This window comes from Dryobates pubescens, chromosome 30 (genome assembly GCF_014839835.1).
Source record: "Dryobates pubescens isolate bDryPub1 chromosome 30, bDryPub1.pri, whole genome shotgun sequence".
NCBI lineage: Eukaryota > Metazoa > Chordata > Aves > Piciformes > Picidae > Dryobates > Dryobates pubescens.
The window spans coordinates 1,285,595-1,427,274 of record NC_071641.1 but is presented as its reverse complement, the minus strand read 5'-3'; the positions used below and the strand labels follow the sequence as shown (position 1 = coordinate 1,427,274).

Sequence of the window (141,680 nt, the reverse complement as noted above, 5' to 3'; positions counted from 1 at the left end):
ATTAATACTGCATTTTGAAATGAGTTTTCTGTCCTCAACATATTACCTTGTCTCAATCCAGTACTGATGTTGTAAATAAAATTACATGTTCATCTGGTTTCCAGTAGGCGACTTCAGTAGGGTTATTGCAGGTGTCTTTGCCAGCTGAGCTTACCATATGAAAGAGTAAAATGCAATGTTGTTCAAGACCTGTTCTCTATGAAGCTCTGTTGATTGATATTTTATATCCTTAAATTAGAGCCACACGAGCTAGTTCACTATTATTGCCCTCATCACCACTAAGCAAACTAGGCCATTACTTAACCTGATCATCCTGCTTCAGAACAACAGTGCTGTTCTTATGGTCCTGTGAAACATCATGGCAGTATTGAGACTTGTCTGACTAATTGCATGTTTATGCTCCTACAGCTGGAGAAACTTCTGCTACTGAATGTAGTTTCTCTTAGTTCAACAACCACTATATAATCCCTATTATGAAACCCCAGCTGACTTCAGGTTTTAGCATTTATTGTTACTGACTCAGTATTTTTTTCCCTTCTGTATTGCCATTATCTCATCTTCTGTTAAAGAAGTTGGTTTAACTGATAAAAACTGCAAGCTAACAGCAAATGTTGATCTTAGCTCTACGCTATGGTCAGTTGTAGGAAAGACATTTGTACTCGGTTTGTCTCTGCAAGAGAACATAGATATTAGTAGTAAAATCAACCGTCCTATTGTTAGGCCATTCTATCAGTTGCATTCCATCATGAGGGGGCTTTAATTGCACAACTCAGAATATCACTGATCAAAGACCAAAAGCCATTTTATTAACAACTATGAACAATGCTGAAATGGGATATAAATAAACAAACAAATAAATAAAACACCCCCAAAGGCACAGGTAACTTGAGCCAGCCTCTTTCTGGGACGAGGCTTGGAAGACAGTGGAGGCCTGTGGCTTCTTCCAACCCTTATATCCCATTGCCCCATGTCCCCATCTATGCAGGCAAGTTGACATGCTGCTGCCTGGCGCTGGGGTCCGTGGAGAAACAGTATTTGTTCAGAGACATTGCACCTAGAATGAGTGGCTCAGACTAGGCAGTGTGGTGAACACATTGTTGACATCTGCAAATGGTGAGCTACAGGAGGTTAGGCACTTGTCAGAGGCTTGCTCTGAAAACTGTACCTGTTTGTTGTTCTGCTTAAAAGCGGAATTAAGTAGTGGGATTGGGATCTGAAAGTCAGGCACAGACAATACGCAGCTTGAGCTCTTCTTTGAGGAAGTACAGCGTGAAAGCCATTGCTTGTCCAAACTCAAACAGAAATTTCACAGCACATGAACAACTTTGGAAATATTGACTGAACAAAGACTTAATTTTGTAACTTTTTATATTATACCTAATGTCTTCAGCTGTTCACTAGGCCTTGCAACGGGAGACGGTACTTTTGGTGATTTTAAAGACATTAGTTTGAACTGTTTACATTTTTACTAGTATTGTGATTGTTTGGGGCTTTTTTTAATGGTAATTAGATTAATAGTTGTTTTATGCTGGGTTGTACATAGTTGGAAATACTCTAGTATCCAGAGTTGATTTTTAATTTATGTAGATTGCCTTCATAGCAAACTGCAGATTTGGACACTAATGTATGTGAAATGTTAGAAGAGAAATCTGGTTTTGCTGCTACCATACTGTATTTCTGTTTCAATATGCAAGTGAAATTAAAAGCATTACTGAAGCAGAAGGGTTTTGGTGTAATTCCTTCAATCTAGAACCACACAGCACTTTATTTCAATTTATAAACTAGGGGTGCTGGCTCCTGTAAAAGCAGAATTTATGGGCAGCTACTTTTGGGCCTGCTGAATGTATCCCTCTAGGCTGGTGCTGACAACAGCAGACAGCATTGGCCTCAGTTTCCTGAACTCGAGAAAGGGAGAAAAATCCATTTGGCAGCCAGCTTTGAGTGCTCAGCGAGTCGTTCAGTGTGCATCCAGTAGATCTCCGTAAGGTAAGTTAGAAATGTTGTCTGAAATGTACCTTGTTTCCACAAGGGCCACAATTTTGGGCTCCCGAGTTCAAGAGAGGCAGGGATATGCTGGAGAGAGTCCAGCAGAGAGCTACAAGAATGATTGTAGGACTTGAACATCTCTCCTCTGAAAAAAACTGAGAGCCCTGGAGCTGTTTTGTCTGGAGAAGAGAAGGCTGAGAGGGAATCTTATCAACGTCTACAAATATCTGAGGGGTGGGTGTCAAGATGAAGGTGCCAGTCTCTTTTCAGTGGTGCCCAGTGACAGGACAAAGAACAATGGGCACAAACTAGAACACAGTTTCCACCTCAACATGAGGTAGTTCTTTATGGTGAGGGTGATGGAGCACTGGAACAGGCTGCCCAGAGCAGTTGTGGAGTCTCCTCTGGAGACTTTCAAAACCTGCCTGGATTTGTTCCAGTCTGGCCTGCCCTAGGTGATGCTGCTTTGGCAGGGGGGTTGGACTCTGTGATCTCTGAAGTCCCTTCCAAACCCTGACATTGTGTGATTCTGTGAAATGTGCTTGAATGTTTTGGGTTTGGTGCTATGTTACCTCTTTCATTGCCTTGCAAGAGAACGTCATGAAGCAGATGGATGTCATGCCATCTGCTTCATATGTGACTTCATAACTGAGCCACTGACACAACTAAGGCCGGCCATTTCTTCCCTTTCAAAGGAAGGAAGGCAGCCTTGTCCTGAAGGGGAGCTCCTCTTCACCTCACTGGCTACAGCTCAGTGTAGCACTGCTAATTTAAAGCTAGCTGTGCCACTCTAAAGTGTTCTGAACTGTCATAAACATTGAGGGAATTGGTAGCTACTTTAATTTTTGAATATTTGACTGATTTAAGAGTCCATGAAAAAAACAAAGCATAACTAATAATCGCAAGGCAAGCCAGTGCAGCTGAGTGATGTAATGGAATTCATGCTGCAGCTAAAGTTGCTGCAGTTTGCTTTAACAGAGCACTGTAAAGTCAGATTTGGTGACCTCTTCATATACCCATTAGCAAATGGTTATACTGCAACCCTTCCATTTATATATATTGTATACTCACAGAAAAACCTGTTTGCAAGACATCCAAACAAACCCTGCTTTTCATGGGAAAAACCCCCAGTCTGTTGAGATTTTTATATCAAGGTAGCTTTCTCAGAGTTCTTTGTGTACCTCCCCAAGGGGAGAAGAATGGCAGCAACTTGTGAATTGTCTTTTATTCTGTTAGGGATTTTCTTCACATTTCTATGACCTTCTTCCAAAAGAGTTACAAAAGAGGCAGAAGGTGATCAGGAGCACCTGCAGAAGCAAGTTGTGGAGTTGTTTCATACACAGAAAGCTTCTTCCTACCCATTAATTGCAGACTCTTCTATATACCTTTTATCCTGTCAACGTCTCTGTTCATGTCTGTGTCTGGCTGTGACAGTTGAAAGTAAAAAAGAAAAACCAGGATGTTAAAATTTATTTAAATGTTGCCATCACTGCTGCTTTGTAGAACTTGTGGGTCGGTTACATGCCACAAGAGTTTTCTTTCCAGACTTACAAATGTGTATATTTTCTTTTACTAAGAGGGTAAGAATCAATAATTGTCCATCACCACTTTTTGTTTGGTTGATTTTGGGGGTTTTTTTGGTTTGTTGTCACTAGCTATAAAGGTGGTACCAAAATACAAATGCATTTGCTTAAGTTTTCTCATCTTGAAGGCAAATGGTCCTAATCTTTTCCATCTCGAATACGGCATCCAGTTCTGGTGTCTCTGTCATAAGAAGGACACAGAGGCTGTTGGAGTGAGTCCAGAGGGGAGGGCCAAAAGATGATCCAAGGGCTGGAACACCTCTGCTATGAGGATAGGCTGAGGGAACCTGGGTTGTTCAGCCCAGAGAAGATTCTGGAGGGACTTCAGAGCTGCCTTCCAATACCTGAAGGGATCCTACAGGAAGGCTGCAGAGGGACTTTGCATAAGAGTGTCTAGCAATAGGACAAGGGAGAATGGTTTAAAGCTGAGGGAGAATAGTTTTAGGCAGGATCGTAGGAAGAAGTTCTTCAGTAGGAGGGAGGTGGGACTCTGGAATAGGCTGCCCAGGAAGGCTGTGGATAGCTCTTCTAAGGCCAGGTTGGCTGAGGCCTCGAGCAGCCAAGTCTAGTTGGAGGCATCCCTGCCCATGGCAGGGGGATTGGAGTAGATGATCTCTGAGGTCACTTCCAACCCAAGCCATTCTGTGACCTTTTTTTGGATTATGTTTTGTATTTTCTAATTAGCATCTATTTCATGTCTCACATGTAGTTTGACTATCTTTCTTGAGCCGGGTGCCCAGAGCTGAGCATGCGTTGCTAGCTGAGGGGTGATTTACAAGAACATCAAATGTTCCATAGTATTGTCTCCATTTTAGCTGCTCATTCTGCATTAGCAAGAAGCAAAAAAATACATTACTGTTGGTCTGTGGCCAGAATGGTCTGTGCTTAATGAAAGATGCCCTTTAGGAATGAGAAGATCATCATAGTGCAGTTATGGTGGCTTAACATTTGACTTACGTATTTCTCAATAGCAGGAAAACCATTATGGATGTGTAGCTGGCACAAGTAAGCTGCTTTGTCCACACAGCATTTGTTCTTCAGGTGGCAGCACCTGCTGTGTTTCCTTTGGTTGTGGGTGAGTGTTACTCTCCAGGTGCTCATGTCTGTACACAAGGGTTGAGAGCTTTTAAAATAAATGGAGAGCTTAACTCACCTCCTCATGACAGGGATGTATCACAACCGTTAAAGCACTGAGCTGCCGGCCTCTTAGCCTGCTGCTTTGGCTTGTGGGAGAAGTGGGGGCTTCTGGCAACTTTGCCTTTGTTTCTCCTGTATCCAGACTTGCTGACAGCACAGAGGACAAAGCTGCTCTTCTTTAGAGGACACAGTCTCAAGCTGTGCCAGGGGAGGTTTAGGCTGGATGTTAGGAAGAAGTTCTTCACAGAAACAGTGATTGGCCATTGGCATGGGCTGCCCAGGGAGGTGGTGGAGTCACCATCACTGGAGGTGTTTAAGAAGAGTCTGGATGGGGTGCTTGGTGCCATGGTTTAGTTGATTAGATAGTGTTGGATGATAGGTTGGACTTGATGATCTCGAAGGTCTTTTCCAACCTGGTTAATTCTGTTCTGTTCTGACCACTGTAGCCTTCTCTCACAGCTTGTGCTCTTTGAAATGACGTGGGGCAGAGTAGCTCTTCAAACATGGAAGAAACTTTGCTGAAATTTAGAAGCGTCTCACTTAAATTCATTAAATAAATGAAAAGCTTTCTATTAAGGACAAATCCTACTAATGGTATTCCACACACAGCTCCAGGTCAGATTGGATTTACTATGCCATGCCTTTAATATATCTGAATTTTAAATTGTTTTACTAGAATTCAATTGTGTGCCTAATAATACATCACATTTTATTCATGACCTCATTAGAAAGTTTCTTAAATATTGGCTCGCTCATTTATCCTTCAGTAAAGAGTGGTCTGCTGTGGTGGGATGATCTTGGCTTTATCCTAGCTCACGCAGTAGCCTGTTGAGCCCATAGACAGACACCTGCTCTTCCATTTAGCCATTTAAAATAAATCCATAATTCCTTGGTAAGTAAAGTTGGTGATTTCCAAGCATTAATGCATAACCCACTGTTTACATTTTTCATCATGATAAACCAGGGCATACCAGTCTTCTGCTACTCTACAGCTTGTTAGAGTGATTAAGACAAACTTTAACAACGTTCTGTTTATTTGCCTTTTTCTACACATCTCCTTCAGCAGGGCAAATCTGTCAACCATACCTGAAAAAAAAAAGAAGAAGAAAAGATAGAGCCAATTATTTAGTTAGGCTCCATCTGTCTCTTATTGAAGCTCTAAAAAGAGCCAAGAGGTTACTGCAGAAATATTATTTGAATCAGGGTACATAGTACATAAATTCAATCCAGGCTCTTGCCTGTATTTAACAAGAGCCAGTGCAAGTGCCATAGCTCCTCAGCTCCTCACCTACAAACAAGGACAGTTGTGATAGTAGTTTCCATCACATTCTTTGAGAAATTAGACTGCAGTGGTGCTGGATTTGGCAAAATAGTGCCACAGTTCACGACTGTGACCTAAATTCTGCCATCCTCACAGATTCTTCTGAGCTGCAGGCTTGCAGGAAAGGGGAAAGAATTGAAGTTCTCATTTTTGGAGAATATTTTCAGTGTAAGAACAGGGCAGTTTGGAAAAGCTGACTCTTAGGAGTTTCATGTGACCCACAGAAAGTTAATTAGGATGTTTTCTGCAAAGCCACCTGACATTCTCACTACCCTCCAGCCTACTGGGCAACTTTTTCAGGTTTTTATAGTGACACAATATTTAGACATGGTAATGTCTAGTCCTTGTACTTTGCTTTTGAAGCCACTTACAACAGGAAGTTTTGAACCTTTTAGCTCTCCTCTTTCAATGTCACTAGGAATTAGACTTAACTGGCAAGAACACGCTTCATTTCAGCTGGCTTGCAAAGCATGCAAGGTGCACCAGCTGAAAGAAGGAAGTGTGGCTTTGTGTTTGGCCAGTGCTCTGCAGGCTGTGACTCGTCTGTGTAGCAGAGTGTGGGACTGTCTCACATGAGGCACTGTGATGTCCCTTGCACTGCTGAAGGAGCAGAACGTGTGCCAGCAAATACCCTATAGTCAAAGGAGCTGAAGAGAGAGCAGAAACTCCTTCTCAGGAAGTTTCGGTACATACATATAGCAAGCTTCAGCAGTGATCCCACTATTTTAGACAATACTCTAGTCCCACAAAGCACCAATATGCACAGGTTAGATGCAAACTCCTGACACTGCCCTGGACACAGCAGCAAGGGAACAGTGCCAGCAGTGCTGCCTTTCCCCAGTGTCTGGCTCTGAGCATCGCTGCGTACTGAGGTGCTTTGGCCCGGCCATGGCCAGAGTCAAGATGCCCACACACCTTGCTCTGCTTTTCATCCCACTCCAGTGCAATCACAGCAGCTCCCTTTGGGACACAGTCTTAAAGTGCTTTATAATCATTAAGCCTCACAATACCCTCTGGGTTAATTATTTGTATGGCAGGAAAAATCAGCCACAGAGGTTACATGTACGCAATATTCACGAGTCAGCCTTTATAGACCTGATCGTGCTTGGCTTTGTTTGGCCTTTCAGCAGCATCCTGATGCTGTAATTGCATGATCTGTGTGAGTTCTGAGGTTCAGAAACCAATGCTTAAGAGAGCAAACAAGCAAAGGAGCTTCTCTTCTGTCGCAGTCTGGCATTTCAAGGTGCAGTCTTCATCAAGTGCTCCACAGAGCCGGAATGCAGCTCACCAAGCCCAAGTCCCTTCTGGCGCTCTCATTCATGTGTTCTGTCAGACAACGTTTCCTTTGATTTTTTTTTTATCAAGATCTTCTTGACTGAGATCTTCAAAGCAATTAATTCAGTACTCCGTGATTGCAGCTGCTGAATAATTGTTTGTTAGAGTATTTTCTTTTCCCAGGGAGAGGATGTAAAATAGCTGCTCCCCTCAATAAACAAGTTGTCAAATGTGGTTAGTTAATGGACCCATAATCGCGCAGCAGCATGAAGGTAAGGATTTGGTAAGTGCCACGTCAAAATGCATATTTAAATCAAAACTAGAGGGGAAGATTTTTCCCATAGGAAATCTTGCTATCAATGCTGAAATAGACTATTTACCATTCATAAAGATTAACTGTGGATCATTAATTAAAGAAAACAAGAGATTAGTCACCAAGCATTTCAAATTAAAGATGCATTGATTGATTGAGTTACTTCTAGGTCTGGCTGGGAGATCAGGTTAATGCACGAGTCCTTGTGCCTGAGCCGGCCTTCTCATGTAAACTGATACGCAGAAATTACAGCCTGGTAACATTTACTGGGAAAAATTTACTGGCCAATATTAAGCTCCAAGAGCCTGAAATGTGATCCTGTGTTCATAGTCACCAGCCCTGTAATTCACTGTGCTATTGTTGATAGATGCATCTTAAAACACAGAAATGGAGTGCTTTGGGCTCCTGGGTTCGGAGGAGCGAGGGAATATCTTGGCTTTTGGCAAATAAGTGCTAAAGTCCAACCTAAATGCAGTTACAGCAAATGTGTATTATAACCCAAAAAGTTAAATAGCTTCTTTTTATCTCTAAAGCTAGATTTATTCTACCTTTCTGCCAGCCTTTCAGCAGAAATCTCAGACAGTCCTGCAGCAACATCTGTGGAAAGTGGAAGTCCTGTGCAAAGAAATCTTGCAAGGTTGGGGTTTTTCCCCTCCTCGCTTGAGGAACGTACATTCAGTGCTATCATTGCCTAAAAGAGTTTTCCTTGCCAGAAGCAGAAAAGAACTTTTTTTTTTATAATTTATTTTTCCCTTTGGTGTTAAAAGCTGTATCTATTAGAGACATTTGATTCTCCATTTGGGAATTACAAGTAGTAATACAATAATAACAGCTGTTGGTTGCCACACGCTAATTTCAAACTATTTCAGGCAGCTGCCTTCTGCTTTCTGTGCAATCTCTCAGCATTAGGCTCCAGTATGAAATGAAATTACTCTAACCTGTCTGCCAAATTTGACTATTCTTTTACAATCATGTAGCTGTTACTTACATTATGTAAGAGCAATATAATTACTAAGTCACACGTGAAAAATAAGACTTCAGTCTGCAACCATCAAGTAATTAACCACCTAACTGTTAGCAAGAAAATCATCAGGGCACACAGTGCTGTGGCTATGGACATACCAACGCTGGTGATGTGCTGCGTGGTCAGAGGCTGTAGGGTCGTTGCTGCTTATAGCTAAAAAAGTAATGGAATATTACTGATGTTTTGCTCACTTAGGCCAGTAGGTCATACTTGGAGGGCTTTTCTGCTGTGAGGCTATATTGTAATGAAAGTTGAGACTCGTGAATATGGTGGGTTTAGATGCAGACCCATAAGTTGCCTGTTGAAGGCAAAACCCCACCATGCTTCAGTGTTGGCTCACTTACAGCTTTACCCCATGGTTTTACTGCAGCATTCCTCCAGATCCATCTCCTCTGTAGCTACTTCAGGGCCTGTGCCACTCATCATCTACGTCCTGGCTGATTCCCATGTCACAACAGGATTCTCTGATTCCCCTTTCATCCCATTCCCTGCTTTTCCTGTTGTGATATGTAAGGACAATGGTTACCTAAGAAAGTGTTTAAAGGTCCTGGACCTTTTAAAAGTGAGCAGGTTATCCAAAGGGTATATCATACATATAAAATAAGGTTATGTAGTAGGACTTTGGCAGCCAGACCATGATGTAGATGGCCAAATGACATGATGCTCATAACAGTGTCCTCCAAGCTGATGAGGCTGAGGTTAGGACTAGGTTACTCCTTCCGAGAGCCACGTTGCTCTCAAAGGGCAGCCAGGTTTTCCTTGAAGCCTACATGCTGGCTGGAGTGCCTGCATTCCTTCTTTGCCCACGTGCTGCTCGAGAGCCATCCTTGTCCTTGTTAGTATGCAGCTGGTGTGGTTCACCAGCTCTGCCAAAGCAGAGCTTTTTTAATTCTCCCTCGCTGGAGAGAGGAAACTTCAGAAAAAGAGAATGATTAATGGGGGGGGGGGGGGGGGGGAGAAGCAAACAAAATTAGAAAAGGAATAATGAAAACCCTCAATGAAAGTGAAACAATCAAGATTTATGAGAATTCTATGAATTCCTCACCCTGGTTCAAAGCTGGACTGTCTGAGCTGCAGCACACTGCGCTCGGTGGATCTAGTAATGAGCTGAGCTGTGTTTGTGCTTTCATTTACACCACCTTTGTGCCCACCAGCCTCAAGCACCAGGCCTGTGCTTACACATAAGGAAAAAACAGCCAGATTTAAGTAACTCAGGACCAGCTGGAAGGTTGTTGGCCATGAAGGGTGGGTCTTGCCTGCAGCACAGCTTGGAGGGGCCACATGGGACAGCAGCTCCCAGCAGGGGGATAGCCAGGGGCAGGGCAGGGGGGGCACTATAGTGAAATCTCCACAATGGCTGGCATATGGGTAAATGCCAGTTTCCCTGGAAAGACTCACCAGCTCAACATTCACCAGTGTTCACTGCAGGACTGGAGAGATCTGCCAGGAACATGTTTTTTCCTGCCATCCCCTCCACAGGATGGAAGTCAATGAAATATCTCTGGTCAGGTTTCGTACTGTGGCTATGGACATGCAGACTTCCCATGCTCATACAGCAGTAAGCACAAAGCTAAACTGCACTTCAAGCAGCTTGGAATTAGAAACCGTTGGTGCATGTGTACTTTAGCAGGGCTTCTTCTCTGGAGAGAGCCCAGCAGAGGAGAAGTACCTGGCTCAGCTGTGAGACATTTGCAATGAACTGTCTTCATGCAAAATATGGAACCTGAATAATTGCCCTCCACTCTCCATGAGGGCAGTGGTGGGTGTTTGAGCATCTTTATTCTAATAGCTCAGCTTTGCTCTGCACCCTTCAGGCATCCCTTCACCACCAAACTCCCTCTGTGTCTGTGGGCAGAAAAGGGTGTTAACACCAGGCTAACTTGGATGGTACAAGCTGGGAGAAGTGGCATTGTTCCAAAGCACAGCTTGTAGGTAGCACACTCTCACATTTGTTCAGCATGAATCACAGAAGCTTTCCCATGTGATGTGTTGCAGGATAACCAATGGAAAAGTTGGTTAGGACCAGTAGAGATGCGAAGAGATGATACCTGAGCATGGAAATATGTCAGCCCTTGCAGGAAGAGGTCACACCTGAACTCCTTGGAAGAACTGAGGTTTGCAGTGTGGTCTCCTGTCATGGGTTGTGTTAACCCAGGACATCTCAGTGCAACAATCCAAAGACTGCAAACTTTTTTGAAGAGCTTTGAATGCCAGACCAAAATGTTTGACCTATAGCTATACATTTAAGACGTTACCACACCAGTAAAGAGGTTGTAATTCAGAGGCTGTGAAGAGGAGGGATGAAGGAAAAGGGATTGCATCATGCTTATTCCAGATACCATTCATTCCAGGTTGAAATGTGGAAGTCTTTGTGCTGCTCATTGTGTCCACGTGTATGTGTAAGTTTTAACCCTGTCAGCAGCCTATGAAGATGCATGCAGTGGGAGCCTGAACAGTGGGGACTCATGGGGCACAGGGTCTGCAGCATGGTCCCAGTGCTTGTAAACACAACATGTTAAGTCCTTCCCTTCTTGCTTTCTCAGCTGGATAAGGAAAATAAAATAAAACCAAATAGCATAAGCAGAATTTTTCCAGTTCTTAGGACTATCTGGAATATACCTGAGGGCTACTCACCTGGTCCATGAAACAATTCTTGCTTGACTATGGGCCACTGCTGCTAATTTGCTAGCTGCATTTTCCATGCTAGTTGAGGTGAGGCAACGTCCACATGCTGCATCTGGGTGCTGTGTGGTGGTGGTGGTCAGTTCAGCTCCAGATGACCTGGCATGTGGTGATAGTTAAGACTTTGCAGAACAACCAGTCTGGCCAGGAGATGCAGCACCACCATCATAGCATCATGTAGTGTGTTGTTCCAGCAGACACAGCTTGCCCAAGTGGGAGTTCCACTGCACGGTTACTGCGGTTGATTTCAAGGTTGTGCCCTGCAGCTTGGTTACCCAAGGGGATGTCACAGAGAGGGCTCAGTGCTGGGCCTCAGGGCAAGGACCTGGGTGTGCGTGCACCCTTGCCTCGCAAGCCCTTGGGTACTAGTCAGTCTGCTCCAAGGAAAGATGTTTGTCAACAAAAACAATGACACACCTTCCTTTGACAGTACATGAGAAGTGAAATTAAAAAGTTGTGTCATAGACATGCACACACAACCCCCCCAAAAAACATAAATAGAGAGGAAGCCCTCAGGAAGGGGAAGTTTGGAGATTGTGCACTGTTGGGTGTAGAGAAAGATCAGCCAGGACAGAAGACTAAGGGAAAGAGTTGCTTCAGCTACACATGAACTCGGTGGTGCCCATTAAACTGGGTAGTGCATATCTGCCTGGGAAGGCACAGAGGGTATAAGGAAACCATCACTGCCCATGGTGCCTGGCCAAGTTATTTTCCATTCTTGAAGTATTCCACCACAAATTATTACTTTGCCCTTCCTGCCTGTGCTTTTGGCCCCCTCCCTCTTAGTGTCCAGAGACTGCTAGTGGTTTGTTGTGCCTGCATAGGACATGGTGTGTCTGGGAACTTTTGGTCATTCTGTTTGCATCCCGAGCACATACAAGAACCTACCACCTTGTCTGACATAGAGTCCCTGCACCGAGGCAGCAAAGCAACTGCAGTGCAGCAAAATGTTAACAGAATTTTGGTTTGGGAGAGAATTATTAGCATGAAAATTAATACTTATCCAAACCCTGCTCCACCACAGAGAGGAGCTGCATCAAAGAGCAGGCCAAGATGTGGCAGCAGCGCAAGGGGTAGCACCAGCTAGGTTCAGCGGCCCCCACCAGCCCACCAGTGATGAGGGGGGGCCATGGGAGTTTTAGTCCCAAGTAACCATGTTGCTTTGTTTGAAGTATCCAATGTGCAGCTGTAAGTCCTTTGTGTCTGATCCATATGGAGATGTAGCTTAATTCTACTAATGTGCAGATCTTTCTACCCTCTCTGGGATTTTCATTACATACTGACCTGCTATCAAGTCACAGTTCCTCAAACATTTGTGGCAGTCTGGGGGCAAACTCTTTCAGGACATTGGCAGTGCCAAACCCAGCAGCTGAAGGAAAAGACAAATCCATGAGCATCCTCGTTGTGTGGGCTTGATCACCTCTAGAGATGCTGCTGATGCAGGTATGGTGTGTTTCTGGCGCTGCCTGTGTAATCCAATTTGTCTGCTGCTTTCTTCCAGCACTTAGAGGATGGCCAAGGGATCAGGCCCAGTCAGTATGGATTTAGGAAGGGCAGGTCCTGCCTGACCAACCTGATCTCCTTCTATAATCAGGTGACCTGCCTGGTGGATATGGGGAAGGCTGTGGACCCTACCTGGACTTCAGCAAGGCAGCCAGCATCAGAACAAGAGGACACCATCTCAAGCTGCACCAGGGGAGGTTTAGGCTGGAGGTTAGGAACAAATTCTACTAGATTGGCCATTGGCATGGGCTGCCCAGGGAGGTGGTGGAGTCACCATCACTGGAAGTGTTTAGGAAGAGACTGGATGAGGTGCTTGGTGCCATGGTTTAGTTGATTAGATGGTGTTGGATGATAGGTTGGACTCAAGGATTTCAAAGGTCTTTTCCAACCTGGTCTGGTCTATTCTATTCTATTCTATTCTATTCTATTCTAAATATATGTTGACAGTAACAGCAACCAAATAAGCTGTCAAAAAAATCTCAGCCATCAGGGACAGAGGAGCAGCAGTCTCAGAGATCATTATTCATTTCACCTGCATAAATATCTAACTAATATATTTCACAGTATTTTTTTATTATTACATAATGCTCACAAGCATTCTGAAACCCCACAGGTGACTGGAGGGGCAAGACAGCTGGTTCCCCTCACCCCCTGGCAGACCTGAAGGGCTGGACCACCCCTCACAAGCACTGGGACCCCCAAGGGAAGAGCTGCTGGAGGGAAGATGCAGAATAAACCCTCCCTGAGGAGCCACCCATCAGAAGGCAGCCCCTCCAGCCCCACTGCAGCCAGCTCTGTCCATCGGTGCCTGTGCTGGCATGGTCAAACCTCTGGTTCCTCTTCAAGGAAGGAGGGAAAAACCCAAAAAGCCTCCCTCTGCTTCACAGACCCCTCTGAGGGCGAGTTCCTCCAGTTCACCTTCTCATTGTTTCAGGTGAGCACCAGGAAAAACCTCCTCTATATGCCCTCCAAAGAAGTTTCTCAACTAAACCAGAGACCATCAGTCTAGGTATTTGCAGTCCCAGCAGAAAGCAATCCTCTGCTCTCCTTCAGTAATTTTTTTCTGGGGGGAGGGTGGGAAGGAGAAGCAGACAGGGATGATGGCAGAGGGACTAGGTGGCAGTTGGGCTGGAGCCATTTCACATTCACTTTGTCCTGCATCACAAGAAATCAGAAGTGGCATGGATTATTTTTGTCCCTCTTTTGTAGGTCACCTTTAATAGAAATGTTAATAATGCTTGCTATCTGTAGATCTGAAATCTTAGACGGTTGCTCTGTAATTCACTGTCTTTATCTGCCTTCTTTAATGTATAATTTAATGCTGGTGTAGCTATTTTGTTTGGGTATGCCTCTCAGAATTACAACTGGAAAAAAAATCTACGTGCTAGTTAACTACTTTTTATGGAAAGTATTTCTTTCATGTTATTTTAAAACCATAGAGCCAGGAGAAGTATTTTATGGACCACAGAACCTTGCAGGGTAGTTAATTTCTGTTTGAGCCGGTTTCTCTGCTATTTTAAAGGGTGCCATCAAGATCATCGCTGTTTCTCTTGGTCAGGAGCCAGCTGACTCTTCTACAGTTGCGACACATCCTTGTGCTGTTATTAAAATAGTAAAGAGGAGATGGATGCTGCATCACCCTGTGCTGATGGGTGGCAGGAAGGAAGGAAGGAGGGTCTGCTTCGCTGTCCCAGGCACCCCAGGGCTTGAAATGAAGCACTGAGGATGCTACGTCCTTCTTCGGATGGGCATAAACGATTTCAGCCTGGCAGCAAGGGAATAACAACAAGGATGATGGCAACTCGCGTACCGCTGCCACCAGGTCCCACTGCAGCTGTCCTTCCAGCTGGGTGTGGGGAACTAGGTGTGCTGGTGCCAGCCCACGATAGGCGCTTTCTGCCCGTGGGCAGCCACCAGCTCTTGGTCACGTGCGAACTGTGGGCTCAGTGGAGCATGTGGGTCTTTGCCACACACGCCTCGGCTCAGAGGAAGAGCTCTCTGCTTTTAAAGCAGTAATTGGGAGGTTAGCTGAGCCCTAGGCAAGCTTGAGTTACGCACTAAATATTCTGCCTTTTGTTTCATAATGAATTATTTGGTGTAGCTAAGCAAAGGGGGGGTTTCTTTTTGGTCTTTTCTCTGCAGCTTGTTCCTAGCCTGCTTGTGGGTGTGTGTTGAAATCTTTGCTTTTTGCTTATGAGGTCAAGTGCTTTAATCAGGAGCAAAAAATTTGCATGCTTTAGTCCTAAATTCTTTGAGCAGCTGCCAAATATAATTAGAAACAAATGGCTTTATTCCTCATTTAAAAGCTCCACAGACATTGGAGGGGGTGGCACAAGGGGAAAGCTTGCTTTGCCTGGCTGGTTTTTGGGGAGCTTGCAGACAAAAACATGAGGAAGCCCTGAGAAAGAAGGAGCATCCCTTGTGCTCCCTGCAGAGGGCAGGGAGTTTGAGTAGCAGTGCAGGAAGCAGTGCATGGGGTAGCACAGCACCCCTTGCACATCTGCTTTGTGAGCAGCCCAGTGTTCTCCCAGCATTGCTTTCAGGTAGTGGTGGGGGCCAGAGCAAGGTATTATCCCAGGAAAGCTGCCTGGCCATTGCCTGCCCACGTAACCACACGTGCTGCTCATGCCCATGTTCCAGGCACCTCAGTGGAAGTCAGACTGGGCTCATTTGAGAGTTTTAGTGCTCTCTGGACTTAACATCCTAGACCACCAGCAACTGAACCCCAACTAGATGCTCACATAAATTGTAAGTGCTGACGTGAGCTCCAAGCCATACAGATACCCACTTCGTCTCTGCTTAAACACATCTGGATGGACTGCAAATTCAATCAAATTATATGGAGGTGCATCCACAAACCATCTGCAGTCTGAGAGAGATGCAATAATTTCATCCTCCTGGTATGGTATCCCACCATGTCCATTACACCTATTTTAATCTTCTGGGTACGTGCTGCCCTCCACCCTTGCCTGCTGCCCACTCCCCAGGCAAACCCCTCCTCTCCCCATGATACTCACAGTTCAGCCACAGTGCAGTGCCTGATTCCTCACAGGAGGGACACAGCCTCTGGCCCTGGGAACGTGAGGTTATCTGCTGGCCCTGCAGCTCCCACAGCCCTGTGTGATGAGCCCTGGATAAAGAGGGGCTGTTGCTCACCACTCCAGTGCCTCCCGGTGTGAGGGGGGCACCTGCTGTGTGCACAGGCTGCCTGTTTCACACAGAACTGGCCGATGAGCAGTTCCGACTGGCTTCTACACGACGTGAAGTTTTGCAGCATGGCATCACAGCCTGGCAGTGCCTCAGGGCACAGCATTGCCTAATGGCAATACTTCATAGCATAGCATCACCTCATGGCACAGCCTCACCTCACAGCATGACATTGACTCATGGTATCACCTCAGGGCATGACATCGCCTCACAGCATGGCCTTACCTCATGGCATCATTTCACATCACGTTACACCTCACAGCATGGCATCTTCTTGTGGCATCGTGTCACCGTGCAGCGTCACCTCCTGGCACGGTGCTGGCCCATGGTGGCAGGGCGTGCAGCACAGGAGGGGCATTGAGGGGAAATGATGAGGCCCAGCCACCAAGCTCTGAGGGATGGTCTGCCTCAGACACCGAGGGATGTGTGGGTTTTGCCTTTCCTGGGTACATTTCACAGCAAACTGAATCAAATTTGCAAGTCTGTGGCTTTGCCTTTCTTCAAGACCTCCACGGGCTGGGCAGCATCAGCCACTCCCCCTTCTGTCCCCTGGACAGCCCCTGGGGACATGGGTGGGCAAGGTTTGCACCCGGACTGCGGGGCTAGGCGCAGGCTGGGAGGCCTGGTGACTGCTGCCAGACAACTGACTGACTAATCACCAATTTGTTGAATGCTTTTATGCCCATCACTGAAAAAAAACAGTTGTTGAGCAGCTCTGTCTCCACAAGCAGGAGGAAATGTAGCAAGCTACCAGGATTTTTGTGCCCCCTTGTTATATTGGGGGAGGTAAGGTGCAAGGTACAGCACCCAAGGACAAGGCATAAATGCTGAACCCACAATTGAAGTCCTAGTGCTGCAGGGAAGAAGAGGGGTCAGTGACCACCAGGCCAGAGGCCATCCCATCCCACGCTTTGCCTGTGACTCAGGGGACTCAAGTCCCATATAAACACTAGATGGAGCATTTTTTTAAAGTCACATAAAGGACAAATCAAAAAGCTGAATGAAAACATAGATTATGTCGTATCCCACAGCCCTTATGGCCCTGTGTGTTTGCTGGGTATGTGCCACTTCAAAGGGCACTGCTGGGCCCTGGCCAGAGTCATAGTTTTCCCCTGCAGAAATACCAACCTCCAATAGTCACAGGTCCAGGGCACTTGAGGGAGATGGGATACATTGCTGGCTACTCCTTTTGCTTCCCTTGATGCTATCCAGTCCTCCCAGGTTTCTCTTCAGCTGGAGAGGCAACATGCTCTGACAGCAGCTCAGTTGTGAGCATACCCAAGCTGGGGAAGGCAAAGATACAGGCTTCCATTTTCTTGCTCGACGAATAACTGAAGGTGTTGGCTGTTCCTGGAAAGCCTGTGGGTGAGTGCTCCATTTCCCAGGACAATTACAGTGCTGTCTGTAGGCAATCTGCTCCTCCCAACAGCAGAAACTTCTGTGAAAATGTTCCTGAAAGCTTCTGGAGCAGAAACATTGCCAGTATGGCAGAGGGGGACAATGGAGTTAGGGTAAGCCCCAAGAGGCGGCTGGGAGATGCAGCTGCTGGATAAACATCTGCTACTAGCTACATACCCCAGGATTCATCCAGGGAAGGGGGATCCTGCCCCAGCACCTCCACCTGCTTCCAGCCTTGCATGCCCTGCCTGCTGGTGAAAGCCCTGTGAAGAACCTGTAAGGTACTTGGGAGGTGTCTGCATCAGGTACGCAGGCTGCCGTGGCCCACAAACAGACAACCAGAAGCACTGCTTCAAATCTTTCTGGTGTGCTGGTTGTGAGTTTGAGGAGCGTGGCACAGGGTGCTGCTGTGTGATAGCAGAAAGGCAAGATGGCAAGGGACAAAACAAAGAGCCCTCAGCTCACTGTGGAAGTCCTTGTGCTGTCCAGTCTGAAGAGCAGATGATAGAATGAGGACTCAGACACCAAAAGAGATCATGTTGAGGGCATTTCAGTCTCATTTAATGCTGACATCAACCCTGTCTGCGCTAGCCTGGCTACAGCACAGTTAGGGCAATGACTTCCCTGCAGTGTGCCACGCTCTGGGACTTCCCCGCAGGCAGGGCATTACATCTGACAGCAGCCCATACCATAACTGCACACCAGCCTCCATCTGTGGATTGTGCTGCCCTTGGAGATGTTGAGTGGAAAAGAGCTCTGTGGGCACGGACAAACGGTCTCAGCCATGCATGCAAAGCAGGGCACAAGCGCCCAGAGCAGTGGCAGCTGCTGACCCTGGGCCTATCCATGGCTTTGACTCCCAGGATCCCAGGGATAGGGAAGGCTTCTCTGCACGTGCCCTGCCCAGGACCACAGATCTAAGCTACAATGTGAGAACAGTGAGTGGCCCAGGCCACTGGGCACACCTGGCCAGATGTGCCAGGCAAGGACAGTACCTGGTCCTGATCAACATCCAAGCAAATGGTTTTCTCATTTGTGGGACAGGGAGAATAACGGTGCTCCAACAGCACTCACTGTGGCAATGGCTTCTCAAAGGGCCACCAGCTTTAGGGGTGCTTTTTGGACCTGTCAAGGAAGAGAGCACAAATTAACTTTACTTCATGGCTGTTTACTGTCATCAGTGGAATTAGTAGTCAGCACCTGGCTCCATAATCTTACTCCTAGCCAAGCCGGGAGGAACAGGGGGCGATTTTCAGATCCCAGCTGAAGCCTGCAGTGCTCGTGGGGAACAAGCCCTACTCTGAGATGCAAACAGAGCAAATGTGCTGTTGCAGCCACTTGCTGAGCAGGGATGTTATCCCCTTAAAAGCTATTCCTACAGTCAGCTTGACCACGGCCAGGCTTTAATGCGAGCGTCCTGTCAAAAGAGAGGCACTGACTGAAGATCTTGTCTCTTCCTCCTCTAGGCAATGGCAAACCTCCATTTCTTTAATCTAATCATTTGCAGGAGAAGATATTTTCTCACGAAAATCCTATATAAGAGGGCTGAAAGGTTGGCTGGGATAACATGTAATCCATTGTGATAAGGACTGTTTACAGAATTATTAATCAAACACAAAAGGGAACAGATAGTAACATTTTTTATTAAATATTACAGTGGATCAAAAAGTACAAAATATCTTTTGCCTGCTATGTGATTGGGAAACTATTGGCACATAATACAGTATCAAAAGCATTAATAAGTACAATTTGGAAAACATACAAAAATTGACTGTTTATAGTTGGCTCAGCTTTATTTCTGGTAGTGTTTAAACTAACGCAAAGGTTACTCAATAACCTTTTAAATGGGAAACTATATAATATTACTGGGCCATTTTTATATATACAAATCATCACCTTACAGAGCATAGAGGCTACATAACTTGAATCACAAAAAGTATACAATATTTACAACAAAAGAAAGTTAAAAAAGTATAAACAGCTAGTAGATTGCGTTGCCATTATTAGAACATATTTAAAACTGTGGGGCTGGGGGGGAGAGGAGGGGAAGAGGGAGAGAACAAGTGAAATATTCACCACGTGTACAGCAAACACTGCAGGAAGTGCTCAGGGGAGCACAACCAACACTGCCTGCCTCACACCAGCGCAACAAGTCCCAATACTCATTAAAATCATCACAACTGCAAAGCCGGAGCAGATGCGACCTTGCTGACCTGACAAAGGATAGGAGCAGGTGGGGAGCGTTGAGGGGACCCCAGCAGCGGTGCAGGACAGGCGCTGGTGGAGGCAGGTGCAGCGCTTGTCTCCCATGCCAGCTCCAGGGACTGCCCAGCTGACTTCTCTGCAGCTGGGACAAACTACTTTCCTGGCGCACCAGGCAAACTTCTCATGCCAGGCCAGCGTGCAGCCCAGACAGACCTGCTGCAAAATGCCGCCTTGTTCCCGTCCCACCTTGCTAGGGGTAAGGATTTTACTGGGAGTCAGATCTGACTCCCCCTGCCTTTTGGGAAGTCAGGCTCAGTGTGTGGCCAGAAGCTACACGCGAGCTGGTTGCTGCCGGGCCTTCTCCTTTGAATCTCACAACCTTTAGCATCCCTAATGAATCCTGGACAGAGTGCATTTGAATTGCAACATTTCTTGGAACTGGCTCCTGGTAAATAGATTTATGAGTCTATTGCCAATTAGATTCCACAGTTTCCTTTACAAACCTACCAATAACAATGGTTTGATTGCACAAAGAAAGGCTTGTGCAATTCCATTCCATAATAAGGCCCCTTGAACTCAAACAATGCAAACAAAGCCACATTTAAAACATTAAAAAAAAAAAAGGACTTTCCAGCTAATGGAGAATTCAATAGCCTTTTGAAAGATTTCCAAGAATTCTCTTCAGAGTTTTCAAACAAATAATGCACCGCTTCTGCTGGGAGTTTATACTACCATTCCTTCTCCTTTGCCCTGACGTTTTGCCCAGTGTATTATGAGCTTCCCCAGCCCGCAGCAGCGCATCTCCTTGTGCGGCTGGTGAGGACTCGCCTTCCTCCCCTCTCCCTGTCCTCCAGCCCCACACTGCCTCAGCATGGCTCCACACAGCCTACCATGGAACTCCAACAGGATGTAACCAAAAGGGAAATTGGACACTTGGCATAAACAAATGCACAACTCCAGGACACACAACTGAACCGAAACAAGGAAGAGAAGCATTTGCTTTACCAAACACATGACAAGCTTCTGTTTGCTGTAGAGTTTTATATTCTCTCCCCTTCCCCCCCGCCCTCCTTCCCCCCACCCCCAAACCCCTGATTCCCAGGTGATTCAGATCTAGTGCAACTTTACTAGAGATGTCCTCCACACTGTGGCCTCTGCCCAGATGAGCTTGCAGTTCGGTTTCCTGTACGACTTGTGGAGCAGCAGGATGATCTGCACTGGCACATCCATGTTCTAAGTTCTACTAGTCTGTTTATTGATCAATTAAATATAGTTTTACCACAGGAATATAAAGTATTTAATTGAAGAAGCTGGATCTTTAACAGTAGACGAGTATATTATTCTGGTTTCCACCTTTGGATATTAAGTATGATACATTATATATTGTATTTGGCTTCATATCACGGGAAAAATTTAATGACATGCCTAGCATGCAAAGTCTTCCTTAGTAGTTTCCATTTTTCTTTTAGTATTGACTATGCTGTCTCTGAACAGTAACTGAGATGGTCTGAATCACAACTCTTTTCACATTGCAAAAAGTCTCCAAATCACACTTGGCTTCATTGATGTCTATGCTCAGCTGCATGGTGGTGATGTCCTGCAATGTAAATATACATCCACAGGAAAGCTCTTTCGTAAGGAAAACCCAGCCCCTCCATACCCGGGCTTTGCTCCTGCAAAAGGATGCCCTGGGAGAAGCTGAGATTACTGTGGGGGGTGTGGAAGGACCATCCCAACCACTGCACGCAACCCCCAGCTGATCCTGCCGAGCCTCGCCCATACATGTGGGCACAGGACCCTTAGGATTCTGATCCAAATCCACATTGGCTCCTGTCCTAATTTCTGAAATTCCCAACATTCTAACAAACCACAATGCCATTTTTGGGACTCCTTTGTCATCCAGCAGCCTATGCCAGGGAGGTTTTGTTTTCTAGACTGTTTCTCTGGTAGGCAGGAGGGTTTCACAGCCTAGGTACAGTTAAGTACAATGCTCAACAAATTCACGGACCACAATAGGGGAAAACAAAGCTCAGTGGGAGGGAAGAAGTGGCGTAAGAGCCACCGCAACAACCAGAGGAGGGTGAGAGGTGCTCAGCACCTTGCAGGGGTGGATTGAGGGGAAAGGACACTCGCTGTCATCCTTGCACCATAACATCACCTACAGTATGTTTATAACCATTAAGATTAAAATTAAATCAGTTGCTTCAGTTTGTAAACAGTAAACATTACCACAAAAAAAAAAAAACAAAACAAAAAACACTGCTCCAAATATAAAGAAACTGGGAAAATGGCAAATATGAAAAACAAAATATTACAAAATTAGGACAGCCACAGCCTTCAAAAGAAGTTGCAGATACAATGATGCTGTTTCATTCAAAAATAAAAAAGGGGGGGAAAAAAAAGGAAAAAAAAGAAGAAAAAAAGAAACACAAAAAAAGAAACCCAAAACAAAGAAAGAAAAAACAAACATAAAGAGCACAGGATATACTGGACAAACAAAAATGATATAAATTACTGTGACCAAATGTGACACCGGTAGTTTATGAGGTGGATATGTACAGTCAAATTAAACAGTGTTTACCCTTCTATTCTAATAGTGTTAGAATGAAAACTCTATTGCCCTTTTACTATACATTGCATTGATTGAATCTTTAAAAGTCAGGAAAAGTTACCCAAAAAGCACATCCACTGATTGTACAGATTCTTGGCCTGCTCCTCCTTTCCAGGTTCAAGTCGAGACCTTGACTTGTTCGCAACAACGCAGGGTCTCTGGTCCTCAGCTCAGTGAAGAGCGAACGTAGCCCCACCTGGGATTTCAGTGAGCACTGGACAGGGCCTGCATTTCCACGGCTCCCTTTGAACATTTGCTCTTACCATATACGAGTCCTTTCAGAACACACATATGCAAAATCCAAGGGTTTTTTTCTTGTTTTCCTCATTTTTTTTCTTGGTTGGGGTTTTTTGCAGGGGCAGGGATAAGGGGTGAGGGTGCTGACGTGGGAGCAAGAATTAAAGAAGCAGTCCCGTCTCCATCAAATTCTGAAGCGCTCTTCTCGGCGGGATATGACCGCGTCCTGGCTGACAAAACTGCAGAGTGCTACACCTGCGAGACATCATAATGGGGGGAGGAATGTCACTAACTTCTCCTCAGACTTTTTGTGAGCAAGAGGGTTTACAGTTTTGTGCTGGGATGTACAGAGGATAGCTGGGAAGGTGGGAACGCAGCTTGAGGGTTTATAGCAGCTAAAGGATAAATGCTGTTATGCAAAAGGTCACCGTAGGAACTTCCTACAGGTGTTGCTGCAGCTAAGTGTCTGTACAGTTGCTGAGAGTTTGCAGGGGATGTGAGGAACTGTCTCTGCACCATAAAGGAGTGAAGAGCCAATGGCTGCATTAGTGGGGAAAGCATGGTCTGATTTTTCAAGTACTGCAGGGGATGAGAATACCCAGGTGGCAGGCGATTGTTCAGCCCTGTGCACAGGCTTCCTGGGTACAAGCCTGGGAAGATGGGGCCTGAAAGGGGAAATTTGTGGCTTTCCAGCATGCTGCCAGAATGGAGGCCATGCACTGGCTTGCTGCCTTCGCCCTCTGGGTCGAGAACCTTGTCTTTTGCCGAGGTCTCCTTTGGTAAGTGCATAGGAGAGACAGCTCGGATCTTTTTTTCAGAAATAACTTTGTCCAGATCCTCCAGGCTCCGTTTCAAAGGCCGGGCAGCCCCCACGTTTTGAGGGCTCGTTCTGCGACTGATTATAGGATGCACCATTCCCTCCATCTTCCTCAGATTCTCCAGCCTCTGGGCCTGCTGCTTCCCAGATCTGTGGAGCAACTCACTGTGTTTTTTCGGAGCTGTCATGGCCATGGGGGACACTCGGCAAGCTTTGGGGTTACAATCTAGGCTCACTGCTGGGCTGCTTGCAGTCTGGAATGGGGAGATGCCTTTGCTTTCTGGCTGAGCCATGGACGAGTGAGGGAGGCTGGAGCCTGAAGCCTTTGCAGTCTGTTTGTGTATGCTCTTTGGAAGACTCAAATCTGTTGGCTGATCATCTGAAGAGGCCTCCACTGCTGCCTTTTTTTCTTGTGGATGCAATGATGGGCAGTAATTTAAATTTCGTTTTTCTTGGTGTTTGTGTGGAGCAAAATTAGAAATATTTTCAGATTCTCTGAACATGTCCCGGGGGAGGTACTTTGATGCCTGTTCATTATTGAGGTGGTGTTCTGTGTGCCTATAAAGGCTGTGCAGATGAGGTGACGAATAAAAATCTGCCAAGAAAGTGGGCACATGGGAGTGTTGCAGTGCCCTTTTCTCACTCATTTTATCTTTGCAGTCCTGGATGTCCATCTTCGGTACGTATGACTCGGCAAGAGAACTGAGGTGATGTTTGGAAAAATCACAGCGCTGAAGCTCCGGTTTACTTAGCATGTCATGTTTAAAAACATCATTAATCGATTTCCTTTCTTCCTTGGTTTTAAAACTCTGCACGTGCTGTATGACTGAGGGCCTATTGATTGCTACAGGATCAGAATTAGGGGCGTGGGGACCTTGCGATATGCCTGAGGACAGTTCATCTCTACTGTTCAGTTTCTTTTTGCTTATCAAAGGTGGAGGAGAACCGTAAGGATAGCTACATGACAGGGCTGCCCCGCTCACCTGTGACAGCAGTTTCTTTTTTGCCAGGGGTGACATGATGCCTGGATTACCCTTTGAGTAGAGCAGAGGCGTATAACCAAAAGTGGAGTCATCATTCAGGGACCCAGGCAGCTCCTTCTCCTTGAACATGTCAAAGTTCTGGACTACCAGTACTTTGGGTGCTTGCTTCAGTGCGTTGTGGATATCTTCGTTTCCCAGCTGGTCCACTTTGACTGTGCAGTTTGCAATGTAATCGGCCATCTCGGGCAGTTTGTCATCCTCTGTGTCGCTCTGAGCGGGCAGCTGAACCGGGAAGGCCGTGAAGGACATTTCTGGAGGGTCGCTTTCTATGCTGTCATTAAAAGCTTTGTGTAGTCTTGGTTCAGCCTTTGTGTCTTCGAGGGCATTTGCTGGGGAGTGTAATCGTTTTGTGATGGTGGCATCCAGAACTGTGTCTTCTTCTGAGGACACAAATAAGCTTGAGAAAGAGGACGAGTGCTGAACTTCCTCCTTGGTTTTCTCGCTGCTTATGCTGTTTTCTGCCAGGTCTGTCTTCTCTAGAGGCACTGTCCGAGATGTGTCTGGTAGAAGAGCTGGAGGACCTTGTACAGGTGGTTTCATCTCTCCCACTGTAGGATGCTCATGAAAATTTTTGTGGTCAGCTGCCTCTTGATCCTTCTCTTGTTCTGATGAAATCTAATAAAAAGATTCAACAAACAGCAGTAAGAACGCAGTGCCTGTCGGCAGACTGTTCATAAGCATATACTCGGTGCACCACTGCCCGCCTCTAGAGAGGTACCTGTCAATCACCTTGCTCTATCACGAAGGCTCCAATACCAGGTACTGGACTCAAATAAAGAGGTGTACCTCCTGGAAATATGAAGAAATACACCACCCCTGCCAGGGTCACAATAAAGCATTTCAGAACAGCAAATGTTTGCAAGCCGGTGAGAAGCACTGATGCCTCAAACGGACAGATAATACTGAGGCTACACTATTTTTAAATGGATTAGGCAAAGGCAGGGGAGCATACTTCCTAACACAAATGATAAGGCTGCAGCAATTTCTTTTGCTAGCCCACTTCACCTACGACGACATGATTCCAGTGTTGTGTTTCACAGAAAGTCTCCCCACTGTAGCTATCTTAAAATTCAGCAATTACAGAGATCATTCACACCCCGTTCCACGTTAATGTGTGAAACGATAGAAATGGCATACTAGGAATCCCTATTGTAGGCAGCAAATCGCTGCCACAGCTTAACTAGGACACACATTTTTTTATTAAAGGATTAAAATGAAGTTGTCAACATTCAGTAAGTGTGTGTGCCTGCTATTACAAACATGGCTTTTATACGGTATCGTCAATGGGCCCGCAGCTCTTTCTGCTCCCCCATTAATAAAGCCTGTGTGCACAATTCACACTATTCATCCCATTATGTAGCTGGCTGAACTGTGACCCACAGAGGTCACCAGAGCGTCCCATCTGTGATCCAGCTGATTGACAGCCCTTTTCAAAACCGCTGTCACTCTCCTCTGACATGTCGTGGTGGAAGACAGTCATAAAACAGCAGCATTGTGCGAGTCCTTTATTATTATTGTTTTCTTTCTTTCTTTCTTCGTTGTAAAGATAAGACGCATCAAGAAAGTTATTATCTAAATGCTGCTTTATGGTCTGGCATAGGAGTGGGGGATCGGTCCTAATGAATCCAGCCCTCTCAGAGATTTATTTCTTCACAGCTGCTTTTAAATATTCTTGTCTGTTTGGCTGGCCTATTAGTTACAGTGTCTGTTAGTCATCCTAACTTCTTTTTAAACTCATAGATGCCTTTTGCAGCCAAATACCATCATTAGGTCCTTTACAAAGTACCACTGCTAGTCTCTTGAGCTTATAAAATTACAGGAAAATACCAGACAACTGAGCAAAGAAAGGAGGGGGGGAAAAAAAGGAGAAATCATATTTAATAACTGTACATTCTTCTCTTTGTTTCTGTTAAGCAACACTTTGATTGAAGTTTCAGCTATTGTGAAGAAATGTGCAGTCTAAGGCTAATAGCATTTTGTCTGGTATCTCATTATATTGACAATGTCATTGTGACAGCGAGAAAACAGTGAAGAGCACAAAAGCAAATGCTACCCCAATAAATTAAAGTTATATTCTCTCCCTGCATACTTATAGTGTATTAGTTGAACATGCAATTGAGAGGACCACACATTTGTAACTTGATTATGATTTTAGAGCTCACAGCTACAGCTAGCTTCTGGGCCACATGCAGAAACGGTTTAAGCCATGGCTTTATTGGAGCCATGCCTACATGTGTGGTTATAGAGGCTTCCAGGCACCACCACTGCTGTGCCTGGATGAGGACTGCACCCAAATGTGGAGCTTGAAACAGCACTTCACTGCTGGGGGACAGCTGGGGAGAGGGGGACATAGAACCTTCTGCCGGGCTCCAGCAGAACTGGATTTTGCTCCAGCCAAAGGAGCTGGACATCTCCTTTCTGCTGGTCCTGTAAGGCAGCATATGCATGAGCTCAGCAGACTGGCATCTGCTCTGGGTGGCAGCATCTGCCCCTGCAGGCTCCTTTGCTGCTTGGGCTTCGTGTAACTACCTACTGTGACCTGCTAAGGCTGAGGTCCTTAATTGTCCACACTGTTTAGACAGGGGCAGGACAAGTCTTCCACCCCAGTCAGGGAGGAGACATGAATTCTGATAGAAAAGGTACCATTTAGAATAAAAAACTGTTATAATTGTACATTTTTAGGGTCTTGTCTAGGCTCCCTACATTTCCAATTAACGCAGCTTAAGAACTCCTCCTGCAAACCACACAAAAATATCTGCAGTTTAAGCAGCAGGAAGCTTGATAGGGAACAACAAAAGCAAGGAAATTCAAAGTTAAGGCTGTTTCTCTGTTACCAAGTTGTTACATTTTGCTTAGCAGCGGTGCTATGGATGGTGTGTAACGTATCTTGCTGATTCAAGACCCCTCAATAAATAACCAGGCATGAAGGAGTGACAGGGGAAAGGAGCCTAAGCCTTCACTTTGCATCTCCTTGCTTTGGGCAATTTGTACTGCAACCAGTCACTAAAGAAGGTTTATGTGTACTCTCCACTCTATGTATCTTCCATAAGAAATGGAGGGGGTTTTTCCCCAAGAGGAGAGAACAGCGTGAGAGAGAACAGCAAACCCTCCCTTCTTTGTGGAGTGTTTTTAACACTAGGTATTAGAGGGACTGTCAGTCAAGGCAATTAAAAAATCAAACTGAAATTTGGATGTGAGATGAAATTATAAAGAGGTGGTGGGACACAAAACCCAAAATTCTCTGCTATCAAAACTGGGTCCACAAAGCCTCCGAGGTGGAGATGTTTACTGGTCCTGCATTGCTTTTTTACAGTACTTTAGACAATGAGGAGTACTGTTGGTAGCTGACTCAATACCCATTTCCAACCTGGTTTAGAAACAGGACTGCCAGACGGCAATGAAGTCAAAGGAGCAGCCATAGTCTGCCGGGCACGTCATGTGTTTCAACATTCTTTAAATACTTACTTTCACTGCAACGCCTTGAAGGCTGCTGTGATCTGGCAGACTGAGGAAAAGCAACATCTTGTGTAGGGGTTGTGTGTGAGGAGCGTCACCGCCTCGTTCACACAGGGTGCAAGCAGGGCACAGGAGAGAGTGGGCAGGATGTGTGAAACAAAGTGCGTAAGTAACACCGGAGCAAAAAGCCCATTGATTTTGTATCATTTAGCAACACATGAAATTTACCCTTATTTGCAGACAAATACAAGTTCTACTGCTCTGCTTTACCCTGGGCGGTGAACAGAGAATCTCTTCCGTGAGGGCTGTCTTATGTCTGCAGGTAACATGTCTCTTTGTGGAAGCTGCGGCCTGCCACGTGAAGCAGGTGACAGAATAGGAATCTATCTCAGCGGAAAACCATCTGTGGCACGTGAGAGGGAAGTTGGTCTCAATTAGGACTTGGAAGTTGGTTCTCTCAACATCTGACCTTTTAGTCCACAGAGAAATTTAGTATAATGCAATAAAAATCCTGGGGAGTGCTAAGTTTTTTGATAGACGTGCATACATCTGTGAGCAAAGAAGGGCTGATCCAGAGGTTACCATTACAAAAATCAGCTGTGTCCAACAGCTACCACAGCAGTATCAGCAGTATTAGAAGTTCCCGCACCCTGTACTTAGATTGGGAAATAACTGTGGTAGCTGTGTGGTTTCCTTTTGGCAGCTGCTGATCTTTTAGTGGTGACCACTGTGTAATACAATGAGCAGAAATGGTACTTGTTACATCCAGTGCTTGGTTTTCTGCCATCACTGCTACACGGTATGGAACTAACTGGTTGCTGTATGTAGCCCAGCAAAATCCCAACACAGACAGTACCACAGCAACTGACCTGCCACTGCAAACTCAACTGGTTGGAATTCTCCAGTTTAAATGGTGTGTTTTACCATTGGATTTCACGTGATTAAAGCTGTACATTTTTAATTGAAAAGGTGAAAAGAAGAAAGGCAACCAACCTCAGATGCATCTTGGGGTTTCTGTGCATTATCTTTTTCTTTCTTGCTCTTTTGGTTTTCATTTTTGATGCGTTTTGTTCCAGACACTTTTGTTTTTGTTTCACCCTCCTGGGAACTGTTATCCTGTTTTCGAGGTTTCACTGGAGGCAGTGGCTTATCTTCCTCTCCTTTAATAAATCTTTCATATGGCAGGATTAATCTAGGGGATTAAGGAACAAATAATTGATCAGGTTTCGCCATTCTAGCAAAGAACAAAATGTATCTACCACAAGCAGTTTACTTAATAAACCCATTTTCTTCCATGCCATAAAAGCAACAGTGTAGACTCTACATCTATAAATCCAAGTACGATAAATCAATTTATTTGGCAAGATTATCATGTGGCATAAATTCAGTGAAGTTTGAGTTGGTGTGGATCAGTAACACTGCAGTGGTTTGTGTGGCTACATCAATTTGTACCAGACGAGGACACCAGCCACTATTTTTCAGACTGATTTAAGAAAATCCACCATTTATTTTTCTCTCCCTGCCCTTAAAAGCATGCAGGAAACTCCAGGAAAACACCACAGCCATCTTGATAACAGCTACACCATTTCCAGGCCGGTGGTTCCCCTGAGAGCAAGGGCGAGTGCCAGGGCCTCAGCAGAGGATGAGAACAGGGCTGCAGGAAAGCACAGCAGTGGGCATAGCACCTGGCACACTGCACTGGCACCAGCCCATCACCACCCCTGCAACACACCCATACCAGGACAGTCACCACACTCCCTGCATTTGCCAGTGAGGCATTTTTAGAGAAAGGAGAGGGGTAAAAGCGAGTGAGTTCTTAACTGTGGAACTGTCCTCTGCAAAGTGCACAAAATCACATTAAAAAGCAAGAAAAAAGTGCAAACATCCTCCCCTGCACACAGGGAGTTTTAATCTTATCTGCTTTGCCCTGGCAATTCTTGATCTGAAAGGAAAAATAACTGATAGAATTAAAAAGGATGGATTGCATTACAATCTCAGTTGCAACTTCAGTGATTAAAGTTTTTATAATGCATTTGGTATGATTAATGACTCACTGTGGGATTAATACTTTAAAAATATGAACTTTAATACAGCAAACATCATTTGTTTTGGTGGGGTTTATTTATTTATTAAGAAAAAAGACAAGCTGACTCCATGAAGAAAATGTACTTTGCTTATAAACAACATAAATCTGTTCAAATACCAGGAATCTTTAATTATCTTTAATCTAAGACTCCAAGGCAGAAACCTTTTTGGTTCAGATATTCGTTTGTTATCCCAGAATCCGTTTCTAAGCATGCAATTTTGATTTACATACTTAGATGTTCAAACACAGTTTGGGCTTAAGAGAGCAGAAATTAGATTGCCCGTGATCATAATATTTTACATTTTAATAAAATACAACATAAATTATGTTAAAATATAAACCTAATTTAAGCTATATTAGAAAGAAAATTCATTAACTGAGCATGCTCTGACATGATATGTGCAAAGAGGCGTGAATAATACTTTCTAGCCCTGAATTTGGCAGGGCTCCAGTAATGAAGCTAAGCAGAGCCCACAGGGAATATTCATCTTCAGATCCCATTACAAACTGAGTTTAAACACGTTACAGCTGCTAAAACTGGAAACTGCTCCCTCTATGCAAACTTAGCAAAATAATACGTAGCTGCCAAATACCTGCTTCCCACTGTAATATTACAGTTAATGTTTATATAATAAAAAGCATAACTAAGCAGAGTAAGAAAAAATAATCTTGTTCATACTTGAGGCTGCTGCATTTCACTCAGAAAGCTCAAGTATTGGTGAAAACACCGAATTCCTCCCTGCACTGCACAAAGCGCTTTGGACTTCACTAGAGGCAAGGTTGGGTTTCACGCAGGGCAACGCTGAGGACGCTCTGCCATGTGTTAAATATTTAAAATCGCTTTTAATAAAAACACATTTTATTACAATAATTGTTAGCACTGCAAGGGGAGTGTTTGACTTTGTTTTGTTTCCATGGGAACACATCACCCATTAAAAATCTACATATTCCATCTGTAAAGGTCTCAGACGCTGTCCCGCAGCCCACGGGAGACGGAGACACTCTCCTGACCCACCAGCGGGCCCTCCCATTAAAGACACCGCATGATTAACCCTGTGGCTATGGCCAGGACAGGAGCAAGGCCTGGGCCAACGTGATTAATCACTGCTCGCGTGCTCTCCACCAAGCCTTGTAGGGTAACGCGGGACACAAACACCTCCTCCTCCCACTGCACCTCACCAGAACTCATTAGCTTTGCGCTAATTAGTAACCGTGGCTTAAATTTCCTTTTCTGATCTTAAGAGTTCATGTGGGAGTACAAGGTTTTCATTTTAGTTATTTTTCACTGAGCTCAGCAGTTGGCAGGCCGACAGCAGTAAAAATACATTTCACATAGCCGGTCAAAGGCCTGGAGCCAGCGGCAGGAAATCTGGAATTAAATGTTTTGTGTATTGGGGAGGCGGCATGACTAAGGTAAAACTGAATCAAAACACAGGGATGGCTTGTTCTAGGATTTTCCCCTCCTCATCTGAAATGAGGGCCGACGGGCTGCTGTTCCTCGCTGCCGCCGCTGAGGTAGCTTTTGGGGGCCAGGGGGAGCAGCTGCAGAGGAGCTGGGCAGGACCGCAGGCTGTGAGACCCCGGGGAGCAGCACGGAGGCGAGCCACACCAACAATTGCCGCTCCACGCAGAGATTTCCGACGGTTGCAATTTTCACTGAATGTTTTTTCAGTTATCCTGTCATGGTACGAGACAATTACCCACAGGATATGATCTTATCATTTGATTATTAGAAGTTTTTATAGTGCAGGAGTAATAAAGCTCATACAGCTCTCAGAACATGCAAGCAGCCAGCTCACATGCCATGAAAGCAGACGGCTTAGCCAATTTAAGGTCAATATTGCCCAACATTGGAAGAATGCAATCTGCTGTTAGCCAAATAGTTTAGCAGAATGTGACATGTCTAAAACCAGCACCAGGAGGTTTTCATCTTTTTTTCTTTTTTGGGTCAAATATGTGCAGCATAGGTAAGATTTAATCAATCTTCGTGCAACGAGAGGTAAAGGCAATGACCAAACCCAGGAGCCAAATACCTCGAATGTGCCACATTTCGGAAACAACAGCTACGTTTGCAGCGGCTTTGAAGTGTGGCTGTTTTTCACGGTGGGGAGGAGTATCAAAGTGTCCATGAAAAAAAGGGAAGGAGGGCGAATACTTTGTGCTCTGAAGAATATTTACTTGTAAAGCCTACAAGGAGTCCAAATAAAAGGGGCTTTATCGTGATCAAGATCCCAATATTAAGATTAATAAAATGTATTATTTATAAGTCAATTAACATAAATAGAATATGTAAGCACTACTGTATTAAAAAATCTTTCCACAGGCAGCAGATTTTTAGCAGCATGAGGTTTTTTTTTTTTTTTTCCTGGAATAATACAAGAATAACATTTTCCAGCCAAGAGCAGAAACAGTAGGGGAGTCTTTGCTATCAGAGGGCTTCTTATTAAATTCAGGCACTGTGAAAAGCCAGCCTTTTTTTTTTTTTTTTAAATAAAGCCAACTTAAAATCAATGGAAGTTAGATTAACAAATCTGTACCATGCTAATCCTGATTTATTATGATGGGCAATATTAAGTTTAATCACGTATAAACTGCTCCTCACACAAAGATTTGGCTCTCCTAAGTCCCGAATTGAATAACGGCGCAGAGCGTACGGAGTTTTTAGATCTGCATCATCCGATATTATGAAAAATTCAATGTACTTCTCTGCAGCACATGTCAGAGGTCAGCAAATCTATTACAGTAATGTAAGTAAGCTGGCTTTCTGCCAGCCTTTTTTTTTTAACAACAAAAAAAAAACCAACACTGAAGCAGATAATTTTATATTTACAAATTCTAAAATCCTCCAGGGACTGAATACTGAATCTCCTTCCCAACAAAAAGCAGAAACTCCACATTAGAGAAATGTATTCCACAGTATATCAAACATGTCTTCATCATTAGCATCTCATAAAAAGGAAAACCAAAAGCCCTTAATCTTTATTAGTCAACATTTCTTTTCCCAGCCACAGAACTAACAATGCAAGATCTCACCCGAGCCAGTAACCAGGACATTTTCAAGTATTGATTATGCAGAATGAATGACTTTTTTGGCCCAACTCTGCTTCCCAGTACACATAAGAGCACATCTATTTATAGACACGAGAAAAAAAGTAGTTACAATAACGCAAAGGATCTGATGGGCCCAGAAAGAGGAAGGAAATTAAATGTTAAGGCTGCCAGTTTCCTCTTTAGTTCTCCCCACTGTGTATAGATATGACGGGACTCTTGGGTCGAGGAGGAACCATATGCCCAGGACACACAAGGTGAATGAGGGAAGGAGGCAGTTCAGCACAAACCCTACAGTATTTTCCATATTGCTCATTTCAGTGTTTATTTTTGTTTTCTACTTGGCAGAAACAAAATATTCCAGCACGTCTCCCATTGACATCATCTTGCTTTCTCAAGGGCTCCATGCCCAACACAAACCAGTGTGCAATGGAGTCTCTCAGCCCCAAGAATAATCTAGGAAGGATTTAAAATACTGAAGGCCATTCCTTAGGAGATGCTGCCCCATTCCCATGCTTGGCCAGAATTTTAAGGAGGTTGATTGCAATGGGAATGGAAAAAAGATTTAAGTCTGCTCCACCAAATGAATGCAGCAACTGGTTCACCTGTGGAACTCACTGCCAATGGATATCTTGGGGCCAAGGGATTAGTGAGATTATGCAAGGATTAGATGCTAATGTAAATCGTGAGAACATTAAGCTCTTAGAATTTCAAAAACACTGAAAAGGGACAGGCAATAAATCTCTTGACTGGTAGGAGTTTGGAAAACATTTCCCTCCCGGACACATTATGCCACAGTGGCTCCTGCTCCTTCCTCGGGTGCTGGGGGATGAGATGGCCAGTCTTCCTGGTTCAACAGGGTCTCTCAGTAGCTGAGCAAAGATGCCTGCACTCCTGCAGCCAGAGGGTCTGAGTGCAGGGCCAGGACAAGGGGCCACTGAGCTAGGTCAGCTTGGGGCAGATCCACTTGATAACCTCAGTAAGAGAAAACCAATTCTTTTTCTCTAGAAAGTCAGTGGCGAAACGTTCAGCTCTTTTAAGGGACCAGCAGGAATGCCCAAGATCTGATCCTAGTGGAAATCTTGCCTCTTCTAACCTGATGCTCTTCAAAAGGGAAAAATCCTGGAGCAATGCTGTCAGTGTAACCATGGGAAACCATCTTCAACAGCAATCAGCTGTAAGGAAAGGCTAGGAGCAGGAGGCAGCTCTTCCGGGCACCAGTGACAAATTTGCAGCAGAGAAGGGGGAAGAGGACTAACCCAAACTCTGAGGTTTCAGCCTGTTCTCCAAACTGGAAATATAAAATATATTGAGGAAACCTAGCCACATGGTCCTCAAGTCTGATTTTCCTAGGCCACACTGTAGAATCCCCAGGTTGCAAAAGCAAACCTTTTGTGCAGAACACAATAGCAATAGGTTTATTTGCATTTGTCTGAAGTAGAAAACTGGCATATATTCTATCAGCAAAGACAAAATATGTCTGAGTTCAATTTTACTCCTGAAGAACTTCCCTTCCTTAAAGAAATGGCTCTTTCATCCTTTCATCAACAACCTTCCTCATGGCCCACTGGGAATGCTCGTGGGTAATGAGAATGGCTCACTGCTGAAAGGTGGGAACTGCACTGCTGTAAGGGAATTCAAAGACACTTTGTTTTAAGTAAACTGGAAATTAGTGACATTACAAACACAGCTGTTGATTTAGCTGCACAGCCAGGCAGGGGAAGCCCAGGCGTTCTCAATCTTATGGCTCAGCAGGGGGAGATCAAAAACCCCATTTTTTTGCCTTTGTTGCAGATTTACTGCATGGGAAAGATTCAAAGGAAGGGTGATGGGGACAGAGCAGCTTCACCAGGTCACTCTACCAGAATTGCTACAAGCTTCTGTTTTGACCACAGTCACCAGTTCTGCAGCTAAACACAGACATACTCGGTTTGGTAGGTCCATACAGTCCCTGCAACACTTGGTCCCTATGCTCAGAACAAGCTTGACAATGCCATTTTACATAGCCTGTGGGGTGCAGGTCTCCTGGAGAGACTCCAGAATTCTGTTGACCCTCACTGAGCCACATCTCCCTTGCACAAAGCTGAACAAACCAGGGGTAATCTCTGCCATGTTAACATCTCCATTGTAAAACAACTTCCTGGTTGTAAGTCAGCTACAAGCAAGAAAAACAAGCTTGTCCCCTTGTATAAAGTCTGTCTCCACTCCTGGATGTCAAGAAATAAGATTACTACATGAGACATGCTTTACCTGATGTTGGCCAACCACAAGCCATCAGCTCAGTTGGTAGGACTGCCAAAACCCTCCCAAGAGCATTAGGCACACTGCAGAGCCTCAGAGCCTGGTAAGCACTGACATACGTGTGCACGGTGGGCACACCTGGGAAGTTCCCCTCTGCTTGGGTGACAGCCCGCTCGTGAGCAGCGAGTGGCACATGGCATCCCCCACTTCTGCTGAGACAAACTCAAGGGTGGAAAGAAGGATGCAGCTGGTTAAAAAATTCTCTGTGAGGAGACAGATTATCTGTTTCCATGTACTGGAAGGCTGTACCATACTGTCCAGCACTCCATCCAAGGACTCCTGCTGACTCCAGTGCTGGCCAGTAAGTCTCTGAGGCTGAAAACCCAGAAATTTTGAAAAAAGAAGTGTGTTCTCAGATGTTTTGGGTGGACAGCTAAGGATCTGCTTTAATGGTAAACAATTACATTCCTCGGTCATCTGATACTTTTTAAATTTTGGGGAGGGGGGAAGCTCTCTGAATTTTCAATAGTTCCTTTGTTAAAGCATCTGTTACTCACATAATTGAAAAGATATTTGTTCAGTGGCATGCTTGAGAGTACAGTTATTTAATCTTAATGATAAAGCCCTGAGGGCAGAAAAATCATAACTAGAAACCTCCTGTTATTTATAAAAACAACAAAAAAAATATATATAAAAAAATAAAGCCCAGAAACCACCACCAGAAAAAACCCCAAACCAAAAACCTGGGAAAAAAGGAGAACTGAGACACCTCGTCTATCTTCAGCCTTAAATTTGTACTTGATGGAAAACTATTAAGACAATTTGCAACTTGCGAAGTTTTCTGGAAGTCTGGGACTAGCTGAAGTGGAGGGGGGAGGGGGCAGGAAAGTGGTGTGAAGACAAAAATAAAGCAGCAAAGTTCATACAACAAGAGAAAACTGCTGCTTGGCAAGCGGTTGGTTTTTTCTTTGTTTGGTTTGGGGTTTTTTCTGGTCAAACAAAGAGCTAGCTGTAGATTACAGCATGACATAACATTTGATTAATTTTTGCCTGAGGATGTTTTCACACTTAACAGCATAAATCAAGACCTTCTATTAATTACAATGTGCATTAAAAGATAACCATAAGCATTTTCATACAGATGCTATACTAGCCTCTTATTTTTTGTTCCTTTTGAAAGCCTGGCTGAGTTTCCTACAAGACTCCACCAAAATGCTTACACGCTACCGAAGTTATCCAAATGCTTTAACAAAACCAAACGGTTCCATGGCATGGAACATGGGGCTCTCTTATGTATTGAATTACTGCACAATATCCTTGGGGTAGAGAGACTTTATGGCTGTTAAAAGGAAACCATGTAAGTGACTTATTTTGACCTGCCTTGTGTTTCTGATAATATGTAAGTGAGCAACTTACAAAAATGGGAGAATGGACTCTGAACTGTACAAGACGCTGTATCGCCTGTGGTTTAGTCCCCTGGGTAAGGCACAGATATCCAGGGCACTCTGCAAGTGCCCAGAGATCACACAGCCCGAGTAAAGCCTTCTGTGTGCAAAGTGTGGGCACAGCCACTTTGCTGTGTTGTGAAGAACCACGACCCACTCTTGAGACCCATCTCACGAGATCTGTGAGGGCCAGGATAGGAGATGCACTGCTGAAGAGCACGACAAGGCCCACAGGATCCTCTGGCTCCATCCCTGCTAGAGGCCTCAAGGGAGACGGACTCCTTGCAGCACTTGAAGAGACCAGGAGGGCTACTGCTCTGTTGGACTGTCCATCTGCCTGTCGTGATACCTTTGAACAATGACCCATCTGTCTACCAAAGCAGCTGAGGTGTGTTACTGCATGTCATTGTGCATCACGGTTCCCTGGCCCTTGCATGTTTGTGTGCAGCTTGTGCACAAGGCTCCCTTGGAGGAAACCAAGATGAATCACAGCCAGACATGGAGGCTGAAAAAGACCCCAACAGGCAACTGTTTGTACTTTTGTTTCGTTCAACATATTTTACTGGAATGTTTATATGCTTGGCAAAATAGCAGGTTGGGTTTTTTTGGTTAGGGTTGGATTTTTTGGGGGGCTTTTGTTTGCTGCCTTTTTTTTTCATTAAGAGGAGGGTTGCTGTTGGTGTAATATCCATGAAGAAATCCCCAACAACAACGGCGTCAGCAGTGCAGAAACACGGCCTATCATTCACGCCGGAAAATTAAAGCTGCCGGTCACGTGTTGTGTGTCAAAAAAGTGAAAGAAACCTCAAACCCTGCATGTGAAAACCACATCTGCATTATTAGGGGAAGGAGCACTTCGCAGAAAGTAGCCGTTTCTGAGGGTTTCTTGATAAGTGAAAGAGATGTAGGGTACTGACAAGGGCTGTAAGAGTCTCACAGGAAAGGTTCAGGCTGAGTCAGCTAGTACCAACCACACGTGCCTCAAGCCTTCTCTGGTCGTGCAAGGTTAGTGCACTGAAGGAGCACAAATGAAGAAAATAACAACCAAAACAACAACAACAACTCCTAAGCTCTGCATGGTCCGAGTCATGAACAGAGCAACAGCCCTACGATGGGAAAACATTAATGCCTTTTATATTAGTAATCATCTGTTACACGAGCAATTAAGTACAGTACTAATGGACTATAGCCAAGAGCCTGGTACTAATATTAAAAACTGACAGAGATGAATAGGTTTGGAAGGAAAACTAGGCTGACAAAGACATTTTTATGAAGTGCTTGGGCCTATTTGGAACAGCCCAATCAGAGGCAGGTTCAGACCAGCCATGCCTACAGTGACAATAACACATTCATTGCCATTATGTGATGCCTGCTATGCTTTAAATAAAAAACACCCATTGCTTCTACTCAACAACCTGCACTTTCATTATTGTACTCACTAATAAAACAAAAGTTGTCTAACTAATATACAAATAACGCTTACTGAAACACTGTCAGCCTTGCTTTGTTTTAAAATGAAAGCAGTTACTGGAAACACAAACTGTAATAGATGAAAAATGAATCAGATGATAGCACACACAAAATCTTTCCTTCCTTTTTACCAGGCAAACAAAGCAAACACCGCACAGAAGCACTCTGCCTACCTATAGCACAGCATCAGCAACAACCACAACCCCTGCTCCAAACAGGGGGTCATGGAGAAGGGAGCAGAGCATTCCCCACAGTCTTTAAATCTGGCTTTTGCCATCCTCAGTATCATGGGTCTGCAGTTTTTTAGAGCTTGTAAGCACCTTTTGGGAAAAACATTTCTTCCAGGGATTTGCTGGACAGAGTCAATTCTTCCCTCTCCAGTTCTTGGAGTTGTTTTTTAAAGAAAATTGGTTTGTTCTTCCCCCCCCCTTTTTTTTTCTCCCCCTGTTGTGTGTCCTTTTTTCTTTCCCTTTGCTTTGTAGTTGCCTGTGAAACCCCACCTTGTAGAGGGAAATCGAAGAGGGCATGAAGGTGGAATACCCATACAATACCTGAATGGGATGTGTGTGCCATTCCACTCCTCAGTATCCTAAGAAGGTTGATGCAACCGAAGCAGCCTTGACACATTAAAGACTGTAAACAGCCAGAAGCAGGGGGAGGATTGGGTTGGATGTTAGAAAAAAATTTCCTCACTCAAAGGGTTGTGAGGCACTGGAACAGGCTGACCAGGGAAGTGGTGGAGTCACCATCCCTACAAGCATTTAAAAGATGTGTAGATTTGACACTGAGGGACGTGGCTTAGTGGTGGACTTGGCAGTGTTCGGCTTACAGTTGGACTTGATCTTAAAGTCTTTTCTGAGCTAAATGATTTTCTGTCATCTTGGAAGAAGCTAGTTAACACAATGCCAGTTACAGAGATGAATGGCAAGACTAAGTCAAACAGCAGGCAGGATCAGTGAAGTCTGGGAACTACCTGTTCTGCCTCCAGTAAGCAAGGAAAGGCCAGTGGGATTCAAGAAGGGAAAAATCAGGAGGTTTATTCAGCATTTACTTCCCAGATTAATTCAATTTCCAGTTTAGCTTTACAGCTTGCATTCAAGTTAGTAAATGTACGTGTGTCCCAAATCATGAACGTGTGCTCCCACACTGTAGCTCTAGTTTTAGATTAAATGCCATCTGAGCACTTTGGCTATAAATGAGCATTACACTTACAGGTGCTGCTGTTAGGATTACCAGCTGAAACAAACCATGACAATTTAATTTCATTTTTTTCAGAGTCTGAGGCTTAATACAACCTTCCTGTGGCGGAAAAAGGCTAGAAATCTAGAGACTGGCCCAGTCACTGAGATTTTTTTGTATAGATGTTTTAGTTCTTCAAACCAGACTTGGTAAAGCGTATTTTAGGTAAGCTCAGGGCTTACCCCAAGATCCTGTAAGACTTTTTCTCTAAATGCCATATTTTGACAGCCAGAAACCTAGAAAGTAGCTGGCTGCCTCGTATCAGATCTAAGCCAGAACTATACAATATAGACTGGCATCCAAGAGCTCAGATTTGAGCTCTTTGGTGGGCGAAAACCAATCTAACCATAAACTAGAATTTTCCTCAGACCAGCTCAAGGCAAACAGAACCCTTTTGTGGCAGCCTGGACAGGTTTTCCAGTCTTGAAGGCATCACAAGCCTGCTCAGGTTTTCTAGTGAGTACCATGAGCTTTTTGGCACTTCAAGGTATGCCCCTGACTAAGTCACATGGATGAGTCTCTATGCATGGAAGAGTAGTGCAGTTTGAGGTGTTTGCATGTGAAAAAATAAACCACTAGCATGAAAACAGAAGAGTGACAGGGATTCATGGAGTATTTGGGAATGGCTCATTTATTTTTCCACAACCACAAGAGACATGGTCTCTCGTGACTCGGATTTCAACACAGAGCCTGGAAATGCTTGCTCCTTGTGTGACCTAAGCCTGCACAGACCTAAGTCTTGTGTGTGCCTGGGTCTCCTCCGTCAAATAAACATCCTAAGAAGCACATCTGGAGAGGGAAGGCCCACACTGCCAGCTTGAAACCCATCAGGTGGCTTGGGTGCAAGGGAAGCCCTGAGACACCTGGGTTTGTAATGATGAAAGGGAAGAGCCAAATACCCACAACAATCTGATAAGTCAGTTAATACAATCTCTAACATTTGCTTGCAACACAAAGGTGGGGAAAAGCCTTGTCTGATGCACACAGAAACTCACTCAATTTCCTCTGCTGCTTGCTCTCCAGAGAGCTTGTAACTTTTATAGTGGCATTACATTCAACTTCTTTGTGCACCCAAATCTTTTTGTTGGAGAAGCCTCTTGTAAATAAGGGTGCTCAACCTCCCCCTGCATGAGCAGGGTGACATCTCCCTTGGAGTGGCCAACATGTAAGGCACTAAAAGAAGGTGAAGAACTGCCCACTCAGCACAGCTCTGCTGTGCCACCTTGTGCACAGGCAAGTAAAATGTCTTCCCTACCCCATGAAATTCCCTGGAACAAGAGACTAGACTTTACTTTTCTGAGCTTGAAATGGCAAAGCATTTGCTTAAGTACCAAAACCCTCCAAAAACCCTCAAACAACAACCCCCTCCCCCCAAAACCCACAACCAAAAACATCCCAATCAACAACAAAATTAAGAAAAAACCCCAGAACCAAACCCAAACAAAACCCCCAACAACAAAAAAAAAAAACTGACAAAAAAAAACCCACACAAAAAATCCCAAAGCACCCCCCCCCAAAAAAAAAAACCCCAACAACCCACCTCAAAACAAAACCCAAAAACAAACCAAAAAAAGAGAGCTGTTTCTAAAAACCATTAACAAACCAAAACAACATTCCAGCTCCAGCATTTTATTCAATGCATGCTGGCTTCACAAGCCCTGGAAGTTATTATCTACATGGGAAGAATGAGAAATCAACAGTTCTGACCAGCAACAATGGCTGCAGAGAAAGAGTGTTTGGCAGCAGCTCGCAGGCAGGGAGGAGGGAAGGAATGCAATGAAGAAGAGGAATGCAACGCTCTGCATGACCTACAACATCAGCAGCATTCTGCATTGTGGGCCGCCCCATTATTTTGATCACGACCACAATTTGCTTAATTGGTATTCCTAAAACCCGAGAGAAGACAAGTGTGTGCGGCAATTAGCCGTCGCTTCTGATTTCGCCTTGAGTACGTTTTGCTCAATTTTTCAGCTTCTCCAGCCAGAAAGCTGTTGTAAAAATTAAGATACGCACCAAAGAAAAATCAGATGCTTGTTTTATTTATATAGTCACTGGAGGCACACGCTCTGGTTTGAATTACAATAGATTATCTGATTAAATTGTGGGGGAAATATTTACTCTCAGAACCCTCTCTCTCTCTTTCCCAATTCTTTATAAACCGTTTTGAAGGCTCTCCAAATTAATTTTTTTCATTATTAAACAAGTATTTCAGATTTGTTATCTTACCTTTCATAATGTCTGCGAGTACATGTAGCAGCACTTGTGCTTCCAGGGTTACCACCTAATTCATCATAAATATGTTTCCATTGTCGACGGGCTGTTATCTGTAAAAATGGCAATGGAAAATTTAATCTCGCATCTTCACAGATTCTACAGCGTTTGAGTTCACAACAACAAATGCATGTGTGACACTTTCAGAACAGCATGTACTACAAGCACTATAAAAGCCCCTACAGAATATATAGAGTGCATAGAGCTTTGGGTGTCTTTTTTTGTGTGTAAGTTAACACTATGTCTATTTTCTTTCTCTCTAAAATGGAGTGATCTGACTGATTCATTATCAAGTCACAAGCAATACAGCCTCACAAAAGAGAATCTCAATCAATATAGGGCCATTAACCATCAGAAGTTATGCAGACAAATCCCACAGCGAATTATGAAAATGAAGCTCAAACCATACTCAGCACAAATAATGATTACATAGTTATTTTAACTGAATTAGAGAAAATAAATCTGCTGCAAAACCCAAATCCACCACTAAATTCTGTAAATCCACAAAAGCATAGTCTGTAACTCTATATGTTACAAGCTGTTTATTTTTATCCATTTATGTCAGTAAAATATATAGATTAAATAGTAATAAAATCTTAACATACTCCAACATTAATATCTGAGCTATGTACTTTATTGGGCTACGCTGATGAAAATAAACATCTTGTAACATATTGAGTTGCATACCATATTTTTCTTTTTTTTTTTTTCCCTCTCACAAAAATTAGGATTATACAGAACAACAGATGGAAGACCTGGCAAAAGAATTGCTTCTGAATACCACTTAATTATTTTATATATACTGCTATATTTAAAACAGGAAGAAAAACAGGAATAGGACAAGAACAACAGATCACCCTCTTTTGCCTGCAGCTCATAAAAAAAGGGCAATGGAAAATTCTGGGGGAAATTTGGGGAGAGTTTTGTCATTTTCTGTGGAATGCTGTGGATTTTAATATATTCAGCCCTGAAGGCTTCTTCAGAGTTACCCACAGAGCAGTCAATGGCGTTTACTGAGGAGCTAAAGGCAGCAATCAGAAGAAAACAAATATTACAACTTGCAATCTGAAGCCTGTAATTTTAATCTAAACAAGAGCAGATAGCTACTATCATTAAATATTACAGGGTAAGAGGTGTTTCTTTTTTGCTCAATATACAAGGAAAATCTTTCATTTGCAGAAATTATCCTCCAAAGCCAAAAGCATGGCTGGAGACTTATCATTTGGTAAATCATTAAAATTTCTTCTAGTTTATTGTTCACACAATTCACCTCAGAACTCAGCAAACTCTCCAACTCACCACTTGTACATAGTTTGCACCTATGGATACTTGGGAGGGGTAAAAAGTATTTTGCCTCAAATATTATTTAAAGCAAAACGGACTGATGGCATCCACTACTTCTATTTTCTGCCATCTGTAACCAGCCCAAAGAGCACAGGCATGAGAGAGAGATTGCAATTCAAGGACAAGTTCTACATGAACTAATTATTTAAATGCAAATCAAACACTCATCTCAAGATAAGGTACACTTTAAGTCTCTTTCCTTTAAGTTCCTATGCGGTCTCTTATGCAGGCTAACCACACTTCTACTTATTATTATTGCAAAGAGTTTGAAGAACTGGAGTCCTAATGAGCCATAAAGAACATCACCTCCTGAGAATGGGAACAGATGCTCCTTCTGAACCTAAAAGGTCAAAAAAGTGTTGGATAAGTATCTTGCTGTGGAGCAATGCCTGGGTGGGAAGCTACCTCTCGTCCTGTCTCCTACACCTATTCCACTGGTCCTAAGAAGAGGCAAAGGATGGAGGCATGGCCAGACAGCCCTTGCTTCCTGGTAGCTCCCCAAAACCACAGATGCCCTGAGGACTGCTGCAAGTGCCTTATATTAAATCAAGTCTCTGGCAGCCTCATGAACTAGGGGAACAAAGATACACAAAGCCAGCCTGTGCTCTGGACCTCTGGCAAGTGCAGCCTGGCTGGCTTGCAAGGCTGTGGGCCAGGACCTGATGCTTTGGCTAAGCACAGTGATGCTGTAGAGAAGCTATAAATGAAAGCAAAGGATTAGTCAGCAAGAGAACTACTGCAAGGCCCCGTTTGAAACATCCCAATGTGACCGAGAAGCATGGTCTCCGTTTTCAAAAAGAAAACGTTAACCTTAAGAGCCCAAGAACACAAGTAAACAATCAACTTTAGGGGGGGGAAGGGATTCCTTTGAAATCCCTGGATCATTTTTGGTGTCTCTTTCCTCTATGCTACTTAGAATAATAATAGTTATACAAACATTTGCCCTGCCCAGCTTTATCCAACACTGCCTCTGCAACAGACCAGAACTCCTTGGCAATTAGCATAGCTGTGCCCTCCCACATAAAGGACTCAGTTTGAATTGGACATTCCCTGGAACAACTGCTATTCTAACAAAGCCTAGGTTTGAGTTTTCCCCTGCTCTGGAAAGTTTAGGTTTTTTTATGCTTAACAAATTTAAAAGGACTAAAGTAACTGATAAATTACATCCTTAAATAATCTGAACAAAATGCTGCACTTTCGAAGCTTCAGAGTTGCCATGCAGAGCAGTGCTGTTCAAGTTGGATGCTTGTGCTGGCCACATCCTGATCCAGGACTATGTCCATTTCTTATTCAAGTTCCTCCCAGCCAGCTCTATGACTAGGAACAACTTCCTGAGGACCCAGGAAGGTGCAGTGCTGGGCAATGCTTTGCTTATGGATGCTGTTCCTACCAAAAATGTCTGCTTGGGCTGTAAGTGTTCAGACTGCAAGTGGCTCATATCTGCTTCTGAATAGTAATATATTCATGACCAGGGCACAGGAGGAACAGAAAGCTAGATAACAAAAGGCATGAAAATGGTAAAATATTTCAGCTGTCTGGGCAGGCAATTAATTCTCTGTAAATGAATTTCAAGAGAAAAATGTTGGTTTTTTTAAGGGTGTGAAGACACAATGGTGTAAACCAACTAAAACCCTGCAAAAGCTTTAATAAATGTCCTCAGTACTTTCATTTCATACTTTTAATTCCGCTTCAGTTTCCTGATGTAAATTGATCCCCTTCAGTAGAAAACATACAAAAGAGAAAGAAACTTCAGTGCTTTAGTTCTCCTATTTGTTTTTCCTACTCCTACCAGTATATACATCCCTCCCTGTGCCTACCACACCTCTAAAAGTGCAGGATGCTCTGGCCTTGCCCATTAATCAAAGCAATTGCACAGGCCAGTCTCATCTCTGACAGCTTCCCATTCCAATGCTGGCTTTAGTTTTAAAGTAGTCTTCTGGTTTGCAGACCCCTCACACACAATTTGCTGCAGCCTGAAGCTCCATAACCCTACAGTTGGGTCCACTGGAAGCCAGAAGCTTTGAAAGCCTCCATTACATCTTTCCCAATCATCAGAATTTGGAGTTAAGCAAGAGACTTATCTGCCCAGGCACCTGCAAGAGATTTCATCTGCTTCCTATAAGCACAGTATTAGGCAGCAACTGGTACTCAGGAACAACCGAAGAAAAGCAATGATCTTATCTATTAAAGGAGAGGATTGTTTATACAAATGCTTTATGCTATTAATAGTGTCTTCTGCTTTGAGAAATCTGAAGGTCCCAGCTCCCTTCCTTATGAAAAGGCTTCTTGCTTATTTCCTGCTGCAAATCTAATAGGGGATTTTCTGGTCATGGTATATGGTTTCACAATGCTCTTCAAAACAGCTCTGGATATTAGCTCTATATGAAACAAACCCAGGTAGCTTTGCATTCCACTGCTGTATCAGGTTCCTCAGGCCTGCCCAGACACAGGACTGCTGTACATGTCAATCATTAATTTTTAAAAACTAAAGTACTTTATTGTTGATTCCTGAAGGCAGCAGTTGAATGGGATCCTACTGACCTTCAGCAAAATTTAAGCTGCTAGATACTGAATGTTAAACTCCAGCTAATTTTCTTCTACTTTTTGTCTAAGACATCACCAGGTAGAGTCCGTTCAGCACCACAGCTTTCTGCAAACATGCCAAAGCACTCTTTGCGTTGGCTCAAAAGGAAAAACGCCACTTTGTGACTTGCTGAGGACAACTCTTCAGGTCAGTCCTGGAAGTTTTCCATCTGTGGACATCTGCATCTTTTACTCACTTGACTTAGGGTGAATGAGAAAATTCCAGGCAATTGCTGTTAAATGCCACTGCAGCTGACCCCTCAGAATGTGACATTGTTTTGTATTTCATCCAGGGATTTGGGGATATTTTAAATCATTCATGCTGTGAAGGTCTGCTATAGAGAGAGCTTTCCAACGCTCTCCTATTATTAGTAACAAAGATGCTCATTTCATGTATCTTTGTTTAAGAGAAACATGATCCCACCAATTCCAGAGACAGCTTCATCTGTTAAGGACTTAAACCAATTTGTACAGGTTGCTATTTTTATTAAGCCCGTATTATGTCCAACAAGAATCCCAGGCACCGATATAGGCTGGGCAGCGACTGGCTGGAGAGCAGCCCTGAAGAAAAGGACCTGGGGGTGCTGGTGGATGAGACTCTCAACATGAGCCAGCAGTGTGCACTTGCAGCCCAGAAGGCCAATCACATCCTGGGCTGCATCAAGAGAAGCGTAGCCAGCAGGTCGAGGGAGGTGATTCTCCCCCTCTGCTCTGCTCTGATGAGACCCCACCCGGAGTACTGTGTCAAGCTCTGGAACACCTATTACAGAAAGGATCTGGATGTGCTGGAACATGTCCAGAGAAGGGTCATGAGGATGATTAGAGGACTGGAACACCTCTCCTATGAGGACAGACTGAGGTAGTTGGGGCTGCTCAGCCTGAAGAAGGTCTCTGATTGTGACCTTCCAGTATCACAAGAAAGCTGGTGAGGGAGTTCTAAGGGTGTCAGGTAGTGATAGGGCTAGGGGGAATGGAAAAAAAATACAAATGGGTAGATTCAGATCAGATGTTAGGAAGAAGTTCTTCACCATGAGGCTGGTGAGGCACTGGAACAGGTTGCCCAAGGAGTTGGTAGAAGCCCCATTCCTGGAGGTTTTTAAGGCCAAGCTGGGTATGGCTCTGGGCAACCTGATCTGGTATGAGGAGTCCCTGCCCATGGCAGGGGGGCTGGAACTAGATGATCCTTGAGGTCCCTTCCAACTCTAATAATTCTATGATTCTATGTTTGTAAGAAGTACAGGGGATTCTGGCATTACACAGTTACAGATGACAACTAACTAAGAATTAGTAATCAAACAGACAATGAACAGATGAAAAATCACCCTCACAAATACTCTTAACTGGAGAGCCCTTAAATATGACATATGACACACAATCATGACTTGAGACTACTAGGTATCTCATACATGTATCATGTATTTGCAGGTAATATTCTCTGTCAAAGCCTCACTGGATCCATTCCAGCCCCTAATATGTGATGATAATAAAGGAAACTCAGACAGATGGCTAAGAAAGTTGTTCTTTGTAACTCAAATCCAGTCTCTGGCTGTTTTGATTCACTTTTAGATCCTTAACTGATAAGAATAAACTCAGAAGTCCTGCACTGTTCTGTGAATCTGGGCTCAAGCTGGAAAACACTGTGTGCAAGCACTGCTTGTTTCAAAAAGGCATTTTTAAAGCCCCATTGAAGTATCTATACATGGACAAGGTGGACAGGGTAGGGGATGAAACTGAAAATGGGGCAGCTATCATTACTCTGTCAAACACAAGGACACAAAGTTTGCAACTCCTTTAACTAGGAGGGTTTCTACGCTTACTAGCAAATAAGTAGTCATCTGACCAGTCTTAAGTGGTGATGATATTAACCAATCTTTTGTTTGCTTTCTGTTCATAAAATGGCTGCCACACACTGAAGCCAATTATGTACTGTAACTAGTCTTCTCTTCACAACAGTTCCAAAAGACAAGACACGTTTCTATCTCAATGCATATAGCAGAAGTCTGTGAAATTTTATAACAAGATGAAGCTTTTGTAATGGCCAAAAGACTTGTTCAAGTCAGATGGAAGGGTCCATATAGATAGGTGTATTAACCAGAAAGCCTTTGCTCTGCACATGACTTTTCATCATCAACAGCTACTGACACCGTGTGGGCGTGACTAGTAGATTTTGGACTTTTTGAATGACAGCACTCACTCAAAATTTCCACATCTAAGCAGACCTGCCTAAGATTCTGGAACTGATACTGAGGTCCATGTCACCCCAGTCATTCACTGCCTTGCTGAAAAATGAAACACCAATCACATGATTGCCTCTCAGCATGAAAGCCTCTCAGCAATACTCGCTGTGATAAAATATAAACAGACAAATGCAACTTGGCAAACTCAATGAACATCAACTGGCCATAAAATAATAAAACCCAGGGTGTGCATAGGTCAAAGCACTACAACAGCTATTGGTTTAACATTCATGGAATGTAAAGCAAAGGCAGATCCCTCTTGAGGATGAGACTGTTCACAGGAGAGAATGAGGTCAAGAAACCTCACACTACATTTACAACTTTGCATCACAACAGTCCTCCCAACTTCAGCTCTTCTACAGCGAGCACAGATGCCACTCATGTTATAAAACCACGACCGGGCCCAGCCAGTCACTCTCAAAACAAGGCTGGGCTCTCAAGTATGTCAGAGGGTGTGAGCCATGCTTGCCTTGGCACTTATTGACCTGCTTAGTTTCTTTATGAAATGTACTGCTCGTACACTTTCAGCAAAGGTGATGAATGCCCCTAAACCAGGGAGAACATCGATCACTGAGAGAAGGACAAGAGCTTTGAGATGACAGTGAACTAATTCTACTGTGGATGACATTCTCATGCATGCAATCCTTCCTCTCTGATCCTCTCTTGATCCTGTTACTGTTGGTAGACCTGGCTTACTGGCCTTGTGCTCACAAACTCAGAATCTCATTCCTGCTCTGCCTCAGGCACGGAAGTTCACCTTCTCCAGCATCTCTAAATCCACCTCTCTCCCTCTCATTCTGGCATGAAAACTCAGTTCTCTCCAGCAAGCCACCACTTTGGTATCCCTGCTCAGCCTCTTCAAGCAGATGTGACGTGAAAATCGCCCGCCTCCCCAAGCACGCTGAACATGCCACTCTCCTTTCAATCCTCCTCCTGGCCTTCCCTTGTGCTCTGGATCAAGATCAAGATTTTAGCCCTCATTTTCATCACACTTTAAAACTTAAAGCAATTGCTGCTGGCTCAGAAGTGCTGTAATGATCTATCTATCTGTGGTAGCTATTCATTCATACATACCCACGAGCACACCTATGCACACGCCTGTACATAAGCATGGTATGTGCTGATTAATGAAAGATAGAAGCACAAGAAAAGCCAAACCAAGCATGTATTTTTGTTAGGAATGTTAGATTTCGTGTTTCACAAAATCCCAGCCACACCCATGCTAATCAACCCAGGCTGCTGATTTACAATAAAGCATATTGTTCTGTAAGGAAGGCAAACAGTGAGTCTTGTATTTTAGTTCAAACAACTTTCAGTTTCTTGATAGCACATTTTTCTTGTCATTTCTCTACAGCACAGATATGTCCCAGATTACTTTGTAAACAAAGCAAAAATAATTTCTTTCATCCAACTGCGGCAGGAACTGAACAACTTAATCTGATCATTGTGTGCAAAGAAAATATTTCCAATGACGACATCTTCCTATGTCAATTGGGTTTTATTACAGATGTCATCTCGATGTGCCATATTAATACAGCTCTTTCTTCTCGTTTCAAGATTTTAATCTAAGTTTGTTGCTCTAATATTTTATTGGTTCAAAATACATGCTATAAAATCCATGGCCATCGAATTTTCCTGTGAGCTAAAAATAAACCGCTCTTGTCAGATACAGTTAGCTGATAAAAAGTGTCGGAGACTTTTCTGAATTACTTTGATAACTTCCTGTTTATGTGGTACTGACCCTTGTCTAATAAAGATCCTTTACACTTGGAATAAGAGAAGATACTGCAACATACTATTCCTTAATGGACAATGCTGATTACTTCTGAAAGCCTTTAATACATTTCCCATATTAGACATGAACAGATGTCAGGGATGTTGCCAAGTGAAATTTCTTTTATGCAATCTTGGCTTGTTGTACAATAATAGCCCTTTCTCAACATGGGAAAAAATTACAGACCTAACTAATTTCCTTGACAGGGAAGAGTTACATATGTTTTCCACTTGTAGTTTTTACGACAAGTTTACAATTTTGCCAAACCTGGAACTAATTGGGACTGCTTCCAAAAACAGTCCAATAAACCCACAATGTGTACAACTAGCCTAAAATGCAGCAAATTATTGTTTGCTTTTACATTTTTTTTTTGAACAGGGAAAAGTTAGATTGCACAATTATTTCATTTAAGTTACTTAAACACTTACTGTTTCATATCCTCCCAGTTTTTGAGCAGCTTGAAACATAGTCCAAAGGTTAACTGTTAGAGGGACAATAAGTATTTAGATAAGCATTGCATTAACCAACATATTTCAAAGAAATGTAAATTAAACTAAATAGTAACTAAACAAAAAAAAAAAGGCAGAGAAAAAAACAACCACCTCACAGCCCCTGAAAAAGCTCCTGTGAAACGTTTTTCAAAGAGGTATTTACATAATCTACAGAGTACATATTAGTCTGCACTATATAGATTTTTAATTACACATAAGAAAACACACTTGGATTCCTTAACAGGACTGGAAAAATACACTGAGACAAAGATAATGGGCTCATTTGACTTTGCTGATAAAAGGCACAGTCTAATGACTGCAGCGTGTTTCCATAACTTTGATAATAAAAATTACTCATTGGGAAGAATGTTGCTTTTAATTATTTGTTTAATACTGATTTCATTAGCAGGCAAGCATGAGCCACACACTGGGCTCATCACAGAGAAGGTCCTATTGATTAAACCAACAATATCCAATATTTACTGCAGCTCAGAGAATGGCCTCCATAATCAATAAACAATAAGCTGCATTCTAACGGGTCCTGGGTGAATGAATCCAGAGGGAGCCCAAGTAAGAATTACCATAATAATTATGGTACGAGTGGCTGTGCCTTGCCCATGGCTGTGGGGTGGGAGGAACAGAGGCAACTCAATTCAAAGGACATGTTGGGAGATGCCTGTTACTTCCTGCAGAATTCCTCTCCTCACATGTGATTTCCATCCCAGCCCACCGTCCCATGGGGCCGCTGCTTTGTTCCAGTTTATCATTTCATTTTATTTAATTTTAATCGATTACTTAGCTCTCTAAAAGGTGGATGCACTGTCCACAAACAGTAATTCCTCACAGACATACTACAAATACTTCAGGGTAAACTCAGCAGTAGTGCTGTGGACCTGAGAGGATGGGGTCTCCCTCTCTCAGTGGGGGGATGCTCTTTTGTGCTGTACATACTGCTTCCTCCCACTGACCTATTTATATTGGCAATGTTTGCGTAAGTGGTGCTGGACACATGCAGAGTCCCATCCAGCAAACGTTTCTGCTCTCCTCAGCATACTTTTATTTGGTATTTAAGTATTTGCTGGATCAGGCCCCTAATTTATAATCAATGTCAGGCAACTTTTGGTATATTGCAGCTAAATGTTAGCAGGAGGCCCTACCCCCAGTGTGGAATTTTATGAGAAACCATGTCAGCTTGTCTTTCAAGCCCACCCTGTCTCCATGCTTGAGGGAGTGAAGAATAAAATAGGGGTAGAGGGGGAAATCCTCTCTTCAACACAAAATGTTCTGAAAGCCTCATTGAACCTTGTACTGCTTCAAAGCTATCAAGAGCTTTGCTTAGGCCTTGATTTAATCTGAATCAATGCATAATGCAATGAAGCTGTTCATAGTGCATTAATTTTACTTCCATTTCGAGCAGCCAGTTTTCAGACAAACACTGTAATCATTTGGAGTTATATAAGTTTATAATGGCTGCTGGAGGCCTGTTGCAATCAGTGCCAATTGCTATTAGGTATGTAAATTGTTATGTAAAACATACAGGTCTGACATTCCTCATCAAAATAACATATGGTTTTAATCTGGGAGATAAATTAGCGTAAATAATATTTCAATCCATGGAGTTTTCCCTTTAAGGAAATAAAGTATCATTCAATCTGTAGATAAGGAGGAAAAATACCACCATTAACAGCTTTTGTTGGAAACTGAAAGATCTACATTGCATTGCAATATTTATATAAAATTTAGTTACAACTGTATCTTTTCCACCTACAATTGCTTTACAGCTTGTGGCACCACAAACTGTATATGCCAAAGCAATTCTAAACATTGCATTCTGTATTAAACAGATACAGTCTGGCTTTATATCCTCCAAAGTCAATAATTTATTAACTATAAACACATTTTGGGGCTTAAAAAATATGATCTCTTTTGTGCCTTTCCTGACCACCTTTAAAAGTCTTCCTTTAATATTTGTCCTTTCATAAAGAACATCTGGGCACAATAAAGATACGTCATATTATTAACTCAGAAGAAAGGCATTACAGACGCTGCAGATTTACAAAACAGACAACTAGAGAGTTTTCAACATGCCTATTTCTAGTCATAATCAGCGGATTTAAACCTATAAATATCCGGCAGCAACTACCCCAGAAGGAGGAGATGCAAATCTAGACACAAGACAGTGAAATGCCTGGACTGGAAAATGTGTAGACATAAACATGGTCCCCCCATCCATAAGGCTTTAAAATAGGCTTTCTCCAGAGAAGCCAAAACCACTCTAAAATGTCAGCAAGAAAGTGAGAAAAAGGATACTTACTCTGCTTAAAACCTAAATAGGGTATTCGTTCAATTGGTGTTTTCCTTTCTTTCATGTATTTATAAAGAGCCACAAGGAAAGCCTGCTCATCAGCTCGGCATTCTTCACCTACGGCAATCTTTGATTTATCCTCACTTGAGCCTTTTTTACAGTTGCTGTTGTTACTCTTGGGTTTAGGCAAAGCTGACTTAGCCTCACATTTTACCTGGGAAAAGAAAAGATGTCATATCAAATCTGGGTAACCTTTAATTTTCACTTAAGGAATAAATATCCTCTCCTAACAGAATAGACTGTTGAAGAAATGAAGGCCAAACCATGCATCTGTGTTTGAGGAGAAACAAAGGAAGCTATTTATAGAGCTAAATGTCTTGTTCTGAATCTTAGTCACAACATTTTTAAATAGCCACATCTTTAAATCATTATAACCCATTGGTAATGCTCTCCAGATCTGTATTTTATGACTATACATTTCTATGTCACAGACAGCTCCCATCTCTCACATACACTTGCCATTAGCAAGTCTAATAATAACCCTTGTTCCAAGATTGACACTGAGCGCTGTCGACTCCTGTAGACAACCCTTGGAGCTGAGGGTGCTCAGTCCCTTCCAGGAATGCTCCCCAGTCCGCTCTGAAATGACACATTTTTCTCTACTTTGGCCCACCAAAAAAGATGCAAACCTTTGGCAGGGCTTATACAGGCAGAGCTCTCAGCTTATCCAAATGGAGGTTCTGATGTTGCTGCACTTAAGTCAAATGGGTTTGAGCATCCACTTAAACTTAAGCACAGCCCTCAGTGTTTAGCAGACAGAAGAGACTGGTAGCCAGAGCCTTTCCTGGTAGACACAGGCAGCTCCAAAGCACACGAGTCCCAGAGTTACAGGTCCCCCACTGGCCTCCCTGGCAGACAGGTGCCATTCAGGAAATCAATAAATTGGAACCACTTCCCATCAGTACTCAAACATGGGGAAAACTATCCAGCGAGACTGGATTAATCCTATAGTACTCTTGAAGATAATCTTCTCATTACAACTCCAGCATTCTTATAATTTATGTATACATAAAAATAAATGAGAAGAATCTTGCAAGCTGATTTTTAAAAGCTCTTCATGACCAAGAGAGGATGAGTACATTTCCAGTGAAATACTGGGAGTCCTCTAATACAAGGTAGTGGAGATAGTCACAGGTATTTTGAATTTGCACTCTCCTCTCAATGTTTTTAAGTGCTGTGAGGAGTCTTCTGGCAGCTCCATAATGCGTTCAAAACACATCATTTGTGCTCCTGTAAGGAGCAGGGAGCCTCTTAAGAGCCAGTATTTGGTACTCGAGGAGGACAGCAGAGGAGAGTACAGCATCTCACTGAACAGGAAGGCAGAGGCTCTTGGTCAAGAAAGCCACTGACTCACCTTTATTCTCCTCACTTCTAAGCCAGGTATTTCCTGGGTACTTGTTGACATTTTGGAATTAAGTTCTATGAAGAGCATTACAGAAGTGCTTGTAAACAAACAACAAACATATAATTGGAAAGACTATAATATGCTTCTTTTACCTCAGTAAAGACACCCTGTGTTTCAGGCAAATCTTTTCTTTCACACTCCACCAGGGTATTAATTTTGCAGAAAGCACTGACTCAAGGTTAGCTGCCTCCACTGTTTTTCCAGAGATGCTGGACAAAACAATGCTAGCTCCTAACCAGACAGGAGAAGCAGCCACAATTTTCCAAGGTCATTCATGATGCTAAACAATCTTCCTGCTGGACACTGCAGGGTACAGGCTGGCTCCTCCAAGACAAGCAAGGATTGTGAAATGGACTTCCTGTGGGATTTTTCTTGATCACTTGCTGCTGAAGTATGTCTGCTGTACTGCTTGATATTCCCTGGTCGCACAGTTCAATGAGATACTGTCTTCCTACAGCACAAGGCACTACACTTTACCTTTTAGTAATAGATATACCTGTTGATTAAACTTCTGTGAAGATCCTGGCTTTCATCCAACCCTCAGTGGAGCTAATGGGACATTTTCCTTATTAAATGAACTTTGGATTTCCTTATCCACTTTTTAGTTCAGAGCTATATTCCCTTGACTTTTTCAGTTTGGCTCCTTGAAAAATTATTTAACAGCTTCCCCCTACAAATCTTAGATTACAGTCTCAGAATTTTCACTGCTATACCAAAGACTGGGTTAACCCTCCTGATGTACCCATGATTTCATTAAGTTTAGGATTTTTGAGCTGCAAAGCTGTTGCAAGCTAAAACTTGGAACAAATTCACTGGACCCAGGACTCATTTTTCATGTTTTTCACCTACTTGCTAGGTAAAGTCCATCAATCAGTCCTTTCAAGTGATTTGCTCCCCCCCCTCCCTGTTTGCAACAGGCACCACAAACCACTCTTCTCTTCCAATTTTGAATCTCTTAGAGCACAAAGACCTTGAGGAAGGTCCTGAATATGGAGTTAGGCTTGGCTCTGCTCTCTTTTCTGGACTGCTCAGAATGACTGATATAAAAGGAAGGTTCCATTCCCACAGAAGGACTTCAAGCTCCTTCATTACAGCCTCAGTAATATCTCCAAAATGACACTCAGTTAGGCTAAGGCCCTGAGAGGTAATTTAGTACTGAAGAGTGGGTAAGCTGGGAGTGCATGGAGATGGACTCTAAGAAAGCTGACCACCTCCTACTGTGTGCTCCATCAGAGGTGTTATGATTCATGGTCAAATGGCCAGTGAACACCCATCATGGGTGAAACCATGTGTTTGTCTTCTCCTGACAGGTTACACACAGCACAGACCACTACAGACCTGCATTTTGAAGCTGCAATCAGATAACAGCTGAGGCGGTCAGAATAAACCTGCATGTCTGAGAGCATGCCAGGCCACCTGTGGTCACAGGAAAAGCATATCCTGGCAACTTTTAAACTCATTTCCCAGATCTTGCTGCACAAACGAAGTGAGAGATTTACCTTAGCATTTGCACTAGGAGATGTAATGAGCAGATTCATTGGGGGACAATTTCCATGTTTAACAAGTTAATCCCTTCAGCTCTTTGAAATGGTCAGATCAGCCAGCTTTAAAAAGCCTTACAGTGGATTTCTGCACGCTTTGAATGAGAACACTCTTTGGAAACATGAAGCAGGTATGACGAAGGTCATGCTGGAGTCTGCAAGTCCCAAAAGCCTGCCCAGCACTGACAACACATGAAGTATGAAAGTCTTCTGAGTCCTAGGAGTGTTTGATAGAAGAGCTTGATATATGGCTTCCATAGAGTGCTCATCCTGCCTCAGGAGATGGCCTCATATTCTTCTGACTTACATTCCCAGCCTGGGGGAAACATCTCTGGCATCTTCCCCAGGATGCAGTGACCAGCAAGAAGATCCAGAAGTAGTACATGAAAGACCTACTTCCATGGGCAGCACCTCCAGGTCCAGAACCACATTGCCTGGCCAGCAACTGCTGTATTTTTAACAAGCCACCTACATCAGAAGTTACTCAAGAGCTGTTCCTTCCCAGTCAAACGCTCTTCTGTGTCAGGTAACAGAAAAAGCATACAAAATGATCTGCTGATGGTTCCAAGTAAACATGCAAGATGCAAGAGGGTAAAAAGTGTTCTAGCAATTGGCAGCTGATAACACGAAATTCAAGAGGTCATTACAACCACGTGGCTTGTGTTGGTCTTGACAGGCTCAAAAATCAGTCTTCAGAATGCCAATTCTGCCATTTCCTGACCTAAACTGTACTGTCACTGCATCTCCTTTGAAGTCATCACCACACCACACAAGAAATAAGACTGTGCCAGACAGTGGGTGCCATGAACTGAGGATAAAAGCAGCACAACTTCTGGTCAAAGAAATTTTAGCTGGAACAGGAATACGATTGGGACTGCTGCCAAACTGTTTCAGCATCTGACACAAGTAGATTTGTACCATTTACACTAGCAGTGTTCACTCCTGCTCTCTGCAGATCCATTGTCAGCATTAGACAAAGATGGAGCATGGATAGAGGAGGAAAATCAATGGTGAGCCTAACAAGGAGCCTAGGATGACAACTTAACATTCAACTGTTCCCAACAATGAGAAGACATAGGTGCATCTCCATTCCCCTACCTTTCCCAAATACACCTCCCCTCCTTCCCCAGAAACCCATGGGCAGGGTCTGTACAAAGTGCAATCAATCCATCTGCGGTAGACTGGTTTTGATTCACTGTCCTCCTTTTAGTGAGGTATATCCACAGCCCTAAGACACAGAACGATGTGACGATCCACAGTGAAGTCAGAGTAACTACATGCAAGGACACTATATCATGAGCATGTCTATTATTTGTAATGAAATTAAGCTGGCCAAGATAATTAATGCTATTAATATCTGCACAATGATGAGCATAGTGTGACTAGATAAATAGGTGGAATTACTTGTCATCTGAAATATCCTCCCATCTGACTAGCAGGGCAAACCCAAACATAAACAGAGAGGATAAACAGTTTAGCATGAAGTGTTACTGCTGTTTTTAATTATGTATTATGTATGTATCAGGTTCTGAAGAGGTAGAATGACTCATGCTACAGTCTGGGGTGCTTTGATGCCATGGTCAGCGCTGCAGTTTGCTGGTAATATTTTAACATGAAAAATGACTTTAGGGAAGGGAGAAGTAAGGCAAATGGAGACGTTTTCACACCACAGAAAACCCCACAAAAACATTCAGACAAACTCTATAGTATGTGGCAGGACCCTGCAACTGAACACACCAGGCTCCATCGCCTGTTACCATGCCTGTCTAATACGATAGTACAGACTCCAACTGAGCACAACAGGGCACAAAAAGAAGAGAAACAGTGACTTAAGGGCAGAGCTTCATCATGAACTTCAGCTTCTTTTATCGTCATCAACAGAAGGCACAATTTTAACTGAACTCCTAGGGAGGAGGAGGAGGTGGAGGAATTTAATTTGCCTTCCTATGAGAAACCGAGAGCAGAACACTTCCACTTGACCTCTTTAACCTCCTAATCTCCCAGAACATTTGCTGCATACAATACCAACACAAATGGATCTATAGATTCACTGTATTTCCTAAAGAGATGGTCATAACAATGGAAACGCTTTTCAGACACACATCCATCTAATTTATCGAAACACTAGATTCAGTTGGCCTAAAAATTCAGCCTATGCAAACCTGGTTGGCTGTTTAGCTTAGAAGTACCACAATGACAAAGTTCTGCCACAGAGAAAAATCTACAAGTATTGCTTTAAGTAATTTTCCATCTTCACATCTTACAGTTTCAAATGAAATCATCTTGAAATGAGCCATTTCTGCTTTTTTTAAGTAGTTGTTTGTTTTAAAAGAGAACCCCACATTTCTATTTTAAACCACAAGGACAACAGAAAGTAGGATGCAAATTACATGACAGAAACTCCATTTAAAAATATTTAAAGGAAAAGATGCATGCCCAGAAATAGATAAAAGATTAAGCCTATAAAAAACCAAATCAATGATCCAATTTTTACTTTCAGCATGGGCTAAGCACTGCAACATATACAGAAGACTAAAACCATGCACTATTCAGCAAACCTTGGAACATGCAACTCCGTATTAAGTATTAAGGAAACAGCCCACATTTTATTTTGTTTAAGCTTTCATACTGAATTTGCCTTTATTTATTTTTTTCCCCCCTTCTAATTTAAAAGAAGTTGAGACCTTAACATCAGGGTAATGTCATTTGTGTGGGCTTCTTAGAAACCATTACTGAAGTGGCTCTAGTTTCATAGTCTGTTTATCTTCAAACTTATATTTAGAAGTACATTGTAACAGGGTGAGCTGCTCCCAGGTTTATTTTTAATTCAAAGATACTGTCACAAACTATGTTTGTGTGTCACAGAATGTGAAAACTAACACTAGATGCCAAGAAAGCTTAAGCACTACCAGTTACCAACAAGCTGATAGCATTAGATTGTTAAGGGATTATAGTTGCTGGTAACTTTGAACACAGGCATGACTTAAAGGGAATAAAACTATTGGGGAAAAAAAATTACATTTATCTCTCCAAGAAAGTTAAGTTGCAGTCTAAATTTGAAACAGCACGCTGGGAAACAAAGGCAGGGCTGTACCTAAAAAAGGAAAGTGTAGTGAAAAGAGTATTATTAAGTGATTTACCTTGGCAACAGCTTTGCTTTCAGAATTATTGTTGGAATCCTTAATGCCATTTAATGAATCTCTTCTCTGTGGGCAAGGCTTCTTTTTGCGTGGTCTGCCTTTAAGATTTGGCGCTGAAAATTAATGGAGAACAATTTAAGCACATTGTCTTATACTGGATTCTTAAACAGCTGAAAGCATAATAAATAATTCCACTATGATCAATCACAGAAATGTACACATCTGTCTACAGTAAATGCTTATTATGAGATTCCATCCTCCATGAGTTACATCTTGACACGCTATGCATTTCTATAGAATATCCCCCAAGGCTAATCTATTCTACTTTCAGAGAACTAATTAATATAAAGGCAAACACTGGTCTCCAAAGGACTTGGAGAGAAAGCACAAACATTTCTCCATGGGACAGAAAAAAAGGAACAAAATAGAATATTAATAGGTAACTTTGCATTGATCAGCCTCCTGCATTTATTATTTCTAATTTTCAAGTAAGAGCACTATCTACTATTTCCAGCTTTGGGAAACATCTGGTTTTGGGAATGTTCTGAAATACTGAAATTCCTTACAGATATGTTTATATATCCTGTCATTCTTGTCAAAGTTCCTCTAAAAAAAAAAAGTTTGTTTTTAAAAAAATCAAAAACAAAATAAAAAATTACCCTCCAGTCCTGAAGTGGATAAAAAAGCCCATAACAACTAGTTCTGGAAGTTGACAAGTACTGAAATAAGTGATTGATTGTTTCATAAGGGTTATGTACCACACATACAAATTAATATGAATCACTTTCAGTTTTGCCCAATTCTTAAGATAAAACAGCTCTGAAATAACACGGTGACTAAATCCTGGCTGTGCTGAGCCATATGTAAAATGTGACATGGATCGTCACAGGAAAATATCAGCCTTATCTTTCAATAGTGATAGTACAATATAAATTATGCTCACACACAGAAATAATAGATGAAGCAGATGTTTGCTCATTATGATGTGTCCTGCCTGCTTTCAGATTTAAAAATCAGCCTCTGACTACTATGGAAACATTTAAAATGATAAACAATCATTAACTAATGACTGTACCGAAGAAGATAATTTCCTTTAAACCTTTAATTTCTAGGTAACCATTATTTTCATTACTTAAAGGGATGATTAGAACAATGTCAGAAATCTCAACACCACAAACCTCTTGAGTGCCTTCTAATTGTTTCTAATCTTACATTTGTCACACAGTAAGCCAGTGGTTTCAGGACATTTTACATTTTAATTAGTTTGCAAACACAATAAAGGGTGCTAATTTGATTTTATAGTTTGAGTAACAGTGTCATATTTGGTCTGCTGAGAGAAAAAGAACAAGCTATGGGCTTAAAACCTGAAGTCCAAGACACACTCTTTTTCTTTCCCCAGCACTGGCACACAGTAAATCTATATATATGTACATGCGCAAATGTGTAAGTCCACAAATGTGTCTCTATATAAATATGTTTACCTACTGAAATATCTCCCTCTATCTATCTCTGGTGAAGCACATTCTGCTTATTGAAAAGTACTGCAGAAAGCAATTCTGAAATTGTCATCTGAGGCTAACATGCAAAATCAAACAAAGAGAGAAAAAAATTATTACCCATTCCAGTCGACAAACATCTGCCTGATTTATATCTGTACTCATGAATGCTACAGCATGTGACTGCACACTACGTTGCTGGAAGTCTCGACTTGGTGTGGATGTCAGTCTTACACAAAATGAACACTAAGAGCATTTGCTCCGTGCTTACAAATCCCCTCCCCCAGCTGCTCCATTACTCATATAAACAGAGATGAGTGACTTGGCGGGAGCGTGGGATGAGCTCTGAGGGCTCCAGTGCCGGCTGCCAGACTGCCAGCTCCGGCCACGCCACCCTGCCTTATTTATAAACCCTGTTCATCCCTCTGCCTTTCAGCTCTTCCTGATGCCTACTTTTTCTAAAAAGAAATGTTCCCTCAGGTTAGTACACCCTGGCACATGCAGTAAGACAGTAACCTTCGGATGAATGGATCCCCCAACATGGTCCCACCGAGAGCCAGGGAGAGTTGTGGTTCAGCTAGGATCAAATACACCAGCACGTGAATGACCTTTTTTTTTCCTTTTTAATGAATAAAGAAACTAGTTCAAGGCTTAATGTTTTCCAAACATACTTGTTATCCTGAGTTTTTGCTCTGTACTTTGTATCACGCTATAAAGCACTCCTAATGTTTTGCTAAAAGCTTTAAAAGCAAGAAGGCATTTGTTCCTGAATTCCAGGTATATTGAGCTTGCATATAAACACTGTTTGAATTGGAGCCTTCCATGGCAGAACTGGCACAAACCCACTCTGAAAAGGGGTATTAGCATTCTTCCCATGGCTCAGGAGCTGCAGCTGGGAAGGTCTGTCTGTAGCAGACATGAGGACTGTCCCACACACCCCACGGTCTGACATGACTTGAAATCACTTTAAGCCATTCCAGATCAGATGCACAATAAACGTGAAAGCAGCAACAGGAATTAATACCAGAAGAGAAGGTCCTTGCCTCCAGTATGCACTCTATAGAAGAATAATTTGAAATAGTTCCAGTCACAGCTGAAACAAAGCCATTAACATTTTCTCCCTAAATCATTACAAATAAATGCTTTATTCAAAGATTATTTATATTTCAGCTATATCCATTTTGTTCTCTTCAGCTAAGAAATATGACTGGAACCAAAGGAATAGTTTTCAAGTCACATACTTTTCTCATTTCATTTACAACATATTCATGAGCACACTGTGAATTTCCTGAATTTGTTATTCCTAATTATTTTAACAAAATTTTACAGACATGTTGTGGCTTAGTCCCAGTCAGTTTTCCTGATGACACTGCCTGTTCAGTTTGTACCAGACACCTAAGTGAATATCCCATGCTTTTTTTCTGCTTGCTGGTGGAGAAGGACTACTTAAAGAGTATCTGAAACAATTCAGTTTCTTCACATGTTGGTGCACATGGCTTTCAAATTCATTTTCTAAAAGCATTTGTGGCAGTAAGACCTGGTAACTTGTACAGTCCCAGAAGGTGAGAACATAAGCAAAGGAAATAAAAGTTAACCAAAAAACACCAAAAAAGTTTTCATTTTTTTGCTACCTCTTCAAGCTGAGTGCCTCAAATGGGAGTATGAGAGGTATGACTTATTACCAGTTTAAATACTGTAAATACCTTTTTTTCCCCTGTGCATTTGACAACATTTACTTTTGCCAATTTGTGGTTGTTCCCCCCCTTTCTTTTTTTCCTTCCTGATGTATCTGAAAGGGGAAAACTCAGCTACTGAAATTTCCACTGGGACTCTTGATGGGCTGCTGGGAACTTTTTTTGACTATACTCAAGTATGATTCAAAGGATCAGTATTAGCACAACACAGGCGCCCTGTATGGTTGAGGGTTGGGATGCAAATCAGAACATTCCCATGCCATCAGGATGTGACAATGCCCTGGGAGAGCAGAGCTGCTGCTGTTCAAGGCAGGGTGGCAGGGAAGGGCATCAGCAGAGATGTACATCTTGTACAATACAAATGGCCCAAACCTCAAGTTCAGACCTCTGGAACAGAAGGATGTTCATCCACTGGAAGCCCACACACACCTCTGTTTTGCTGACTCAAGAGTCTCTTCTTGAGATTACAGTGAGCCACACAGGAAAGAGTAGCTCAGGGTTAATTCTACTCAGACCAGCTAGATGATTCTGTGAAGCTACAGGTTCTCTCTGTTCATGAAGCCATGAAAGAGCATCATTACTCAAACATTACTTCTTCCCCTCCAGCACTCTCATGAGCCTGTGCAAGCATAAGGCTATTGCAGGTGATCAGGGGAGGGCCAGAAGGCAAAGATGCAGACAGTTATGCCACCCACCCACTCAGAAAATTCACAAGGTTGTGGCCACTGCTCTCCTGCCACTGTCACCCTCAGCTGCTCAACTTCCAGGGACACTGCTCAGCAAGACATGGGAAACAAGATTAATTTCTAAGCCTCACCACCTTGTACAACTCCCACTCTGAGTTAAACCTGAGGATAGCACGCTCTATGCAGGGGAAAGAGAAATTCCCAAGAATGAGATCCATGGGAGCTGCTGAGATCAGCCATGATTAAAACACTATATATGGGGGGAATGTGTAGGCCACTACAAGAAGACTGCACCTCCAGCAGTCGGTCACTTTACCTGCATCCCCAGGATGAAGAGGTTATCAGTGCAGGTAACATCTACCTGTCAACAATCAAGTTGGCCTTACTTGAACCATGTCCACGCTGAGAATGCAATGTACTATGTACACACAGCCACTCCTAGATGCATGTCGGTCAAAAGATGGCTGTGGTTTGGGGGTAGCTAACTTCAGCAGGTTATTTACAGTAGAATTATCTCTTTTTCAGGAGTCTGATTATCATTAGAAGTCCAATGAGTTCAACCCACCCCATAAAACTGTTCTCTAGATACACATATTTTGGCTGATGTGAAAGTTGTGTTGTTATAGGAAGGGTGTTAAAAAAAATAGTGGCCTTCACACAGCTGAGGTCAACCCATGTTGGAACGTTGTCAAAATCAGTGGTGTAGCCAAGAGTTTTTAATGAGCCTGGAATGCATTACCTCATTTGTCATACCTGGATCACTTACTCATGCTGAGTCCAAAATAACCTTGGACCTTGTTGGCTGCTCAACAAACCAGTAAGTAAACATTACTGTACTCATGCCTAAAACATGCACCTTTTTTTTCACTTGCTCCATATTACTTAATTTAGAGAACATCTAAGCCATTGTAATGCCCACGATCAAAGTTCTTGCCTTTTCCAGGCCTCTTTGATCTGCATAACTATTTCCTGATATGACTTTTGATTTTGGCTTGCTGGTACTCTGGTTTCTCAGAAACATTTCAAACGTGTAAGAAAAAAAACTGAAAAGGAAAATAAAAGGGGAGGACAGCCACTGTTGTATTTCGCTGAGGAGTGTACCAGGATAGTTGCTCAGTACTGCTAATGCACTTATGACTGACACTGCCAAGCAGACTCTGCCTGCCTGATTCTTTTGCGGCCATGTTTCTGTCCTGTAGACAGATTAAGGGAAAGGAAGGAACAACAACATTTTTGTCAACTACAAGAATAGGACAACACAATATCCCAGCTAAGTCTGCAAAACTAACCAGGACCATCAGCAAAGAAGGGCCAGTGGAAGATCTGAGGTTACTATTAGGGTGGGCCTAAACAGTCAGGTGAGCTCTAAACATGAGAGGTGGGAGTGTACCACACTGAGGTAATCACGAAATTGGAATTAAGGTGGAGCACTGGAAAGTGCAAGAAGTTAATAAATAGGAATGTATTGTGGTGCTGAGTTTAGACAAGAAGTGGGTTTGAACAAAACAAGCTGCAGTGCATCAGCTAAATGCATCAACAGTCTCTCCCCCTTTTAGGACACTTCACAGAGCATCTCCTCACAAGTTTCCCTTTGTACTGTGCCAGTCCTTCCTACCTCTTCCAGTTTTCACACACGCACACAAAAGCTGCAATACCACAATGCTTGGCCTTAAGCTGCAAAACCAGCAGCAGGTACACAACAGATGAGGATACTTTCCTTCTCAGGTAGGTGTAAAAGGCAGGATGCATCAGGTCACAGAGCTATTCATGATCAGGTGCCAAACAGAAGCTGGGAGTGGCATATGGAGGTGCCCGGCCAACAAAGTCAAGGTGAGAATAGTGGTCCCTGATCTCAAGACTATCCAGGCACTGACCATGCCTGCTGGCACATGGCAAATAGCTGGTTGATGAGGACACCCCTACAGCAGCCTGGCAAAAGTTAGGTCTTGGCCGAAAAACATGCTTAAGGGTTGCACCTTTTAAAACGTAATGAATAAAATGTTAACAGTTTTAATGGTTTTAACATTTACACCTCAAGGGGGCTTCTGGCATTCTGCAATATCTGAAAGTTAAGAGAAGCATATTGCTATATTTAAGAACAAGTCTCAAAAACTGTTCAAAGGTTAGTTAATCTCACATACTGTTCTTGAGTCCCAGCTGCTTCCTCGATTTCCTCATTGCCTCCATTGCTTTGTTTTCTCTCCTTCACCTCATTCCCTTTTCTGAATCCCAAGTTCAGGATCTTACATTTAGTTTATTTTTCTTTCACCCCTGAACATTTATTTAAAAGCTTCTGCCTCCTGGAAACAAGGTCAGAGTCTGAGGGCCTGGGGCATTTATTGCCCAGGCACACTGAGGAGAGCTGGTGAAGAGAAGCAAGTTGCAACCAACCTAGTATTGCATCAAATGGTCAGAAATCAAAGTGGCTGAAAGATAAAGCAAAAGAGCAGACTACATTTAAAAACTCAGACTTTTGTTTAGGAAAAACTAACACCAACTGAATTTCAGGAAACTCTCTACAATGGAAGTCTAGCATCTACCAACAATTAAAGCTCTTGTTGAGCTCTGTACGTTACATAGCTTATCCACAAACACACATCTCTTGCTGCACATAAACCAATTCAAATATTAAACCCTATTTTTACTAGATGTTTTGTAAATGCCAACCCTTGTTTATTCCTTTCCTTATAACTGAACATGTCAGACCTGACCTGCAAACTCCAGAGTACAGCAGCAAACACTAAGGATCCATGCTGCTTTCTAGCCCCCGTGGATAAAGAGCGGACTTGTGCAGCCATTTCTGAAAGTTTTGTTTTGGAAACGAGATATCCCATGCTCCATGTGGGGAAAATCAATTTGCTACCTCTCTAAAGAAAACATTCCTCATTTGGAAATAAGTAAAACAGACACTTCCTTGTGTGGATTAATGTGGAGACATATGACTTGCTGCAGACTGTTGTTTTGACCCCCCTCCTGACCAGACAATCTGAAAAAAAAGCAAAAAGGTGGCTAGTTTTCGTGGATTACAGTTCAGACTAGCATTGCTTTTAACAGAAAAGTCTGAGGCGCTGCAAAGATCAGGTTGGCCATTTATGCCAAATTTTAAGTGTTTTTCATTTCTATGGAAGATGTGGACAAGGTTCAGAATGAGGCTTGGGAGTCTTGTTTTCTTCATTTCAGTATGGTTGGAAGTTAAGATTTTTGCTTCATCTGGGCTTCTTTACGTCCTGCTGACTAATTTGGGTTTAAAAAACATAACACAACCAAAATGGAAAAAAGCGTTGGTTGGGGGGTTGTCTGGACAAAAGCTATACATGTGTTAGAAATTATAAGTGCAGTAAATTGAAAAGGGAAGCTAAAAACTCCAGAGAAAAATCTATGCCTGACAAATACATGACACTTAAGCAGACCTTAGAGCAAATTGAAATAATACTAATAAAAAAATCCAGTGTAGGCCTGTTACTGGCTACAGATGACAGGATTGTTATTAACGATTCAAAAAGAGGCAGAGGTGTTTGGTAAATATTTGTTCCATATTTGCAAAGAAGCCAGATGATATGCTTGGAAAAGAATATAATTAAAGCCAGTCAATTGACTTAGCTTTACAGAAACTAGATCTTAAAACAACAGGAAAGAAAAACAAACAAAGCATCTTGTTTTATACTTTCAAAACTACAGGCTTGGCTACAGAAACCAGCTGAACACATTTAACTTACCTGCCTTTCAGTAAGAAAGCTGTTTTAAGACCAGATAACACTTGGATTCAAAAACAGCACTACAGAATTTTATTCAAATATACATGAAATGAATTAAGAATGGGCTAAATGGTAGAGCTAAAAGCAGGCACCAGTGGGTAATTTCCATCAAATGGAAATATTTCTGGTGGAATTCCACAGGGGTTGCTCTTAGCCTTGCTAGTATTCAAAATTTTCCTCAGTGAAATAAATACAAGATTGCTGACAGTAACATTCACACAGACACAAGGACTGGCACAGTGCTAACACTGAGTCACACAAATGAGTAATCAGAAGGGAAAATGGACCATGCAAACACAATGCTCTTCAGTACAACTCCAGCATGAAACCCAAGAGCAAGGACTAAAGGTCCCACTGACTGAGGCCAAGGGTGACACTTTGCAGGCCACTCCTCAACTCAAGATTTAGCCTACCCTGATAGGAAATGCTGTGGCCAAAGGGAGGTCTGCCTTCCAAGAAAGATGTCTTAATAACTCAAGGTGTGCAAATGACTGCCAAGTGACTTCACCTGGGTAATAAGAGCGCTTCAAAAGTGAGAAGCTGACTCTCAGAAGCAAGGTGGAGTAACCAGGTGTGCCTAAGCACTGCAGTTCACATATATGACCTACTGCCAGTCTATGGAGGCATGCATACAACCATCTTCAGAAGACCTCTCACAAAAAGCCTGAGCTAGACACAAGCTGGGGTGCACAGTGCAGAAAGAAACGCACGCAATTTGAGGGGCTTTGTCAAGATACCAGACTGGAGCTGGGTGTCCTGCCTCAGCCACAGCAAGGGCCAGGTCCAGGCTGCTGCCAGGAGAGAGTAGCTGCTGTGGGCGGCGCAGCAGCCTGGCTGGCTGCACAGAGGAGGCGTCCAGCTGTCTGGCTGTAGTCCTTGTTCAAACAGCTGTTTCCCTTCTCCTTCAGAAAAAAGGTGGTGAACTGGATGAAAGCGTTTGCTGGTAATTTTGGCTGATGAACCACTACTTGGGGTTCATACCAGAATAGATGACTCAGTAAGTAGCTGTTCTGGTGAGAAACTGCACGAGTATGGGATCAAACACAGTAAATTACTGTGCTATGCAGGACAAGGAACATGAAGTGCTGTAGCCCTGATTCAGCAAAGTACATGCCTAACTCGTCAAGACCTGGATCATGCAAAAACCTCTGATGACCTCACTAGAGCTATTCACATCTTTGAGGCTGAGCCTGTGTTAAGCACGGAACATGACAAAGCCAGCATGACTGACTGTCACCAATGGGAAAGAAACACTCATGTCCTGAACAAAGAAATCATCATATCTCATCATGAAACACCATGTGCTTGGGCAGCATCGCACAATCAGACATCAAGCTTCCCCTTCTCTCAGAAATCTGCAGTCAACCTCTAGCCTTGAAACCTAAAGGTCACCTTCTGGGGTGCTGCACCTGGCAGATGGGGGCTTCATTTTCTGGAGGAGGCTCACAGCAATACTCAAGTAGTACGTATCTGAATTCTCCAGGGGGCAGAGAAGGCAAACAGAGTAAAGAGTGGATGGATTATGTAAGAGCCAAAACAAAAGCAGCACAAATATGGCAGCAAGGAATGAAAACGCAGAGCAAACCCATGCAAGTCAGCCTATCTCATCAGAACACCCAAGGCAGACTATGCATTAGAGCATGTTAGAAAATAAAAGGCAAATAAGAGCGTACAAATATTACAATTTTCTTTCATTGTTTTTCTTTGCTCTTGGTCACCTCACTGCGAACTAATCACATTTTTTTAGGCATAAACAACCTGCAGGAAGACATTAGTAAAGTGACATGCAGAAACTACAGAGTAAGCTCCCCACCGATGCCTGCGTTCAGCTGCTACCACCACAAGCACTACACAATGCGTCAGGTGGAGACAGGAGTATCAGCTATAGCCTAAGCCCTGATCCTGTTCACAGCTTGTGGTCATCACCAACTTCACCAGCAGCAACTAGCTTGCCAGGCACCCTGTCACAGCACGCTCAGCCATAAAGAGGTTCAGGAATAACTGCTTCCACAGAGAGGTTGGACAAAGCACTCGCATCCCTGGGGACCTGCATACACCTGACACAGCACTCTGATGCCTGGGAGTGGAAGTGAGCATTGGTGAGCAGAGGAAGGATCTGCACTTTTCTGCCAGTAGACAGAGTGATGAAACTCCAGTAACTTTGTCAGGTTGTGTACAAGTAGAAAGGTAATCTGCATAACCACCAAAACACCCCCAAAATGCTTGGTTCAAAGTCGGTAAGATCACGCGTCCAGTTTTAAAGAGTGCAAACTCTGTGATCTCAGTGTAACCATCCCAAACATCAACACAAACAGAAGCAAGTGCATCTCTGCATTACAGCCCTGGAAAATCTCTAGCACTCAGAAAATCCCAACAAAACCAAGCTGTATTCATTGATTTATCTGAGCAGGGCAGGGTTTAAACAAAATATGAAGCTGGTTGTGCAATATTCTTTCATAGTCAATACTGGCTCTTAGGAAATTATCTGAGTGAATTAAGTGGAGGGACTATTAAACAATTTACACACTTCCTTGTGTTTCAGTTGTCTAATTATAGCTGTGTTTGTCTCTCCCCACAGAACTGTTGTATACCACATGGTATGCATATTTCAGCATCCAGCATTATTAACTCATGACCGACTGTCAGTTGATCATTATCTAACACATGGGGTCTGCAAAAAAAGCCTTATTTGGGCAAAAGCAGGCTTTTGACCCACTCCTGTCGTATTTTTCCCCAGAACTACTTCAGTTGGATTATTATTTGCTGTCAATGGAAACTCAGAGGTTACGTATGTGAAATCTGCAGACAGGAAAATAAATCCTTACTGAGTTTAAACACTTAGTTGATATTAAAACCATCTCCAGCTTGGTTGGTTTAAAGAAAACTCTCAGTTGCCCTCTAGTGTCATCTGGCTGCCATGCCAGGCAGCCTGCCTGCTGCAGCCAAGGTCACCAAATTTAACCCGATTTCATGTGACCGAGATTTACTGTATGTATAATATTTCTTATAAAAAGGTGGTGGTGGGGTGCTCTTTCCTGTTGGAAATTTCAGGCCTTGGGCCTCTGGAAGCCCAGAGCTTGCATAATGTTTACCGCTGTAATTGCGGCTCAGGACACGTGGGTTTTATGAGTGAGAATCTCTGAAATCACTCTGCGCACTGCGCTCCATAAAGTTCATTCATAACTAAAAATAGACCAATGTACAAACTGATTTAGCATTATACCGAAGCTAAGGAACACAGGGAGTCTGTAGAATTCCCTAATATGGAAGAGAAGCTGAGTTTTCAAAAGCAGCAGTTTATTTGTTTCTGAAAATGGACAACATATGTAAAAGATTTAATATAGAGAACCAGGTGTATATATAGCCTAGATCTTCGTATGCACCCATTTTCATTCTATATAAAGACTTTATACAGCCTGAAACTATAAATTTAATAATAGATTACTAAATTAAGTCTGCACTATCACTTCATAAAAAAAATCATTTCAATTTAAAATACAGCTGTAGGGGTTTGGACAATTTCCTGCATAATAGAGGCCCATCCCTGAAATGTAAATAACACCGGTATTAAAACAAGTCAATCAGGCACATCAGGAAAGAAAAAACAGTACATGAAAACATAAATGCATTTTCCAGCCTATCCTAAGTAAAGATGCCAAACCTTTATTTTATTTGCTTTGATAAATCACTACTGCTTCAGCTGGATTTCCCTCCCCCCTCCCCTGAAAATGTCCTGTTTTTCCTAAAAGAAATCCAGGGCTGATTAAGCCTTCACATTTTGAATACACCAAGACATCAGGGTTTTGCAATAAGAATTATTCACTTCTTTCCTGTGTACCATCAGCATTCCTAAAATACTGTTACTGTAAAATTAAACAGTGTGCTCTTCAGAAACTCATGATGTTGCCTGCTCTGTTTTTTTCAACTGCAATTGTGCAATTTTAAAACGATTTTCTTCTTTCTCAATGCCTTTTCCCCAAACAAATACCTTTGGTAGTTAAAAAAGAACAAAACCAACTTTTTGTTTTGGTGGTTGTTGTGTTTGGTTGGTTGGGGGGTGTTTGGTTTATTTTTGCTTTTTGAGACTTACAGGCCACCTATAACATTATTGACTGACTGCACAGTAAAAGTCACAGAACGGCTTAGGTTGGAAGGGACCCTAGAGATCACCTACTCCAACCTCCCTGTGATGGGCAGGGATGCGTCTCTACTGGGCTTGGCTGCTCAAGGCCTCAACCATCCTGGCCTTGAACACTCCCAGAGAGGAGACATCCACAACCTCCCTGGGAAACCTATTCCAGAGTTCCACCAGCCTTATACTGAAGAACTTCTTAAGATCCAGTCTGAACCTACTCTCCCTCATCTTCAAACCATTCCCTCTGGTCCTACCACCAGACACCCTTACGAAAAGTCCTTCTGAAGCCTTCCTATAGGATTCCTCCAGGTATTGGAAGGCCCCAGAGTCCCCCCAGAGTCTTTTGTACTCCATTCTGAAAAACACAACCCCAGCTCCTTCAGCCTTTCCTCATAGCAGAGATGTTCCAGCCCTTGGATCATCTTTGTGGCCCTCCCCTGGACTTCCTCCAATAGTTCTGTGTCTTGTAACAGGGACACCAGAACTGCACGCAGTATTTGAGGTGGCGTCTTACAAGAGCAAAGGGGCAGAATCACCTCTGTTGACCTGCCGACCACGATCCTCTTGATGCAGCCCAGGATATGGACATTACTTTATTTGGTATATATCCTAATTTAATTAGAAAGCTTTCTCTTAATTTGACAAGACTGAAATACCACAAGAGGTACATATGGCAACTCAGAAAACATAATCAGGGAAAAAGTGAAAAGAACATTTGAAAAGACAAATTATTTGATTTGCACACACAGATATTTGTAAGGCACTGCCTGAATGGCACCCTGTGCTTGCTCTTGCTCTCACGGCGCAGCTCACAAGCACCATCATTGCACTTCCTACCCCAGTGTTGTCCCTTGTTGGCTACTGGAGGCTTATGCTGGCAGCGCCCAGTGATGCATGTGATGCTGTGAAGAGGAGACATAGCCCTGACAGGCAAGGAAGCAGCAGGGAGGTGCCCAGACTCCCTGTGCAGTGGTTCCAGCTGCACATGCTGCCCCAGTACCCTCACTTTTCAGAGGAAGGTTCTCTGTCAGCTTCAGCCTAAGCTGGGGCCCCAAAATACTGAAACTGCTACTGAAATTATAGTGGGGGTATTATGGCCTCACTTGCCTGGGTTTGGTCAGGGCTACACATCTAGTGGCTGCCCCTGGCTCTCAAGGAATGGGAAGCCTGCAAAGTTTCCAAACCTGATGCCCAGAACCTGGGATATAACAAGATCAGCAGAGGGGAGCAGGAACTGGGGAATAACTAACACTGACCTGTAGATAGTCACTGTGATAGGGATGTGACTGGCCACCGAGCCTAGCATCAGCCCTGTGCTGAGGCTCCCCTGCTCCCAGATCTGTATCTCAGGAGAAGGATAGGACCTCTGGCAAGCCACTGCTCCCCCGTGCCTGCAAATGGGTGTCTTGGGCTATGTTGCTCTTTAGTGCTGCACTGTATCCAATGTTGTGCTCTGTGGGATTAGGCTGATGGAAGACTACAGGAGACTGAGAAAGGCCACAAACCTTGCCTCACAGAACAGCAAGAAATTTATTGACTAATGCTGGTCAGTCCCCTCCTCCTGACAACATCTGAAAGGGCTTACACATTGTACAAGAATCCTTATCCTCATTCCAATAAAAGGATTGCTCCATTCCCAGATTCATCTGCTTTGCCTGCTGATGGATCTAGGTTTTTCCTAGAAGCCTCCCCATCAGCCTCAGCCTGACACTGCTTTGTTTAGGAATTCCGACAAAGCGACACGAGCAGCCAAACCTCTGTATAACCAATTCTAAACACATAAAAGGAGCATCAAGACAAATCAGCACTTCTCCTGGATTCCCAAGCACACTATTAAGTGGACTTGGACTTCAGCAAAGGTGATCATGAAGATTCATTGTCCCAAGAGATAAATATTGACGGAGGAAAAGCAAAGATCAAATTGGACAATATTTACTTTAGAAACGCTAAATCTTGATGCTATAGAACATACACTTTGAATCAGCTGTCGCTGGAGATCTTCTCCTGGCTAAGAATTTCAAAAGCATAATCTTCTCCCCTCTAAAATTCACATTTAAAAATGAAACTCACACACACCTATCTCAAATAGGAAGCTTTCCATGACTATGGCCTCAGCAAAAGGAACTCTGCTGATTTTCAAATACTATCCGCTCAGTTTGCACACCAAAACTCCGCAGCCCTGACCTCTGAAGACAGGAAGTGTCATGTAATGACACTATTTCAGACTACCACAATCAGGAATTTCTTCTTTGGTAAGGATTAATGCACTTCCTTCTCCCTCTGTCTTGAATATCTGTAAATTAAGGAGGAAATTGTATTTCATGCTTCTATTTCACATAAGGAATTGCTCTGAGACAATGCCAATCAAGTTCTGGGGGAGTGATGATCCTATGATTTACTGTGGCAAGTATAGCAGTCCTAGTATTTATCTAAGGTTTCAAGTTTACTGTCAGATTTCTGAAGAACATCTACCATGTTTTTCTGTCTGAAGCCACAGCACTATGGACTCTTCTTTCCACTGACAGCACTGTTGAAAACACAAATTCCAGGAAATTTACAAAAGCTGCTTATTTTGAAGATTTGTGAGGAAGACACTCGATCCTCCGGCGGTTCAATGAGGTTATTCACTGAGATCCTTTGGCATCTTCATATGACCATTCAATGACTAGGAAGGCACCAACCCTCAAACTCCTCTGTTCATTCAAACGGTCTAGCATGGTGGGTGAACTCCTATTTCTAACCTTTGTCTTCACTAAACAGTTGAATATAGCACAGCTTTGTTGCAATCACCATGGAGATCGGTTGGTTTCAAATTAGGCACAAACTGTTTGTTTCCTTTGCTATTTTTATTGTGTTTTAAGCCCATTATGCTCCTCCCATCCTGTCCTTTCTTTGTCTTTACTGGCAAATCAGAAAATCTTACTTTATTGGGAAGTTAAAACCCAGTCTTACTGGTTGGCAACCAGCAAGACTGCAGAGTCAGACTCACAGATGAGATGACACAGAATGTGGGCTTTGGTCTCATGTCTGCAATGACAGGGATGGACAACCAAGGTCTGCCATGAGAGACATATTATCCTGGATAACAGAGGATTCAGTATGACGATGGGACCTTGCAGCAAATAGCACGGGGAACTGAGAAACAGGAGGACTGAAGCAATGGGGAGTGGGGGAAGCCAGACTTCAAGGCTGTTTAGATTACATGCAGAAAGCAAGTAAACCCAGAAACACGAAACCAGCTGCAAGTGTTACTCTTCCACCAGGCAACAACTGGGATACTGCAGCCAGAAGCTACTGAGCATCCTCTTGCCTTGAAAAGGGTACCACCAAAAGCATGAAGTTGTTATTTGACTCCCAAAGATGCGAAGTCTCTAACAGAAGTTCCTTTGGAGGCACAGAAAAAGACACAAGGACCGATAGTGCTGAATGTAGGTTTCCCACAGCCCAAGTCAATGGGCTCCCTGTGCCAAAAATGCAGCAGGCTGGGATCTGACAGTCCCAAAGATGCAAATGCCAAACGCAGTCCTTTCCCACAGTTCTGTGACAGGTACATTGCTGCCTTTAAACCAGCATCAACTCTCCACTAAACCATCCCTCTTCCTCTGGAATCATATGCAATCTATAATGTGAAGCTTAACTTTAAATTCAAAGACCAATTAAAAAAAATAAAATCAATGGAAGGCTTTTATGAAACAGGAGATTGATCTGCAGCTTAAAACTTCCAGTAATGTAATATTTTAGAACTTTAATAAATAATGCTTTTATCTTGATTGCAAAATAATACCCTGCCATGAAAGCACAGAGCAGAGGTAGGAAACTGTTCAGCAAGAATTAGAATGTCACACTTTGCACAGAACAGAGCATTACAATTATTGGTGAAACACATTTTTCATACTTGTTAACACAAAATTAACAATTACATACATCAGTTAATTCTATAAGTGCATATCTCTCAGAGTACCCATTAGTTAACCGTGCCTGCTTTGGGTTTAATATACATGCAGGCTTTGCAGCACAGAGGGAATGTAACCATGAGAGCGCTGGCACAGTAAAGCCTGAAATGGCAAGTGCTATTAAATTGAGATGCAATCACACTGAAAGGGAAACATTAACAAACAGCAGACAATTGAGAAGAAAATACAGGGCGCTTGTGTTCTAATACATGTGCTTCAAAACCTTATATAACTAGTCATTGTCTAGTTCATCTGGCCAGGGGCCCAGTTTGCTCTATGCTATGCTATACTAATTTTATAATAATAAACTGTTACACAAGCTTTATGCAGTCATGCATATGAAGAGGTTGTGGAAGACATTACATTTTATCTTTCTAGCAAAGACACCATCTTGAAATTAAACAAAGCCTGCTAGAAGTATGTAAAAAACACCAAGTGAGTGTAACATTAAAAAAAAAACCAAAAACCAAACCACCAAACACCAACAAAACCCCCACAAAAAACTCCTTTCCAAAATCCTCTTTTTCTCCTTTGAATATCACCTTCACATTATGCATGAAAGATGAATACCACTAATCCTGTAATACAATGCAAGAATCTGCATGCTCCTGGACTATGTTAGTTTGAAAACAATCAGTGATTTTTAGAAATGTAGGTTTGGGGATTTTTTTTCCCCTTCTTGTAAATACACCTTCTTTTTCTAAAAACAAGGCAAAATAGTTTACAAAGCCCAAAAGAATGCATGGAATTACTGGGTTTCAAAACCTTTTATGTTATTTGTTGCTTTAGCATGAACCAACATGAACCACCGAGATGCTTCAGTTAAAGATTTATCTGTACCACAAGACATTTGTAGGATAGCAGTTGGGAAACATGGAGGTAAGAGAGATAGGGGAAACAAAAAGCATGCACTGTATGAACCAGATACGATCCAGAAAAGTAATTTCATATTCCACATTGGTCTATGGAATTGTCTGAGAATTTTCTACTGGACATTATTTCCAGGTTCAAAACTGGCTATATTTAGCCACTGCCCAGTGCCAGAAAGCACTACCAGACTATAGGATCACGGCATATTTTAAGTTTGATATCTCAGCAACCATCAAGGCCAGAAATAAATACCTTTTATAAATCAGAAAGAGTAATAGCCTCAAACCTCCAAGATATATAAAGGATTTTCTTCACCTCTAAGTCATGAAGTATCAAGCTCAAAAATCACATGATTTTGATGACAATTGTGTGTCGGCTAAGTCCTGACTGCCCCCCGCATATTTTGATTTCAACATTTTAAAATGTAATCTAAAGAAGTCCAAACCAAAGTTTTATGTGGGGCCCCTGAGGCACTTCCACATGCAAATACCACCACCACCACATACCAAAAGCAGAGCCGGCAGTCAAGTGGCACTGAAATCGACGGGTGTAGGAGCAAACCCTGAAAAGCTTCAATGCCAGATTCTAATCTAAATCACATCACTGCCAATCCAAAGTAATTGACTCCTGTGGATTTACATGAGTGGAAAGGAGATTGTAATCTTGCTCTTTACCTTTGAAGTAGAGATGGTCATAAATCCCATTTTTTTATCCAACAGGAAAATGTCAGAATTCCATCATTTCCTTCAAATTGGGGCACACAGTCAAGAAGTTCTGAGCAAGACTAATGGACAGGTCTCAGGCACTTTAATTTTGATGTGTCTAATCAACAGCCCAAAATATTTCTGTAGATCATAACTCTCTTGTCTTAAATGGCTTTGACATTAAGGACTGTCCCACCAAACTGCAGGTCCCAGAGACAGTGTTCCATATTGAGCACTGATCACAGAGCACCCTGCGCTGCTGCAGCGGTGTAACCATCAAGCAGATTGCAGTGTAGCACCAAGCCTTGTCTCACAAAAGCACCAGGCACAACGCATGACTACACTAGCATCATTGTGGCAGAGCCATCCCTAAGAATACATCAGCTCAGCATGATAAAGTTCAGTCCTTCCAACCCCCGATCAAGCATTTAGTTTCAAAGTTTCTGATGAAAAAAGAAATACATGGATAAAAGACCAAAGTCCAAATAGATGTACAGTGGCTGTTACTGCAGAAAAGATTTCCAATTCATTCAGATGGTATCTACCAGCGCTAAAAAAAGGCATCAAGGACTTGACTCAGAGTGCGAAAACCTCCGGTGAGGTAAAAGTTATGCCAGGATGAAAATGCAAAATGAGAATACGTGGGAATCACATGGCATTGCTAGAGAAGGGCTGGAACCAGGCTCCATGCAAGGGGTACGTCTGGTGCTTAGACCACGCCTGAAAACCTCCACCAAAGGAAACATGAATCTAACTCATTCTCTAACTGTAGATGGAATGCAAGACAAGGTGGTAAAACTTTCCTCAGCCATTAAGGAGCGTTTGTTGACTTTCTACAAGTCATTGTTACATTGTTTTGGTCCAGGCTTCTGAAACTAAGAAAGTCCAACTGACTGCAATGGATTCTGGCTGCACAACTTATCCCTGCATCTGAATGATGAGCAAGTTGGAGCTCATATTTGTTACTTTGGGACTGTCCAATTTTCATGGATACTCATGTTGAGATCCAAAGAGTCAGCTGAGCCCTGATGCCTTCTCCAGCCCACCTGAAACGGGAGCTGATGTTTCTGCTCATTCATCTCCACTTCCTTTGCTCGCCTGAATATTTCTGATGGTTGCTAGGCAGCTATTATTGAATACATGCATGAGGCATTAATTGTCTCTGCACTTTAAAAGAGGAAAATTCTTTAAAACTGAGGACACTGCCATACCAAAAATAGGATATTTCCTTTATGAGGGGCACTCATGGCTGGGAATGTTGATGGCTGCAGTCTGTCAGAGGCTAGATGAGTCACCGAGATTACTCACATGCAGTGCAGCACAAAAGAAGTGTTTTAGAAGACCTGACTTTATTATAAAGTTTTATTTTAAATGAAGTGCTTCAGATCTAGTTTTATCTTCTGATGGTTGTCACTGGGATATCATGGTCCACATTTTAATGAAATCAGTGGTGTTGGATCGAGCTGCGTTACAGACAGCATAACAACTTACTGAGCCTACCAATTCACTACCGGCTAAATCCAAAATGGCAGCGGCAAGTACTCCTCTTCGCTACACTTCAAAGAGATGCTGCAGTCTCACTGCTGATCCCAAGTGCTCTGTGCAACTTACCCATAAATGTGGATTTCATTTTATAGAGTCTTTTCTTTTTTCCAAAATACATTCCAATGTCATGATCAAGACAGTAAACACAGACATCCATAAATTGACTTAAACTTCTAAACTAAACAACTGTGAGGATTTGCAGCTAGGTAATCTCTGCGTTTTTGTTGGTTTTGTGGGGTTTTTGTGTGTGTGTGTGTGTGTGTGTTTTGGGTGGGTTGGGTTTTTTTTGGTTGGTGTTTTTTTTTGTTGGTGGTGTTTCATAACAAACCCATCTCTACCATAACTAAACATTCAATAGGTACATGTATTCATCTTAATTATAGGTTGCCTTCAACACCAAAAAACCTCTGAAGAACCATGTATTTATTTTTGTTGGCAAATCAGCAAATTATTATGGTTCACTGCAAAATCAGGATGCTATAAAATAACGAGGAAACTATACTGCTGATTTTGAACACGGCATTCTGAGCTGCTAAGGACCCTGGGAATTATCTTTTCCATTTTTCAAACTTGTGCTCTGCCTCTGTGAAAAACACGTGATGGGACATGGGCTCTTCTCAGGAATATTCAGCAGAGGTTTCTAAGACCTTAAGATGAAGATGAAGTGCCTGACTTAATCACCCAAGTGAGAAGCAGGATCATCAACACCTACTTAAAGTAAACATGTCACCCCACAGCAAAGACCTGTTTTCACTGGGAGTTTAACTTCTACTACAGTTGCAAATCCAGAGTGAAACACAGGAAGGTGATGACAGAGTTGGAAGGTTGCACAGTAATTCTCTGTGGAAGCAGCAGCATCTGTGAATGTCATCCATGTTAGCAGGATGATCACCATTAGCTTTTTCACATATTCTCTTACCCTTTCTATGGGCTCAAACTGTTGATTTCAAGTAAATTCTTCCTCTGCTATTACTCACTTGTTGCTAACACCTGATTTTTAATTAATATGCTCTTTAGGGTTATTACACAAAAGGTAAGGTGACTGGAGACATACGTCAGTTACATTAAGTCTGCAGATGATCTGGCAGTGTGTCACTGCACATTTAACTAAGATGCTATTGAGTTACACTTTCTATACTTCAACTAAGGAGACAGCCCGTTGTAGGAGTTATTAAAGTGGCCTAAAATTCACCATACCCAAATCCTACTGAACTGATCTTCCCATCAGAGGACAGGCAAGAGACAAGAGGAATGTGCTGCTCTGTCAGCGCTCTACGACAGGCAATGGCTAACAGTGGATGGAGACTGGTAAGAACCAAGAGGACATGGGATATCAATAGCCACCAAGGTGGACCAGTGGACACACAGATGGCTCGCTCCTAATGCTCCAGCTTTTTCTGTAATCCTCTTCCTCAGCCTCCAGTCCACACAGAACTCTGCCTTGTCTGCTTCAGAGCATAAGCAAATTTTAGAAAGGTTTCTTCTGTTGTATGACGGGCACAGGATCCAGCACAATCTAGCCTTTACAAATCATACACTACATACACTAACAGTTTTTAAAGACAGGAGGAATTGGCAGATATTAGCACCTTATTTACCTTCTGCAAATACTGCTTATACAATATCAATGACCACTGTATGAAAATAGTATCTTTTCCCTGAGTAAGGTTCATGTCTTTTGGAAAGCAATCTTGATTTAAAAGATTCAAGTAATAAGGAATCTGTCACTCCAAGCTAAGTTGTTCCCATAGTTAATTACCCCTCACTGCCAGATAATAGTTCCTTGGTTTCAACATTAATTTATCTGCTTCCACTTTGAAGCAGAAGGTCCTGCTATGTGTCTGTTTGCCAGATTAGAGAGGCTTTTGCCATTATAGGTCTTCTCCTCATGGACATATTAACAGATTGCGATCAGGTCCCTTCGTTAGACCTCTCGTCCATACACCAAACAAATTGACATTCTCTAGACTTTCACTTGAAAGCAAGTTTTCTGTGCCATGAATTGTTTTTTGAGTCCTTCATTAACCCTAGCTGGTATTTCAATATAATGTGCAATGCATGGGCACAAAGCTGAAAGGGAGGGTGGGGGGGGGAAATCGCTCTAATAAACTCTTCCATGTTCCTCTGCAGCCCATAGCTCAGAACAGTACATTTGAGTATTAGTACTGCAGTTATCCCATGAGATTGTATCATACTTTTTGCAGAGTGCCATCATAATTTGACTGATTTACCAAAAACCTTAGCTCTTAGGGGGGTTGATAATGATTTCCCGCAGTGATCCATGTAGCAGTAGTAATGCCTCTTTATTTCTTCTCACAATTCCCCTGCTTATTCATCTAAGAAATCAGGTTTGCTCTCCTACTCTGGTCAACTGGTTATCTGTCATTACTCTCCAGTAATTTAAGACATTAAGACCAACACAGGCAGCCCTGAGGCACAAGGCTTGTCTGATCACTAAAAGATCAACATATGGCTATATATAATACCAAGGCCCAAACTTCAGCTGAAATGTACGCTCTCACTTGTTTTCCCAGCCTTTGGCCCATAATGGACAATAAATTAATTACAAAACATTACAAAGTCCTCATTGCCAATGATAAATCTACTAAAAAAGCAACTTCCCCCCCTTTTAAATTTGCCTTCCTCTTCAGTACTTAGACATAAACCCAAGGTCCTACAAAGACACTACCAGCATCCCTCAGCTGGAAAGACAGATGTTTACACCATAATGTGTTGGTATCTTCTCCAGTGGACACAAGCAAAAAGCGATTGCAGAGGTCTCTTTATCTGCTTGCATAGACAATGAACTAATTCACATATTGTCCATGATCTGTCTTGATGAGGTTTCTGAAGATGCTGACAGGCAATGAGAACCTCCTCAAACAGCACTATTGTCCATAGAGTGAAAAATCTCCCCTCTGGATCACCCTTAATGCAGTCACTTGATTTTAGAGACAGAGAACTAGAGTAAGAATTTTAATGCCCTATTTTGCCTCTTTTGCAATTTGACTTCAAAACAAATTCACAAAAACCCAGCCAGGGAATTTAAATTCTGCAGAAGTCTCACCCACCAGTAATTACTACTGCAGTGTTGAAAATTTTAAAAGAAAACAACCCCAAACCCGAACAAAACACGATTTTTCAATTAATTTTCTTCCTCTGATTTCTCTCCACATTGCATCATCTCCCAATTACTGTGATTTTGCTGAGTGTGCCAGTTTCTTAAAGACACAGCTATAAAATGTATGGACTAATTGTTGAGCAGAACTGAAGAGCTATTAAAACTGCAATAGTACAGCACTTCCAATGGTAGTCTATTATTTCTACATGATTGGTTTTGTACAGTCTAACTCATGCAGTGAAACTCTTAGATAAATTAACTCCTTCATTTTGACATAAACATCAAAGGGAGAATTAAAGGAGAAGGAACACTACTTTCTGCTGCTCTTTATGATATACTGTTCATAACCCCCTTGCATCTTCCTGAAAAGTTACAAATTACTGAAACCGAGGAGGCCATTTGCTGTTTTATCAAGTCCATAAATACATAAAATGTGGCTCCAGGACTACCTCGTTTTCCCATTTCATGTTTCCTTGTCATCTGCATGGTAGAGCATGTTTACAGAACTTTGTAACTATAATATACAATTCAGTCATTTCTAAACAGCTCTAGAAGAGTAAATCTGAAATGTACACATTTTAAAGATTATTTAGTGAACACCAAACCCTTTCCCAGCTGCTTTAAATTTTGAATTTCCCAATAAATGAATAACATACTAAAAAAGCAAACAAGACATGACATTATTTAGTCTAAGTTTCTAAAATGGCATAACATCTGTAGCTAAAACCAATTTTAAATAACTATATTTAACTAGAGCAGTGTTCTATTATTCATAGCTCATTTTCCTTACAGACCAAGGGACTTAATGTGGTATTCAAACATTTCTTTTAATTGTTTAGTCCTTCCAATAGCCAAACTGTAGCAAAAAAAAAAAATTAAAAAAGGAGAAAAAAAAAATCTTCACTCATATCTTTTATATATATTCATGTGACCAACCCATGATCTCAGTTAAGTGCCACAACTGTTCATTAACACACATCACAGCCCCCCAGTCAGCACTGTGAGCTTTGAAACCATGCCAGAAGCAGGGGCTCAACAAATGACACTTTGACCTTTTCACTACTAACTTCAATCTTTATTAAAATCTCTAAGACATCAGCTCTGTCTCCCTCTTTTACCATCTTTTATGTGCTCCTGAAATACCCAATATCCATTCATTAAACGGCAAAGTTTGCTACACTCTTACGTAATGATAGATTCCCCTTTCACTTGCAATCGCCTTGTGAAATGCTTTTGATTAAAAAAAAAGAACAAAATATCCCCTCCCCCTACCAAACAACTCCAAATTCAGATTGCTCACTCATTTCCAGGGAAATCAAGCATGCTGCCTAATATTAAAAAATCTCACGGCATCCAGGCAACTTTAGCTCCATTTTGTGTTCCTTTTATTAAATTCCAACTTAGCAACACAGGAAATGCTCCCCCTGCTTTCTGCTTGCTTTTTTAATTTCACATTTGCATCTTCACAGCCTGAGCATTTGTGGGGTATTTTTTTTCTGCCAACCAGGGTTTCTGTTCCCTACAGTAGTCACCAAAATCAGTAGTCCCATGGAGGAAAGTGTAACTGGAGACAAATAGAGGCTTTGATCGTATTTACAGTGTTCAAACATAGATTGCGAGGGAAGAGAAATCAATACTTCCCCCCCCCCCTTTTTTTCCCCTAGCAGTAATTAATTACACATTAAGAAAAAAAAAAATCTGAAAACATTCACAAGTCATTTATGCATTTTCATTCTTTGTCAACTTTCTGGCACACCCTACGTGTTTCATTTCTGGCTTTAAGTAAGTATTGGAAAATATGCATAGTATTTGGAACTGAGGAGAAAGACATTAATTTGAAGTTTGCCTTGTGTAAGTTTGCATTCTCCAGATTTGAAATGAAACTTAAGGAAACCCAAGATTTGCCTGCAATCTTTAATTTCTGTCTCCCTTCATCCTCCAGAAGGTATAAACTACTCATTTAAGCAGCACAGCCAAGTATCATCATTAGGTCACTTAATTGCCTGCGATACTACTATCAGCCTGAACAGTAGGGAACCTGGGAAGCATGAGCTCTGAAGCTGGGGGGAAGTAAACAAAGTAATGAGTAACAGTTACAGCTCCTTAAAATGTGTACATCAACCTTAGGATTGGGAAACTATTTGCTTTTTAGAGGCAGCACCCTCTGATTGAAATAATGATAAATATTTTGGGAATTCCATCTGAAGCCAAAATTAAATTACTCAAGTGGACTCTGGGAGAGCAAAGGTTTTTAGTACACCTTCAAATGAACTCAGGTAAGTTTACAAATGGCCTATACCTAACAGACCATTAACTAAAATTACAATTTTTTTTATTGAAAGACAGCCTCAAGTGCTGACATGTAATATATGACATGTGATACATAATAATACTCTTAAACCAGTTCTGACATAATATCTCCCAAGGCATAATAACCACAAATGACTGCTTTAGTTAAGAACTAGCCAGAAGCAAAATAGATCCATGTAAAAGTAGCTTTAACCATAAATACCTCAACAATATTTTATGTCACTTTGTAAAAAAGTTAAAGGAGTCTCATAATAATTAACAACAAAAACTTCATGTTCTTTACTATCGTATGGTGGTTGTGAAAGGTTATTTCATAGTCCCACGGCTGCCAGTGCTGTAAATTATGCAGGCACCAAGAAGCATTAAGGAGAAATAATAGCAATTTAAACTAAGGCTGACGTAATTCATGATAAACAGTCATTGGAAAATATTACAATGTTGTCTTTTTTGAGTGGGTTTAATCAAAAGAATGTGACCATATTCCGACATAAACCACTTCTCTTTTCCATTGTATGGACATGGGAATGGGGCCCCTCCCCGGTGGCAAAGGTATCCCCTGATCCTGGCCACAGCTGACCCACAACACCTTCAGGATGCTGCTCACAAGGCTTGGGATGATGGTGGAACAAAAGCTCACCCAAGACAAAGCTCAAGACCCTGGGCAGGCCTGATAGTCCAAGGGAGGTACTGAAACCAGGATAACAGTCAAATGAGGATGCTCTAATGAAGGCATACTGCAAAAAACCTTGATGGCTTCAGAAATGAGAACATGCATGGTGGACATAGCTGATGCTCATTATGAATGCAGCCTGGCTTAGTTTTCACTATATTGGCAAAAAAATGATTGTGATATCTGAATCATAAACTAGCCATTGAAAGAAAATCTTACATAGGAGGAATCAGTCATTTCTATCTGCAATGATTTAGTGAAGGGACACCAATAAAACAGACATGCATGTAATAGATGACAAAGCCCATGTGATAAGTTACATTTATCAGGCATGAAAGAACAGCTCACTTGCTAACCCTTCATTTACTGGAAATACCCATTAACTGTCTGCCAAAATCTAGCTAATAAAAACATGTACACCCTACAGTACCATCACATATTCACTACTCAATTAAAACCTGAAAAAGAGAAGTTAAAAGTGCCAGACTGGAAGTGTGTGCACCTAGGCTCTCAGCTCTGCCACGGGTGTATGCAGGAGGCAAGGTATCTCCCCTCCCATCCCCTGAGAGCCCCAAGGCCTGGGCTGGCCCAACAGGGAGGCTGCACCAACCACCCTGCTGGTTCACAGCTATGATGCTGCCTTGAGCAGCTGAGTCAGGGGCACCAGCACCATGCACTCACAGCATGAGCCCCCCCCTCTCTACCAAACTGCTACCCAAAGGCACCCAAAGAAGCAAGGTGCCATACCAATTTTTTAAGTGCCCTTACCACAGGACCTGTGGTCTCTCAGTGGCTGACTGCTGCAGTCTCCCTGGGCAGCTACCTTGCTACTCTGTGCAAGACAGAGGGCCACCATCAGCCCCAGCTGAGGAGTGATGCCAAGGGGGTCAGACAAAACAGGCAAAAACAGCTTTTCAGGCAGCACTGCCCCATCACTCAACATCTGCTGCCTTCCCGAGGGCAGTGCAAACATGCAACCCAAATAAAATCAAGTGTTCTACGTAGAGGAAGTTTGATTATCAAGTGAAAAATAATCTATCTTAATATTATAATCCAGTTACAGCTATTGTTGCTAGTGAAAACGTACCAAAAAGAAAAGCAGAAGCTAAAAGCGTTTATTTCTATTGAAGTTCTTGCAGGCAGGGAGGTATTTTATCTTCTATACCACACATTACTTATGTTCACTTAACAGCTTGATGTTAACCTTGGGTGAGATTCTGCTCCTGGTTAACTGGTGAAAATCTTGAGTAACAGCCACTGAAGTGGATTGAGTTATTTTGGATTTATGCCACTAAGTGAGACAGAATGTGACCCCTTATCAGTGCCTTTTTGCTTGGAGTATACAAATATTTTATGCATTTCAATGAGTGACAGAATGCAAAACTTGCAAATATTTATTTTTAGATGTACGGGGAAAAAGCAATTAGAGCTAAAAATGTTAAGAATGAAGAAATCACTTAACAGAAGCAATTATGTTGGGCACACAAACAGCTCTGCCTTCAGCCATTTTATTCAAATGCGGCAGAGCACGCTAGAAAATATCAATTGTTTAAAAAAACATGCAAGTATTTTTTCACAACTGAAAAATCAATCATTATAAACAACATCTGGGGACCATTAATATCTTACTCTGCAGTTGAATTAACAAAATAAGAAGTCTGACCAGAATCCAGAACATTTCCAGATTTGCTTTTTCAAGCTAAAAGCTCATGTTTGCAGAGGTGGGGTGGGAGGGAAATGTGCATTTATCTATATTGTATATAGCACTATGATGCATTAATCATTACTTCCCCTCCAGCTATGTCCTGTTTTTGTTATGAGAGAGTTAAAATTTGAAATATTTAGCCAATCCACCCTGCCTGAGAACTTGGAAAAGACTTGCCTATTTTTCAGACTGTTGGGAGATGCCACCATAAAGCTCCATCTACGGAGGTCCCAGTAGCCATGCTAACAAAAGCCTCCATGCTCTGCCTATTGCATTTCTACATCTCTTAGCCAAGGAGCACTAACACCAATCGCACTCCAACATCATACTTGCGTTTAAAAACAAAGAAGCCTGAAGCATCTACCTGGAAACTGCAGGGGTTTCTGAACTTCACAGATATAATGTATCCTCCAGGAAGGCAAACCAGTCATTAGCAATAATACTGGTAACCTTATATCAGCTGAGAAACGTTACAAATCCATGCTTTCAGACCCAAGCACAATTTTGGTACTGGTTTAAAAAGAAAAGTCAGTTTTGACTCACACAAACAAAGTCAGTCACCAACAGGAAAACTGTATTTCATTTAGACTGGAAACACTCCTTTTTTTTTAAAGTCTCATTCCTTGCCAAGGTTTTGTTTTGTTATGTTTCTCCCCTAAACAACTGATTTTATCTGTAAGGCACCAGCTTCTGTAAACTGAGATGTATAATAAAAGCAAAGACCAAATTTCAGCTACACCAGCAGTAACGGCACCACTCTAGACCCTGAAGTCATCAGCTTTCATCCTACACATTTTTTCCGGTACACAGCCTATCCCCCAAAAGTTTCTTCTTTATAGTGCTGTTCTGCCACACCTAGTGACAAGACAGAAGGTAGTCCCTCTGAAACTGTGGGCTCAGAAACCCCAGTGGCACGCTCCCAACCAATACCTGCCGGTCCTGGAGGCAAGGCAATCTCCTTTCTGCACTGTTCCACAGGGACATCCGAGCTGCGGAAGGTTTCAGGATTTCTTTTCAAATGCAGGTGATTTTTCTCCACTGCAAGCACTATACTGGGGGGGGGGTGGGGGGAAGGGGAGAGGAGGAAGTGGGGACTTGAATGCCCTTGACACACCATTATTTTTTTTTTTCAATGAGCAGTTTCCCTCTGCTTTGCTTATGTTATGGGAAAACGAAAAAAACCTCCTTATTCTTCTTTCCAGAAAAAAAAGGGTATTCATACCGTAAGAGGATGCAGTTCTCTTACTTACTGATATCAAATGTTCCATAAAAAAAATTGCCTTTACATTTGAAATGAAACTTTTAACCTTCTTTTGGGGCTGGCTAAGTGTTTACAGTACCCCAGGGACCAAACAGCTTGTTTAATGGCGTATCAGACCCAGCATGCTATAAAAATAATCCAGGACGATTTAAAATTTACCAAATAGCTTTTTAAAAATAAGAATAATTCAGGTGCTCAGTCACCTTCTGGACACTGTGCAGGCAGCTTCGCCTCCAGCTACAGCTCTTCAGTCTATTATGAAAACTATTAGGATCCCTACTTTTGCATTCCTTGTCTCTGACCATGCAGCAAATGCCAGTAAATTATATGCATTTACAAAAGTTATTCAGTAACAGTAAGCCCAGAGGCTGATGAATCAAAAAGATTTTGAAAAATGTCTTTACCAATGATGCTGAGTTGAAGAGAAATGAATTGTTCAGCTGGCACATATTATTTTAAGGGAGCAGGGGAATGAGGAAATGGGGGTTTGTTTTTTTCTGCATGCCAATTAACAGGAGCAGTTAGATAAAGGAATGCATAGGTGAACTCCAGTCTGCTCAGAGAACTAAAGGGACATGCCATGAGAACTGCTCCCATTTGCTCACCCTGCTGTGTCCAACTGTTCCCTCCCTTGGGCAAACAGACACAGCCCAGGGGGCTGTGGCAGGGACACTGCTGCCACCACTGCCCACGTCCAGCCTGAGGTCTCTCAATGGCTCTTGTTCAGTGTCACCTGCAAGCCTGTGCGGACTGGTGGCACTGGTAGACAGAGCTCAAGCCTTTGTGCTTCATTGCAATCGTGGACAACTACTCCAGCCTCCTCCACAGGTAAAAACCCTCAGATTTCTTGTTCCTAACCAGTAACACCAGAATGTCTTTGTTCTCTTGGACTGTTTCATGCTGGTGAAGACCTCTAATTGCTCTTACTTCAGGAGAGGAAGAGATACTTTAGAATAGAATAAACCCGGTTGGAAGAGACCTTCGAGATCATTGTGTCCAACCTATCATCCAACACCACCTAATCAACTAAACCATGCAACCAAGCACCCTATCAAGACTGTGGTCATATCCATGAACTTTGGCTATCAAGACATCCAAGTATGGCTTAAAGTCTTCTGCTTTCTGAACAGAAGCAAGCTTTTGAGCCTATTAGCAATTTGGAGGGGAACCCTCCAAGGCAGTTAGATTAACTAATCAGTAGTTGTATCAACAAGAATGGGAGCATGAGGCTTCCCACTCACAGCAGTCTTTCCTCTGTATATGGAGAGCAAGTCCTTCCCTGGCAGGCTGCAAAGAAATAGGTGCAATGTTTGAGCTTTCCAGCTGCTGAGCTGATTCCTTAGCAACACACTTTTTCAATGTCCTCCTTGATGGGACACTGTAAACCAAGTTAGAGGAGAATCAGAATGGGACTCTCCAAGAAAACTGGTCCTGAACATACCTGCCCAAACATGCCACACAACAGTGCACAGGCAGGACACAGGCAGACACGGGGAGTTGCAGTGCCAGCTGTAGGTTCTGGCTGTGGTAGCCCATGCTGATGCTTACCACAGCCTAACCCTTACAGCAGCTCTATGGAAATACAGAGGTCATCCACATGGGACTGCATCAAAGCATCCCTTCCAGCCATGCCTGTAGGAGCTCAAAGACAGCATCTACATACCTCCTCTACTTAAACACCAGAAAAGCATCATTATTGTCAACAAAATTCAGTAATTTTTCTTCTTCATTTCCTGCTTTATTTTTGCTAAACTCTATGGAATGCAGGGAAAGAGGTGGGGGGGGAAGAGTATGAGAAGTCAGAGCTGAACAAGATGTTTCTGTTAGAAATGTATAATAAAAGCATCTCCTGGAAAAACATTTCTGTTAGAGCTACCTAACAAGGACAACAGCTTACACACTGTGGTGAATGGGGTTCTTATTACTAAGTGTCACTTGTAACATGCTGTAGCTGTCATACAATACTCCAAAGTGCAGGGAACTTGTAACACCTTCCCCAACAACATTTCTGAGGAAGACCTGGCATTTGTATCAAAAGCCAATGCTTCCCAGATGAAAATTTCAGTAGACTGTTATTTGCCAAATTTTCTACTTCCTTTAGTTTGGGGAACTTCAGATGATAGGGAAGTACAAATGTTCCTGTCTTGTTCCTTCTGCAGGCTTCTTTCAAGGCAAGAAATAGCCAAATCCTTCAAATTAAACGTGTCTTGACCTCCTTAGGGACACCTTTTAAGAATTTTAGTCACATTTCTGTAAGCTGGTCTCTCCTCAGATTTGACTGATAAATACCAGTGCCTCAGAGTAATCCATTTATCTATTGTACCACCCTGCCTCTGTTTAGCTTTAGCAGTCATCACTTTCCCCATGTGACATCAATCTACATGATATCAATGTAAACTGTTTATATAACAAAGTGTTGTACATCTTATTGTCCTGCCAGCAAAGGACACTTTGGCTGTTGCCTTCAACAAAGGTAAAGAATTGACAATTGGCAATTGACACCATGCATTTTTGCAACACAGAAATGGACCGTGCATTGTCCAGGTTCTTTTCCTAACACAGCAGGGCTTACAAATTTTAGCACATCATTATTTTCATTAAAAGCACAGTATTTTTTGGTTTTACAGGTAGTTTTTAAAAAATCTGCTTCTTAAACCAAACAAAATTTTAAATACATATTACTAATTTCTCCAGACAGTATTTCTATGGCTGTGGTTTGATAATGAGATAATTGTCTTGCAAAGGTCAAAAGAATAGCAGAGCTAGCTTTCAGACACCGAACAAAGCACTTGCTGTGGTTCACTAAGCGGAGTTTCTGCATCACTCCACAACTCTTTGATTCATCTATTACTAATATTCCATGATACACTTACATTATGGACCCAACTATCTCAACAAACCTGTAATCAAGGAATGACCCTGAGTAAAATACTCCACAGAAAGCAGATGGTATGCTCAAGTGCCTTGAAGCTAAAATCACCTTTTCCATACAAAAAAATATAGTCAATAAAAACTGAACTTTATATTCTGAGCCGAAGCTCAGAGTAAATAAAAACCAAGACCATACTATTGTGTTGTTTGACCAAACTTCCAGGGCATTTCATTCATTTTTTCACCATCCCCACCCCTAAGAGCAACTAACACTTCTATTTGTAGTCCATTCACACCTGTTAAATTTTGTGTGTGACAACATTTGACAGTTTGAGCCTGATCCTGCAGGAGCTTGACAACACACAATTAGAACTATTCACAGCAGTTATGTGCCCTAGTGATGCCACCGTGGATCCTTCCTGCCTGTTGAGAGCTGGTGGGTGCAGCAACAGAGTATCAGTCCTGCAGTACCTCACAAAATGCCCCAATGCCACCATTTGGGTCAGCGTTTCTCTACCAACACAAGGCCTGGACTGAGCACCAAGCTCAAAGCCAGATGGGAGATGTTCAGGGCCCTAGGGGCATACGCCCGGTCAACAAGTGCTCCACCAATGCAATGGGACACACAGGGAGCCCTTCCTATTTTGCACTTGTTAGCACACTGCACCAAGAAGAACTTGAAAAAAACCCCACACTTCCTAAGCTCCTGGAAAGACACAGGCTAGAACTGAATAGTTAAGGCAGACCCTTCTATCACAAATTCCCAGTCCAGACAAGAGAACCTCTCCTGCATACCAAATAACTATGCTACATACTCTACCCATGTAACACCATCTCTGATTGTGATAGTCAAGCTGCAATACCAATATTACTAGTGACTAGAGGCCTTCAGTCTCACAGAGGAAGGAGTGCATTTGGTACTTAACATTTCAAACATAAACAGCATTGATTCACTTCAACAGAATCTCATCTTCCTCTTGGAAATCAGTGGACACTTAAAAGGAAGAAAAACACCTTTACTTGTGAGATAAAGAAAATAGCTGTAATGTAACTTACCAAACTCATCACATATACTTTCATTTTCTATTAGTGTAGGATGATCAAATGTATCCCGACAGTAGAAGATTTGGGGGTTCTTGCTTGTTACTGCAATTCCTCCCAGGGCTAGAACAAACTGGTCTGTTAGTATTGAAGAAGGCTTGTCCTGGATGCGCTTTAACATAGAACGGTATCGACAATACTGCGGGTAGCTGAGAATGAGCAGGTTTGAATCTTCATCATCCTCACCTAGATGAAGAAAACAAACAAACAAACAAACACAACCCTCTTAGTATGTCAGCAAATATACAAATAAAGAGCTGTAACTCAAGCATCTGAGAAAAAGCATGGTTCAGCTTTTTCTCAAGACCTACCTCTTATAGCACAGTAGTTTTAGAAAGGATGGTTAAAAATAGAAAAAAAAATAAAGTTTATTAAAACAGCTTCTTTTCTGGCTTTCCTCTTAGTTCTCCTATGCTTACCCACGAGGACTCTACCTAGATAAGTAAGAAAACACTGCTCTGCAGAAGTTGGCCAACAGCCTGTATCAAAGTGCTCTCCACACTTTGCCAACTTGGCTCCTCTGTTAGAAACACTAGCTGTCATTTTCACTCAGCTCCCTGCACAGCCTTACAAAACTCATGTTTACACCACCTAACATCTTTTAAAAATAATAACACACAAGCAACACAGCATACAGTTATTAATTCTCCTTCGAAGTATCTGATACTATCAACTACCAAAGGGCCCGGGGCCAGGGAGGTGGGCTGGGCTGACCTGGTCATTGCTGCTAAACTACCCCAACAGGTGGAAACAACTTCCCTCACATTAACTGCAAATGCAGCAGGACTCAATAAAACACCTGCAGAGCACAACAAGCAGATGAATTTTCAAACAGCTCATATTGTCAAAATGTGGGCTCAAAATATAAAGCAATCTAGAGCTCAGACCTTTCAGTTCCCCCAGGTTTTAGATGATATTAGGCATAAAGGCATCAGACTTCGAAATACCACAATCAAGTTTCATCATATGATAACCAGCAGGAAACCTAACAGCAGAAAAACACAACCAGAGATGCAACCATGAGAAATTACTCATTTGTAGGTATGCAGCCAGTACTTAACAGCACTTCTTTTTATGCTCATTTATCTCCTCAGGTGGGGTAGCTGAACATGGCTTTCCATGCATGCCAATGAAGACAAAGCAAAAGCACTCACTTTACATTTTCTGCTGTACTCTGATTACTGACTAACTCAGCTATTCCTTCTGTCAGAGACAAAAGGTCTACTATTTAATCCCATTACCAATACCTAAATCATCCTTCTTACCCTTAAAGTAAAAATAATTTCAGATACTGAAAGAAATGTCAGATCAGTTCTCTCCACCTAAATACAATGGCACAACTCATCCTGATTCACATGAGGCAATGGAAATGTTGACACATAAAAGGCTAGATTTTAAGAAGTCTCTGGAAGCAGATATATCACATAGAATGTCATCACTGCAGACGAATGCAATGCTGCAGAAAAACCCATATGACACAGCAGAGGGACTTGGGAAATACTGTTTTTACAAGCACAGCTTCTGAAAGCCATCACTTTTAAAAACTCTGAACTTTCCCCATTACCCTGACGTAGGTGGGGAGACCAAACCATTTGTATGAAGCAGTAAATGTAATACATTTCAGTAACCAGCACTGACAAAACTTTTCTAAGAAAACTGAATTTATGGTCCCAAACCCTCTTTAGGTCAGTAAGGATGTGGTCACGCTTTTCTTTGTTTTCAACAAGTATCCCGTAAGCCTACACAACAGCACAACTGAGCCAACTGCTCCTGGGTATAAGGCCCTCTTCTTTATTAGGAAACTCTCAAAATCAGATCAGGAGAACTGTTCTAGGAAATAACAAGCACGTGATCCATCCTTTAGCTCCTGTGAGAGTTTCATATATGCGTGTCTGACAGTTATTACTACTTTATACCTCTGTGTAGATAGTGGTGAGCTGAATCTGTTGATCTGACAGCACTTTTCTTATGCCAGGATGTGGTCAGCTTTTTAAACAGGGTGTATATAAATGTATGTCCCATGTGCCTTTGTAGTAAGCCATTAGTTTCTAGACAAATGTGCTGTAAGTCCCTGTGCAGAATTACACAAACTTTCTACCCCTGACAACTGACGACTTAACTCAAACCCCTGGCATGGATTAAAATCAAGTCATTTTTTTACAGGCTCACTTTTATACATGCTTGTGCAACTCCACCGAGTACTTTATGATGCATTTGTTTCCCTTCCTTTTCACTCCAGGTTGAATAGATAAATCTAAGAATGAACAAAGGCTGAATAAACTGAAGATTTGTTTAGTGAAAGACAAACACTGTTCCTGGAACAAAGGCTTTTTTTTTTTTAACTCAACCACGCCCACACGAAAAAAAAGAGAAATCAAAGTAGACCAATCCCTAACAAAATGCAAGCCCGAAGAAGAACCGGTTTTTTCTTCCAGCCAAATCTAACACGTGCCATTTAATGGTGGACTTAGTGTATGCTGAGTATTTTTAAAAATATGATCAGAGTTTACTCTTAGGAGGAGCTGAGATCAAAACGAGGATCACATTCCATTAAAATCAAGTAAAAACAACATAAATTTTGCAAGCATTTAACTGTGATCTTAGAAAACCCAGATGCTGTATTTCTGAATCTCATTTTAGCTGCAAAAGAGAGAACATGGGAGAAGATAATACCTACAGTACACTGCAAAGCTCAACTGAAATTACTCTAATCCCATGCTTATGTCACAATTGTGTGTTTTAATAACCCCCTCCAATGTCAATTTTTCATTTACTTATATATTTCAGGGCTGAAAACAGAAAACTGTAATTAGGAGGCAAGGTTCCACCCCTGCCTTCCAATCACTGCCTATATATGCATAGATGTAATCCAAGAGCTCCCTTTGTGAGGGGTAAAGAGAGCTGGGATTTGGCACAGCCTGGCATTTATGTTGGATTATATGTTCTTCAAGTTGTCTTTGTAAGTAAGAGATGCATGAAATGCCAAACACAATGAATCTATGCAAGAACTGACTTTTCAAATCAGCACAACCATTTTTAATATGTAATGCAAGACAATTAAAAGCCACAAAAGGAAAAAAAAAAAGAAGGGGGGGGGGAAAAAAAGGCAAAAGCCTGTTAAAAGCACGAATTCCTAACAAATCCATCCAGAGCCAGAATTATTTACAGAGAGAGCACAGAAATATAAAACTGTAGCCCCTTTTTTGTTTGCTTGTTTCGGAAACATCAACCTCTAATGTTATTGCTAACTGCCATAATCTACTCTCAACATCAGTAAGCATTTTTTTCCCTTTTTAAAAAAAAAAAGACCTTCACACCAGGATTTTATAGAGCTTGATGGAAAAACTATGCATGTTCCTTCCTGTACCTAATTACCTCAACTGCAAAAGCTGCCAAGTATTTTGCCCTTTAGTTCTTTTAATCGTATTAGTGAAAATGCATGTGGATGCCAACAGAAACAAACATTTAAAGATTTTTACTTAAAAGATTCCAAATATGTCTGAGGCTGGTGCTAGGAAAGCACACTCCATTTCTTCCCAGAAAGCACAGAGTTATTTCTGTGGAAGAAATATGAATTCGTGCCTCTTGTAAGACTAAATGTCTAGTTTCAACCCAATTCAAGTAAAATAATGTCAATATGAACTGCTCTCACAATGATTTATGCTACCTTCTGTTACTTTATTACATTAGACATTCCTTTCTCTAAGCTTTATACTTTTCGCCATGCTCCTAGCAACCACATAAAGGCTGAGCACCAACTTTACACGCCTGGCACCCTTCCAGGTTCGACTGTTATTGATAATTATATTGAAGTTTCAATTTAATTGCTACTCTGTTGTGACACAGGGTATTTTTTTCTTTTTTGTAATTAGGCATTTCCCATTTTCTGTCCATTCATTTTTTTTTTTGTATTACTGAAAACAATTACATGTTTTTTTCCTCCAGAAAACATAACCAGAACAATGATACAGGTAAGGGTAGGTACATCTGTTACCATCATTACCAACACAGTACTGTGAAAGGAAGAAAAAAAAAATCTGAAAGGGAAAAAAAAAAATAAAAATTGTGAATATTATTTCTCAGAAGGTAATTTTCTTTTCAGTTTAAGTGCTCTTATTCTTCTTACAGTTACTCAATGATTTCCTGTTCTAATTACAAGACATTATACAGAAAGCAATTTTTAAAAAGGAAATGTACCAGAGCAGGAGGCTCAATAGCATTATTTGCTTGGTATGGTTTGAAATTCCAAACCTTTGCATCTCTTCTGTAAATTCTCTGCTCTATATTGGTGCAATATATTCTACCACAAATATACCATCTCTTTCAAGGCAGTTAACACAAATGTATATATCAAAGAGGAAAACACATTTGCAGTTGAACTGCCAGCAAAAGAAAAAAAATACCATTTTTTTCCTCCTCACTGTAGCTGGTAAATTGGAGGCAAGCCAAGCCTGGGAGTGGAAAATATTAAAAAGGAAAAAGAAAAAAATAAAAGAGAGAAGAAAGCTTGATTAAAAAGCGAGAGACGAGATATTCACTTCTAAATCTAAATGAATAAGCCACAAACTATTTCATAAAAACATACTGTGACGTAAATTACACATCAGTATTGCACTGTTGTGGTTATTTTGAGAAATGGCTTGTACTGTAAGTCAGCTGGTAAAACCCCACCCTTAATGATTTTGTAACTCTCCATACAGCAATCAACTGGAGCGGTCATGAAATTGCCAAGAAGGAAAACAGACAGAGCTGTAGAGAGTTTGTAATAAAAAGATAATGTACTTTTAACGTAACAGAAGTAGAAGATTGGTTTTATTAAGTAAAAAAACTACTTAAAAGGTCCCAGACCTGCCATTTGTTTTGATAAATGTTAACACGTATCTTCATAAGATAAGCAAGGGAAGTATCAGGGGAACCAGATAAAATAGGACAATGCTTTGGTGTGTGGGTAGCAAATTGAGCAAGGGAGTTATTTGGAATACAGTGTGAAAATGAAGGAAGCTGCAGGGCTCTGTCCGTCAAGCTCTTCTTGCTCCTCTGCCTTCTTTCATTACTCTCAGTTACTAAAGGGGTCTCCCAGAGGATGCACATATCATAATTAGTTTATCATGCCTTGTATGCGTGGCTTTGACCATATCATCAATATGGAGTAGACACAGAGGTAACAGAGAACGCATCTGAATATCCAGAGGGTCTGGCAACAGGGTTAGCTGTGCTGAATGAACACAGCTGTGACCCCCAAGGTGGGATGGCTCTTAACTATTGCAAGGCAACATTCATGTGTCACAACCCTCCCAAGACCCTCAGCAAACCAATGGAGCATGAATAATGGGACACAGAGTTTTAGACTATGACAGTTGTCCAGATCCCTCTGTAGACAGAGATCTCTCTTTCCAACTAGCTGTTTTGTAAGACACAGATCCACTCCCTCTGGAACTACTACTCCCTCATCAATGACAACTAGGTTAGTCCAGAGATTGAACTTGCTGATCAAATTACGTGAGTGAATTCCACCTAAGTGACAAAGTAGTTTGCCTTGTGCCAAAGCAATGGTTCAAATGCATGCTAAAAAATCCTCCCAGAAGGTACACTTGTCATCAAGGTAAAAAAGGTTGATCTGCTCTGTGGCAATAGACTTTGGCTCTTATCTTAAGATAGGATCTAATTCTCCTTCCCCTGTTCTATTCCTTTGGCAAGGACTTTCTGCAGTATGGATATGAGACCACAGGTCTAGATGAGACAAAAGACATGCATAGCTGACCCTTCAAAACCAACGACTGCAGGTCAGTCAGGTTCTGCACATCTCAGATCTGCCTGTTCCAGTACCAGCCCAAAGGGAGACAGCATAGCTTTCGAGCAAACAGAAACAAACTCACTACACGAATACCTGAAACATCTCAAAAAGTCCAGAGTAACCAGAAGGATGAAGAAGAAACTGGTTCTTTATTGACCTAAATATCTCATTAGAGGAATCATGCAATGATACCTTCTCATATCACCATTCAGTCATAACCTGCCAAATACCCTCAAATCGCTGCCCAGATAAATGCAGCTGGCCAAGAAGCAATGACAATCATCTCCTGTATCTCTGGGTATTCCTGCAAGAGAAAGGATGGCTCTTCCAATGAAATAACCTTCACAGGAGAGTTATGTCTGGCTCCTTGCTTGGCCACTACTCCCATCAAATCCTCTGTACAGATAAGAGGCTAAGAACCCCAGCAGGAATCCACATCTCTTTGCATCAGGCTACTGCGATCTAGAAGCAACAGCTGAGCAGTTCAGGTAGCAGCATCACTGTCATAAAACTATTTCTCCATGCTCTAGAAACCGAACCACACTCTCAGTGATTAGGGAAGACTTATCAAACACAGCTTTTCCATTACCCCCTCCCTCTTTATTCCCCCAGTCTTTGATCACTCCAGTAATGCTACTTGGTGTGCCTTGGCTGGCTAATTAATCATAAAATCTAAAAATACTAATCTAAGAATCACATTTCTCTCACAGATAAATGCAAAATATAGTAAAGATTTAGCCCCATGAGATAGGGCAGGAAATCTGTGGTTTGGGGTTTAAATAAATTTGGGTAAATTATTGACACAACGGGGACACCGCTTTGTTGGCAGGACCTATGCTACTCATCCTTGCTTCGAGAACCCCCCTCTATTTGAATGCTAATGCAATCAAGAACAAAGGCAACATGTTGCAGGATATGGAACACACTGATTACATTTACGTTTACTAGATAATGATGATGTTAACAAGTTCCCTGTAATTCTTACATGGACGTCTGCCTGCCTGATTTCACTTTTAAAGCAATCAAAACCTAAAAGCCATTTCTGCCAATATACAGAATAAAACCTGCAGCCTTTCTGCATTTATCAGATATTTCTTTCCTTGTAAGAAGGAGACAGAACTAATTCTGAGAATTTTGCGCCACTTCCTCAGCCCTCCGTTTTCTGTCACGGTGCCAAGCAGAGCATCAGCCATTCAAAGAATTCCTAAGATTAGTTTAACATTTGAAAGAAAGAGAATACTTACAAATCTACTGGAGACTGAAACTACTGTTCAACTTAACAGCAATACAGTAATTATACCGAAAAGAAAAAATGCATCATCTCATACGTACTTAAAGCACATTTTGCAGTCAGTGATTTGGATCTGAGTTGTTCTAGTCCTACTTCAGAGACCAAACCAAGTCTGTTAATCAATGACTGACAGTATGTCCATATAATCAGATCTTCCATGATATTTATCTTGTTAAATCACTTTGATTTTGAATAGGAATTCAATTTTTGAGGAAGACAAAGAAAATTTAATATTGAAAAAAATTCCAACCAGGTATTCAACTTCCTTTTTCTGACCCTAATCCAATATTCAGCTCCTCATAACTGCAGCTCCTACCCTGCACTCCCAGGATCCTCCTGCACCTTAGGCAGCAGGTTTATGAGGTGTTGCTAGACTCAAAAGAAGAGTGACTGACAATCGTAATTTCTAGCTTTTATATAACCCTTCCATCCACAGGCCTCAAACTGCTTTATAGAGAAGAAGAGTAAAAATTATTATCCTCATTACACACAGAGAGAAACTGAGACAGAGAGAGCTTAAAGGATTTATTCTACAGCACCAGGCAACTTAAAGAGCAAGGGAGAAAGCAAACAGGCCAGCCAGGCAGAAATCCTTGTTGGGTGTACTTCTGGGTGAGAATTTTCAGAATTCTCTGTCCACTCCAGCCAACCTTCCTGCCTCCACCAGAGATAAGGGATGGACTATGTGTTGAGGCTTCTCTCTTTCCACAACTGTTTTTCCTGTCCCACACAATCCCAGACACTCCTTCATTTCATTTAGCTGTTGCCTAGCTGAGATTATCCTCCCCCTTCATGGAGGGTCTACAAAGCAGCAGTCTGTCCTCCAATGAACGGCAGGCCACGATGGCTGGAGGAGCACAAGAAAAGTGAGTTATGCTGGGGATGCAGCCACATTCAGAGCTCGGCTGTGAAATTGCCTCCCTGCCTCCCAAAATTTCCTTCTCTCCTTACTCCTCAGGTCACAGATGTGGGCCAGCCCATGTTCGAATAGCCACGGATGGTTACAGAAAACCACTCTGATTTAAAAGGTTTTTAAACGGCCCTATTAGCTTTCTAAAGCAGATGGAGACGGGGGGAAGGGGGAGATTGATTGTAGAAGGGAGCACATGCTGTCTGTCCTCTTGAATGTTCTGGGTCATGTGGACCATTCAGGTTGGATGTGCATCAGCTTTAAAACAAGTATTTATCCTGGTTGTCGTGGTTACTGATAAGCAGCTTCAATTCTGCTGATAACAAAAAGAAGAAAGAATTAAAAAGAGGAGGGGGGGCTGAAAACATAATTTGGTAATATGATGAAGCCAAGAAGAGGAATTAAATCACATTAAACAAGCCAATTGTACTGTAAATGGCTCTGCCTCTGTATTTGATTTTAAATCATCTACGGCTCTAACATGGCAGCTGCTTCAGTTTTAACAAACAAACAGTAAAAATCCCTTTTAATAATGAAAGGAAATAATGATATACTTTGCTTTAGCTGAATTCAAACATAATTTAATTTTTCCTGAGGTGAGATTTGTACAGGGAACAATCAGATAATAAGTGTTATCATTCTCATAGACAAAACTGAACCAGCACTTTGCAATTCAAAGTGCTATTTAATGCACCATTTTCAGCAATCTCTGAACACCATCCAACATACCACTGAACTACACTTCAGTACTTACACATAAAACCTGAACCTGCAAATACTTGAGCATGGGAGTTATGCTACAAACACAAGTACTTCCACTGCTGCTGTGGCTGAAGTTACACATTCCCTAAAGCGCCTTCATGAGGGGGGCCACCTCCAGTCATTTTTCCTACAACACCTTCTCATCATCTTTATTATTATGCTATGATTATGTTTCTTGCTCTCCCTTTCTTCTGAAGTGCAACATCGCACTAAGAAAATACTGGGGCATGAAAAACTCCACAGAAACCTGCAACTAGAGCCACTGGAAAGAGAGGGACACATATTTTACAGCAGTAACAGTTAACTTCTTGAAAAACAAGCTCATGGACATAACAGCTTCCCCAGTCCAGTGGTCAAGACTGCATCTTTTTTTCCTGAAGATATTCTTTAGTCTGATGAATATTAAACTTATGGTCTGTTATCTGCCCTGTGTGCTGAGGAGGAGGAGATCCATGACAAATCCATACTTGCTTGGGAAAATTCCAATGCATGAAAAAAATGGGGGGGGAAAAAAGGGAGGAAAAAAAAAGCCACTGAGAGCTTAATATCAGAGTAACTGGGTGTGAGAGCTTGGTATCAGAGTAACTGGGTCTCCTGTTATCTTCTGTCCTTTACCTCCACATCGCATTGTAACACAAATGAGAGCAGCACATGCAGCCTTACTTATAAGGGACTGTTACACCACCTCTTTCACACAGCAGAATCAACCGTCTTCATTTTCCATTACCCCAAAAGCATGAGTCAAAAGCCTTATCTGGGTGTTTCACACGGGGCCCTTTCACTATCATTCTGAAAATTCAGAGGAACTGCGCCCTCCTCAAAATAGAAACGGCAGAGGCTGCCGGCCCCAGAACCGTGACACAACGGGTGAAGGGGGGAAATGGTCCAGTGATTTAAACAGTCAAGCTCTGCTTTTGACATTTATGCCCTCTTTGCAACCCTTAATGAAGTAACAACCCTGTTAATTCTTGCAGGGTATTTAGTACACATAAAAACTGCATTATCTAATATTTACAATTTATTACACACAAGCAGTATCTGGCTCTGTATAAAAAACCCAAGCTCAGTGTAACCCCCCGCTCCCCAACCATACTGCTGATTTCTTTGACACATGGAGAAGTGAGAATAATTACATTTTACTGAGTGTGTCTCATTACACTGATTTAAGTAAGATTTCCAAAGCTGCAAAAATATGCTTTTTCAATTTCATTTGTTTCTAGCAATTCACTCTGAAGATGGTTAGTAAAACCTTCAGAGATCATCATCAATATGGACAAAAATTGTACCCTTCTCATGTGGACATTTGACAGAGGGATAATAGGTCTAGAAACACCACAGTCAGACATTGCTTTTCTATTTAATGTTTCCTTCTGCGCCAAACATAATATAACAGACAAGTGTTAGAAAGACGTGCAGGGGGGAGCCTGAATAGAGAGCGTTAAAAGAGGTCCTTAATAGAGAAGCAGTATGCTTAGTCTTCAACAGCATTCAATGGCAATTTATTTGCAGCCATTTTCTCATGTAACCTTTCACATAGGAGCAGGTAAGATAGAGCACAAGACAATTTGTCAACTGCCAGATAGGAACAAAAGAAACCATTTTTAATAAGCTTCACTGGCCCTTTCTGTTTGTTTTGCAGCATGTTAATAACTTTTTTGGAAGCCAATCAAAGACAAGAAGAGAAAAAGAAGTCAAGCTGAGAAACAAAAACCACAGTTAAAAAAATTTACAGATAAACTTCTGTTGTTATCTGCAGTGTAGCAATGCCTAAACCCAGGAGTGGCATAGAATCACAACTAGAATGATACCATTTCTTTTTTTCCCCAGTACAACTTTACTCTGGCTCCCTTCCTTCCTGCTGATGAAACTAAGTAAGACTACCATGAGGAATAGGCAGTTGGGAGCCGCCAAACAGTCCACCGACTCAACTCCCCTGCGTCATGCTTCCCTAGCTACCTCAAGAGTCTTGTCTCCCAATTCAACTTGTCATGTTGCACCACATAATCCCTGAATTGCTGCTCTGAAAAACAACCCAAATGTAGATTCAGTAGCTGTTACAGGTATATGAGTAAGTCTGTGATTACTCATTAAATTTGATTCTGCATCACAACAAAGTAAATTCAAGCTGAAGAGGAGCGATAGGAAGAAACGCAAAGTAAAAGGGAGTCAATGTATTCCTCCACGTAGGGTAAGAGAACCAACATTGGAATGATATGCAGGACAAGATGAACAAACAACTGTGCTGAAATTTAGCAATGCCAGAACCTTTCTGTGCAACCAGGGTCACAGTACTGGGTCCTTTTGTGGCACAGCCTCATTTCTGTGGAAAAGAGGTTAGTTGTAAGAGTTTGTGGGCCAGTTGCTCCTGATACCTTCCTCTGCAGGCACAAGAGGACACGCAGAAAGCCTCCTCAAAATGGTGTACCTACCAACACTCATGTCAAAAAGGTTTCTGCAGGAGTAAAATTCAATCACTGGACCAACTGCTCGCATGAGGCCTCAGTCTCACTTCTCAGGGAAGTGTCTTTGTGTAGTGAAGAACAGTCAGAGTGCCCAAACAGGGAATCATAACACTCCCAAGCAACACGCACTGAAAAATCCGATGAAGTGTTAAGCAGTTTCATCAAAATTATCAAAATGTAGAAAATTCCCTTGGAAAACTTCACACAAGCTCTCCCATCTTGTTGCATATCACTCATGGCCTGAGAGATGTGAGGGGCAAATGGAGAAAAATAAAACTTCTTTCCATCCAATTTGGATCGCATCCTAGTCACACTGGTAGAAACACCAGGCTTGTGGGGTTCAGCGAGAACAGGGCTGGGGCCTTTGAACTGGATTATTATAGCATCCCTAAGAGAGGTAGAAAACCGTATGGTGAGAGAAGATGCACCAGAGAACAAAAGGAGGTTCTGGTCAGATGACAATCCTCCTCATTACGATGATGAAAAGACTCCCACACTTCAGCAGACACACACCTGCAGCATTCAGTATCCTATCCCTAAAAGTAGATGTTGCTTTCTAAGGACTTTGCAGAAGAGTATGTCACGCAGTGAAGAACATAAGAATTCTTTAAAACAAGGAAGGGCTTCCTTCAGTGGGAACCTACCAGCCCAACCCCATTCTCCTCCTGAGAACTAATACAGGATCTCTCTTCCTCTTCTGCAGGACCAGGAAACCATTCCTGGAGAAGAGAAGCTGTGCTACCTGAATTATTTGAGAAGGCCTCAGGTGAAGGCAGGGTGAGAGAGGATTTCAGGACAAGTTATGCCTATGAGCTGAGGAGAACAAGCAAATATCCTCCCACTCTTTTCTCTAGGCAAACTCTCTTTCCAAGCTTTGAGCAAGAGCATCAGTCTCTAGTGTCTGCCCAGGAAGGGCCCAGCAGAGTGCTGCCAATCTTCTGGAAAACGCCAGGTGGCTTGCACTCAGCTGCTGATGGGCTTCAGTCCCACACCCAGGAGAAAGGAAAACTCCTCAATAAAAAACAATCCTAAGGTACTATCTACTGTCTGGAGCGTGCTCTAATAATAGATAGCACTGTCTAGTTCAAAGCACTTTAATGGACACTAATTAGTCCTCAGGGCATTCCTATAAAGCAGGTAGATAGATAAGTATTATTTCCCCTGTTTTACATACAAAGTAATCTTCTGACTTGCTTAAGGCCACCAAATGAGTCACTGAGCTCAGCTCTCAGCAGGTCCTGAATCCCAGACCTGGGCTTAGACCTCTCAGCCATACTTCTTCCACAAGTGCAAAATCTTCATTTCAGATGTTGTGGGAGAGAGGAAAGAAGATCAAGGAGGGGTGGTAACACTGGGGAAAAATATTCTCTGGAAAAGGAGCTTCGAGAAGAATGACAAGACAGAGCCTTGTATCTACTGAATGCTAGATATTAAATCTAGGGCAAGAAAAGATGAAAAAGATACTCAGATACAAAATTGTAAAGGGTTTTGTTATACATTCTCCAGTCACAGCTCTTTATTGTGATTTGTAACCACCACTAATGTCAGTCAAATAGTTTTAGACTCCTGATTACTAGCATGGCTATGAGTGTTAAAGAACATGCGAGGGCAGCAGGCAGTGGCCCTGAACGCACAGAATATCTATGTTTAGTACAAATACGTAAGTCACGTGCCCACACCCTCCAAATTGCACTGAGTTGTTTCACACTACAGACCTTGTAACTTTAGACACCACACTGCCTTGATAGGCAGAAATTCATCAATGATGGATTTTCTCTCTCTTTAGCAAAGAGCAGCAAACAGTTTCAGACACCATTTACGAACAGCAGGAAGTTGCAAGACACCAGATATTAAATAGCACACGCTTCCTCAAACCAACAGCGTGCTGCATCTCCCACTACTGACTCCTCTTGACCACTGTAGACAGAGCAAGCTGGGAAGATTATGCCTTGAACTTTTAAGACTCCAAATCTAATACATTTTCCACATTTCTGAACATGCCTCCCAGTGACACCTTCCCTTTCAGCCCACAGTCTCTCGTCCCACTGACTCCTCATGCTCCCCAGGATCACAGAGTCTCCACGCTTCTGGGATCCTCCTTGCCAACCATGGCTGTCAGGGACCACCAGCATCAGGCAGTGCTGCCCAGTGCTTGCTCCCCAGGAATATCTGTCTCTCAGAAACCCAGGCCAACTAATGCTGGTCATAGGCTGCAGAGTCTCACATCTCATCTGTGCGGGGCCACAGGATTACCCTGCTCTCATTTCTGCCAGGGGAAAGGCTCTGCTGGCCTGTGCCCACTGTTCCTACAGGCAAGGCACTGACACCTCCTCTGCCGGGTTAGCCCCCCAGCACTGGCCAGGACAGAAGAGGTGCAAGGTGCTGCATGGACCACTCCCATGCCAGAGAAGTGCTGAAAGCACCAACACACCCAGGATCCATGTGCAGATGAAAGAATAGCAGTACTGACTGTACGAGTCTCATGTTTCTTACTGCAGACACCCGTGTCTGGGCATTTCTGACTCTCAGCTACAAAATTAAGTCAACCAGGGCCCTTGAAAAGCAAATGCAGTATGTCAGTCCCCCAGAAAGTTCATTAATTGTTTGTACTAAAAATAATCTTAGTTTTTGCTTCTAAGGGATTCAAGGACCAATCTCCAGCAACCACAGGCTATGCAAAACATCACTGCTTTTTCAGACGGGCAAAAATTATTTATGCAGTGCATTATCAGTCTCAAACGGTGATGTTCGAGCACAAGTTTGATGAACTATATGCAGCATAATACAGCTGCTTTGCATTTTGATTCCTTTATTTATAGGCCATGGCAAATTAATAACTCAAAAATGTTGTTTCAGGCAAAGTAATGGACACACAATAAAACTATTCATTTCCTCAAAGGTCACTCTAGGAGAAGCACACATTGTTTAGAAGCCTCCCAACAATGCTGTTGTTCCAAAGAAAAGTGAAAATATATAACGAGCAGTTAGTGCCTGTATCTGCTTCGGAGACCCTAGGCTAATTTAAAGTGCAATCTTAAGGCAATCAATCATACTCTAAAATTACTTCATTTTCCAAACTGTTTACACTTTTTAAGTTACAAATCTACTTTCTGCTATTTCAACTCACGATTTACAGCTACAGATTTAGCCTGCCTTGGCTTGCTGCCAAACTCTAGTCATGAGGGAGCTAATGATCTGAACAGATCAGTGTTTTATAATGGAGAAAAGCGCATGTAAATTTCCAGCATGTCTGCAAGTAATCAAGGCATGCTGACTATAAATGAGGCGGCCTCACATTTATTTTAGGAGAAATATCTTAAAGCTCCACTTTTTATTGGGGCCAACAACAACCAAAAAAAAGTAAAAATAAAATAAAATCAAATCTTTTTTAAAAGGTACTCCAAGATTATTCCAAATGATTCTAAATGAAACTGCTAGGCAAACAGTATGTAAAAGAATAGTACAATAGCTAATTTCCTTTAGTGTTTCTATCTCAAACAGATCATATCCTTATCATGGCAAGCTGGAACATTAAACTCTCCAGTTTATGGAACCAAAACACAAGAGTGCTTCATATTACATTATAGAAAAATGAGCCATTCCCTACAAACAAGGTCAGATTTCTGGAATGCCAAAGGTCTACATTTAAACAGAACTGGGAGGAGGGGAGGCTTTGCCCACTCCACTCTCTAAAAAGCAGTGGGAAACTAGACCAGCAATTTAAATGTGTTTTAATAGCCAAAATGGTAGGAGGATAGCAAGAAATCCTTTGAGACATGATACTTAATTTAAGTATGATCTTTATTGTTTCATTACAGTGGCACACTCAAATAATGACTTTGTGTTACTGTAAAAATAATGCCAGATCCTCATTTTCTAGCGGAAATAATTACTTTATTCCATTATTTTCTGCTTGCCATCAACCTACACTCCCCTCCCCGTGTAGGCAATGGGTTGTGGTAGGTTAGGGGCTAGACCGAGAAAAGTTTCAGATTTTCTCCTGTTTTTAAAGGCCATAATAAGGAGGCATATTCTGACCCAAAAGTGGCTTTAAGAATGGAGCTATAAATATTCTTGTGTCATACTTCATGAAATTCAATCCATCATGATGAATATTTCTGTTCTAACATTATTATGTGCCCAAACTCAATTGTATAATTGGATAGGGCCAGAAACAATAAGCTGGCATGGTTTTGTTATAGTATAGTACAGCTTTAAAATACCTGTATCATAAATCAACATAATTATTTGAAGTTCTGTCATGAAGCAGAACAGGAAAAGAAAAATTAAAATAAACTAGCTGGTAAAGAATCTCATTTTACTTTCTACAGGCTAAAACTTTTTTACCAGCCACGAGTCTTACCACCACTACAACTGGTAAGGTCTTTCTCCCTTCTACAGTGCCTTGAAAGGCACCATTTCCTGAAAGATTTTGCTTCCTTACAGCTTTCCTAAACAACCAGCAGCACTGCACTGCAGAATCCCACTACTCCACAGTATGGTGGACATCACAGCTGTTGAGAACAGGGCAACAGGGACCCAGGCTGGACGAGACAAAGTGATCCAAGCCACCCTGCAGCCAGCTGAACACCTGGTGGGCTACAAGTTCAGAGGCTGAGTACTGGCTGTTGCTGCTGGCACAGCTGGTCATGCTAAAAGCCTTAGAGTGAGACAGCTGAAGTAACTCCTTGTGGTAGGAGCAGAGTCAACTAAGCATTTTTGGTCCCAGTTTGTGGAGTATTTTGCTGTTCATCCACACAAAATAATTTACTAACTCCTCCCTGACCTCTCTGCACTTCTTACTTCACCACAGTCAGGACCAAAACTAACTGACCCTTTCTTGCTCTTCTTCTGTCTCCAGGTCATATAAATAAGAGTTGGGGGGCAGCTTTAATGGACAGTCCCTGAATTTGAAGAATGTTTGCTGCCTGCTAGTTTATTTTTAATTACTGCTATACGTCTGCCATTAGGAGCTGGCCTTTAAGAGACTACTGCCCAGCTGAGGCAGAAGACCTCAAAATACTGAATCCTCCTACAGCTTCCCTGAAAAAAACCTGCCCTACTGCATTCAGAGAGACCTCCAGGAACATTCTTATTCTGCTTTTCTTGCTGCTATTACAGGGGTTTCTTAAGCTCTTTTCTCTCCCTTCTTTTTCTTTTGATGTCAAAACAATGTAGAACTTCTGAGGAAGAAGTTGTTCAGTGTGAGGCTGGTGGAACTCAGGAATAGGCTGCCCAGGGAGGTTGTGGATGCCTCCTCCCTGGGGGTGTTCAAGGCCAGGCTGGATGAGGCCTTGAGCAGCTGAGTGTAGTTGAGGTGTCCTCGCCCATGGCAGGGAGGGTGGCGTAGAAGATCTCTAAGATCCCTTCCAACATAACCCATTCTATGATTCTATTTTATTATTTCTGATACTTAGGTGAAGAATGTGAGCTTTTTTTCATAAAGATACTCTTTTGGGCAAGTGCTTGATGAGTATCAGAGTTCAGCAAAATCTACAGCTGTGTTTGTGTACACACACCCCTATACGTACAGTTTCAGCATAGGTGACTACATGTATATACATACAGAATAAACAGTTACTGTAACTTAAACCCCACAATTTCTCAGTTTCTCCACTTTAACACATTATGACATCATAAATTGGAGAAGCAGCTGAAAATAGATAAGATCTGAATGTCCTAGATTAATGAAGAAAGCCCCTTAATCTTGGAATATATCTAAAACAAGCAAAAAAGGGAGGGAACAGGCCAATCGACTCCAGCTCAGCAAAAATTTCTAAACGATAAAAAATGCATATAAATAAGAAAGGAGGTGTAAATAGGTGATGTGAACAATGCCTGAGAACAAACAAGCATTTGATGTCGTCAGAGTTGGTGTCACAGCGTGGCTAGTAACCAGCATAAACATTCATTTTCAGTCCCACTGAGTCACCCAGAAAAGCCGGATCTCAAATAATGAGGCTGATGGAGCCTCAGATCCAGTTCCACTTTTCTTTACTCCAACTTGGAACTGTTGCACAATTACAATACAGAACGTCAGGATACGATAAACAGAACTGAAAAAGGGAAAGAAAACAATTTTTCCCCTACAAGTCAGGTTCAGTGTTTTTGCCTATTAAAGTAACCAAGTATGTTTCTCTCTGAAATCAAAGCCAAAAGGCAGCATGCCAGGCACAGTTAACAGATAAATCAATGCTCCCAAAGGGCGGGCTTTTTTGTTTAGGGGGTTTCTGCCTAACAACAATCTTGCAGCGAGCAAACAGAACACCCACCGCACATCTTGTCAATCTAACTCACATGAAACAGGGAAGGAAATGTGAGTACTTTTGAAGATCTAGGCACCGTTTGGAAAAACTTCATGTTCTAACCTCCCTGTCAAAGGTCATGGTTTTCATAACTATGAAGTCTGCAGTTATTGTAAAGCTCACTACATACAAAGTGTAATTGCAGTTAAGTTATCACTAAGGTCATTGTATACTAGCTGGGAGTTTGTAAACAAGAATGAATCACAGGTTTCATTTTTGTGTCCCTTTCAAACTGGAAGACCTAACAGTTTCCTGTTCCAACATACAAAATAGTATTGCTTCTATAAACCTACTCGGGTCTCCCTGCCAGCAGTTTCCATTTAATTAAACTGACAGCAAAACAGGGCCCTTGCTAATGTGATCCAGACCAGTTTCCCTTCAATGTAAATTCTCAGGCATGAAATTACATCTGAAACAGACACAATAATCCCTCTATATCTTAGTCATAAGTTTAATCTATACTAAAATAACATTTTCTTTGTCTGTATTGAAGTCTGCTTTAGAATTCAATGATCTTTTCTTCTTTTCCCAGTTAAAGTTCAGGGAATTATTCAACTTCCATTCATCTTAGAGTCAATTCAGAATTTTCTTCTTTCCTGTAATTTATACATTCATTGTTGGTTTCTAGGTCACGCGTAGCAAAATGATCTCGCATGTGTAAAACTACATTTGGGACCTACTTCAGACTTTTACTTTCTGGAAACAAAATAGGCTGGTAGCACTGTAAAACTAGTTCACAGTTGCTTAAAGCAATCTAAGTTGCTGGAGCTAACAGCCTGATCTTCCACACAGATCCTGGGGTCAACTGGCTGTAAAGAAGAAAATGGATGAGATTTATAGGTACCTTCAATAAAATGAAGGTGAGGTTGTTTGTTTGTTTAATGACCCGTAACATTTCACTTTCCTCTAATCATTCTCATCAGTACTCAACTGACACCCTAATTCCTACATGAGCAGAATATGCCAAAGAATAGTTACTTATTGCACAGTAACCACAGTGTTTATGATGAGCAACTCACTAAATTGCAGGGTGCATTTATGCCAGATGCAAGTAAGATGGGAATTTCTGAGACACAAAGCATTCTGTTCCTGGCTCACAGGCTGCCTCCTCCTGTAACAGCACTAGGACAAGTCTGGGAACGCTACAGCACCCTTGCAATATCAGAGGGCTTTGAAAAACAGCGAGGGACAGCATCCAGAGAGTAAAATCTAGGAAAGTCACTGTTAGTGGGGGGAAGGGCAAAATAACTAATCTTTTCTTACTCCAGCCAGTGTGTGCCACAGTGATGTCCTCACTGTGACTGCCAAGCCACACATGCCACTTGATAGGATGAAGAACTTTTACCTCTATCAGTTTAAAAAGTGACCTCATAGCCAAGTCCAGGAATGACACTGTAGATTCCTGACGCTGGAAGAGCGCATCACCCAAGTTCTGCTGCAGCAGGTCTCCAAGCTTGAGGAGAAGCTTTACAGTGAGGGTGATGGAGCACTGGAACAGGCTGTCCAGTGAGGTTGTGGAGTCTCCTTCTCTGGACACATTCAAAACCTGTCTGGATGCATTCCTGTGCAGACTACCCTAGGTGATCCTGCTTTGGCAGCGGGGGTTGGACTCGGTGATCTCTGGAGGTCCCTTCCAACCTCTAATGTACTGTGATACTGTAATTACACAACGCAACATGTAATGATACACTTGGACATTCATTTTGAGACACTGTGGTAGGACGACCTGAGCTTCACAGTGCCTAGCAGTGACTGTCACCTGAATTTTGATCCAGGAAGGAAAAACAAGACCACTATATGCAATTACATTTCCTCTGATACAGCCACATGGGTAAACTAATTGTTTTAAAAGCAAAGCTTGAAGACACATTTTGCATGAAGTTTTACCACCAGCACCATGTCTTCACAAAAAGCTGAATAAATGAGTTTGGATATAGGCAACTCTTGTCTTCTGGCCAAAGTGACAGATGAGGTGGTGTAAGAGAGAGAGCAAAGGAACCTGTGAAAAAGGGCATCAAAGAACAGCATGCTTTAAGAGCATGGTATTTTCATTAGCCTCACTAGACCTGGCCATCTTGCACTGGCAGTGTCAAAATCTGCTTCCATTCAGATGAGTAATTCCCTATTCTTGTTTGTGTTCCCATGCTCAACACCTGCATTCTCTGACCACAGAGGGACCTGTCAACAGCTGTAAGGACAGTACCTGTAAGGTACCAGTTACCCTCACAAGTTTGCAAATGGGGGAAGCAATGGCAGGGATTTACTGTAGCTCTGTTTCTGGTACAGTAATGTCTCTGCATGTTATATGAAGATATCAAAATGGCTCTTGCACCAAATAAAACTGAGGATTCACTTTGGTATCACTCTGGTGTCCGCATTCAGGCTGCTGTACATGAGAGGACTTCTTGATTTAGTGTCAAACAATTGTTGGCATAGAATCAGTGTCACTTCATGTGGTGAAAGGGAATGCACAAGACAAAGAAAGCTGTTGCTGTAGCTACTCCTCCAAGGAGCCTTGTAGCCTATTTTGATTTGGGCAATCTGGCTAGCAAACTGACTGGGGCATGAAGATGGTAGGAAGTCCTTATAGGTAACTGGAACAAAAACCTGTGAGGCATACACAGAACTCCAATCTTACATGCAATCCAGACAAGAACTGGAAGAAAAGTAGCAACAAAATGGAAACTGTAGTCCCATTTTTCTATTCACACCATCCCATTCTGTCATGTCTAAATAACAAAGCGCCTAGTCAGCCACATAGAGCTCAGAGCACTCTTCACCTCAGTGTGGGACTGGGCACAAGGACTTCTGTTTCCTGAGAGCTTGTGCTCCAGCTGGAGATGCTATGACCATAAGAATCACAAGTGACATAACCACTGTAAAAACAAGAGAAAACTGAATCAGTGTATTTTCCAAGTTTCCACTCACCCAAACAAACATCTGCAAAACCTTAGTTACATGCTGAACTAAAAATACCTGCTGCACAAGAAGCATTACCTGACTTTCAAGTAAGAAATCTGCTGTATGTCCAGCAAGGTATAAATGACACTTTTAGACAAATGCGCTCAAAATGTTTTCAGAGCCTGGGCAATAATATTTGCAAGTGCTGTTGTCACAACCTTTCTCTTTAACTAAGAATTTTAATCTCATTGTTTTCCTCAGGAGTAGAAAGTGCAGTGCTTATTTAAGACAACTAGTCATACACTAAGTAGTCTGACATTCTAGGGAAAAACAAATAAATAAAGTTCCATTTGTAAAGCAGAAGACAACAGTCACTCACTGGCACGATCAGAAATCATTACAAGTCCTTCTGGCAACCGCTATCCTGCTTCACTGTTTGTGAAAGCTCTTGTTATAAAAAACACACTCAAGAAGTACTTCTCTTACTTTTACACTGACTTTGTCTACAAGGTGACAAGGAAAAAAGGGTCTAATAGAGAGAAGCAGAGCCTCCTCATCTCCGGCTGTTAAGAATCAGCTTCCTGTGCTTCCCTAAGCCAACAGAGACGGCACAGGGGTACCGCTTTGTGCAAACACTGCACACAATTGGCCAGAGATGAGGGAATGGCTTTTCATATTAACTTATATGGATTTGCTGATATGTCTGATCACTTAGAAGTCAACAAGGCAGAAAAAAATACTGATAGTTTCTGTTGCAGAGGGTGAAAAATGCTCTTATTCTTTTTGTGCAAACATGCTAGGCTCGTATAATCAAACACTTGAATTCCTGTCCAACTATCTCCATCTCTCCTGTGCACCCTGCCATCAAAATATCAGAAACAAAACTGGCCTCATTTCCTGGATATTTCATATAGATCTGTGTGTTCTTAGGTATACTGTCAAGGAGCCTATTTTAAGGCTGCCATGCTCACATCTGATCTCCTACTCTGTGCTTTTAAGATATCAAATAGACTTTACCCAATAAATCTCTTGTTTCGTGCCTTGGAATCACATGGTATCTGAAATCACCAAAGGCTAAATCCTGCACCCTTCACATTCATTACATGCAAGTCAGTTACTTTGGTCTGAAAACCAAAGTAAAAACTGAGCACCAACCTTCCCTGCAGGCAAAGTTAACAAAAAAATCCGAGCCACGCGCACCAAAAAACCCCACTGGCAAGGTAGAGAAGCAGCCCTTACTGCTACCTCCAGCAATACTCATCCCTGCTCCCATTCCAGCTTTGTACCACCTCCCTCTTGCTCCATCACAGAAGGATCAAAGCTGGAGGTCATGGAGGAGTATGGCCTCAGCACTGACCTCCTCACATGTCCCAGGCTAGTCAGAAAGTCTACAGAAAATGGCACTAACCACTCAAAACCCAAGTGAGATGATTATCCCAGAGGCTCTTCCCTCTTGAGGGATATGATAAATGGGTAAACAAAACAACTCACTCAAAGTTTTTCACAAAGGCACAGAGGACCCGATTTTCCTGCTGCTCACACTGCTGCAAGGTTTGCTAGTAAGCATCTCAGCAGCAAGCTTAAACCCATGGTATAACACTGAGTAGTTACCACAAGAAAAAGAACTTCCAAGTTCTCCCTGCCAGATCTGGAAGGCTGCCCTAAGGGAAGAGTGGAGTGGGCAGCTGACAAGGCTCAACACCTCTCAAGGGAACAAGCCCCCTGCCCTTGCTCAAGCTGACCAGTCTACTGAAACACCAGGAGTCTCCCCCCCACAAAACTACAGGATCTAATCTTTGCCATTTCACAACAGCACAAAGACAACATATAAAATACATTCAAGAAACACTGTGGGAAACATGCCAGCATTTTAAGGAACGTTGCCTTTTGGACATGAAGCCTTTTTTAGCCAAACCACTATGATCTTGTTTTAGTGACTCATAGGAACGGATTCTAGATTTAAGTTTTTAAAATGGGATATTTTCTCCTCTGCTTCTAGGCTCACCTCAAGACATGCAAATGAAAAAATAGCAGGGAGAATATTAGGCTGGACTTACACTCACCAACAGACACTAAATAAGGATCTACTAAATTTGTAAAGCTTAGCTGAAGTTTCAAATATGTAGTTCTGAAAATGCAATTCCTCCTGATGTTGGGCAGGGCAAGGAGCATAAAACTATAAAAAGATACTTTGTCCCTAAAGATTGCAAGGAGCTAATCATTAGCCACCCATTCATATTGTTTACCTTTTTTATTACATTATTCTGGTACTTTCTCTTCACAAAGACCTACTCCTTACTTCTACCATATAGGTAACAAAAAAGATCCACTGCCTCTAACCCAAGTGTTTACAAAGACATTTGCAGAATGAATAACAAACAAACAAACAAACAACGTGTACATAAATTAGTGTTTGACTCCTGTCCAGCATGTGGAACGGCACACATTTCCTTTGGATTGTTTTCTTCTTTAATACAAATGACAATCAAATCTGTACCCAGAAGCAAACTGAGAGAACTAAATTTAAAATGCATTTTTCAGACCACTCTTCCCATTTTTTTCTTTTTAACTTCTTTTTTTCTGAGGCGAGAGGGGAGGAGGGAGCTTGTACCAATGTTTTGAAGTGCTCTAAGTTCTTCTGCCTTTTAACAGAAATATGTAAACAAGGTGTATGACTGTAGGGTAATGTTCTAGTCACAAAGCATTCAAGAGCCAGAGTGAAGCTATTTAAAGAATGGAGTATTCAATTCCTGAGGCCAGATGCTAGTATAAATATGAAACTATGTTCACACTGCAGATTAAATTATTTTTAGTTTCTGCATTCGAACTGCCAAAATTATTTGGGTTGGGTTCTTTTTCTTTTTTTCCCCCCTATTTTTTTTACTGTACCACAGAACTTATGGAGCCACATTTTTATGTATCTGAAGACAGGATTAAAAACACAAGCACAAAAGGGCTTTTTCAGATATTTCCCCTGTGCCACAAAATTAGATGTGCACAGTGACAAACACTGTGACAAATAAGGGTCATTCAAGGAGTGAGAAAACTAAAAATAAAGATAGAGCCCAAACATTTCAGATTCTAGAAACAGATTTTTATAGTACCTTATCATTTAATTTTCACCCCGCAAAGCTTTTAATCTGGAAATACTCAGTGTGAAAGAAAAGTGGAGACTGTGGTTTTAAAATAATTAAAGAGAAAAACATGCATTAAGATTGCACCCTGGGTTTGCCATGAGAGCTCACACAGATATTGCTAGGAGTATCAAATTAAAAGTCACTAGTAATTAATTAAAACAAGTAATAGCCCCATGACCTTGCCATAGCAAAAACATGAACGCATTCAAGACAGAAAGACAATGAACTGTCAGCGATTGAAGAAAATCCAGGCTCGGTGACTGGGCGAGTAGCTGGGTGAGGACACATACTAAAGCCTACAAGTCACCTAAAAGGCTGCCAAGGACCACCCTCATGCTGATGACCAACTCATTGATGTTATTTTTTTGGTACTGTAATTATCTTCTCTTTGCTTCACCAACTGACAAGGATGGAAGGTCCTGGAGGTATCTCAACAAAATGATTCGACTGCTCTTATCAAGGGGTTAGTCTACCAAGAAAACAGAAGTAGAACAGCATGGAGGGACATTAACCAAGCCATAAACTCTTCCCACTGTGAATACCACAGATGCCCTGGAAGGTCTGGATGTTCAGCCAGGAGCATAAACCTGTGAGAAGGGTAAGCGGAAAGACTGTAGTTTGGTTGGTCAAGAGACCTCCTGCAACACTAAGGAATGTGGAATTACTGAGCAGACTTGCTCTGCACCACGCTGAACAGGCATATTTTGCTGATGACTTACAAGAAGGATGAGGCCAGTAACACCATACAGCTGGCTGGAGGAAAGACATTAGGAGGGGAAGGGGTCCTGCAGTACTGGGGCTGTAATCCATCTAATATTGAGATGTGTGAACCGACACTAAGTACCTGTGGAGACTGTCACCGCCCCAGTTCAGGAAGGCAGGGGACACCAGACTTAATTACAAACAGGTGATGTGGGACATGCTGAAAGCTGAACATGCTCTTGAGTATCATGTCAGGTTCAACCCTGGTCCCTAATTAACTGTTCTTTATCAGGCACAAATCTGGTATCACAACAGCGAAGCCTCCTCTGGGTGGACAGGCTGGCAATCCCAGCTTTCCCCGGGTACTTACAACACGCTTTTAAAACACATTAGCCTGCACTTTCAAGAAACCTGGGACCAGAACATCTGGGCTTTGGTTGTTTTATTTCTTACTAATAAAAAGTTGAAAAAATGATGCAGCTGCAGATAAAACATTCAGGAACACAGCAGCTACCTTGCCATCCTTTACCTGTCTTCCCTTCAGTAGCCTCATTCACAGGAGCAGAACAGGACATGGGGGAGCTTGGAGGAGGACAAGAGAGTATTTCCCACCTTTTTGTTAAATTATATTTTTAATTTGTTTTAGGATCCTGGAATTGTACACCATGCAGGGATCTATTCCACTCATCACACGCACACATAACTCCCCTTAGCACTAATGGGAATGACGAATGCATTGTGAGAGGAGAATTGCCCCCTAAAACTGCAGGAGTGTGAACAAGGTTGTAAATATACCTCAAGGTTCTGGTAACATTAGAAACCAGCCCAGTGAATTTCTCATGGTTTATTATGATATCACCAAATCCCCTCTATGTATTTATAGCCTTGTAATTCACAATTATTCTGGGTCCATAAATGTTTTTGGCATCTGAATGTAGAACTGATACTATTATTTCACGTATTATGGTACTGTCCGCGAATGCTAAATTTATTCCTGCAGAGACTCCTGGAGTTCATTCATCAGATATTTTATGCTACTGTTCTTTTAATGATTCATTTATCCTTGGTAATATTTGTATTCTGAAGTGTGGCGTCTCCAGCCGACAGCACAATGCTCTGCTGAATTATCTTTTTCTTTCACAGCATAACAAAGTAGAGCACAGTCAAATTGAAGATAGCCTTTAGTACACTGTCAGAACAATACTGCTTACCAAGCATATCCAGACACATTTCTCAAACCACATGTAATGCTCTGGCTGCCAACATGCTCATAAAGTCATTAACTGGCATCTTAAAATGAGGGTGTGATACATATATTTAAATGTTTAGGAAAATCAAATGTGTGCTCTTCTAGAAGCTTATTTTGAATTTCAGCTTCTACACACATCAATTATGCAGCAGCGTGCAGATGTAAAAATACACCTTGATTTTCCACAAGCTGCTAAAATATACTCCTGCTAAAATAATACACATTATCTAGCACTAACAAAAGCTTCTTTGTGGTGTTAATTATTTGTCCTTCACAATGCAACAAAGCAAGAAGACCCAAACTGAAGGGTTACAGTGCTGAGGATTCATTTTTACAAGCAAATTATTATTATTTGCAGTAAAAATGAGGAATTTATTTTACATGGTACAAATTTTAGTAAATGAAGTGAATAAAGGTTAAGCCACACTGCTCTCCAACACAAACCTACCCAGGGAATTACAAGTCACGCTGTTACATTTTTTAAACACAGGCTTTCTCTGTCACCCACTCCCACAAATTCCAATTTATAACTACACTAGGCTTAACCCCTCCCTTCCCAAACACTTTTGTCTGTCAATGCTCTCATCACACAAGGATCACAATGCCAGCAAAGACAAGCATGAACTAAATTAACCAAAAGGGATTAAGCAGCCAAAATAGCGATACCAAGAATCTTAAAACTCAGTTTGGCAAGGGCAAGGATGCCAGAATCACAGCCTTCTCCTGCAATCCCCACAGCCCATCTTGGTGTTCACAAAGGTAACACACAATGCTGTGGGAGATCTCTGGGTTGCCCACGCTGGGAAGGCAGGTTTGCTACTGCATACTCAGCTGCTGAAGCCAGTCCCCTTCCCGCACTCTTGTCCAACACCATCCTTCTCTTTGTTGCCTACTCATCTTCCACCTTCCCTTGCCTGTCCAAGCAAAGCTTCACCTCAGCAAGCTGAGAGCCCATCCCCTCCTGTTGCTGAGGTCCTCACAAATGTTGACATAGCCACTTGCTGGTATTACACCCCACCAGAAATTGCTCCTGTGTGCCTCTGTCCTAGCAAGTGATTCAGTGAAAAAGAAGAGGGAGAAGTCTCCTCCTTCAGTTTCAGATGCACAAAGATGCTTTCTCTGACAAACTCCCATAGCACAGGCCAAGTCATCCGTAAGACGAATATTGTATCTCAGAGAACAAGCCCTAGTCTCTCTTGCAACATGGCAGTCAGAATCAGACTAAGATATTTAGGAAGACAGAAAATGACAGGCCAGGTACACTGCAGTGTGCCTGTAAACAAAAGGTAAGCCACATTCCTGGGCACAGGAGTAATGAGTAATTCAGAAAAGAAGGCAGTGAGTAAGTTGAGTCTGTCTGTTCTTCCCCCTGGACAGCAACTGACACCCAGGTCTGGCCATGGTGTCAACAGCACCCACAGAAGAGCCTGACATCTCAGCATGGCAGCCCAAGTCACAAGCCAGAACAATTCATGAGCTGGTATGAAGACAGCGTTTACTTGATTAACGGAGGGCTCAGAGTCAAAGATGACCACAGCACTCCAGGTCCCAGGCTCCAGCAGTGCAGAATTACAGTACAGGAAAGCAGAGAGGCAGGAAAAGGAGGATGTTCACAGGGCCCACCCAACTATACCACAATATTATATAGGCTCAGTTTACGGATCTCAGTACTCAGCCAATTTTCAGTTGTCTGCAATGCTGACTAAAGGCATCGATGATCTATGAGGGACCAACAGCTCTAAGTAGCAACCATGGCACACAGAGGAGACCAGTCATCACCTTCCTCCACAGCACTGGCAAGGGAAGTACAGGGACACGAAACAATAGACGTCCCAAACTTGGTCCCCCTGGGACCCAGAAACAATATGGGCAGGGACGGAAACTAGAGGGAAGGCTGAGGAGGGAAAACAGCACCCTCTAAACGCGAAGTTAAAAGAGAACATTAAAAAAGGTAAAAAAAGGAAAAAGTTTAAAAAGCAGACATTGAGATAAAGTCATACTCAGAGCACAGCAGTGCTGCACCAGGAGGCACACGTTTTCAGTTACTGGAACAAAACCTCATGGTCAGTAAGAATTAAATACAAGATCCAACAGTGACTAGAAGGGAAAAAATCCTGGAGAGCAAACACATGTGGGTTATTACACAGCCTGGCAAGGTCAATCTCGGTGCTAAAAACAGACAAAAATAAAAAGAGCCATCATTTTTAAAGGGACATTGTCCCACACTGGCTGCTTTGACACTGTTTATGAATGGTCCTTATTTTTTTATCTACTCATTTTCTAATTACGTAGGCTACTGCAGTTCCAACCAAAGGCTGCAACAGAACTCTTATTGACGGTGCAAACTGCTGCAACTTCGGCTGTATGAGAACGTGGGGTAGTTCCCTCTAGCTTCACAAGGCAGCAAAATTTAACTCTTCCTCCTCTCACTTTGCAGAAGTGATTCTTTCCCTGAAGTTTCTGAATAGAGCAGAACTTTAATTGTAAATGGCTGTGCTCTACACTAACGACAAAGTACTCTGTCATACCAATACATAATTGAAAATGCTGACACAGTGACAACTGCTATCAGCAGAATTCTGATAATCATGTTAGCTTGTTCCTGCTGCAGGAACCAGTGGGGGTGGGGAACAGCCACTGTGATTTAGGGGCTACGAAGAGAGAAGCTATGTGGGATTTTGTTTACATTTCTTGGTAGACCTTCCACATTTCAAAGAACAAAATACCCACCTCCTCAATTCCCAGGGGGAATGATACCGCCCCCTTTTACAAGGACTCAAAGGTGGGTCAAAGTTTGAGCAGCAATCCAAATTTTATCTCTTTGATAAGGCATGCTTGAAGTTTGAGATGTGTGGTGTTAGAACTCCTTTCAAGAGCCACAAATAGATGAGGCTCAACACAATCCAGTGGTGAATGAAAGGCCTCCATAGCCAGTGCTGCATATTGAAATGTTTTTGTCATCCCAATACACTTCCTCTGTAATGAAGTAGGCTGTCTCCAGAGAAAGGAAAAAATTAACAGCACTTAAATCATCCCAGCATTGCTTGGGCAAAAATGTGGCCTCAGGAAGGACCAGGTGGCTGCAGGCAACCTCCTAAGGACCCCACCAACCTCCTCCCAGGGAAGCTAGAGAGATGCAGAGGAGAGCAGCAGAGGCTCAAGACAGAGGGGCAAGTGAGCAGGGGGAGCCCCAAAATGGTATGGGAGCCCAGGTCACTTCCAGGAGAAAACGTCATTATTACAGGAGTATCGAGAGTACACCGCATCCAACAACAGCATCAGCTTCCAGCATTTACAAGGCAGCCAGCAACTGAGGCCAACAAGCCAACAAGCATTAGCTATCTTAAACCAGCTGGATGACAAATAACAAAATAAACTTCTATCTTGCCCTCTTCATGCAAGGCCAGACAAAATTGTCTGTCTGCTCAGCACCCTGGGTTACCTCCAATCCCAAACATGTTAATGCTAAAGGTAAGCGGTGACTAAACCAAAATATGTACAACCAAAGGAAGCCTTCTTGCTCCAAGGCCTCTCTGAAGAGCAAGCCCAAAAGCACAACTTCACAGCCTGCCACTGTTCTTGTTCTGTTGCACAATGCCAGCACGTGCTACGAGCTGCACAAACACAGAAGAAAATGCCAGGCCACAGCCCTGTTTCCCCAAGGGGGACATCCTCCTCCATTCAGGCTCCATGGAGAACAGCAGACAAGTCATGCAATATGCTCATCTACAGCAAAAGAACTGTATCAACTGGACTGGTTAAAATGAGTTACAGAGGTCATTCTGACCCACAAGCCAAAAACCAGCATACAGTGTACAAGGGCAAAGAGGGGAAAATGGGATAATGGGGCAGTTACAGGAGCTTTGTCAAGATCAAAATGGCATTCGGTTAGGGCAATGGGGACAGGAAGGCACAAAGAAGAGGCGAAGACTGCAGACAAACAGGGAAGGAAGGGAGGGGAAGAGTTAGAGGCATGACTTAGACACAAAGTATCCCAAGTAGCTGCACTCTCAATAGCTAACAATTAGTTGGTCAGAAAATTATTGCATCAAGTTAAGCCAGGCGAGCCTGAATTCAGCAGCGCATGCCAAACAATGAAAAAGGAGAGTCAGCCTCCGTTCAGAAGTCACCGCAAGTGTCTGAGCACACTACAGATGCAGATTATCAGCTTCGATAATGCTATAGTTTGACTACATTACGACTTGATAATCTTCATGTGGAGAAGCCTTGTCTGTTACAAAGCCACTGGCAAGTGAAATTAAAAGTCCCATGCCAGAGCCTGGTGCCCACTGGGGCTGGGCACAAGTGACTGCCTGGGCACTGAGGGGTCAGCACCTTTCTGGAAGATAGTTCATCCTCAGTCTGCTTTTCCTTCCAAAGTCCCTGCAATCTGCTGTGGATCAGTCAATTTATACATCAACACAAGATCTGATGATGAGCCTCAAACTCCTGGATGAAGCTATGCAAATTAGGAAACTGGTAAAGAAGAGAAGGTGAGCCAGTCCTGCAGCATCCAGTCCCTGCCTAGCAAGCAGTGTTGCAGGGTTCAAGACACACGAAGGCAACAACTGCTGGAAAACCACCTAAGGACTAGAAAAGGGCAACTGCTAAAACATAAACCTCAGACAGAAGCAGTACTTGGTTTTCCTGGATTTCACAGAGAACAAAGATCCAGATTCTATACCCCTAAATACATTACTTTGGGGGAAGAAATCAGGACAGGACTGATTGCTAAAATTTCTTTGGGTACCCCCTCACTGGATCCAAACAAATAAGCAGTAACCGCAGCAAGCCTGGCTACAGTATAGACCAGAGCTTGCTCATTCCCATTATGAATGCTGCCAGCGCAGGAATTGGAGTGCCCACTGTGTGGCAACCTCAGCCATACATTCTGGCATCATAAAGACTCCTAAAAGGTCAAATAAAAAGAACAGCAATGACAGTTTGGGGACCAAACCCTGACCTCTGTCACGACAAACCCATGAACCAGAGGGATGCAGACTGCCTGTCTTGGGCAGCAGGTGCTCCCACCTTCCCAGCCTGGCCTGGGGCACTGGGGCCATTTCTTCCTGGGCTAAACCCAGGCAGTGCCACAGCCCAGCCTAACCCAGACCAACAGAGATGGTGAGCACTAAATTCAGTCATTTTCCCCTCAGTCTCTTCTCTCAATTTCAGCTCTGACTCCTCTATCTTTTATTTCTTTTTCTAAAGACACATTTAGAGATGAAACCATTCATAACTGCCTATCCACAGACAGTTTGTGGCAGCATAATTGACAATGAGTCTGCTGCAAAAATGAAAATGCTGTTTTAATAACCTTGGCCTAAAATACATTCTGTTGTATGCCTCAAAGGGTTTCAATAAAAAGTCAACCTGTAGAGACATATTTTCTTGGCTTAAACAACAATCCAAAGCTTATAAATGTAGTCCAACTATAATGACATATTTATAGGCCAATAAAGCTTACACTGCAGCTTTCATACTTCACTTAAAGGAAGTCTGTAAGAAGCAATGTTATATAAAATAATTTGGATTTTTTTTCAGACTGTAGCCTGAGGAATACAAATTCGCAACTTGGCCATATTTAACTGGGACTGTTTACATTGCTTAGTTGCTAAAAATTTTGTAAAATGAAATAATTCCTCGCGGTGACTTCCCACTGGTTTACCAAATAAGGGTCTATGAGTCCATTTGTTACGAAGAAAAATCCCCTAAATAACTCTAAAAACCAAAATAAACAACTAGCGGCCTCAGTCGTGAATGATTTAATCAGACCAATTCTTCTGGAAAAACAGGTTCTCGTGTTCATTATGAATAATACATTCCTGAGCAACCCTATTTTTATAGGCTGCATTGTTGTTATTCTTTATTTTTCTCAACATTTGAAAGAAATATTCAGAAAGCTATAAATAGTCTTAGGACACAAACTGCTAGCATTCAATATTGACGTATTTGTAGGAAGGGGCAGAATGGATGACATAAATATCTCAAGAGGCAGAAAGAAGTAATTCTTAAAAAACATTTTTCAGGCTGAAATCTTGAAGCTCACACACACACAAAAACGCCGTTCCTAGATCTGCTATTTAATACAGTCCTAAGGAGAAGTTCTGCATAATTCACTAGTGATAAAAGCAACGGTGTTTTACAGAACTAAACCCAGTTTCGGCAGAAAAGAAAGGCAAGAGAGAAGAAAAAGAGAAAAGAAGAAATAAGGGGAAAAAAAGAGAGACAAGGGGGAAAAAAAAGAGAGGAGAAAGAATGAAAGAGACAGAGCTACTGAACTTTCAGTTAGAGGTGCCTGATTTCTCTGGGCTGTGGATTAACCAGAAGTCACCTTAGTTTGGGCTAAGCGAGTGCCACAGAGTATATGGCACAGGGTATATGCTGCTCACACAGGGGCCCTGCTCCCAGCAGCAGTGTGTTCAATTCAATATGCTTGTGCAGTGCCACTTCTATGGTTCTGCATCAGCCATGTTTTCATTTCATCCGGGTTATTTCACCCTTCACCGCTCCTGGATAGTGTGAGAAAACTGACTTTCTTCTATAAAGTTTTTTTTTATCTCTCTGGTAGGGATATGATTTTCTATTGCCTTCTACAGCTCAGTTCAAAAACATCTAATAGGAAAAATCTCAGAATCTACTCACTTTTATGGGATTTCTCTGTAATGGAAACATGCTGTTTCATAGGAAAAAAGGGGTCCAGAAGATCACTTTGCTTATCCAGGCTATTTCAACACCTGGTTTAGCAAATTCCTTGTCTACAGCTAGGGTTAAACATGGGCATCACTACAGACTCATGCATGGCCTGCCAAACTAGTACAAGAAGGGTTTTGCTCCCTTGATCCAAGTTCTGCACAAAGTACTCTGCACCATCACAGCTGCCTCATTCTGCCCAGTGAGGAAGCCCTCTGTGAAACATCTCCATCCTGATTAGGACAGGAACTGCACTGTGGTGTTTGAAATGGTGAATGTGCAGCAGATCGCCTCTCCATTTTGAATGATTAGCCTTGCTAATATAGCTGTGCTCATGCTCTCACCAGAGACACCTTTGCATGACAGTGCACTGCACTCCCTCACAGTTTACAACCCCATCCCATTGTGCTGGAGACCTACTGCAAAAGTTATTGCTAATAAATCTTTGATCACTGCAGCTGACCATTGCTCTGTTGGCGTGATGCTAAGTACTGGAAAAGGTCTGTGGGCACATGTCAGAACAGGCAGTAAACCTGCCATTTTGACAGCAGATACACACCAGCAGCTCACATTTCCTTGCCTACAGCTAGGGAGATGACGATTGCCAGAGCGCAATGCCAACTTGACCAACCACTCAGAATGAAAGAAGTAAATCTTCTTCACCTGGTAGGTGTTGAACCTCCATTCCATAGTTAAGCCAAACAGCAGAGCTCATGGGTTTCTACGTGACACAACCAAATAGGTCTTCTTCATAAGCAATGAAGATCATGTTTTTTCTGAGTTTTTCTCAGATCCAGGAAGCAAAATATGCTTAAATTCTTGGGTCTGGTGAATGAATCATCCTAGTACTGGATTTAAGGTATTTCTTTGGTTGCCTTTCCAAGGCTAGATCAGCGGTCTGTATCAACGTGCCTAATCAGCTATTGGTCTTCTTGAACCTTTGGTTTCAGTTCTGTCAACCAGTCATAATGAAGAAAAATGCAATCATAACCAAACATTAGTCAAAATACTGTTTTCAAGTGGGGAAAAAAAAAAGACCCAACAATAAAGCCAGAGCCACCAACTGAAAATGAGCAACATCAGAATGTGGGTTATCAAAATTATACCATATAGTTTGCATTCCACAAGCATTTTCAGTATAACCCCTACTTTCAAAGACTTAACATGCAACTATAAGCTTTAGGCTTAAAGATAATTTTCTTTGGCTCCTAGGGTAGATAATAACAATTTCATAACTTACCACAAGGTGGGTTTTTTTTATTTGTTAAAAACAAAACCAACAGAACATTAACACACAAAAGTTCTTCTGACACAACAAACAAATGCAAATAAATGTGCTGCGTAAAGTAGATGCCAGGGCAATAGCAGAGACAATTACTGCATGTAATTATGAACCAGAAGAAACCACTCAGAAGAGTAAAAGAAAAGAGAAAGAAATGCATGGGTTATTTTTTCCCCTGGAGAAGTAATGAAAAATAAGAACTTCAAATCATACTTTAATCTTGCAACCTATGAATCTAATGGTGAAATATGAGATTGACAAAATCACTGCACCATTCGATAAGATCAGAAAAACAAGATGCAGAAGATAAATCCAAGACAGATCTTCAATTCAGTGTAACTTGGTTTTGATGCCAACATAGTAACATCATTATAAAACTGATCTTGGCCCTGCATCTCCTATTTACATATGGGAGAAAGCATTTCCTCACATGCATCAGCTTCATCTTTTAATTTCATAACTTTCCACCCATTATGGCCTAAACTTGATGCTCTTCAAACTTGAGACATTTGTTAAAAGTTTGGTACAACAGAGAAACATCCCTCTGACAGTTATTACACATCCAAGGTCCTGACACCACAAGCGGGCATATATACCAATAGGAGATCCACTGCCCCTTGGGCCCCACCACAGACTTTGGATGTGTCAACCACAGACTTTGGATGCGTCACTGTCTGAGCACCAAAGCCACTCAAGAGCAGAGCTACCATCTTCCTCCCTAGAAACAGACAGGGCTAGAAACCATAGGTCTGTCTTGAGAGAACAGTAGCATGCTTGCAGAGGCCTATGCTAGGAGCTAGCATAAGCTTATAATGGAAGACTACAGAAAGCTATGGAAGGAACATCTCCCTTCTGAACAAAGGTGATTACACGGAGACAGGACAAGCCCCAGAAGGAGGGGGTAACCCTGCACTTCCAGAAGATGGGACATCAGAAAAGCTATAGCTCTCCCAAACCTGTCAAAGGAGGCCTTAGGAAGATGTGTCAGGCTCCTCTCCCCACAACATGCAGCTCTGACCCCATCTGGCCTGCAGAGCCCCAGGGAGAGCCCTTAACACTTACTTGCGCATGCATCTTCAGGGTTGGAGCCTTAGTGCTCAGGGACATGCCCACAGAGCAGACATGTATCACCGACCTTCCCCATACTAATCTTTGAAGAAGCCTGAAATGAGCTTGCCACCACTGGGCTCAGGTACTTCATCACCACACCTCTGCCCAAAGCAAAGCACAGACATACCTTGGTGACATCTTGGCAGGACTGGGCTCATCCATCTTTGAAAGATGCTCACCCACAGGCCCTTCCCCAAAGGACAAAGTAAGGGATACTCACCAAGGTCAGCTTTTTCCTTCAGGATGTCCTTGAAATTCAAGCCACTGTTGAGTGTGGATTGCCTGTATCTCATTAAGGCCTCCTTCTGCCCATTTTTCCCTACATCCATCAGCTTGACTGGCTCAGCCCGGAAACCACACTTCCACTTGGAGAAATCGGACTGTGCCCATCTTGCCAAGTCCTCAAGCTTCACAGTAACTTTCTCTGAAACAGCAATAACTTCATCCTGCAAGAAGAATGAGAATACAACACGTCATGTGGGGCTCCACAACAGCCGACAAGCCCCTAACGCCACCCGCCTCAGGAAAGTCTGCCTTGGTGTCAGCAGTTAGAATAGCCAGTACTTAATTTGCTCCTCCTGCCACCTAATATTAGTTGTTTATTCAAAGCAAATATATATGATCTAAAGACAACTTCTAGGACCAGGGCAATGATCCTAAAAGGCGTCTGAAATGCAGGTTGCCAAATCACATTCTGTATAACCCAAAGCCTTGAGGGAAAATTTGTCTTTTAGGTGCAATTAGCTACAAATGTAAAAATTCATGTCTGGATGACTAATGGTTATAGCTAGACCTGAAATAAATGGACTAAGTAAATCTCAGATTCTTGGAACTCTGACTCACCAGAAAATTCCTGTGTTTATGGTACATTTTCCCTTGGCTTATATACAAATATTGAATTTAACTTTTGTCCTAAAATTAAATAAAACTGTGATGTAATCCCAAAAGCAATACTACATAAATGTTACATGCTTCCCACCAAAAGAACTTGCACATTCTCATGTTTCTTAAAACCTTTTTCAAGATCAGAACTGTAATTTTTTTTCCCCCCTTCTTAAACATACGTTCTAAGAAAAGCACTTAAACTTAGTTTAGCCTCCAGAATATATACTCGAATTAAACAGCTCTAATTGCTGAATTTTATCCTTCCAGGAAACAATCAACTCCTCTCAGTCATGATGAATAAGCAGAATGTTTTATAGCTGACTCCAGTGGGCAAGGGCTCAAGAAAGCCTCTATAAAAATAAACAAATAAACACACACACATATAGGGCAAGATACTCCTCCGGATTTTTTACTTAAAACAGCAGAAATCAGTTACGCCGTAACGAGAGCTGGCTGCGCACCACACCTCGCGCACCACACCTTGCGCACCGCACCTCGCGTACCGCACCTCGCGCACCACACCTCGCGCACCACACCTCGCGCACCACGCGTTTCTAGCGCCAGGGAAGGTCACCCTTTCTTGAAATAAATAAACCAGCGTCTGTTTTTTCTATCAAATAAATACAAGTATTTGCAAAGGGGAGAGAAATTCCTTGAGTTATTAAACAAAGAGAAAAGCATGATTGATTCGCTGTGTGTGTTGTTGGTTTTTTTCCACTGAACATTCCTCAGGAAATAAAATACTGGTTAACGGGGGGGGGGGAAAAAAGTGCATTATTTTGATAAGCTACACACAATACAAAACCTGAAGTATCTCCAGTGGAAAACAGCTCTCCCTTATATAATACAAAATTGTTTTATAAGCAGCACCTTCATTACATTTAGTGCTACAGCAAATATTTGCTCAGAAATGAACGACATGCTTATATGTTAAGTAAGCTTGTAATAAAATCTTCCTTTATCACCGCACAGCGTAAGAGCTTCCACCAAACAACAAACAATAGCAGTGATGTTTTAAATCTCTGTTTATGACAAATGTCAATACTTTGCAAACAGGCACTGGGTACTGCAAAGTACAATTTCAATGGATAGTTTCACCCAATTTCTTTACACCATCCACTTGGAATAAAAAAGCTGTAGTCGCTATGCATTTTATAGCTATTACATGGTGATTATTAAATAGAAAAAAAGAAAAGCGTATACATAAATATCAGCCTGCCTGCAAACAGTCTCAGCAATTTCTGGATGAAGTCCTCTTTTAGGATATTGAATTCTAGCACCAGCTACTACACAATTTCTAGTATTTGACACTAGAGAAATCGATTTAGCAGCAGTTTAAAAAAACCCCTGTCTTGGAGATCAGACGTGGTTTTGGTTAAAATATTCTTTTCCAAATAGCTCTCATGATCAAATGATTATGATTTCAATTACTAGTTTCTTCATATCCTTTCCAAGAACTGGTATGACTAATTTTGGCTGGTATACAAAGTAAGCTGCACAGACAATTTATTAACCAAAAGAAAAGTACAATCACTATTACATCATCAATGAATAAACTTGTTTTTGAGAATACAACCTTCACATGCACACACATGATGTGTACACAGGGAAAAAAAAGGGGGGGGGAGAAAAAACCAACACGAAAAGAAACTCTACTGTAACAAGGGTGAAGCAATGCCAGAGCACTTACTGGCTCTGCCTAGGCCACCATGAACAGGGAACCAGATAGGCACGAGCACAGGAAAGGGGGCTTCAGGGGGCAGGAGAGAGCACAACACAGCCATGCGCTTTGTGTGGCAATGGCATGGCCATGAAAACGCGTGGTGTTCAGCATCCCAACACCGACATGAGGGGCCAAAAGACCCTGCAGTAAGACTATCATGTAGTACTTGCCTCAGCCTTTTGAAAAATGGCACTGGGACTCTGAACACAGCTGCTGCAAATGGGTACCCAGAATGGCACCAGAGAGTGCTTGAGCACACAAGTGAAGTTAAAGGCTGAAACCACCCTGGGCAAGCAGTGCTAGGTCATGCCCCCTTTGTGGTCTGCCCTGTCACCTCTGCAGCAGCCATGTCCCTAAGGGTGCTGGCCTGGTCTCAAATTGGCTGGGATTGCCTGAGGAGGACACCTGACCACAGGCCTCCTGCTCATGGCTGCTAGGCTGGTCCCTGTCACATCAGTAAGCAGTGGCAGCACACACTTCATGGCTGCTGGGCCAAGAGCATCTATCCTGCACCTGCTCTAATGGCTGCACCACTGCTGTCAACACCTCCGAAAGCCAGAGCTGTTCCTTACATAAAAACACCACTGTGGGGCTTTGGGTCACCCTGAAAGAGGGGGGACAAGGTCAGGCTTGGCCTGCAGAGATGATGGCCACTGGATGTGCCCCTCATGAGGAAGGTTAGGTATCGCCACTTTTCCAGCACCCAGAAGTGCTCAGCCATCCTTCACACCTGTACTGCCTTGAGCCCTCCCCTTGTACCACTAGTGATCGCCATGACTGCACCAGGGAAATGCAGTCAAGCTCTCTTTCAGCCAGAAAAGTTAGCCTGTGTGTTTCAGGGCCTGCCTTGGGTCACACGGCCCCATGCACAGTGGAACTGGGCAGACATGCTTTCCTCACTGTTAATTTTTTGAGCTCTTGATGGTTTTGAGTCCAATTCAAAGATAATCAGCCATGTTCTCCCCAACTCCTCGCACACCATCCACCTCCAAGTGCCACTGCTAATGCCAATCTCATCAGCTAGGGACTGTGTCTCCAGAACATTCACCCTGACTTCAACACTTTCTTTCTGAAGAGTCTGAGCCACGGGCAGCTTCCACAGAGACTCTCTTCCCCACACTGTGGCAGTTTGCTAACACAAGAGGTCATCTGCCCCAGTGTGACCCAAACAGAGGTCACCCGACTATTTCATCAGCTCTGGGATTTCGATGTGCCTTGCCAAGCTTTCACACATCCTCTTTAGCAACCTTTCTAAAGTGCTCAGACCCAAACTATGAGTTGTGGGGTTTTTCAATTAGTTTTTCTGGAGCAGCAGGTTATAAAAGGGTCTCTCTCCTTTTTGGTTAAGCAAAAATGCCTTGCAGCCCTGTGTCACCACTAAACTTGCTTTGGGACCAGCAGGGCTTTGCCAGCCAGGTGAGCCCACACAGCCATTCAGCATCAACTGCTGCACACCTACTGCCACAGCCCTTCTAGAGAACTCCTTTCAGCGAGGTGGCAAACGAATACAGATGTTGAATAAAACAAACACAGGTATATGGTGACACATGACTAACAAACTTTCAGAAGATTAAAGAAAACTGCTGTACAACCTTCATGTCATTCATAATTCTATCTCTGTGTAAATGTGAAAAACCACCCACGTCACACACAATGCACATATATATCCACACAAAACCCAACTCCTCGTGTATTAGCTGCGATCTGAAGAGATATGTTTATGAGGTGTCCATTGCATAGTTAGATCTTTAATTGCAGGTTTTTTCCTACTACAGGAAGATGAGGTTTGCAGGAGGAAACAGCTAGCAGATTTCAGCTCCATTCAGGAATGAGATTTATTTTGGATGGGCCTTTTTGGATGCTGACCGACCAATGGCAATGATTTTCTCAGCCACAAAGTTGCCTAAATCTCGAAATAAGCACTGTCTATAAAAAGAGGCAGTTCTTCTTCTGTTTCTATAAAAGTGGGTATCTAGTCAGCCTATAATTTAATGCCTCTTACAAGACTCCTAAAGAAAGTATAATTTCACCTATGGGGAGAAGATTCAGAAAGCTGGTGATACAAACCATTCTCACCCCTGTTATATTTTTAAGAGTGCATTTGATTTGCATATTCAGAGAAGCCATCCAGGGAGAACGGGACAGTATCTCCTCGAGAGCCATTATGCTTAAATATTATGTCACTGTTGTCTAAGCAACCATCATAGCCTTCCAAAAGCACAGAATGCTATATTGCCTGACTCAGCAGATGGTTGAAATACTTGCAATCAGGGAAAGCGGTCAGGTAGTTATAATAGTTTAAAGCAGATAATTATTTTTTTAGAAGAAATATTAACTCTTACGAGGCAGAGAGTCACAGGGCAGCACTTGGAGGTTGTACATCTTGACTGCATGTGTGCATACAGTACGTCACAACTCCTCACTCATTGCCAGTAACTAGGAAAGATTTATATTTTAAAGATGTCCAGGCAGAATTACGGCGACTGAGATAGCTCAAAATTTTGACGTCCTGTGACTGTTTTCACTCCAGTGCTTCCAGAGGTCATTTAAGGAATTCTGGAGGGCACGAGTGAGTTGAACACCTGCTTGGCTGTCTCCTAACATCAAATACATGGCCTAGAGAGAAACAGGAGACAGTGTAAAAACTCTTGCTGATAATTACAGGAGACACTGCTTGCCATTTATCTGATCAGTGTGATTTGCATTACAAAACATTACAAAACATCTTCAAGCCTTTTTACCGAACCCTTTAGCACGGTCGATAGCTGGGGATGCCTATTATACAACCTAGTACATTGCTGATGAAAACATTCATCCAGGGGAGCAAAAAATACTGTGCAACTCTTGTGGACTGCATTCACCAAGGACAACAACTGCGTATTTCATTTGAGCATAAAGGCCTCTATTACTCTGGGCTTTCCTTACATTCTGGGTGTTTGTTATTTTGTATGATACAGAGGAAAGGAACCTTCCCATACTTTGCACAGTAACAATGCCATTCTCACCCCAGGAATCTGCTTCTCTGCTCTAGATCCCTTTAAGGCACAGAAGGTTGTGCTGTGGAGGTGGAGAAAAGAAGGAGGGAACTTATTTCTAATAAACACCTCTTCTGTAGCAATGCATTTACCTGAGTGTTTGAGCAAAGTGTTGTCACCCATACTTCATAGCACTGTCAAACTAAACCACCCTGTTAGTAGAATCTACAGTTATAAGACCTTCTCTGCCATACAGATGCCACCAAGGCTTTAGGACAGTGGTGGAAACCAAGTCATCTCAATTCATCCCTAACTTGCTTGGCAGAAGCCACTCAGGAACCTGAACCCAAATCTTCCAACTCATTTCCTACAAAGCAGCACTTCATCCAAGCTTTCTTCCAAGGACCATATTCAGCTCTAAAGGGGCAATGAAAGTTTACACAGGACTGCTTTGCTCCCAGAGACTTCCTCTACTGTAAGAAGGTCCTGTCTCCCTTCCACCTGCTGTAGGCTGGAAGTACACAAGGGTTTTTAAAACTGCAGGATCACAGATCAGCTAAAACACTGGCACCAACGGAGAGGAAAGCTTCACAAAACGCTTCAGCGCTTGGCACAAACTGGGGCAGCTTTTCACAGTATCACCAAGGTTGGAAGAGACCTCAAAAATCCAACTCCTTTCCCTGCCCTGATTGCCCCATTTTGTGCCATCTCCTCAGGAATCCCCTAGCTCAAAGCAGAGAGCAGTGTCCTGAAGGATGCATGGAGCAGAACTGTCTGCTGGGTTTGAGTCTGCAACATTCCCCATAGACGCCAGTCTGCAAGGACCTGCAGAGACCACTGCTCTCCACCCATGAACTTTTGGGGAGAATGGAAACACAAGCAGCCTACGAGCTCACCTGGCACACAGGAGAATTTGGAAGAGGCCAAAGCAGAACCTTTCATCTGGTAATCCTTTGCTAATTACCTTAAAGGGCTATAATGATCTTGTTAAATTCAGGTGACAGGTATTTCCCTAGTCAAGCACAGCCACACAGAGCTGTCTGAAACTCTACATCCCAACACATCCATGCTGTCTGCCAGGGTCCAAAACCCTAAAGAAGAGGCTACGATAAAGGACACAGGTGAAGCACGTGAAGCCCTATGGTATTCTCTTTCCCTTGTATTAGCAAGCAGCTTTTTCTGCATGACTCAGTACTTTCCAAAGCAAGACAAGCAAAATGTCCTAGGGCAAGACAGCACTGTGTCTTTGTAGGATGCTTTGTGGGATTCTGGTACATCTGGGCCAGAACTTGGGTGGAGATGGAGCACACAGAGGGATGGCTGTGGGCAGCTAGACCTGGCATTTCTACTGTGATGCTCCTCCTTTATTTCTGGGGTGATTTTTTCTCTCTCCTCCCAATCCTGAGCAGAGGTTCAAATTGAATTTGTATCTGTCACTGCAGATAGAAGTTCTGACCAAAGAGAAAATAGGCTTCAGTCAAAATGTTTTCCCGTCAGATAGCTCACAGATCTCAAAGAGCTGTTTCAGTTTAGGCAAGTTGACAAGCAATTCATTCCTAATTTTGCCTACTACAGTTACAGTACAGAAAGCTTTCCTCGTAGATTACATAATTATATTTTTCTTAACAAGGACTACATTGCATTAGCAGGTTTAAATTATGCAAGCTTATTCTTTTGTCTTTTGTTATATTGTGTTCTATTGTGCTGGTAAAACAATATGTGCTTTAATTAGCAAATATCTGTAAATAATTTACTTGCTTTTCATACAGCAGAACAATGGAGCCAATTTTCACATACATCCACTGAGCATGTCTAGGGGGTTTCTCGCCAGAACCTTCCATTGTTCAGTATCTGTATCAATCTGCCCATCATTAGCAGCTAATGCTCAACAACCAGGAAGACATTAAAGTTTTGGCCCCCAGGAGCAGCCCAAAGCCCCCCAAACCCGAGGCTACGTGTTGCAAAGAAAGATTAAAATATCCAGAAAATGAAAACAAACTCTTTTTATTATCTATAACCCTGGCACCTTCACACAGAAACATGGACGCCTGCCAAGCATTAAGGTCACTGGATTAATGCCATAAAATGCCGATGTTCATCTGACCTTCTGACTGCATTTTAGCTACAAAATAAAAAGCTCAACTTGATATGACACTGTGAATCATGCAAGCGTCTAGGCTCTGCAGGGTTAAAGCTGGGTGTGAACCCACACCGCACATGCACAAACACACACACAAAGAAAAAAAGCTCTTAAATCAAGAGTGGATGACTGTTCAGAGACTTAAGGCATTGTTATTTTGAATGCGAATGAAAGGGCCAGAACAAGCATTGCAAGAATATTTCAATTATGTTTTTCCCAGAACTACATCTCTGAGCAACTCATGCAAATATTGCTCCCCTAGCAGGAGAACTTCCCGAATAAAAGCACAGGAGAACTTGCATCAGAAGATACTTTCTGTATCATTCGCATATTGTTTGAATATTATTAAAAATGCAAACTCTACGTATGCCTTACTCTCCTGAGCAATACAGTAATTATGATTAAGGGACAAGCAGCACAAAAAGAGCCAATTTATCTTACTTGTGCTTAGGAATACTATTGTGTAACTAAGCAACTAAAGACAAAATATAGTCTAATTAATTCACTCCTATGCTTATTTAAAAGACACAATTAGAACATTTTTATTTTCCAGCCTGCACAGTATCTCAACATGCTTGAGGGTGTACCATGTGAGGCCTATTATTCTCCAAAGACAAGAGTTTAATGTTTAGTGCCACTGATCAGACTGGGAACAGCCACTCTGGAGAGCAGTGGGTGTATTTTACAGTCTGAATGCACTGGGAAGCAGCAGGGGAGAAAAAAAAATAAATTAAAAAAAATTTCAAAGGAATCTGCCCTAAGTGACCAGATATGCTAGATGGCTGGCTAATGGCTAGCAACATGTGGCTTGTCTGAGTAATATCATTGTCCTCTCTTTCCTCTGCCAGCATATGCTACTGGTGGCAAGAGATAAAAATATACAGAGTGGCTACGCAATTATCAAACCCATGATATTTTATGACAAATGCCATTTCTCTAACGCTGCTATTACAGTGTGCCTGATTTCCAAAGCTGAATTAATTTGAGCGAGTGTACGGTGGAGATTGATGCTATTAACATGATTTTTAAAGCACCCTTTAATAATCATAATCTGCATGTTTGAAACGTGTTGTCATTGCCAGTGTTGACAGATACGAGCATAAGGCACACACCGTGGAGACTAAACCAGGGCTGTTCTCATTTCCAATACAACTGCACAGATTCTTACGTCTCCCAAAAAGCAAACTGCTTTGCAGAGTGAGGAGCACATTTTTCAAGGTGGGGGTGGCAATAAGCACCAGCAGTGTAAGGCACCGTGCTTGGGCCAGCCTACTCTACCTTTACACACTGGGGTAGGACCCCACACATAAACAGCCCCTCGGAAACAAATTAAACTTTGGAGGGAGGCTGTGAGCATCTGTCCTGAAAGAAAGGCAAAATAAGCACACTGCCTCCCTTAACTTTCTGGAAGAATCTCTTCTGCAGTTACAAATGACATACATTTATGGAGAGACTTTTTTTTCCTTTCCCTCAATTAGTCAGAAAATGCAAAATACTGCTAGAGAAATAATTACAGGAAACTAGCTCTCTCCTCTCCTCTGTATGAGCAACGCTTACTCATGTAAATTACTTGCATGAGTAAGGATTATTTGCAAGGCGAAAAGCATTGCATCAGATGCCCAGTTTGAGAGAAGAGATGAAATCAACATGAGTTCGTAGTAAACTTAGCTGCTGATGAATGAACCAAAGGCAGATCCCCACTGACAGTCCAGCCTCAGCAGAAGCAGTGTTCACCACGAGGCAGGGCGATGCAGGGATGTCATACCATGCACAATGAATTAGTTACTTGTTTGGGTTTTCAGGAATTGTACACATTACATCAAATACCATCCCTGGAATTAATGAGCAACGGCCTTGATATGTATCTTTAAGCCCACTCTAATTAATGCCAACACCTTTAAAAACACGAAAATACAAAGCACTAACAAGCATTTTGCTTTAGAGCTGCTTCTGCAAAGGTCAGCCATTCCAGAGCCCCACATCACCCCCTTGGAGCAGAGAGCAATAAATGAGCTGCAGGCAGGTTTGGCCAGAACCCCATGAGCTGCAGGATTCAGGGACTGAGCCCACCTCATGCTCCCAGATTGCCAAAGGTCCAGGGCATGGGGCAGGGGCTTTCTGCCAGCAGACAGCTGGCAACTACTTCTCACAGTCAGGTGCTGGAAAAGCTGGGGACTGCTTTTCACAGACGCCCCGTGAAGCACAGCCTCACGGCCACTCAATCTGGACCTTTGTAGACCCACAAAGCATCCTCCTCCAAGCCCTGCACAAGGTGCCTGCTGTCATGGAGGTCTTTCCATCCTGTGCAGGAGGTGACACAGGGAAACGCACTGGTACATGAGCAGCTGAGAAGCCTGGGGCAATGCAGTGTCTTCCTTGGTGGTGGCCCTTCCAAGAATGGAGGTCAGCCACTTTTTCCCCTCGGAGGGAGTGGGGAGAAATCTGCTCCCACTCTGACCAGCGCTTCACCTGCTGCAGTATTTGGGCTCAGTGGTAATCTTAGAGGCAGTTCCTGAGCTTTAGAAGCAGCAGTGAAGTTTTCAGTGGAGTAGAGCAAAACTCTTCTAGCTTGCCTAACAGCATCCCCAATGGTAACACTGCTCCCATACAAAGGCCTCCACTGCTCCAGTACAGCAAGACCCCTGGCTCATGCATGATGCTGGAGCTGGTCCCAACCATTCCATGGACATCACTCTGGGATGCAATGAGCACTGGTGCCAGGAGAGCTCATACCTGCAGTGTGTGACCCATCCTATGTTTGCCATCCACTGAGGCCCTTCAGGAAGCAATCTCCAGCTGCCTTCTTGTGGCATATTGAGGGTTAGAAGAAAGCTTCTCTGCTGTGCTTAGAGGGCTGCTGAGCCTTGGGCAGGAGGGAGGGGTACCCTGGTGGAACCTGGACTTGAACACTTTGCTGCATCTGGGCATCAGCATATGGAAACATGAAATTTTAGCAGCAGTCTAAATCTGGATGATGAATTCAGCTAGCTATAAAAAGACTTATATTTACACTTATCTCTGATTAGCTCAAACATTTGGCAATCAGATAAAATACGCCATCAGAAATTTCTGACTAATAAAAGCCTTACATACCTCCTTGCTTCTCATCTTCTCCCAGCCACTAGCTGAATATTGTCATAGTGTCAATGCTGCTCTACAGAAAACAAGCAGCAAGCTGCTTCTGTTAATCATGCCGCTAGCACAGGTAGCTGCCAGCAACCATGCCTCAGTCTCTGGTGGGCTCAGTCGCAATCCTGAGATTCCCCAACTCGCTCCCCTCACCAACAACATCATTGACAGTAAGCACCCCCATCACCCTTTGCCTCTAACACAGCAGGTCTGCAATACACGTTTTAAGCACCATCTCACTTCACACCCCGCCCCCCTCCTCTGAATGTATGACAAGGTGGTTTAGCCTCTCCACAGTCCCACACCACTAGGGGTATTTACCTGATGGCTATGAGACACCTCTGACTTGAGAATTGCACCCTGTCCCACAGGAGCTTAGCTTGGAGTTAGGAAGCCTTGTGACCCCAGAAGTGACCTTGCCACCACTTTTGGGACAGGTGCGGGTATCACTTACTCAGTGAACTACAACAGGAGGAGATCAGGTGAAACAGCTGCTGATGAAGCTGGTGACCCCCACCCAGAGAGCCCTTCGCGAAGCACCAGACAGCACCCAGCCCTTTGTCTCTCAGCTGCCGGTACGTCCCTGAGCACAATACAGATTGCTCCAAACTATTAAAAATCGATGATAAAAAATCATTCCGATGTCTATAAACAAGTTAATGGAGTAAGTGAAAACAAAGTACATTTCTTAATGGGAGTGTTATGTTGCCCTCTCTAGGCCCTGGCTCTCAGTGCCGGTTTCTGTAGGCTCCCTGCCAGAGAAGTATCACTCAGAGCCGTTGCTGTTGCTGCTGCTGCTGCTACTCTGCTAATGAATGACTAACTTAGGCCAGAGGGGAAATGACATCACCGGGGTGTAAAACACAACTGCATTAGGAAACTTTTTACCTGCTTTACATTTGTCATAATTATTCTACACAATACAGCCAGCATTTGCATAATTTCAAGGCGTGCCATTATCTTAATTGAAAATTGTTTTCATATGGTTGAATAATGCAGAATGACATCAGTTAAAGCCCCAATGAAATGCACAAGTATAATCACACGGCTAATTACCAGCGGTGTTTGCATGTAAAAATAAATAAAATTGTGCATATTATTAGGAAGGTGCATGCAGCTGGGAACTCTCGTACTACAGCACTGCTTCCCTCGTAATGGTAGGATTAATTTTCTCTGATGTTCCTACCACAGTAACATGAGCTGATCATTAAGGCGTATTAAAATGATTTGTGTCCCTTTCCCCACCCCCTCCCTTCCAAATATCTTCCATTTTACACACACGAGACACACAGAAGCATAGTTTTAAATAGTCACCACGGGCAATTTCAGAGCATCCATTGCTCACTGTCATCTCCCTGATTCTTAGGAAAAGGCTCCCTTATCTCGGCGGCACGCACAGAAAATTAAAGGGAAGAGGTGCCAGCGAGCGGAGGTGCCTCTGAAATGCATTTGGACTGCGTATGCATGTATACGGGCACACGGCTACGTGGGCACCTACAGCCAGCCACGCGTGCTCCCGACAACAGCTCCTGCGGGCATCAGACCCTTACTGTACCCACGCCCTGCCAGCATCTCCAGCAGAAGTTCCCCAAATACATCTCGTACCCCTCCTGCCTGGCTTCCAGCCCCTCTCGAGGTCCATCTCCGCAGCTCTTCCTGGGTACCTCATCCCTCCCCCTCCCCACACCACGGACCCTGCTGAACCAATACATTAGAAAACCAAATAACGGGAAGGAGCGGAGACGGGGCGGGGGACGCGGCTCGGGGCGGGAATGCGGCGGGGGGCGCACCCTGAACAGCCCCATGCCGGCGGTGTGGAGCAGGCGCGGGGCCGCGGTGGGTGCCGGCGCTGGATACCGGCGGTGGGTGCCGGTGCGCAGCGTGTCCGCGCCGCCGACCCGGCGGCTCCCAAATACGCCCAGGCATATCTGCAAGTTATTTGACTGTATTATTCCCGTACCTGTCATTTATCACTTTATTCAACACGTCCCTGCCAGCTCTATAGCTTTTGATCTCCCTCAGCCTCCATTTCGTAATTTCCGCCCTCTTAAACATATCGAATACTAAAAAAAAAGCCCCGAACAATATCGACCCCCTCCATGTGTTTTGTTGGGATTTTTTTAACTCTTTTTGTGTGTTTTGGGAATTTTTTTGTTGACGAAGCAGGAGATGGGCAGGGCGAGCCCCGCACACACTCCGCTGCCAGTCGGGCCCGGGGCGCCCGTACCCCGACACCATCCGCCCTCCCAAGTTCCTGGGCAGCGCGCACTGGAGCGCCCCGACGGCGCGGCCCCTCCGCGCTGCCCCGCCACGCACAGCGGGAGGGGGACGCGGGGAGGAGGAGTGGGGGTAGTAGAGGGAGGGGGGGTAGCCGAACGCGGACATGCAGGTGGGGATGAGCGCAGAGTGGGGAGGGTAAGAGGGGGGGACGCGGAGGTGGGGTGCCGGCGCTGCGTTTACCACCTCGCCATGGTCACTGGTCCTGCCCTGGGGGGTGTCCTCGGGAAGAAAATAAAGTTTGGCGCTGGAGAGAAGTTGCCGGCTGGTGCGCTCTTCCCAGAGCAGCTGCAGCTCCGCGATGCAGGCGGGCTCCTCCGCGCGGCACCGCACGAAGAAGAAGTCGCCGAGGGAGAGGACCCGCGCCCGGCCGCCGCCGCGGTGCTGGAAGCGGAACGCCCTGTAGAAGACGTAGGGGCCGTGCGAGCCGCACGGGGCGCCGACCCACTGCGGGGAACAACAACACGGCAGCGGCATCAGCGCCAGCGCCGGCTCCGCGCCGCGCCGCGCAGCGCCGCGCAGGAGGAGGGAGGGCGGGCGGAGGGCGGGCAGGAGGGAGCGGAGGGCGGGAGGGGGGGAGGTGTGTGCGGCGGGGAGGGGAGGGGGCGCGCAGCGGCGCGGAGGCTCCGCGGCGGCGGGGCGGGGCGCGGGCGCGGGGCGGCGCGGTACCTGCAGTGCGCTGCGCTCCATCGCGGCTCCGGCGCGATTGAACTCAACATTCTCCCAAACTTGTTGGCGTGAATGGAGCTCGGCAGGTCCTGGCAGGGAAAAGCCAGCCCCGCCGCCTGCCGACCCCCGCCGCCGCCGCCACCGCGCCGCCCCGCCGCCGCCACCGCCCCCCGGCCCCACCGCGCCGGCGACGCCCCCGCCGCCGCCCGCCCCCTACTCGACCCCCTCGCCGACGCCCCGCCGCGCCCCGCCGACGCCGCTGCCCGACGCCGGCCGGCCCCTAGACGCCCGACCCGGACCGGCAAAAATGCCGCGGGCTGGCAGCGCGCCCCAGGTGGATGGCGAGAGGGCGGTGGAACGGCGGCTGAGTTTCCCGCGGCGCCCAGCGATTTTTGGGTCCCAAAAAGGCTGGCGGGCTCGCTGCGGATCTGACAGGACCTGCCTGTATATGTCTAATATAAAGACCATTTCCTGCGGCGCGAGGGGCGCTGCTCGTCCCCGCGCGCGCCCGGCGGGGCCGCCGCGCTCCCACCGCTGCGCCCTGCGCGGAGCGGTGCGGAGGGACGCGGGGTTGTCTGCATGTACGGCTCCCCACACGCCCAGCGGGCCCAGCCGATCGCCCCGGCGGCTCTGTGAGGGCGGCCGACTCGCCCTTCATTTATTTATCTATCGTTTTTGCCCGGGAACGGAGAAAAGTGGGTTATCGATTATATAAACACATCAATATTCATGCGCCGCCGCGCTGCGCGGGGAGACGCGGCTCGGCCAGGAAAAAACAACGAGCCAGGGGAGGGGGCGCCAGGAGGCGCGTCCCGCTGCGGTGATGGGCGCGTTGTCTCCGCGCCCGCGGAGCGCGCAGCGGGACGTGCCGGCGCTATCGATCCGCCAGGCGCTGTGGGAACTGCCACTGCGAGGCCTGGATACTCCGCGGGAGCGAAAGGGCGAGGGGTGGCGAGTAGGGCGGTTACGCGCCCCACAGATGGGGGCCGGCTTCTCACCTGTGCCCTGCAAGCCGCACGTCGGGGAGATCCGCGGACTCTGCGCATCCCGCGGGGCCTCCGCGATTCTGCGCTAACGCGGATGGCTTGGCTTGCAGCCGCAGCCGCGGACAGTGCCGGCGAGGGAACGGGGGAAACGGCCGGCCCCGGAGGGGGCTGCTCCTGACACTGTACCCGCGCAAAGTGAGCCCGCGGTGCCGGGCACAGAAAGTTTCCATCGGGGCCCCACGAGCTGCAGCCCCGCGGGTAGACGCCACTGTGGTGGCGCGCGACCCGCCGCGCCCCCGGGTCACCCACCCACCCACGCGCCTCGGGCACCGACGGGCCGGCACTTTTTTTAGTGGTAGGGGTGACAGATGTCTGTCCTTTCCCCAAACGTCGTCTCGCTCCGCGCCAGCGCAGCCGGCTGCGGTTCGGCAGGCGCGGCGCGGAAGCAATGCGAAGCGGCACTTCCACCCCGCCTCGCCGTTCTCCGAACCGGCCTCTTCTCCCCTTTCTTGGCTCAGTCCTCCCAAGACCCCTCTGCCGACCCTGCCCTGGGGAGGGGTCGGGACACGACGGCGCGGGCACGCGCTGGAAGCCGCACCCTTCCCCTCAGTCTCCTCGCCGCGAAACGGCGGGCACGCAAATAAATAAATTAATAAACAAATAAATAAACAAATAAGTAAATACTAAGGATCTTTAGTAATGACGACCGCGGTGACGTCAGCACTGCGTGCATCACGACACAGCGTGCGGGGGGCAGCAACAAGTGCGCGCGGCGCTGGCGCCGTCTGGGCGCCCCCTGGCGGCCGCACTGCTCCCCGCTGGTTGCCGCCTCCCCGGCTATAGCACGGCCCCACGGTTTCAGAGCCGAAAGGAGCATTCCGCGCGCAAACCCAGTCTGCTGTGTCCCGCGTATGGCCACGATGGCTTTGCTGCAGCGAAACCGGTGCTACCTCAGCGCTCTGCGCACCTGGCTGGGTATGGGGGGGCCACCCCACCGTCAGCCACGCAGGGTGGTTTTTGGGGAGTGCTGGGTAAGGAAGCAGACGCGGGCCAGCGCTCTCTTGGCCCCGGCCAGAGGGCACGGAGCAGGCACGGGAATTTGGACAGTGCTTGCAATGGCATCGTGCGGGTGAGGGACTTGATTCCAACATCCTTGCCGCTCGTGTCTCCGGGATTCCCAGGAATGGTGGGTGCTTCTCTAGAGGGAGGCTGCCTCCCTGCTGAATACTCCAGAGTATTCCAAACGCAAAAAATACTCCGGAGTACTCCAAACCCTCCCTTCCAGTTTGTGGAGGGTTTTATCTCTCCTGCTTTCCGTCCCTCTAAGATGCCCCAAAGGCCAGTCTGTGGACCCTACAGCTCTCAGCTGATAAGGCAGCGAGGCGGCAGAAAGGCATCCTCAGCGCCTCGGAAGGGACTTTGCTTCCAGCCAGTGATGAAGATGCTGGAGCTCAAGCTGTGGGAAAGCTGCTGTGCTCTCCTAGGGCTACAGACAGCAGGGGCAAGCAGGGCAAGTGCTGGAGCAGCTGGGTTGTGGGGCTGGAACACTGGATGGGGCAGCAGGTGTGAAGCCAGCAGATACCAGTGCTTGGGCTTTCACCCAGCACCAGTGACTCATGTGTCTTGGATGGGAAAGACCAGCAGAACAGCTGGGGAGACTGGCTCTTTTGGCCACTTAAGTCTGATGCTTTGTGGTGGGGAGCTCAGTCCCCTGGCAGAAAGATGTTTAATGGGGAGTGGGTAGGTTTATGAGGGGGTGCAAGGGAGACCCACAACTCAATGCATCCCTGCAGAACAGGGAGTGCTGCTCCATTTCACCCACAGTGAACTCCTGTCTGAAATAATTCTCATTTCTTCATCTATTCACCTTCGTTTTCACCAACCTTGGCTTGTTTCATCAGGGTTCTATTCTCACACAGAAAAAAATGTCCTTGAACAATTGC

The 141,680-nt window shown here is 43.2% G+C and overlaps 1 protein-coding gene across 4 annotated transcripts; it reads right to left on the bottom strand.

The window, feature by feature from the left end:
- Positions 1-22,591: 22,591 nt before the first annotated feature.
- ARID5B (AT-rich interaction domain 5B) lies at positions 22,592-138,848 on the bottom strand. 4 transcript variants are annotated; one of them, XM_054174686.1, is made up of 10 exons: positions 138,752-138,848; positions 138,269-138,529; positions 125,174-125,399; positions 90,311-90,541; positions 58,479-58,591; positions 52,342-52,546; positions 49,965-50,017; positions 41,554-41,651; positions 28,792-28,990; positions 22,592-24,957 (listed from the first exon to the last, which is right to left on the bottom strand). In XM_054174686.1, the coding sequence occupies exons 1-10, from the start codon at positions 138,770-138,772 to the stop codon at positions 22,807-22,809; spliced, it is 3,558 nt and encodes a 1,185-aa protein (XP_054030661.1). In that variant the 5' UTR covers positions 138,773-138,848; the 3' UTR covers positions 22,592-22,806. The 4 variants fall into 4 exon arrangements, with proteins under 4 accessions (XP_054030661.1, XP_054030662.1, XP_054030660.1 ...); XM_054174687.1 differs by having other exon boundaries at positions 49,965-49,993; XM_054174685.1 differs by lacking the exon at positions 138,752-138,848 and having other exon boundaries at positions 138,269-138,559.
- Between the last annotated feature and the right edge of the window lie 2,832 nt (positions 138,849-141,680).

What these genes read in the sequence shown, in the direction of transcription:
- ARID5B (XM_054174685.1), bottom strand. Translation starts at nt 138,559, where the DNA reads ATGCCGCTGCCGTGTTGTTGTTCCCCGCAGTGGGTCGGCGCCCCGTGC. An exon ending in AAGTATATGTGATGAGTTTG is followed by an intron (nt 58,592 to 90,310) that starts GTAAGTTACATT and finishes ATTAATTTTCAG; the next exon opens with CGCCAAATCTTAAAGGCAGA. An exon ending in AACTGGGAGGATATGAAACA is followed by an intron (nt 41,652 to 49,964) that starts GTAAGTGTTTAA and finishes CCATTTTTACAG; the next exon opens with ATAACAGCCCGTCGACAATG.